Consider the following 121,896-nt stretch of genomic DNA (forward strand, 5'->3'; position numbering starts at 1 on the left):
TGACCCCACGGGGTGAGATCTTGCGTGGAGCCCCAGATCGAGGGAGATTATCAGTGGTCTTGTATGTCTTCCATTTCCTAATAATTGCTCCCACAGTTGATTTCTTCAAACCAAGCTGCTTACCTATTGCAGATTCAGTCTTCCCAGCCTGGTGCAGGTCTACAATTTTGTTTCTGGTGTCCTTTGACAGCTCTTTGGTCTTGGCCATAGTGGAGTTTGGAGTGTGACTGTTTGAGGTTGTGGACAGGTGTCTTTTATACTGATACCAAGTTCAAACAGGTGCCATTAATACAGGTAACGAGTGGAGGACAGAGGAGCCTCTTAAAGAAGAAGTTACAGGTCTGTGAGAGCCAGAAATCTTGCTTGTTTGTAGGTGACCAAATACTTATTTTCCACCATAATTTGCAAATAAATTCATAAAAATCCTACAATGTGATTTTCTGGAAAAAAATGCTCAATTTGTCTGTCATAGTTGACGTGTACCTATGATGAAAATTACAGGCCTCTCTCATCTTTTTAAGTGGGAGAACTTGCACAATTGGTGGCTGACTAAATACTTTTTTTCCCCACTGTATAAAGTTGTTAAACTAGTTATGCATATACAGTATTTCACAACATGTTCAACTATGAAGAAATGTGTCAAATAAAATGACAGGCAGCACTTTATTTCACAGTTGTCATGAACTGTTAATCCTTACATCCCTAGGTCATCTACACCTACAGTTGCGGTCAAATACAGTATATTGGCAACCTTGCACAATTCAATGTTTCTTCTAAAATAAGTAGAAATTGATTAAACTTTGGGTTCACGCGTGTTTTTGTTTAATTTACAACTTCACAGGACCAAGCAGAAAAATCAAAACTGAAATGGACATTTTTCACTTCAAAGTCAAAAAATGGCCTGGACTAAATTATAAAAAATAAAATGTTTTGTGAGAGGCAAGTTCTCGCTTACAGTGTAATTTATCTCACCTGTGGTAAGTTTCAGGTAACTACAGGGTAGAAATAGCCATTCAACCAGTTTTGAAAATAGAAAACTTAACATTCTGCTCCTTTGCACTCCATTGTGCGGGTGCCGATAGTTTGACCGCATCTGTATATTTGATAATAGGCCTATATTCTCAAATATACGGCAGATAGCCTAGCGGTTAGAGCATTGGTCCAGTAACCAAAAGGTTGCTAGTTCGAATCCCTGAGTCGGGGGGAAATCTGTTGATGTGCCATTGAGCAAGGAACTTAACCCTGGCGGCACTGGACGGCACTGGACAATGGTGACCCTGGCCGTGACCCCACTTTCCGAGAATGTCTCAGGGGGAGTTGGGATATGCAATAAAACACATTTCCAAATTACAATTGTACATGTCTGAAATAGGACAAATATAAGAACCCAACAAATTATTTTTTATTAAATTTCTCCAGCCCCATGCATCACTCAGTTTTATATAGTGTAGTGTCGAGCTAATGTGGCTAATTATGCTGTAACAAAGGAGTCCGCTTATACTGAGCTTTGATCATAAGTTTTATTCATATCACAAGATTTCAGCATAAGTTTACAGATGTCTATAGCATCCGGAGAACAGTCCCAAAAGAATAAGTCTGTTCTAATGTTCTTTGTCTCTAGCCCATACTTATAATCTTTACAAAAATATGGGTGGCTCCCTCTACTGTCCAATCACCTGTCTCCAACAAACAGACTCCCTCTGTTCTATGGGGTGTCACTCTAAAACGGATCCCTCTGAAACTGAATAAACATCCTCTCAGGTTCCACTTGAAAACATTAGCAAAGTCATAATTCATCATACACTACAATAGCAACAAGTGGCAGGGCTTTTATCGAATTCTCATAGATCATATGGCTATGCCAATTGTATGGAGGACCAAACCTGACGTAATTACATGAAATGAATATATAAATAAATGCACACATAAATAGATAAATACATGAATAAATACATGCACACATATAGATAAATAAATGGATGAATGCACACATAAATAATTAATCCCACTTTTTGATTTTATTATTTCTTAATATATTTATTTCTGTATTTCTTCCTCCAATAAGATAATGAGGGGGTGTCAAGCAAACGTATGTGGGTGGTATCTAACGCACCATTGGTTGATCAATGCCATGGTGCGTTGATCGATTGCATTTGCCTGGGCTGCGTTCAGTATGACAGAACGTGTTCAAAGTTTAAAGGCCATGTTTCACATTAGCAACCCCAAACAATAATGTGTAGCGCATATAGATATGTATCAATATACACTACCAGTCAAAAGTTTGGACACACCTACAGTGAGGGAAAATGTATTTGATCCCCTGCTGATTTTGTACGTTTGCCCACTGACAAAGTCTATCATTTTAAGATGAGTTGAGAGAATGCCAAGAGTGTGCAAAGCTGTCATCAAGGCAAAGGGTGGCTATTTGAAGAATCTCAAATATAAAATATATGTTGATTTGTTTAACACTGTTTTGGTTACTACATGATTCCATATGTGTTATTTCATAGTTTTGATGTCTTCACTATTATTCTACAATGTAGAAAATAGTAAAAATAAAGAAAAACCCTTGAGTAGGTGTGTCCAAACTTTTGACTGGTACTGTATGTCACCTTTTTTATGGGGAAAAATTAGATGAAATCTATTATATGCTGCGGTGCACCATAAAAACATACAAAAATAACAAATGGAACATTGTCCTTGCTTGACGTAGAAACAGGTGTACAATTTTGGAACACTGAGCCATTGACTGCCTGCCTACACCAGATGGCTGTGTTACGAGTGGGTTGCTTTTGACAATATCGGGTTCAAGTCCGGGCTCTGGCTGGGCCACTCAAGGACATTCAGAGATTTGTCCCAAAGCCACTCCTGCGTTGTCTTGGCTGTGTGCTTAGGGTCGTTGTCCTGTTGGAAGGTGAACCGTCGCCCCTGTCTGAGGTCCGGAGCGCTCTGGAGCAGGTTTCCATCAAGGATCTCTCTGTACTTTGCTCTGTTAGATACAGCCTATCCGTTAGACACAGCCTATCTATTTACACACAGCCTATCCGTTAGACACAGCCTATCTATTTACACACAGCCTATCCGTTAGACACAGCCTATCCGTTAGACACAGCCTATCTATTTACACACAGCCTATCCGTTACACACAGCACTATTGCTTCACAAAATAAATGCCTCATATGGTGTAGGTCATCTTGGTTGACCGAAAGTCGTCTGTTCTTTCGACCAATCGATTGCTTCGGAATGTTTAAAGTTATTTTTTCCATATATAGACACACCCTATGTGTTTCAATAAAATCAACTATGTGCATTGAGCTTGTCTGATGCTTTAATCTTACGGTTTGATGCCTCAAGAGGGCGCCAGAGATCTAGAAGAATAAAACAAACTTAACCTGACCCAACTATTTTCCTCCCGCTCCTGCTGGCTTTCGCAGATTCTGCCATTACTCTCCTGAAGTTGCCGGTAATAGGCTACATGAAGAGTAGGCAACCTTTCTAATGTTGAATGGCAATTTATCTTACCATTTCTACCGATCTGCGTGCCAGTTATGGTTTCCGTATGCACAATTTCGTGAAACAGTTTCATTTAATTTAGAATAACGTCTTCATATCTCAAAATCATTGTCATGTGGTTATTTAAAATTCTATCCAAATCTAAATGAAAAGGATACAAACTTAAAAAGTAACTTCTATTGCCATTGCCAACTATGTAAAAATCGCCTACATAAAGCCAACAAATAAAAACATTGCAGCCTGCAGGTAGAAAATATCCTGATTTAAAAATAAATATCCTATAAATCACATTGGCTACACAAGGCCTGTCTGCAACGAACTTGAAACATAGTATCAACTATTAACTTGGGTCCAGCCCAAAGCTTGTGCAATTGCGTCACACCCTCCAAATGGAGCCAACGACCACATTTTGAATCAAGCATTAATTGGCTTTTAGTCTAGGCCTCCGCAATGGATTAGTTCAATGAGATGGGCACAAATATATATATTTGTTACTGCTCGACTAAAACAATCTTGGTCGACCAACAGCCTAACGACCAAACAATCGACCAGTCGACTAATATGGGTCAGCCCTAATTGAACGCAACGGTGCTGAACGACCAGTTGAAAAACAGGGCAGGGTTGGGTGGTGGGTTCAAAATGCACCACTGCCCTTTAAATACTTCCCTCCTTGCTTCAAGCCACACCCGGCACACCCACCGTACGGAGCAAATGTTTCACAAAGTCTGTTCAAGAACGTTTTGGGAAAATGTGGCGTTTAGTACAAATCGTTCACCAAAATCCTGTTTGCTAAAATTCTAATAGTTTGCCTAATTTCAGTTTGTGACAAAACGCGCAAATATAGTGTAGAGAACCATTGTACCATCTAAACCGCTGTGAAATATCTAATCCATAACCAAAAATATTGTATTTTCAGCTGTTTGAAACTGGTGTACAAAACCAAAAGTAAAAGACGCAAAAACAAATTTATGAACGGGAAGCATAGAAGTAGCGCACATAGAATATAATGCTTCTTAGACTTGCTTTCAATGAGAATGACATATCTATTTGGTCGGGTCAGCCTAAAGTTACATATTGCAGCAGCTTTAATGGCATTTTTATCAACTTTATCAATCAGATATAGCTAGCAAATGTTGTTTTCAGCCAGAACACCTATTCCTCTTTTTCTGCTTCTTCTTCTGTGGGTTTTATGACTACAACTGGACGGGGTTGAAAAAACAAGGTAAAAAGGATATCCATACATGATAGGGAAAACTAACATCCACCCAAATAAAAAATAGTACATTGACAAAAACAAAACTTCCAATTCTTCCTTCTTTCAAATCTCCATATCTCCCTTCTCAGGCTCTAGGCCCTGAGAGGGTGGTACGACTTGTGACAATACTCCATGCAACTCCTCCACCAAGAACTGCACTTGAGTAGGGAGAAACTCCATATCAAAAAACTAAAGAACAGACAGACTCTTCACTTTTTCTTCATTCACAACACGATTCATCAGACGAGCATCAATAACTCCAGGAATATTTTTCATCTCTGCAACATCGACTACCCACGAGACGCTAGATATTACCCCTTTGAGGGGTGCCCTGTTCGAAGAGACACAGACGACACGTCAAACTTCTCAAATCGGGTGAGACGTAACACACGTTCCATCTGATCCTCAGAAGTACAAAAAAATTAAACAAGCCCGCCTCTCGTGATCCTTACAGCCTTCATTTTACCCAGCACTCTCTCCACCAGTTTGGATATCTCAAATGGATTCTTCAATATTGGCAATCCGATCAGCTGCTCCTCATTAACAAACCGTACTCCTGCAAGATACGAATCTCCTTGAATCCACCGCCATTAGATTGAAGATCCAGATCAGCGTCCGCTTCCGCCATCTTTTCCGTCGCCAGCGAAAGCAACTGTGAAGAGTTTACACAAATATTAGCGTCATAGCTCATAATGCAGGACTTCTAAAAAATTAATTAAAAAAAGCGAATAAAATCTTTCCTGAACCAACACTTGCACTTGACTGAAAAATTTACATTTATCACACTGCATGTGTTTGGGCATGAAGGCTCTCACAGGGAATATCATATAACCCAAATACATGTGAGAAGGGAGAGACTCTTCATCAAAAAACAATAGAATGGATGTAGTGGGTGTGGTATATTGTGTCGCTGCTGGTGCTCATTGCTGTCAAACAAAGGAGTCCGCTCATACTGAACCTTTGATCATAAGTTTATTCATATCACAAGATTTCAGCATAAGTGACGGATGTCATGACCACCCGGAGAGCAGTGTCCTCTTTGTTCCTCTAGAATAGTCATAATCTTTATATACGACATTTCCCCCTTCGAGACTAAACAGTCTCGAAAACAAACAGAATAGGATTATGACAAGTAACAATTTATCTTATTGAGTATCTTTAACATTAAACCAAAAACATTCTTCTCTAGTGTAAATACCTTTCCATGAAAGGGGACGTCATTGTGGTATAAGCTTTGTGTTTGACAACATCTCACTATTCCAGTTGAGCATGTTTATAATTACAGGCCTGTGACGAACTAAAGAAAGAACTCGAGAACTATCTATCTTTTGTTATTTTGTGAATCAAGCACATACCTGACCATGTACAGTGGGGAAAAAAGTATTTAGTCAACCACCAATTGTGCAAGTTCTCCCACTTAAAAAAGATGAGAGGCCTGTAATTTTCATCATAGGTACACGTCAACTATGACAGACAAAATGAGAAAAAAAAATCCAGAAAATCACATTGTAGGATTTTTAATGAATTTATTTGCAGATTATGGTGGAAAATAAGTATTTGGTCAATAACAAAAGTTTCTCAATACTTTGTTATATACCCTTTGTTAGCAATGACACAGGTCACACGTTTTCTGTATGTCTTCACAAGGTTTTCACACACTGTTTCTGGTATTTTGGCCCATTCCTCCATGCAGATCTCCTCTAGAGCAGTGATGTTTTGTGGCTGTCGCTGGGCAACACAGACTTTCAACTCCCTCCAAAGATTTTCTATGGGGTTGAGATCTGGAGACTGGCTAGACCACTCCAGGACCTTGAAATGCTTCTTACGAAGCCACTCCTTCGTTGCCCGGGCGGTGTGTTTGGGATCATTGTCATGATGAAAGACCCAGCCACATTTCATCTTCAATGCCCTTGCTAATGGAAGGAGGTTTTCACTCAAAATCTCATGATACATGGCCCCATTCATTCTTTCCTTTACACAGATCAGTCGTCCTGGTCCCTTTGCAGAAAAACAGCCCCAAAGCATGATGTTTCCACCCCCATGCTTCACAGTAGGTATGGTGTTCTTTGGATGCAACTCAGCATTCTTTGTCCTCCAAACACGACGAGTTGAGTTTTTTACAAAAAGTTATATTTTGGTTTCATCTGACCATATGACATTCTCCCAATCCTCTTCTGGATCATCCAAATGCACTCTAGCAAACTTCAGACGGGCCTGGACATGTACTGGCTTAAGCAGGGGGACACGTCTGGCACTGCAGGATTTGAGTCCCTGGCGGCGTAGTGTGTTACTGATGGTAGGCTTTGTTACTTTGGTCCCAGCTTTCTGCAGGTCATTCACTAGGTCCCCCCGTGTGGTTCTGAGATTTTTGCTCACCGTTCTTGTGATCATTTTGACCCCACGGGGTGAGATCTTGCGTGGAGCCCCAGATCGAGGGAGATTATCAGTGGTCTTGTATGTCTTCCATTTCCTAATAATTGCTCCCACAGTTGATTTCTTCAAACCAAGCTGCTTACCTATTGCAGATTCAGTCTTCCCAGCCTGGTGCAGGTCTACAATTTTGTTTCTGGTGTCCTTTGACAGCTCTTTGGTCTTGGCCATAGTGGAGTTTGGAGTGTGACTGTTTGAGGTTGTGGACAGGTGTCTTTTATACTGATACCAAGTTCAAACAGGTGCCATTAATACAGGTAACGAGTGGAGGACAGAGGAGCCTCTTAAAGAAGAAGTTACAGGTCTGTAGAGCCAGAAATCTTGCTTGTTTGTAGGTGACCAAATACTTATTTTCCACCATAATTTGCAAATAAATTCATAAAAAATCCTACAATGTGATTTTCTGGAAAAAAATGCTCAATTTGTCTGTCATAGTTGACGTGTACCTATGATGAAAATTACAGGCCTCTCTCATCTTTTTAAGTGGGAGAACTTGCACAATTGGTGGCTGACTAAATACTTTTTTTCCCCACTGTATAAAGTTGTTAAACTAGTTATGCATATACAGTATTTCACAACATGTTCAACTATGAAGAAATGTGTCAAATAAAATGACAGGCAGCACTTTATTTCACAGTTGTCATGAACTGTTAATCCTTACATCCCTAGGTCATCTACACCTACAGTTGCGGTCAAATACAGTATATTGGCAACCTTGCACAATTCAATGTTTCTTCTAAAATAAGTAGAAATTGATTAAACTTTGGGTTCACGCGTGTTTTTGTTTAATTTACAACTTCACAGGACCAAGCAGAAAAATCAAAACTGAAATGGACATTTTTCACTTCAAAGTCAAAAATGGCCTGGACTAAATTATAAAAAATAAAATGTTTTGTGAGAGGCAAGTTCTCGCTTACAGTGTAATTTATCTCACCTGTGGTAAGTTTCAGGTAACTACAGGGTAGAAATAGCCATTCAACCAGTTTTGAAAATAGAAAACTTAACATTCTGCTCCTTTGCACTCCATTGTGCGGGTGCCGATAGTTTGACCGCATCTGTATATTTGATAATAGGCCTATATTCTCAAATATACGGCAGATAGCCTAGCGGTTAGAGCATTGGTCCAGTAACCAAAAGGTTGCTAGTTCGAATCCCTGAGTCGGGGGGAAATCTGTTGATGTGCCATTGAGCAAGGAACTTAACCCTGGCGGCACTGGACGGCACTGGACAATGGTGACCCTGGCCGTGACCCCACTTTCCGAGAATGTCTCAGGGGGAGTTGGGATATGCAATAAAACACATTTCCAAATTACAATTGTACATGTCTGAAATAGGACAAATATAAGAACCCAACAAATTATTTTTTATTAAATTTCTCCAGCCCCATGCATCACTCAGTTTTATATAGTGTAGTGTCGAGCTAATGTGGCTAATTATGCTGTAACAAAGGAGTCCGCTTATACTGAGCTTTGATCATAAGTTTTATTCATATCACAAGATTTCAGCATAAGTTTACAGATGTCTATAGCATCCGGAGAACAGTCCCAAAAGAATAAGTCTGTTCTAATGTTCTTTGTCTCTAGCCCATACTTATAATCTTTACAAAAATATGGGTGGCTCCCTCTACTGTCCAATCACCTGTCTCCAACAAACAGACTCCCTCTGTTCTATGGGGTGTCACTCTAAAACGGATCCCTCTGAAACTGAATAAACATCCTCTCAGGTTCCACTTGAAAACATTAGCAAAGTCATAATTCATCATACACTACAATAGCAACAAGTGGCAGGGCTTTTATCGAATTCTCATAGATCATATGGCTATGCCAATTGTATGGAGGACCAAACCTGACGTAATTACATGAAATGAATATATAAATAAATGCACACATAAATAGATAAATACATGAATAAATACATGCACACATATAGATAAATAAATGGATGAATGCACACATAAATAATTAATCCCACTTTTTGATTTTATTATTTCTTAATATATTTATTTCTGTATTTCTTCCTCCAATAAGATAATGAGGGGGTGTCAAGCAAACGTATGTGGGTGGTATCTAACGCACCATTGGTTGATCAATGCCATGGTGCGTTGATCGATTGCATTTGCCTGGGCTGCGTTCAGTATGACAGAACGTGTTCAAAGTTTAAAGGCCATGTTTCACATTAGCAACCCCAAACAATAATGTGTAGCGCATATAGATATGTATCAATATACACTACCAGTCAAAAGTTTGGACACACCTACAGTGAGGGAAAAATGTATTTGATCCCCTGCTGATTTTGTACGTTTGCCCACTGACAAAGTCTATCATTTTAAGATGAGTTGAGAGAATGCCAAGAGTGTGCAAAGCTGTCATCAAGGCAAAGGGTGGCTATTTGAAGAATCTCAAATATAAAATATATGTTGATTTGTTTAACACTGTTTTGGTTACTACATGATTCCATATGTGTTATTTCATAGTTTTGATGTCTTCACTATTATTCTACAATGTAGAAAATAGTAAAAATAAAGAAAAACCCTTGAGTAGGTGTGTCCAAACTTTTGACTGGTACTGTATGTCACCTTTTTATGGGGAAAAATTAGATGAAATCTATTATATGCTGCGGTGCACCATAAAAACATACAAAAATAACAAATGGAACATTGTCCTTGCTTGACGTGAGAAACAGGTGTACAATTTTGGAACACTGAGCCATTGACTGCCTGCCTACACCAGATGGCTGTGTTACGAGTGGGTTGCTTTTGACAATATCGGGTTCAAGTCCGGGCTCTGGCTGGGCCACTCAAGGACATTCAGAGATTTGTCCCAAAGCCACTCCTGCGTTGTCTTGGCTGTGTGCTTAGGGTCGTTGTCCTGTTGGAAGGTGAACCGTCGCCCCTGTCTGAGGTCCGGAGCGCTCTGGAGCAGGTTTCCATCAAGGATCTCTCTGTACTTTGCTCTGTTAGATACAGCCTATCCGTTAGACACAGCCTATCTATTTACACACAGCCTATCCGTTAGACACAGCCTATCTATTTACACACAGCCTATCCGTTAGACACAGCCTATCCGTTAGACACAGCCTATCTATTTACACACAGCCTATCCGTTACACACAGCACTATTGCTTCACAAAATAAATGCCTCTATGGTGTAGGTCATCTTGGTTGACCGAAAGTCGTCTGTTCTTTCGACCAATCGATTGCTCGGAATGTTTAAAGTTATTTTTTCCATATATAGACACACCCTATGTGTTTCAATAAAATCAACTATGTGCATTGAGCTTGTCTGATGCTTTAATCTTACGGTTTGATGCCTCAAGAGGGCGCCAGAGATCTAGAAGAATAAAACAAACTTAACCTGACCCAACTATTTTCCTCCCGCTCCTGCTGGCTTTCGCAGATTCTGCCATTACTCTCCTGAAGTTGCCGGTAATAGGCTACATGAAGAGTAGGCAACCTTTCTAATGTTGAATGGCAATTTATCTTACCATTTCTACCGATCTGCGTGCCAGTTATGGTTTCCGTATGCACAATTTCGTGAAACAGTTTCATTTAATTTAGAATAACGTCTTCATATCTCAAAATCATTGTCATGTGGTTATTTAAAATTCTATCCAAATCTAAATGAAAATGATACAAAACTAAAAAGTAACTTCTATTGCCATTGCCAACTATGTAAAATCGCCTACATAAAGCCAACAAATAAAAACATTGCAGCCTGCAGGTAGAAAATATCCTGATTTAAAAATAAATGTCCTATAAATCACATTGGCTACACATGGCCTGTCTGCAACGAACTTGAAACATAGTATCAACTATTAACTTGGGTCCAGCCCAAAGCTTGTGCAATTGCGTCACACCCTCCAAATGGAGCCAACGACCACATTTTCGAATCAAGCATTAATTGGCTTTTAGTCTAGGCCTCCGCAATGGATTAGTTCAATGAGATGGGCACAAATATATATATTTGTTACTGCTCGACTAAAACAATCTTGGTCGACCAACAGCCTAACGACCAAACAATCGACCAGTCGACTAATATGGGTCAGCCCTAATTGAACGAAACGGTGCTGAACGACCAGTTGAAAAACAGGGCAGGGGTTGGGTGGTGGGTTCAAAATGCACCACTGCCCTTTAAATACTTCCCTCCTTGCTTCAAGCCACACCCCCGGCACACCCACCGTACGGAGCAAATGTTTCACAAAGTCTGTTCAAGAACGTTTTGGGAAAATGTGGCGTTTAGTACAAATCGTTCGCCAAAATCCTGTTTGCTAAAATTCTAATAGTTTGCCTAATTTCAGTTTGTGACAAAACGCGCAAATATAGTGTAGAGAACCATTGTACCATCTAAACCGCTGTGAAATATCTAATCCATAACCAAAAATATTGTATTTTCAGCTGTTTGAAACTGGTGTACAAAACCAAAAGTAAAAGACGCAAAAACAAATTTATGAACGGGAAGCATAGAAGTAGCGCACATAGAATATAATGCTTCTTAGACTTGCTTTCAATGAGAATGACATATCTATTTGGTCGGGTCGCCTAAAGTTACATATTGCAGCAGCTTTAATGGCATTTTTATCAACTTTATCAATCAGATTGTAACGATCCCGGCTGTCTGAGTCGGGTCCTGGTCGTAATCTCCAGTTTCCCGAGGGTTCGGGAACGCTCCGGGGAGCGCTCTGGTCTCCGCACCTGCTTCCCATTAGCAATCTGCACACCTGGGCCTAATCAGCACCTTTCTTAGGCTCTGGCCCAACATCCAGTTCCTGCCGGATCGTTAGCCATGAACAGTAGGTGTATCTGCGTATCAGTTTTGAGTGCTAGCGTGAGTTTTGGTTGTTTTGTACTTTGTCGAGTTTTTGTGTCCTTACCTCCGTTTTTGTTCCACCTGCAGTCACACGTCCGGAACCTTCACCCCACCTCTGCCTGATGGTCGGCGGCTGCCGAGCCATCACTGGACCAAGTACTGCACCCCCAACTACTCACCCACGCCGCCCGCTCTGTCCCTGGATTATTCTGCACCTTTTTGTTATCTGAATAAACCCTCACTTTCGTTCAACTCTCCTTGTCCTGGTCTGCTTCTGGGTTCTGGCTGAGGGAACTGTGACAGAACGATCCGGCCAATTATGAACCCAGCGGACCTGGACTCCGTTCGCCATGCCATTACCCAGCAGGAGAAGATGTTGGGCCATCATAGCACGGTACTACAGGAGATCGCGGTGTCAGTTCGGAACCTTTCTACCGGCCTGATGGAGGTCCAGAACCAACGCCAGTGTCCGGTGGAGGACCCACTAGCGGTTTCACCCATCTCGCCTGCCGCTTCTGAAGTTGTGTCCCTCCGTGAGCCCAAGGTTCCGACGCCGGAGAAATATGAGGGGAGCTGGGAAGATGCCGTTCCTTCCTTATGCAGTGTGGATTAGTGTTCGATCTACAGCCCTACTCTTATGCCACTGACAAGGCTAGGATAGCCTTTTTGATTGAGTTGCTGCGTGGTCGAGCGCTGGAGTGGGCTTCAGCCGTTTGGGAACGACAGGATCCCTGCATGGCTTCATACCAGGGGTTCACGGCCGAGATGAGGAAGCTCTTCGACCATTCCGTCCGAGGAGGGGACGCAGCTAGGCGTCTGTTTTCTCTTCACCAAGGAACTCGCCGCGTGGCCGACTTCGTGATCGAGTTCAAGACGTTGGCTGTGGAGAGTGGGTGGAACGAGGAGTCTTTGCAAGCAGCCTTTTACCAGGGCCTGTCGGAGCAGCTCAAGGATGAGTTGATCTCCTATCCGGAGCCTAGTGACCTGGACAGCTTGGTAGCCTTGTCTATTCGGGTGGATAATCGAGTCCGAGAGCGAAGGAGGGAGAAGCAATGGGGTCCGTCCAAGCGATCAGCTTCTCAGTTCCCAGTCGGGTCGGGTGGTGGACCAGAACACGTCGATCATTCTCCACCACTAAGGATTAGTGGAGAGGACCTCTCTCCCGATTCTGAACCCATGCAAGTGGGGGCGGCACGGGTTAACCAAGGAGGAGCGTCAACATAGACGTAAGACCAACTGCTGCCTCTACTGTGGTCGCTCGGGACATTACATCTCCACTTGTTCCCGGCGGTCGTCAAACTGCCCGGCTCGCTAAAGTTGGGAGGACTTTTAGCGAGCCAGTTTCAACCTCTCAGTACCTCTGTCAGACCCCGCTTCCCGGCTACCCTTGTGAACAGGAATCAGAGCTTAGCGCTTAACGCTTTTATCGATTCAGGTGCCGATGGAAGCTTTCTTGATGCCGAGTTGGTGGAACAGCTGGGGCTTTCCAAGGAGCAATTGCCGGAAGCCATTAGGCGACCACTCTGAGCGGCAGTAGTCTGGCACGTATCACGATGAGGACTGAACCGGTTAAGATGCGGTTGTCGGGGGAATCATTCTGAGATGATTTCATTTTTCATTCTGCCGTCTTCCCATGTTCCTCTGGTCCTTGGATACCCCTGGCTGAAGGAACACAATCCCACGTTCGATTGGGTGACGGGCAAGGTAACGAGTTGGAGCCTTGATTGTCATGCTAACTGTCTCAAGACTGCCTGCCCCCATTCGGTTCCCAGTCAGGTGATTGAGGCTAAACCCCCCAGATTTGTCCCTGGTTCCCGAGACATATCACGATTTGGGGGAAGTTTTCAGTAAGCAGAAGGCTCTGTCACTTCCTCCCCACTGACCATATGATTGTGCCATCAACCTGGTTCCTGGAGCTGTCTACCCCAAGGGAAGGTTATACAGTATCTCCCGACCTGAACGTGAGGCGTTGGAGACCTACATCAAGGGAGTCCCTAGCTGCTGGTCTCGTTCGTCCCTCGTCATCACCCCTGGGGGCAGGATTCTTCTTTGTGGGAAAGAAGGATGGCTCTCTTCGACCGTGTATTGATTATCGGGGGTTGAATGACATCACGGTCAAGAACAAGTATCCCCTGCCCTTGATGAGTTCTGCCTTCGACTCCTTACAGGGTGCTACGGTGTTCACCAAGCTAGACCTACGCAATGCGTATCACCTGGTCCGGATCAGAGAGGGGGACGAGTGGTTGCGGGTTTCAATACACCGATGGGTCACTTCGAGTATCAGGTGATGCCGTTTGGACTGACCAATGCTCCAGCGGTATTCCAGAGTATGGTGAACGACGTCCTGAGAGATATGATCGGTCTCTTCGTGTTTGTTTACCTGGATGACATTCTGATCTTCTCGAAGGAACCTTCCGACCACGTCCAGCATGTCCGGCAGGTTCTGCAGCGATTGTTGGAGAATCGCCTGTTCGTGAAGGCCGAGAAGTGCGAGTTTCACGCCCACACTACATCCTTTCTCGGGTACATCATCTCCAGGGGTGAGATTAGGATGGATCAGGAGAAGGTTAGAGCGGTTCTGGAATGGGCCCAGCCCGGTACGAGATTGCAACTCCAGAGATTTTTGGGGTTTGCGAATTTCTACCGCAGATTCATCCGGGATTACAGCCGTGTGGCCGCTCCATTAACTGCCTTGACTTCCAGCATCAGGACCTTCAAGTGGAATCCGGAGGCGGATCGAGCGTTTCTGGATTTGAAGAGGCGATTCACCAACGCACCGATTCTCTCTCAACCGGACACGGCCCGTCAGTTCGTCGTTGAAGTGGACGCGTCTGATGTGGGAGTTGGCGCCATCCTGTCGCAGCGATGCTCCACGGACAGTAAACTCCATCCCTGCGCCTACTACTCTCGTCGCCTTTCGCCTGCGGAGAGGAATTACGATGTGGGTAACCGGGAGCTTCTCGCGGTGAAACTTGCCTTGGAGGAGTGGCGCCACTGGTTGGAGGGGGCGGAGCAACCGTTTATTGTCTGGACTGACCACAAGAATCTTGCTTACGTGCAATCGGCTAAACGTCTCAACTCCCGTCAGGCCAGGTGGGCGTTGTTTTTCGGACGATTCAAGTTTGTCCTGACGTTCCGACCTGGATCTAAGAACGGCAAGGCGGACGCCTTGTCCCGGATGTTCTCCAAGACGGAGGAGAGTGGGTCCAAGACCGAGACAATTCTCCCCCGGAACTGCGTCGTGGGAGCAGTTATGTGGAGGATTGAGGAGGAGGTGCTGGCGGCCCTTCGGACTCAGCCCGGTCCCGGTAACGGTCCACCCGGTCGGTTGTTTGTGCCTGAGTCGGTTCGTCCTGCTGTTCTCAAATGGTCCCACGCCAGTAAGATGGCTTGTCACCCTGGCGTGGCTCGGACAATGGCGTTTCTTCGCAGACGTTTTTGGTGGCCTGCCATGGCCGAGGATACTCGGGGTTTTGTGGCTGCCTGTCCAGTGTGTGCGCAGAATAAGAGTACCAATCGGCCCAGCTCTGGACTACTTCACCCCCTTCCTATTCCCCGGCGTCCATGGTCGCATCTGGCCCTGGACTTCGTCACGGGGTTGCCCGCTTCTGAGGGGAACACGGTCGTTCTGACTATCGTGGACAGGTTCAGCAAGTTCGCCCACTTTGTGCCTATTGCCAAGCTTCCCTCTGCCTCGGAGACGTCCGAGATCCTGGTCAGGGAGGTTTTCAGGGTCCACGGTTTGCCCAGTGATATCGTTTCCGACCGTGGCCCTCAGTTTACCTCTGCTGTCTGGAAGTCCTTCTGTTTGGCCATTGGAGCTACAGTCAGTCTCACATCTGGTTTTCACCCCCAATCCAATGGTCAGGCGGAGAGAGCCAACCAGAAGATGGAATCCACGCTACGCTGTCTGGTCTCTTCCAACCCCACCTCCTGGGCCTCTCAGTTGCCTTGGGTTGAGTATGCCCACAATACTCTCCCTACATCTGCCACTGGGATGTCTCCCTTCCAGTGCCTGTATGGCTACCAACCTCCCTGTTCCCTTCTCAGGAGAAGGAGCTCTCTGTGCCTTCTGTTCAGGCCCATATTCGTCGTTGCCACCGGACCTGGCATCGGGCCAGAAAGGCACTCCTTAGAGGTTCGGACCGGTATCAGCTCCAGGCGAATCGTCGCCGGACCCCCGCTCCCACCTATACCATCGGAGATAGGGGTTTGGTTGGCCACACGGGATCTTCCGTTACGGACTGAGTCTAGGAAGTTGTTACCGAAGTTTATTGGTCCGTTTGTGGTGGAGAAGGTGATCAATCCAGTGGCAGTGCGACTCAAACTACCGAGGGACGCTCAGAGTCCATCCCACCTTTCATGTCTCCTGCCTCAAGCCTGTCTTCCTCAGTCCTCTGTTGCCTCCTCCGCCTCCTCCTCCTCCTCCTCGGATGATCGGAGGTGGTCCTGCCTACACGGTGCGTCGCATTATGGATTCCAGACGGCGGGGCCGGGGTTTCCAGTATCTCGTGGACTGGGAGGGGTATGGTCCTGAAGAGAGGAGTTGGATTCCACGGCGACAGGTCCTAGATGCGGATCTCATCAGGGACTTTTACCGCCTCCATCCTGGCGCTCCCGGGAGTCCGCCCGGTGGCGTTCGTCGGAGGGGGTACTGTAACGATCCCGGCTGTCTGAGTCGGGTCCTGGTCGTAATCTCCAGTTTCCCGAGGGTTCGGGAACGCTCCGGGGAGCGCTCTGGTCTCTCGCACCTGCTTCCCATTAGCAATCTGCACACCTGGGCCTAATCAGCACCTTTCTTAGGCTCTGGCCCAACATCCAGTTCCTGCCGGATCGTTAGCCATGAACAGTAGGTGTATCTGCGTATCAGTTTTGAGTGCTAGCGTGAGTTTTGGTTGTTTTGTACTTTGTCGAGTTTTTGTGTCCTTACCTCCGTTTTTGTTCCACCTGCAGTCACACGTCCGGAACCTTCACCCCACCTCTGCCTGATGGTCGGCGGCTGCCGAGCCATCACTGGACCAAGTACTGCACCCCCAACTACTCACCCACGCCGCCCGCTCTGTCCCTGGATTATTCTGCACCTTTTTGTTATCTGAATAAACCCTCACTTTCGTTCAACTCTCCTTGTCCTGGTCTGCTTCTGGGTTCTGGCTGAGGGAACTGTGACACAGATATAGCTAGCAAATGTTGTTTTCAGCCAGAACACCTATTCCTCTTTTTCTGCTTCTTCTTCTGTGGGTTTTATGACTACAACTGGACGGGGTTGAAAAAACAAGGTAAAAAGGATATCCATACATGATAGGGAAAACTAACATCCACCCAAATAAAAAATAGTACATTGACAAAAACAAAACTTCCAATTCTTCCTTCTTTCAAATCTCCATATCTCCCTTCTCAGGCTCTAGGCCCTGAGAGGGTGGTACGGCTTGTGACAATACTCCATGCAACTCCTCCACCAAGAACTGCACTTGAGTAGGGAGAAACTCCATATCAAAAAACTAAAGAACAGACAGACTCTTCACTTTTTCTTCATTCACAACACGATTCATCAGACGAGCATCAATAACTCCAGGAATATTTTTCATCTCTGCAACATCGACTACCCACGAGACGCCAGATATTACCCCTTTGAGGGGTGCCCTGTTCGAAGAGACACAGACGACACGTCAAACTTCTCAAATCGGGTGAGACGTAACACACGTTCCATCTGATCCTCAGAAGTACAAAAAAATTAAACAAGCCCGCCTCTCGTGATCCTTACAGCCTTCATTTTACCCAGCACTCTCTCCACCAGTTTGGATATCTCAAATGGATTCTTCAATATTGGCAATCCGATCAGCTGCTCCTCATTAACAAACCGTACTCCTGCAAGATACGAATCTCCTTGAATCCACCGCCATTAGATTGAAGATCCAGATCAGCGTCCGCTTCCGCCATCTTTTCCGTCGCCAGCGAAAGCAACTGTGAAGAGTTTACACAAATATTAGCGTCATAGCTCATAATGCAGGACTTCAAAAAAATTAATTAAAAAAAGCGAATAAAATCTTTCCTGAACCAACACTTGCACTTGACTGAAAAATTTACATTTATCACACTGCATGTGTTTGGGCATGAAGGCTCTCACAGGGAATATCATATAACCCAAATACATGTGAGAAGGGAGAGACTCTTCATCAAAAAACAATAGAATGGATGTAGTGGGTGTGGTATATTGTGTCGCTGCTGGTGCTCATTGCTGTCAAACAAAGGAGTCCGCTCATACTGAACCTTTGATCATAAGTTTATTCATATCACAAGATTTCAGCATAAGTGACGGATGTCATGACCACCCGGAGAGCAGTGTCCTCTTTGTTCCTCTAGAATAGTCATAATCTTTATATACGACATTCCCCCCTTCGAGACTAAACAGTCTCGAAAACAAACAGAATAGGATTATGACAAGTAACAATTTATCTTATTGAGTATCTTTAACATTAAACCAAAAAACATTCTTCTCTAGTGTAAATACCTTTCCATGAAAGGGGACGTCATTGTGGTATAAGCTTTGTGTTTGACAACATCTCACTATTCCAGTTGAGCATGTTTATAATTACAGGCCTGTGACGAACTAAAGAAAGAACTCGAGAACTATCTATCTTTTGTTATTTTGTGAATCAAGCACATACCTGACCATGTACAGTGGGAAAAAAGTATTTAGTCAACCACCAATTGTGCAAGTTCTCCCACTTAAAAAAGATGAGAGAGGCCTGTAATTTTCATCATAGGTACACGTCAACTATGACAGACAAAATGAGAAAAAAAAAAATCCAGAAAATCACATTGTAGGATTTTTAATGAATTTATTTGCAGATTATGGTGGAAAATAAGTATTTGGTCAATAACAAAAGTTTCTCAATACTTTGTTATATACCCTTTGTTGGCAATGACACAGGTCACACGTTTTCTGTATGTCTTCACAAGGTTTTCACACACTGTTTCTGGTATTTTGGCCCATTCCTCCATGCAGATCTCCTCTAGAGCAGTGATGTTTTGTGGCTGTCGCTGGGCAACACAGACTTTCAACTCCCTCCAAAGATTTTCTATGGGGTTGAGATCTGGAGACTGGCTAGACCACTCCAGGACCTTGAAATGCTTCTTACGAAGCCACTCCTTCGTTGCCCGGGCGGTGTGTTTGGGATCATTGTCATGATGAAAGACCCAGCCACATTTCATCTTCAATGCCCTTGCTAATGGAAGGAGGTTTTCACTCAAAATCTCATGATACATGGCCCCATTCATTCTTTCCTTTACACAGATCAGTCGTCCTGGTCCCTTTGCAGAAAAACAGCCCCAAAGCATGATGTTTCCACCCCCCATGCTTCACAGTAGGTATGGTGTTCTTTGGATGCAACTCAGCATTCTTTGTCCTCCAAACACGACGAGTTGAGTTTTTACCAAAAAGTTATATTTTGGTTTCATCTGACCATATGACATTCTCCCAATCCTCTTCTGGATCATCCAAATGCACTCTAGCAAACTTCAGACGGGCCTGGACATGTACTGGCTTAAGCAGGGGGACACGTCTGGCACTGCAGGATTTGAGTCCCTGGCGGCGAGTGTGTTACTGATGGTAGGCTTTGTTACTTTGGTCCCAGCTTTCTGCAGGTCATTCACTAGGTCCCCCCGTGTGGTTCTGAGATTTTTGCTCACCGTTCTTGTGATCATTTTGACCCCACGGGGTGAGATCTTGCGTGGAGCCCCAGATCGAGGGAGATTATCAGTGGTCTTGTATGTCTTCCATTTCCTAATAATTGCTCCCACAGTTGATTTCTTCAAACCAAGCTGCTTACCTATTGCAGATTCAGTCTTCCCAGCCTGGTGCAGGTCTACAATTTTGTTTCTGGTGTCCTTTGACAGCTCTTTGGTCTTGGCCATAGTGGAGTTTGGAGTGTGACTGTTTGAGGTTGTGGACAGGTGTCTTTTATACTGATACCAAGTTCAAACAGGTGCCATTAATACAGGTAACGAGTGGAGGACAGAGGAGCCTCTTAAAGAAGAAGTTACAGGTCTGTGAGAGCCAGAAATCTTGCTTGTTTGTAGGTGACCAAATACTTATTTTCCACCATAATTTGCAAATAAATTCATAAAAAATCCTACAATGTGATTTTCTGGAAAAAAAATGCTCAATTTGTCTGTCATAGTTGACGTGTACCTATGATGAAAATTACAGGCCTCTCTCATCTTTTTAAGTGGGAGAACTTGCACAATTGGTGGCTGACTAAATACTTTTTTTCCCCACTGTATAAAGTTGTTAAACTAGTTATGCATATACAGTATTTCACAACATGTTCAACTATGAAGAAATGTGTCAAATAAAATGACAGGCAGCACTTTATTTCACAGTTGTCATGAACTGTTAATCCTTACATCCCTAGGTCATCTACACCTACAGTTGCGGTCAAATACAGTATATTGGCAACCTTGCACAATTCAATGTTTCTTCTAAAATAAGTAGAAATTGATTAAACTTTTGGGTTCACGCGTGTTTTTGTTTAATTTACAACTTCACAGGACCAAGCAGAAAAATCAAAACTGAAATGGACATTTTTCACTTCAAAGTCAAAAAATGGCCTGGACTAAATTATAAAAAATAAAATGTTTTGTGAGAGGCAAGTTCTCGCTTACAGTGTAATTTATCTCACCTGTGGTAAGTTTCAGGTAACTACAGGGTAGAAATAGCCATTCAACCAGTTTTGAAAATAGAAAACTTAACATTCTGCTCCTTTGCACTCCATTGTGCGGGTGCCGATAGTTTGACCGCATCTGTATATTTGATAATAGGCCTATATTCTCAAATATACGGCAGATAGCCTAGCGGTTAGAGCATTGGTCCAGTAACCAAAAGGTTGCTAGTTCGAATCCCTGAGTCGGGGGAAATCTGTTGATGTGCCATTGAGCAAGGAACTTAACCCTGGCGGCACTGGACGGCACTGGACAATGGTGACCCTGGCCGTGACCCCACTTTCCGAGAATGTCTCAGGGGGAGTTGGGATATGCAATAAAACACATTTCCAAATTACAATTGTACATGTCTGAAATAGGACAAATATAAGAACCCAACAAATTATTTTTTATTAAATTTCTCCAGCCCCATGCATCACTCAGTTTTATATAGTGTAGTGTCGAGCTAATGTGGCTAATTATGCTGTAACAAAGGAGTCCGCTTATACTGAGCTTTGATCATAAGTTTTATTCATATCACAAGATTTCAGCATAAGTTTACAGATGTCTATAGCATCCGGAGAACAGTCCCAAAAGAATAAGTCTGTTCTAATGTTCTTTGTCTCTAGCCCATACTTATAATCTTTACAAAAATATGGGTGGCTCCCTCTACTGTCCAATCACCTGTCTCCAACAAACAGACTCCCTCTGTTCTATGGGGTGTCACTCTAAAACGGATCCCTCTGAAACTGAATAAACATCCTCTCAGGTTCCACTTGAAAACATTAGCAAAGTCATAATTCATCATACACTACAATAGCAACAAGTGGCAGGGCTTTTATCGAATTCTCATAGATCATATGGCTATGCCAATTGTATGGAGGACCAAACCTGACGTAATTACATGAAATGAATATATAAATAAATGCACACATAAATAGATAAATACATGAATAAATACATGCACACATATAGATAAATAAATGGATGAATGCACACATAAATAATTAATCCCACTTTTTGATTTTATTATTTCTTAATATATTTATTTCTGTATTTCTTCCTCCAATAAGATAATGAGGGGGTGTCAAGCAAACGTATGTGGGTGGTATCTAACGCACCATTGGTTGATCAATGCCATGGTGCGTTGATCGATTGCATTTGCCTGGGCTGCGTTCAGTATGACAGAACGTGTTCAAAGTTTAAAGGCCATGTTTCACATTAGCAACCCCAAACAATAATGTGTAGCGCATATAGATATGTATCAATATACACTACCAGTCAAAAGTTTGGACACACCTACAGTGAGGGAAAAATTTATTTGATCCCCTGCTGATTTTGTACGTTTGCCCACTGACAAAGTCTATCATTTTAAGATGAGTTGAGAGAATGCCAAGAGTGTGCAAAGCTGTCATCAAGGCAAAGGGTGGCTATTTGAAGAATCTCAAATATAAAATATATGTTGATTTGTTTAACACTGTTTTGGTTACTACATGATTCCATATGTGTTATTTCATAGTTTTGATGTCTTCACTATTATTCTACAATGTAGAAAATAGTAAAAAATAAAGAAAAACCCTTGAGTAGGTGTGTCCAAACTTTTGACTGGTACTGTATGTCACCTTTTTATGGGGAAAAATTAGATGAAATCTATTATATGCTGCGGTGCACCATAAAAACATACAAAAATAACAAATGGAACATTGTCCTTGCTTGACGTAGAAACAGGTGTACAATTTTTGGAACACTGAGCCATTGACTGCCTGCCTACACCAGATGGCTGTGTTACGAGTGGGTTGCTTTTGACAATATCGGGTTCAAGTCCGGGCTCTGGCTGGGCCACTCAAGGACATTCAGAGATTTGTCCCAAAGCCACTCCTGCGTTGTCTTGGCTGTGTGCTTAGGGTCGTTGTCCTGTTGGAAGGTGAACCGTCGCCCCTGTCTGAGGTCCGGAGCGCTCTGGAGCAGGTTTCCATCAAGGATCTCTCTGTACTTTGCTCTGTTAGATACAGCCTATCCGTTAGACACAGCCTATCTATTTACACACAGCCTATCCGTTAGACACAGCCTATCTATTTACACACAGCCTATCCGTTAGACACAGCCTATCCGTTAGACACAGCCTATCTATTTACACACAGCCTATCCGTTACACACAGCACTATTGCTTCACAAAATAAATGCCTCATATGGTGTAGGTCATCTTGGTTGACCGAAAGTCGTCTGTTCTTTCGACCAATCGATTGCTCGGAATGTTTAAAGTTATTTTTTCCATATATAGACACACCCTATGTGTTTCAATAAAATCAACTATGTGCATTGAGCTTGTCTGATGCTTTAATCTTACGGTTTGATGCCTCAAGAGGGCGCCAGAGATCTAGAAGAATAAAACAAACTTAACCTGACCCAACTATTTTCCTCCCGCTCCTGCTGGCCTGCAGATTCTGCCATTACTCTCCTGAAGTTGCCGGTAATAGGCTACATGAAGAGTAGGCAACCTTTCTAATGTTGAATGGCAATTTATCTTACCATTTCTACCGATCTGCGTGCCAGTTATGGTTTCCGTATGCACAATTTCGTGAAACAGTTTCATTTAATTTAGAATAACGTCTTCATATCTCAAAATCATTGTCATGTGGTTATTTAAAATTCTATCCAAATCTAAATGAAAAGGATACAAACTTAAAAAGTAACTTCTATTGCCATTGCCAACTATGTAAAAATCGCCTACATAAAGCCAACAAATAAAAACATTGCAGCCTGCAGGTAGAAAATATCCTGATTTAAAAATAAATATCCTATAAATCACATTGGCTACACAAGGCCTGTCTGCAACGAACTTGAAACATAGTATCAACTATTAACTTGGGTCCAGCCCAAAGCTTGTGCAATTGCGTCACACCCTCCAAATGGAGCCAACGACCACATTTTCGAATCAAGCATTAATTGGCTTTTAGTCTAGGCCTCCGCAATGGATTAGTTCAATGAGATGGGCACAAATATATATATTTGTTACTGCTCGACTAAAACAATCTTGGTCGACCAACAGCCTAACGACCAAACAATCGACCAGTCGACTAATATGGGTCAGCCCTAATTGAACGAAAACGGTGCTGAACGACCAGTTGAAAAACAGGGCAGGGTTGGGTGGTGGGTTCAAAATGCACCACTGCCCTTTAAATACTTCCCTCCTTGCTTCAAGCCACACCCCGGCACACCCACCGTACGGAGCAAATGTTTCACAAAGTCTGTTCAAGAACGTTTTGGGAAAATGTGGCGTTTAGTACAAATCGTTCCGCCAAAATCCTGTTTGCTAAAATTCTAATAGTTTGCCTAATTTCAGTTTGTGACAAAACGCGCAAATATAGTGTAGAGAACCATTGTACCATCTAAACCGCTGTGAAATATCTAATCCATAACCAAAAATATTGTATTTTCAGCTGTTTGAAACTGGTGTACAAAACCAAAAGTAAAAGACGCAAAAACAAATTTATGAACGGGAAGCATAGAAGTAGCGCACATAGAATATAATGCTTCTTAGACTTGCTTTCAATGAGAATGACATATCTATTTGGTCGGGTCGCCTAAAGTTACATATTGCAGCAGCTTTAATGGCATTTTTATCAACTTTATCAATCAGATATAGCTAGCAAATGTTGTTTTCAGCCAGAACACCTATTCCTCTTTTTCTGCTTCTTCTTCTGTGGGTTTTATGACTACAACTGGACGGGGTTGAAAAAACAAGGTAAAAAGGATATCCATACATGATAGGGAAAACTAACATCCACCCAAATAAAAAATAGTACATTGACAAAAACAAAACTTCCAATTCTTCCTTCTTTCAAATCTCCATATCTCCCTTCTCAGGCTCTAGGCCCTGAGAGGGTGGTACGACTTGTGACAATACTCCATGCAACTCCTCCACCAAGAACTGCACTTGAGTAGGGAGAAACTCCATATCAAAAAACTAAAGAACAGACAGACTCTTCACTTTTTCTTCATTCACAACACGATTCATCAGACGAGCATCAATAACTCCAGGAATATTTTTCATCTCTGCAACATCGACTACCCACGAGACGCCAGATATTACCCCTTTGAGGGGTGCCCTGTTCGAAGAGACACAGACGACACGTCAAACTTCTCAAATCGGGTGAGACGTAACACACGTTCCATCTGATCCTCAGAAGTACAAAAAATTAAACAAGCCCGCCTCTCGTGATCCTTACAGCCTTCATTTTACCCAGCACTCTCTCCACCAGTTTGGATATCTCAAATGGATTCTTCAATATTGGCAATCCGATCAGCTGCTCCTCATTAACAAACCGTACTCCTGCAAGATACGAATCTCCTTGAATCCACCGCCATTAGATTGAAGATCCAGATCAGCGTCCCGCTTCCGCCATCTTTTCCGTCGCCAGCGAAAGCAACTGTGAAGAGTTTACACAAATATTAGCGTCATAGCTCATAATGCAGGACTTCTAAAAAAATTAATTAAAAAAAGCGAATAAAATATTTCCTGAACCAACACTTGCACTTGACTGAAAAATTTACATTTATCACACTGCATGTGTTTGGGCATGAAGGCTCTCACAGGGAATATCATATAACCCAAATACATGTGAGAAGGGAGAGACTCTTCATCAAAAAACAATAGAATGGATGTAGTGGGTGTGGTATATTGTGTCGCTGCTGGTGCTCATTGCTGTCAAACAAAGGAGTCCGCTCATACTGAACCTTTGATCATAAGTTTATTCATATCACAAGATTTCAGCATAAGTGACGGATGTCATGACCACCCGGAGAGCAGTGTCCTCTTTGTTCCTCTAGAATAGTCATAATCTTCATATACGACATTCCCCCCTTCGAGACTAAACAGTCTCGAAAACAAACAGAATAGGATTATGACAAGTAACAATTTATCTTATTGAGTATCTTTAACATTAAACCAAAAAACATTCTTCTCTAGTGTAAATACCTTTCCATGAAATATGAATAAATGTTTATGAAGTGTGAATACATTACTATGAAATATGAACAAATCTTTATGGAGTGTGAGAGCGAAAAACTGTCTGGCAACCTTCGTTCCAAATCCATCCATCAATCAAGACAGTAAAATTCTCTCACGGTCCCTCTGCCCCAGGCAACCACCTAGGTACTCCCGATGAATTCATAAATCCTTATCAATGCATTTGAAACTATGATGCAATTAAATACACATGTAAGTCCCTGCAAACAAAATACTATCCAAAATGTCCACACCAAGGCTGGTCAACCCATCGGACACTATAGTGGACCTCTATCCCTGCCTAGACTCCCTGTCCCTAAGCATTCACGAAATAAACAAAAACATCTAAGATCCCCACATGTATCCAATAACATCAAATATCATTCTACAAAAATTAATACCTAAGAATATGACACAAATTATGTATTACACATGCAAATATGTCTATATTTCATTGCAGACACTGGAATGTAGTCCACTACACTTCATCTCCTCCGTAGTCTCCTCTCAAATGCATTGTTGATGATGGAATCGGAATCTTTCCACACCTTCCTTGTTCCATCTCCTCCAGTCATTGTCCTTTCATATTGTCCCTTCATATTGTCCTTGTTTGAGTATTTCAATCTCCACATATTCCCCCAAATGCTTCTGGAAGAAAAGAAAAGACCAAACAGTATCTTTTGCAAAACAACACTTTCAAATTAAACATCAATATCAACTAAGAATATAAAAATTATATATAAATGATGTATGAATCACTATAAATGATAGAATAATGAACTAGGATAATACGATTCATTCATACACTTCATACACTTCCCCCCTTTGATTCATAACATCATACTAAAATCACACTAATATTGAAAAAAAATTTGAAAAATGATCAAAAAATCAAAAAGGATATTTATCATCAATACTCCATCCAGTCCCACTTGTCCCTCTTCATCCAGATCAGGAACAGTCAACAACGGCATCTGAGCGTTGTCTCCAGGCATCACAACTCCAACCTATCTCAATATCATAGCTTTCTCAAAGGTCAGTAACAAATTACAAACATCACACACAGTGCTATCAAAGCTGCCATTAAAATCTAATCCATCACTGCTCCTACTGGGCCTAACTGATCTTGCAACCAAGACTTCGCTGACCATCCAGCTCCTTCAGATCTACCAAACGCATCCCTTATATTCTTCAACGCATAGTGATACTATCTGAACTATCTGGAATCAAAGTATAGCTAATATTATCAATATGATCTGCCAAAAATGTTACACCATACCATGGAAAAAAAGTCCCCCCTTCTCTCTTAGCCTTATCCTCCAATGATAGGCTTCCCAGATTATGAAATGTCGCCATGTCCCTTTCCACCCTACTTCCAAACCTAGATTCAGATTTATCGGTGTCCGGTGCTACCCCTCTTTTAATGGTAGAAACCTCATATGGAAGCTTCAACGTTGACATGTAACAATATCCTGTCCATCCATAGGGTAAGAATATATATGCTTCATCACCACAAACCCTCCAAATATCTCTAAAATTCCCAATAGTCACATTGTCAGGCAAAAGCTAATCTTTCACCATCAAAGTCTTGCTGTTCTTACTACCTGGAACATAAAAAGTAACATTATATTTCTCATTACTACCCTTAAGGTCATGCATACCCAAAGTTATCATATAATCATCACAATCTGATATTCCCATAAACATACCCCTTACATCATATGTTTTATTAGAACAAAAACAACTTTTAGCCCTCACTGGTTTCACCTCCAATGCTTCAGGGTTCGCTGTTACCTGATTTTCCTTCCCATCTAACAAATTCCCATAGGGTAATTCATTTAACCAAGAACACTTAAACCTAGGCTTAAACAAATGTTTTGACAACGACATTATTTTATCTGTTACTGATTGTTGTTGCTGATACAACAGCCATGACAAAGCATAAGATTGACACATACTTGATAGAGGTCGAGCGACCGTCTAAAATGTTTGGTGCTGGAATTCTCAACAGACATGGACCCTCAAGATTCCTCACTGATCTTACAGAATGAGCTAGCTGCTGGAACCAAAGATTCCTACCTGCCCATCCATCTTTAATTTTCACAACAGAAGAATCAAACCACATGCCTTCCATTTAGTTTCTCTCTTCCCTAACGAGCGGTACTGATCAGATACCTCTCCTTGTCTGTCATTAAAATCAAAGACCTCATCCTGTACCTCCATGATAGTATCCTTCACTATTTCAGATGAATCTATATTGTTCTCTACTACTATCTGCTCTCCTATTTTAACCCTATCCTTACTATCATTGACAGCACTCTCTATCCGTACCATAAACCCCTGAGTCCTTCTTGCTACCCCCTTTAATTTCAGAAAAGTTGTTGTCGGTGTCGGTGTCATACTTCCTACATTTGTTATTGCCGTCGCATCATTAATCCCTTCCAAAGTTACCATTAAAGTAGTTGAATTAGTTGATGTATTAACACCCTTAACTACTTCTAGTGGGAAAGCTACCGATATCCTCTGTGTATTATTTACTGTTGGAGTGACTACTGTAATCTACTTCTCCTGAACTCCTTCGGTGACTGTGGAAGCTTCAACAGATCATTCAGCAACGCATACTTTCTCAATGCATCTGCTCCTAACAGATCTAAACTCCTACCATATCTATCTTCCCACTAAACTCTAAAATGTCCTTCACCACTGTTCTCTCTCTCTTACTACTAACTAACATTGAAACTTAGCTTACTGTCTTAGAGTTCCTTCAACCCTAGTTCTCCTAACTTTTTTTAATCTAATCTTTTCTCCTAACTTTTAAAAACCTTTTCCACTGATTTATTCACAAAATCCTTTACCACCAAATTTTTAGAATATGTGATCGGGAAGTCCCCACCTGCTTCTGACTCCTTTACACACAGACTTGGCAAACGACTAAACATCTTTTAGCCTAGCCTGAAATCTCTTGGTGTAGGAATGTAACCCAGAATAACAGTCACCCCTTTTAACTTTATTTTCAGACAGATTGTCTAATAGGCAGTCTAATAGATTATCATCCTTCCTATGATATTATCTTTTTAAGCAAATATGATTCCCAAAAACCCTACTTTTTTAAAAATCCTCTACCAGACAGTCGTCTAGTGTACATCTTATTGTACAGTTCAATTTACACAATGCATCTCTTTCCAACAATGCAATAGGTATATGTTCTAATATTAGTATGTCTATTTTAATTTCTCTTTGATTTTTTATAGCAGAGCTCAATTGGTTCCTTAAGAGTAATTAGCTGTTTTACTACCTCAAATCTCTATCCTAATTAGTTAATTTTACATAGTGAGATGTTTAACCTCTTTAGGCTCAACACAGAAAAGTTTTTCCACTATTCACCATCACTTCTCATAGTCCTCTGTTTTTACTTCAATTGTTGGATATTTTCTCTTCTTCTCTAATCGGTGCTATCAGCTGACACCCCCCTTCGTATCTTCTAGGCACTCTAGAATCCCTGAAGGGTTCACCTAGAGAACAGGTGATCTTCACTTGCTCCTTTATCTTCCTCAGAAATTTCCTCTGTTGTTTCCTCCTGGCGCATTGCACTCACAGGTAAAGTAACCAATCTGTCCACAATTATAACACTCTTCTGAAAGTTGCTGGAAGTGTAGCTGAAATCTTCCTCCTCCTTCTAAGCCTTCTCGTCCTCTTCCTCTCCAATTCTGTGTCTGTCCAGAAACTGTCTGTGGATATGGATAACAACTGGTACCCCCATTGGTGGCTGGTACAATTGCGGTTGGCCTTGTTCAGTTGAAGCTGTAGCAGTGATTGTTGATTTGGTTCACTCTGATTCTTCATAACCAAAGCTTCTCTTCTCCTTCTCCACCAGTTGTATGATTGAGTTTTTTTTTAGAGTTTCTTCGTCCTGTTCTTTCTTGTTGTTGACATATCAGGATTCTTCAACAGCTTATATTCCATCTTCCATCATATTCTTACTAGTGGCCTTTTCCCTTGGCCTCACTGTATTCTTCTCTTAGTTTCCAGACATCTCGGTTTTTCTTACTTCTGGAGTTTTGGATTCATCTTTCTGGTCGTTTCTGCTTGTCCTCTATCTATTATTCGTTCATCTTCATCTCTGATGCAATAATCACCCTCCTGGATGATCACTGGAAGCTGAGGATAAACATCCCTAAGCTCTACTTCCTTCTCATAAGGTGGGTGTCTTTTTGCTGAATCCGTGTGTGAGAAAGGTGTACTAACTTCTGCCATTAGTTTTTCTGTCGCCTTCTCTTCCTTTAGCCTTTTCTCTATACCTTTGTTTATCTTATCGCTGGAATCTTTTATCCGTTTTTGTTTGAGAATGAAGGGCAACTTTTGTTTCATTTGCCGGATAACCTAGCAATACTTTAGTTAAAGGATTACTATTTTCAACTATATCAACCGGTGTAATGACTTTCATAGCCTTGCTGTCCTTTCTCCCCATTGTAACTACTCTTTTATATTCCTTTATTGTGAATTATTTTATTTTAGACTATATAGCCTATGGCTTCCCCCCTTTAATTATTAATATAAACCAAACAACCCCAAAAAAAAATTTTTAATCAATCAACAAAAATATGAATATTAAAAAATTCAATTAAAATTTTTATTCAAAATTTTTTTTAAATTAAAATAAAAAAATCAATTAAAAAATCAATTAAAAATTATGAATAATTAAAACCAATTTTTTATTTCTATATCCTATCTTACCAATTTATCAATTAGTGGCTATCTTACCAATCCTAAAAACAAAGCCCTCTACCCCTACAATCACTACAATACCCATAAACCCCCTTGCTCTATAAGCACCTAATTATCTTAATTTTACAGAATAATGTCAGTACTCGATTTCCAACACAACTGCAATCAAACCCAAGTGATGCACAGAGACTCCAAAATGCAAATTTTATTCAAATGATCAGTCTGTTGCCAAGCCTCTGTGAAATTGTCATAACATCAAATATCCTGTGGGGGAAGATTTTGCAAACAGAACAAGCCTCAAAACCTTTTGACTCGATCCTCCCCTTGTCACGTCAGCACCTCTCTTTCTTTCTCCCTCTCTCTCCTCTCGTTCCTCTCATATGACAAAAGAGCATAGAAACAGAAAAAGAATTTAGCAGTTTATGCAATACATTCAATATTCCCCCACTCATATTCGCTCTAAGACTTAACTCAGGACTAAATAGCTCAATAACATTTTATTTATTTTAATCCGTCATTTTATTTAATTTATTATAATCCGTCAACATATATCTAATTTATAAATTCACTACATCTCAACAAATAGTTTCATTTTCAAACAACAGCCGCTTTAACAACTAGAAGATTCGTGTCCAAATCTCCCCTTTTTCTGTGTCTGTTTCTCTGTCTCCCCCTGCAGCCCAGTCTAACAGAAATATGACCAATTTACCCACAATCCCCGTGTTGTAGTTTTAGTAAACAACGTGTTGTAGTCTAGTGCCGTAAAACAAACGTCTCATAATCTCGTGCCGTAAACTCCCCCGTTTTGTAGTGTAGTGTCGTAAAATTAAACGCATGCGCAAATACATTTAACGATACGATTTCCAGACAATAGAACGCTAGCATTCTACCCCAGCCCCTCTCTTTTACCCTTTATAGTCAAACAATAACACTTAACAGAGCTCACAATCGCATAGAACCTGAATTCTACACACACACACATAATTTAAGAGGCTTTATTCCATCGCAATGGCCCTCTAAGGCCACACGTTAGCATGTAGCACGCAACACAACTAGCATTTAGCATTAGCATTTAGCATTAGCATTTATGTACAATGTGGCATGAAACACAACCAGCATTTAGCATTAGCATTAGCATTAGCATTTATCATGTGGCGTGCAACATGTAACAATAGCCTGCACTGCCCTTTCCTTTGTCTTATTCTCTACCGTTTATGCTGCCGTGAGTTCAATGGCCATCTACTGAGAAGTTCCCCCATGCAGATATCCCGTCGAATAAAAGATGAGCAGTAACCACAATCAAATAAATCCCATCAACCCCAGTCTTTAGACTGACCTAAAAACACCTAACGCGTTATGAGGATTTATGGCCCACCATGAGGTCGCCCCCCTGGGGTCTTTACACGGTGCAGTGCCCTAATGTATACGTATATCTGCCTTATAATCTGCCTTTATTCACTACCAATCAATTGTTCTAGACTTCCTATTATTTGCGCCGTTTACCAATGCAACCAAATTTTAGAATAATTATTACAGACCCTTAGTCGACAGCAATAACACCACATTAGCACAAACCCAAGTAATTTACACGGTACACCCTTCAATGCCCTCTCAGAAGCCAGCGGAACAACTAATGCCCAAATTCTGTGAGAAATCTCACCTTATCTTGAGCGGTAGTCACCTCGCGACTCAGGAATGGGACAAAGAACGATGCAGTCAGATCCCGGACGAGCCCCCATTTGTGGTATATTGTGTCGCTGCTGGTGCTCATTGGTGTCAAACAAAGGAGTCCGCTCATACTGAACCTTTGATCATAAGTTTATTCATATCACAAGATTTCAGCATAAGTGACGGATGTCATGACCACCCGGAGAGCAGTGTCCTCGAATTGTAATGTCTGCTCTAACCCCCTCTCCCTCCAGCATATACTTATAAACAATGCAAAAATATGGGTTGCTCCCTCTGCTGTCCAATCACCTGTCTCCCCTGGGGCGTCACCCTACAAATGGCTACTTTTGAACTAAGATAAACATCCCCTCTTTGTTCCTCTAGAATAGTCATAATCTTCATATACGACATGGGCTTCCGCACTCCATCTACCATGCGGGTCAGTCGTTGTGCACCAACCACTTGATAAAATTCTTCACGTATATCCTTTGCATTTACTTCTAGCGCCACCCCAGAGATAACACCCTTGATAGGCGCCCTGCTTCAAAGATCCACACACAACATATTCAATCCAACATTTTCTTGAGGGGCAGACCATGCTCCTTCTGTTCCATAGAAACACTAAAAAACTAAATAACCCCACTTCTCATCGACGCCACCTCATCCAACGCATCCACAATTTTAATAGAGACTTCAAACGGATCTCCCAGGTAACAACATTGATCCAAAACCTTATTCCAACCAAAAAAGAATCAGAACTAGGTTTGGATTTACTAGTTCCCACTATCACTTTACTCCTCTTATTTCCTCTTGCATTCGACACTGTAATCCAATTATTCTCATCTCCACTCGACACTCCATCTAATTCAAACAGAACATCAGCTTCCGTAATTTTCCCCCGACCTTCTTCTTCTTTGATGAGGTTTAACTTATTTTTCTTCTTCTTCGATGAGGTTTAACGGCAGTTGGCATCCAATAAATGTTGCATTACTGCCACCTACTAGACATGAGTACAACTCCCTTATACTCTGTTGAAAAAAATATATATAAAAATACCCTACCATCTAACACTACACTCACAAAAAATAAAAATAATAACAATAATAATAATAATAATAAAATAACACCACCCTACTCCACTATTTAAATATATTTAGTCCTACCTCAGGCCAACAACCTGAAAGGATGGGACGCCACCTTTAACACATCATGTAACTCTTCTGAAGTCTCGCACACCCAAATACCTCTCTGCAGCTGCCACCACATCCTCAATTATCCCTGCAGTACAGTTGATAACCATTGCTATAAATGCTAAAAATCCAATCTTACTGAAACATATATCACTTGTTGGCCTATCCCTCTGTACTGGTACAGATCTACTACTCACACCACTCCTCTCAGGATCCCTCCCCCTTGACCCATCTTCCTCTACTTTTTTCACTGCCTCAGCATACGACAACTTCTGCACTACTCTAACCCTGGAAACCTCAACCTGACTCTCTCGCACCGGACATTTCTGATCCCCAGCCCCATGGGCACCCCTACAATTAACATTTTCCACTACTTTCCCCAATGCTACACATTCCTTTGTCTCATGCCCTTCTGCACACTTGTCACACCTAGGAACCTCCCTCCTACACACTGCTGCCACATGCCCATAAGCTTGACACCTGTAACAACATAATGTATTCGGCACAAAACCTCATACTGGACAACTTACAGTACCAGTCAAAAGTTTGGACACACCTTCTCATTCAAGGGTTTTTCTTAATTTTTACTATGTTCTACATTGTAGAATAATAGTGAAAACATCAGAACTATGAATAACACATATGGAATCATGTAGTAACCAAAAAAGTGTTAAACAAATCAAAATATATTTTATAATTGAGATTCTTCAAAGTAGCCACCCTTTGCCTTGATGACAGCTTTGCACACTCTTGGCATTCTCTCAACCAGCTTCATGAGGTAGTTACCTGGAATGCTTTTCCAACAGTCTTGAAGGAGTTCACACATATGCTGAGCACTTGTTGCCTGCTTTTCCTTCACTCTGCGGTCCAACTCATCCCAAACCATCTCAATTGGGTTGAGGTCGGGTGATTGTGGAGGCCAGGTCATCTGATGCAGCACTCCATCACTCTCCTTCTTGGTGAAATAGCCCTTACACAGCCTGAAGGTGTGTTTTGGGTCATTGTCCTGTTGAAAAACAAATGATAGTCCCACTAAAGGCAAACCAGATGGGATGGCGTATCGGTGCAGAATGTTGTGGTAGCCATGCTGGTTAAGTGTGCCTTGAATTCTAAATAAATCACAGACAGTGTCACCAGCAAAGCACCCCCACACCATCACCCCTCCTCCATGCTTCACGGTGGGAACCACACATGCGGAGATCATCCGTTCACCTACTCTGCGTCTCACAAAGACACGTTGGTTGGAACCAAAAATCTCACATTTGGACTAATCAGACCAAAGGACAGATTTCCACTGGTCTAATGTCCATTGCTCGTGTTTCTTGGCCCAAGCAAGTCTCTTCTTCTTATTGGTGTCCTTTAATAGTGGTTTCTTTGCAGCAATTCGACCATGAAGGTCTGATTCACGCAGTCTCCTCTGAACAGATTGCAAAATAGCTGGGAAGATATTTTTGATGTATCGATTCCATAGAACAGGGTGTATGTAAAATGAAGCAAGATCCAAGACTTTGTGCTTTTCAGCTAAAATGATTGTACATAATTCTTGTCACCAACAAAATGTTGAATATTTGGGGTATACAATCATTGCAGCTCTGCAGATTTTGTTGTGAGGATACAGAATCAATAGACCATTTGTTCTGGTATTGCCCTCCGGTAGCCTGTTTCTGGTCTCAGGTGCAGGAATGGCTGAAAGAGCATAACATTAATCTAAAATTGGCCCAAGAAATAGCATTGTTGGGAGATCTGGAGAGACCTGGTCAGTCAATTACTAATATACTAATACTCTTAGTAAAAGTATTTATCTTCAACTCGCAATCTGTGGATTCTATTCGATTAGATAGATTCAAATTGTATGTTAAACATCACAGTATAGTTGAAAGATATATGGCACGTAGAAATCCAAAGAGGGTGGCCAGCAGAGATAGGTGGGCTGGGCTGAGGGTTGGGATGTGGAACTGGAGACAAGTGGGAGTGGAGTTGCTGGGTGGGGGATAGAATGACGGTCAAAGATAAAAGTCAAAAATAAAGTCAAAATAAACTAAACAAAAAAGTATGTTTGAATTACACTGAGGGGCAATGCTGTTACATCCAATTGCCTGTTTTCCTGAGGCTGATATGTGTGTCCACGTGTGCTTTTGAATGCGAGCATGTGTATATGCATGTGTACACGCGTACAAGCACCTGCGTGTACGCGTGTACACATGCATATACACACGCTCGCATTCAAAAGCACACGTGGACACACGTAAATAGTGCCACACATGCGCTCAAACGCATGCGCTCCTCCGCAAATTCTGAAATTGCATTTTAGTCCCCCCCAGTTTTATCATTGGAATGTGATACAGAACGAGGCAACGGTGTGCTTTAGGACCATGTGGATGCCTCCGAGCGGTCGGATAGGCTGTTTGGAGTGTTTATCGACTGGATAATTTTTTTTACCCACTTCTAAAACCAAAGTGTCTTGGAGGGTTGGTGGCCTGGCGGTTGGGAGCTTGGGCCGGTGGCCGATAGGTTGCTGGTTCGGGTCCCCGTTTTGACTTGTTGGGAGATCTGTCGACGTGCCCTTGGGCAGGGCGTTGACCCTGGTTGCTTCTGTGGGTCGCTCTGGATGCGAGTCTGTTAGATAACTGAATGTAATAAAATGTGTTGAGCGGCTTCACTGCAGGTAGATTGTATGTTTTAATATTCAATAAAAAACTCAAAACTCAAAAGAACAGACAACGACTCTTCTGTTTCACCACTCACACCATCCTGTCTGTGTCGCACCAAACGAGGAGCATCACAAACTCCCCTACCTTCCAAATCTGTTCCAATTATTTTATGCCTGCTGCGTTTTTAGCAGCATGGCATTAGTGAAAACCTAGACTGTTCTAAGGGCAGACCTGGTTGTAGCTAGATACTGTATGTTCGATTCGCATCGAGGACAATTGTAGCATTTTAGCTAACCCTAATCCTAACCCTTTTCTTAACCATAACCTAACTATCCTAACCTGACACATTAATTATCCTAACCTGCTGTGTAAATTCTGCTCACCTGCTACGATAAGTCACTTCTGCTAGTAAAAACACGCAGACCCGCCCTGAGAACAGTCTTGGTTTCCCGGTCCACACTCCAGTCCAGTTGGTGGCGGTGATGCACCTTAAAGTTGGTTTGCCAACCGCCATATAAAATCCACAGAAGAAGAAGAACCGACCTCAATCACATTCACAACTTCAAATAGGCTAGCTACCTAGCTAGCTACTTGGCCAAAGCTCAAGGGGGGGTGAAGAGAAGTATATCAAGCTAATTTAGCATAGCTAAGTGAACTGTTCTGTCATTTTCGGCGTTCAGCATTAAAGGGCGAACTGTGGTCCTTGTTGGCACTGGCAGTGAGTCATCTCTGTTGCTAGTTGTCAGTGGTAAGCTCGCTAGTTGTCTTTCGAGGTCATCCTTGGCAGTGTGTATTGAGTTAGCTAACGGTACAGCAAGGTCTTTTAGAGACACTAGTGTAGGCTTGACTAGGTAGCTAGCCAACTAGCTACACAGCCCGCTAACCATTTAGCTAACTAACTTTAACTGAAAGTCGTCTCCAGTTGGAAAGAAGGAGACATGAAGAGTCTTCCGTATTTCTGCCGGGGGGAAGTCGTTCGAGGATTCGGGCGAGGAAGCAAAGAACTAGGGATTCCCACAGGTAACGACGTAGCTAATGTTGACATTAGCAAGGTAGTTATCACCTAAAGATGTTTGTCTTAACGGTATGCTTCGACGGCATATCGTTAGCTAACAAAATGTTTTTTTGTGTATGATTGTGTTAAGTTAACGTTATGTTTCACCGGCATAACGTTAACACTGTTTTGTTAGCTAACGTTACTGCTTAACTACTGCTGCTGGCAACTAACGACATTAGCTAACGTTGGTTTGCGTTGCATCACGTGCTAGCTAACGTTAGTACTTTTAGCTAGGTATCTAACTAATTTAGCATCCTTTGATTTGACTGAAGAAGGATTCCCAACAGTTGTTAGTTAACGTCAACAAGTTAACGTTTGATAGACAGCCAGGCTAGTGTTTTACGCTAACGTTAGCTGGCTGCAATGTCTGTCGCAAGCCCTACCAAGCTACCTAATGTTACCTAACTAACTAACTAGCTAACTAACGTTAGTTAGCCTTAGTTAGTTCATTGACTGTATATGAACCAGAAACATAGTGAGTGGGATGTCTCGCTGAAACAATGAAACCCAAATCAAATTTCATTTGCCACATGCGCCGAATACAATAGGTGTAGACCTTACAGTGAAATGCTTACTTACAAGCCCTTAACCAACAATGCCGTTTTTAAGAAAATAACAAAAACTTATGTTAAAAATAGCAAATAATTAAAGAGCAGCAGTAAAATAAAAGAACAGTAGGGAGACTATATACAGGGGGTACTGGTACAGAGTCAATGTGCAGGGGCACCGGTTAGTCGAGGTGAAATAGGAACAAATCAGTCATAATGGGCAGACCAAAACACGAGCTAGCGAGATCCTATTGCCGCGTTGTAGGACATATATGCATATTTATGTTAGGGAATGTCTACTCTGTGAAGTGCGCGTGTTTCTCACAAGTGTAGCATAGGTTGTGAGTTATGCAAAACACATGGCCACTCCAACAATGAGAATGGTAAATTACTGTAATAATGATATATTAAATGCATTAACAGGAATTACCGTAACCAAACATTACATATTAGAAATTATGGGAATTAACGGTAAATGTAGGCTACCACTGGTGATGTATGTAATGGGGAATTGATAGACACAGCAAACAATGCACACAATTAAGTTATGAAACAATGAATACCCACGAAATGGCGGGAGAGCGCGCATTCTAGACAGAGACGTGCCTTGTGCATCTGAGCCACAACCCCCATGTTCTTGGACCATGGCATCCCGCGGCCTCCTCAATGGATTAGTCCACTGAGACTGGCACAAATCAGACTAGTGTCTCGTGTGCCCTGGAAAAAAGTATCTATTTGCGACTGGGAGACCTGAAAAAATCTCATGTTTTCAATACAGACCCCTTTTGTCATACAGTATTCCATATAAGGCACCCAGACCTTATGAAAGTTGCACAGTATACCCTTAATCTTGTAATAAATCAAATCTAGTGATGCATAACTTGTCATTTTCTGCCATCCATTGTGGGAGGATAACCAACCTTCCAATTAATGGCAATGCATTTCTTAGCCGCTATAAATCAAATCAAATGTTATTTGCCACATGCGCCGAATACAACAGGTGTAGACATTACCGTGAAATGCTTACTTACAGCCCTTAACCAACAATACATTTATTTCTTAGTAAAAAAGTAAAATAAAACAACAACAAAAAAGTGTTGAGAAAAAAAGAGCAGAAGTAAAATAAAATAACAGTAGAGAGGCTATATTCAGGGGGGTACCGGTGCAGAGTCAATGTGCGGGGGCACCGGCTAGTTGAGGTAATATGTACATGTGGGTGGAGTTAAAGTGACTATGCATAAATAATTAACATGCTAGGTTACACAGTTTCTTCTGATAAGTCTCTAGTATCAACATTTCCAAGCAAACAAAAACAGGGAGTAGGTAGAATCTAGACATGCGGAGATAAAATAACATACGCTTTGCCAGAATTCAGCCAGCCTTCACAAGATCATAACATATGCAAATATGCCCCCTGTGTTTAACACCTCCAGCAGAGGAATTCTATTTCTGAGTGCATCATAATCAGTTTCACTGGCATATAGTAGTGTATGTTCAATGGATGGTCTTAAACTGCAGTAATTTATGTCTGAGATTATATGAATATGACTGGGCATTCAAACATATCTGTATCCATTCATCATCATCATCATCAATAGTGTCTCCCAGGTCTTCCATCCCTGCTGAGACCCTGTCACTATCTGATCCTGCTCAGATGAGGCATGACAAAGAATTACCTTGGTGTACATTTATACATTATATTATCTAAGAAAATAATCAATGGTTCAATAATTGAAATTACCATTATTCCCAGATCCCAGACTGTAGCCTACACATCAACTCAAGATGGAACTTTGTATCCATTCACTGACTGTTATAATATACTGCAAAATTCAGCTGAGCTCCATCGACTGGTCTTCCCTGGCTGTCTGACCCTGCAGGGACACCTGTCACCATCTGATCCTGCTAAGACATGATGAGCATAGTGTTGTGTGCCACTATACACCATGACAGTGTAGCCTGTAGAGCTGTTTATACTGTGTCAGTGTGAAAAGTTGAGAATTGGCTAGAGAAACTGACAGATCAATAACGTTACGTTGCTATACTGACAACACATCCGCCACGCTGATCCTCAACACGGGGGCCTCTCAGGGGTGCGTGCTCAGTCTCCTCCTGTACTCCCTGTTCACTCATGACTGCATGGCCAGGCACGACTCCAACACCATCATTTAAGTTTGCAGATGACACAACAGTGGTAGGCCTGATCACCAACAACGACGAGACAGCCTATATGGAGGAGGTCCGAGACCTGGCCGTGTGGTGCCAGGACAACAACCTCTCCCTCAACGTGATCAAGACAAAGGAGATGATTGTGGACTACAGGAAAAAGAAGAGGACCGAGCACGCTCCCATTCTCATCGACAGGGCTGTAGTGGATCAGGTTGAGCGCTTCAAGTTCCTTGGTGTCCACATCACCAACAAACTAACATGGTCCAAGCACACTAAGACAGTCGTGAAAGAGGGCACGACAAAACCTATTCCCCCTCAGGAGACAGAAAATATTTGGCATGGGTCCTCAGATCCTCAAAAGGTTCTACAGCTGTACCATCGAGAGCATCCTGACTGGTTGCATCACTGCCTGGTATGGCAACTGCTCGGCCTCCGACCGCAAAGAGCTACAGAGGGTAGTGCGTACGGTGAAAGTTGTCCCCAGTGAAAGTTGTGCCCCTGGTCAAAACTCTCTTTGTTGCAGCGATGCTAGGTCATTCTCAGTAGGCCCACACAGATGGGAAAGCCATCAAATGGAAAACACAAATAACCCTTCATATTGGCCACTATTGAGGCAAAAAAAAATGTAGGTATTAGAATATAGGCAACCTCTTCTCTCTGAAAGTCTGTTTTCTGGGCTTTTTTGGGCCACTGATGGTAGGCTAACCCATTTCTCTTGTGCGTGACCTTAGCCAGTACAGCTGTTTTGGCTGAACACATTGTTTCGTTTTCAATGTCATTCAAGGAAGCCTAAAGGGATTCTGCTTCCAACATGAAAGATGATAAAAGCATCCTTACAAGGTCAGGCAGAAATGCATTTGATGGAATGGGACTACTTGGTCTTATTACTATTATTATTATTATTATTATTATTATTATAAGACTACTGTTAAGTCAAGACTATTGCCAGTGAAGTCGACCAAACATGGAAATACCTTGTCCTTTTTATTGAGTGGGTTAGTGATCAAATGGACACTCACTGCAGACACATCGGATTGATTGACCTAAATGTCCTTTTAATGTCTCTTCTGATCAGCCAACTTCCCAGACTCAGTGGTGGAGGACCTCCCTGACGACATCAGCACAGGGATCTACTATGGCTGGGCGTGCGTGGGCAGCGGAGACATCCACAAGATGGTGATGAGCATCGGCTGGAACCCCTACTACAAGAACACCAAGAAATCCATGGCAAGTCCAGCTCGCCCACCCATATAGTCTATAAAAGTATATTGGCCTATATACACTGAGTATACCAAACATTAGGAACACTTTCCTAATATTGAGTTGTACCCCCTTTTGCCCTCAGAACAGCCTCAATTCGTTTTGGCATGGACTCTACAAGGTGTTGAAAGCGTTCCACAGGGATGCTGGCCCATGTTGACTCCAATGCTTCCCACAGTTGTCAAGTTGGCTGGATGTCCTTTGGGTGGTTGACCATTCTTGATACACACGGGAAACTTTTGAGCGTGAAAAACCCAGCAGCATTGCAGTTCTTGACATAAACCGGTGCGCCTGGCACCAACTACCATACCCCGTTCAAAGGCACTTAAATATTTTGTCTTGCCCATTCACCCTCTGAATGGCACACATATACAATCCTTGTCTCAATTTTCTCAAGGCTTAAAAATCCTTATTTAACCTGTCTCCTCCCCTTCATCTACACTGATTTGAAGTGGATTTAACAAGTGACATCAATATGGGATCATAGCTTTCAATGTATATCATATTGCCATGACTACAAATAGTCACTCATATACTTATTCATGCTATTCAATATTCATACTATGCATCACCTAAACTAGGGTTGGACAGTATCCAGATTGTCATACCTTCCTTATGCCATACTACCATATACCATATATACGGCATTATCCCGGTATGATGTCATACTACCTTATATGGTATTATGCCGGTATACGTTATACCCATCTCCACAAGCATTGCCATAGGGTCGTCACTAGTTAACACAGCCACAAAGTTGGCTAACTTTTTGGTCATAATTTAAGGTTAGGGTTTAGACATAGGGTTAGCAGTATGGTTAGGTTTAAAATACAATTTTAAGAGAGATTGTAGAAATGAGTGTGGTTTAGCCATAATTATGACTGGCTCTGTTAACTAGTAACGTCCCTGCCATAGACATTTTAGTGGAAGTAGTGCCGTGACTATGGCTAGTCAAATACCTATTTCAATATATAGGTTTGTGAACAGTGACAGAAGATGACACTCACTGCGTTGGGGAATACAAAGTAGCTTTATCTTTCAACCAGTGCACACATTGATTGCAGGTATTTATTTGACATTTATTATCATACCGCCGGTATTTCAAAATGATTGTATACATGCCCAACCCTAGTGTAAACATGCTTATTTCACTTGTTTTGTGGTGGATATGTGTTTTCTGAAGAGAATCAGACTTTGTGATTGTGTTGACTGCTTTGTTTTTCTTAATATGTATGTTTATTGGGACTTGTAGTGGTCACGTGCTGATGGTTATTGATTCAGACTTTTATTGATTGACGTGTATTGCAGGAGACTCATGTGATCCACACGTTTAAAGAAGATTTCTATGGACAGATCCTCAGTGTAGTCATGGTGGGCTACATCCGTCCAGAGAGGAGCTATGATTCGCTTGGTAAGAGTGAGTACTGGTGTACGTGTGTGAGAGAGATAGAGATAGAGATATATATATATATATATATATATATATATATATATACACACACACAGTGGGGAGAACAAGTATTTGATACACTGCCGATTTTGCAGGTTTTCCTACTTACAAAGCATGTAGAGGTCTGTAATTTTTATCATAGGTACACTTCAACTGTGAGAGACGGAATCTAAAACAAAAATCCAGAAAATCACATTGTATGATTTTTAAGTAATTAATTTGCATTTTATTGCATGACATAAGTATTTGATACATCCGAAAAGCAGAACTTAATATTTGGTACAGAAACCTTTGTTTGCAATTACAGAGATCATATGTTTCCTGTAGGTCTTGACCAGGTTTGCACACACTGCAGCAGGGATTTTGGCCCACTCCTCCATACAGACCTTCTCCAGATCCTTCAGGTTTCGGGGCTGTCGCTGGGCAATACAGACTTTCAGCTCCCTCCAAAGATTTTCTATTGGGTTCAGGTCTGGAGACTGGCTAGGCCACTCCAGGACCTTGAGATGCTTCTTACGGAGCCACTCCTTAGTTGCCCTGGCTGTGTGTTTCAGGTCGATGTCATGCTGGAAGACCCAGCCATGACCCATCTTCAATGCTCTTACTGAGGGAAGGAGGTTGTTGGCCAAGATCTCGCGATACATGGCCCCATCCATCCTCCCCTCAATACGGTGCAGTCGTCCTGTCCCCTTTGCAGAAAAGCATCCCCAAAGAATGATGTTTCCACCTCCATGCTTCACGGTTAGGATGGTGTTCTTGGGGTTGTACTCATCCTTCTTCCTCCAAACACGGCGAGTGGAGTTTAGACCAAAAAGCTCTATTTTTGTCTCATCAGACCACATGACCTTCTCCCATTCCTCCTCTGGATCATCCAGATGGTCATTGGCAAACTTCAGACGGGCCGGGACATGCTCTGGCTTGAGCAGGGGGACCTTGCGTGCGCTGCAGGATTTTAATCCATGACGGCGTAGTGTGTTACTAATGGTTTTCTTTGAGACTGTGGTCCCAGCTCTCTTCAGGTCATTGACCAGGTCCTGCCGTGTAGTTCTGGGCTGATCCCTCACCTTCCTCATGATCATTGATGCCCCACGAGGTGAGATCTTGCATGGAGCCCCAGACCGAGTGTTATTGACCGTCATCTTGAACTTCTTCCATTTTCTAATATTTGCGCCAACAGTTGTTGCCTTCTCACCAAGCTGCTTGCCTATTGTCCTGTAGCCCATCCCAGCCTTGTGCAGGTCTACAATTTTATCCCTGATGTCCTTACACAGCTCTCTGGTCTTGGCCATTGTGGAGAGGTTGGAGTCTGTTTGATTGAGTGTGTGGACAGGTGTCTTTTATACAGGTAACGAGTTCAAACAGGTGCAGTTAATACAGGTAATGAGTGGAGAACAGGAGGGCTTCTTAAAGAAAAACTAACAGGTCTGTGAGAGCCGGAATTCTTACTGGTTGGTAGGTGATCAAATACTTATGTCATGCAATAAAATGCATATTAATTACTTAAAAATCATACAATGTGAATTTCTGGATTTTTGTTTTAGATTCTGTCTCTCACAGTTGAAGTGTACCTATGATAAAAATTACAGACCTCTACATGCTTTGTAAGTAGGAAAACCTGCAAAATTGTCAGTGTATCAAATACTTGTTCTCCCCACTGTATATATATATATATCTCTATCTATCTCACACACTTTCCCCCATCCTACAGTAATAATAATAATAATAATATGCCATTTAGCAGACGCTTTTATCCAAAGCGACTTACAGTCATGTACAGACACAGCAATCCTCAGAGACCTATGGCCACACATTCTCACTCCTGTCTCTGTGTTTTCAGACGCCCTCATAGCAGCAATCAACCACGATATCGAGGAGGCCAAGAGAAACCTGGAGCTCCCAGAACACCTCAAACTCAAAGAGGACAACTTCTTCAGAGCCACCGCCAGCACGTCCACGACGACATCCAACAAGATCATGAACGGCCACTGACCTCTGAGCACATCACACAACCCAGTCTGTTGTTCGACAACTAATGGGCTCTCCTGTCTATTATCCTCCGCTCTGTCTTTCTCTCTGTAAACACTACCACACCAAGGGACAATATGCCACTTACTCAGTCCTCTGTAGAGATTTTGTTTTGATGATCAAATCTGGGTATCGTCGTATCTGACCTGAAGCTACGTTTAGACCATGGTCGTGTTCATTAGGGCACACAACCAAAAAGTTACAAATGTTTTCCAATGGAGAACCAGTTTCTTTATCGGACAAGTTTGGTGCCTAATGAACACAACCCAGTTAATGCAAGATAATGTGCAACTCAAGGAAGTGAATGTGATCTTCACGCGTGATGCGGGGAACAAGTTGTCTCTCGTCACAAGTCCTGTACCATCAAACCACTGCTAATAGAAATGAATGGTCATTTTGTATTGGTTTAGAATTGGAGTTTAGTCTCAGCTTTGCCCTCACAGTTTATTCATCCTTTTCATATTCAGATCTATTAAAAATGTCTGCCTTGAAGCAGAGAAGTCCTCAACATATCTTGCATGTGATCTAGGCTAAATAATGGCATTATACTCAGCGCTGAATTCATGTGCTTTATTTTATTTGACGTACAGTATGGCTAGTGTTTATAATATATTACTGTTTGTGTTTTCGTAGACCAAATCTGTGAATAAGAGTATCTATTCCCCGTCCCTACCCCCTCAAATTCCGAGCTACACGGTTGGTTAGAGAAAAAGTCTGAATGCAGCTTCAGTTTTCCGATGTCCTTAATTTGTGTAGTTCCTCATTGGTCAAATCCAGGATTTTCCCTCCCCACCAATGAGGGACATTTTATTTAACACGTTTTGTCAGGGAGAAAAAACCAAATGGCACCACTTAAGTGTCTGTTGAAAGTTTCAACAATGTAGTTTTTACTGACTTAACCGTGTTTGGACCCTAATTCCACTGAGATGAGCACTGATATGGTACAAGAGGACTAAGTCCAGGCCTCTGATTCTCTACAGATGGATGCGGTGGGCATGTTTTCTTTTTCATTTCATCAGAGGACAAAGTGGGCAGAGTGTGTCTAGAGCATTCATATGTAGTGCTTTATAACGGCTGTAAATAGCCTAGTTGCTCAAAATAAATTGTGAGTTAATGTGATTTGAGATGTACTGTATTTAAGAGTGTAATATTGGCAAAGGAAAAAATATGGGTATTTATAATATATTACTGTTTGCGTTTTCATAGACCAGATCTGTAAATAAGTCTATATTCTCAAAAAGAAATCCTGGCCTTTTCATTGCAGCCGACCTTAAATTCCCCCTCATCCATACTATGCAGAAAATGTACTGTAGTAAGCAATTGATAGATGCATAAGTGAATTGATACAATGTCATATTGAAGGCTATGCAAATGGTATGAGATAAGCCTGTAGTGTCTAGCACCTAAAAGTCCAGAGGGAAGGTTTCTGGTTAGAACAGTGACTTGGAGCACCAGTTGTAGAAGAGGGGGCTAATTATTGTGTTCCCCAGACCTATACGCCTGACTGGTAGGCAGTACTGTGCCTTAATACCGTAGAGGGACACATACACACACACATATCGTCGTAGACCAACATATACATACATTTTCTCATAAACAAACAGCAGAATCTGTGCTAATTGAAACTCGGGGCACTTCATTGTCTGTGACTAATCTGACTTTCCCTATCATCAGTCTGTTGTGTACAAGCACCAGGGGAGAGGATAGGTAAAACGTGGCAGTTACTATGTGTATTATCTTGGCATCTAGCCGTTTCAAGAAATTATAAGCAGTTATTCCATTAAACCAGTATACTTTTATCTTGTAACGCTAGCTATCACTGTAGTAAAACACACAATTCAAGAAGGGCCATTTTAATGTTTGTCTCTGTTTCTCCCAGCTCCAGTTTTCAGTCTGTAATGGCATTACTCTGAAGGCCAGTGACCGGTTCATGAGGTCAGTGTACTCTGTGGTAATTGTATAAACAATACATATGATCTCATCACTAAACAAGGGTCATTCTACAGATTCGGTGCCTTTTGTGATTGAGGAGGATGAAACAATGAACATTAAAATCTTAAGCTTTTTATTTTATTTGATGTGACAAAGTAATGTGTGTACTTGATAGAAAATACCTTTTCCCATCTCAATGTAGAGTATTAAGTTATTATTCTGTATTATTTTCTCAAACAAGTCCCAATTTAATTCAACCCCGTCACAGTCATTTTGTTATTCAACTATTCATTTTTCCAATAAGCTTGAGATCAGCTTCTGGCATAATCTCACAGTTTAGATGTCCCTTGTAAATAATGGCATATTGTAATTAAAGAGAAAATCAAGAAAAAACTGACCAGCACCATCCTTTCCAGTTTACGATGAAGAAATTTCTAATCTAACTCCACATTTTCGCAAGAAATGTGCAAGAATGCTGCGTAATTCCTGACAAAATTGAAATAGCCTTATTTACCCTGATTTAATACACACAATAAAAACACTATTGATGTTATATTTTGTGTATTTAATACAAAAATGTAAAAAAATAATCTCGTAACAGGGATGAATGCACCACAACAGGGTTGAAAATCATGTAACAGGGTTGAGTGAAAAGCATCACGTGTCATATGTTTTATCTTTTTGAGATCACTAACATGTTGCCATTTTTTAAACATTTTCAACATTTTTAAACCTACTGTCAACATAGCTTTTAAAATCTAAAGAATCTAGATGAAAGCTAGACAGAGTAAAACACATTAATGAACTAATAACAGTAACAACATTTCATTGATTTCATAAAAATATCCATCTGATAATGGCAGGAGTCTGTTTGAACATTGAGCAAACATCTTAACATTGATAACCTATATAGGTCACATGTTGCCATTTTTTAACATTTTAAACTACTGTCAACATAGCTTTTAAAGTTTAAACAATCAAGATGAAATCTAGACAGATTAAAACACATTAATAAACTAACAACAGTTACAACATTTCATTGATTTCATAGAAATATCCAGAGTAATGGCAGGAATGTCTGTGTTGTTTGAATGTTTGAACATTAAGCAAACATCTTAACATTAATAACCTATAGGTAAGCCTACAGTTTGTTCACCATTTTTACTGAGAGAGCCTAGCCCACACTTCCTTCTGTATTTCCATGTGCCTAGAAGTCACCGGTTTAGGGGGATCAATGTGTTCCAAGATGTCCTCAAATGGATACCACAGGATATCATGAAGAAGTGGCCAGAAGTACCTATTTGGTCCAGCACAGCACATGCATTTGACCTGCACATGGGATTCATCTGTGGCTAGAATTATTCCGGGATAGAAATCGTCATCATATTTGGCCACGCACCATTTGCCCAATCAACCTCCCTCTGTGACACGACTGATGTAACTTTAGGGGTAAATGTGAAATGCACTCCTATTCTCTCTCTCTCTCTCTCTCTCTCTCTCTCTCTCTCTCTCTCTCTCTCTCTCTCTCTCTCTCTCTCTCTCGGGCTCATGTGACATCACCACGTCTCTATCAGGACTTTGTGGAGGGGTGGCAATAGTATTAACAGCCATTTCCCTTTGCTTTTGCCGCTCCTTCGCTTTCTCCTCATCTTTTGACCTCTCTTATCTAGATCTCCTATTCCTTTCTTCTTTCCTGCTAAAACATATTTTGTCCATCTCATGCGTTCACTCCTGAGGTACTTTTCCCTTCGTTCTGGATCAGCATTTCTTCTTGCCCTGTACTCTCTTTGCCTTTCTGCTGCTGTTTTTGCCATTGTTGAATCTGAAATTGTAGGTCAAGGTCAAGTCAATGACCAGTTTACTCTCCAAAACTAATTACTGTATCCTTTTAATCACTATGTAGTAAAATGAACGTGAACTTGCAGATAATACTCCTAAATATGTCAGTACAAACCAGTCGGCTAGTGAACATGAACCCCTCACGCACCAGTTGCCAAGGCAGTATACTGTATGTCTTTTTAGACTAGTCTTCATTTACATTCTCTAGTCTTTTTATGCATTACCAAATTATGCTTTAAAGCAACAAAACTTTATTTTCTGTTGATTGTGTGTCCATGACCACCACCACCTCGTGTCTTAAAGATCTTACATTTCCAGGAGAATTACCTGACCACCGGCGCGCGGATGTCCCTCACCTTCCTCTCTATGTGTGTTTCCTTTCTGCTGCTGTTTTTTCCATTGTTGAATCTGAAATTGTAGGTCAAGGTCAAGTCAATGACCTGCTTACTCTTCAAGACTAAATATTGTATCCTTTTAATCACAATGTAGTAAAATGAACATGAACTTGCAGATAATACTCCTAAATATGTCAATGTATATAGGAGAGAGAACAAATTAATTGTCACTTTTTTTTAGTTATTATTTTCAAAAATTCCTGCGTACTTTTAGTTGATACTGTAAAACCGTAAAACAACAAACATTCAACAAGAAAATATGATTGGTATTAAGCAATATACATTAAATATTGCTAAGATTTAACAGCTATTCAACCCTGTAACAGCCATTCAACCCCGTAACATTGAAAAATGTGATGGGGTTGAATGTGACAGGGTTGAAGATTTTGTGCTAATCTGTTCCTAATTCGGGATGCTAGCAGCTAGCAGTGTGCCACATGGCCTTATTCAACAAAAGACATTGTTATACTTCATAGCTATAAAAACAATTCTTGGTAAAATCTTAACTATGAATTCCCCCAACAGAGTTGAATACCTGAGATTGACAAAGCCCATATGTGCTTAAAAACATGAAATATTTATAAAAAGTGAGAGAGCAGCTTACCACTTGTCACACCAGGCTTCTCTGAAGACTTGTATGATGTCACTTCCTCATAAATGATGTCCACAGGATCAAACCATTATTTAATTGTGAGTGGGGGTATTGTTGCGTTACGGGGTTGAAAGAAATACAAGGACAGGGGTAAAAGCCTGAATTTCTCAGAAAATAAAATGTCTTATGCTGAGAAAATGGATTATGCATAATAAGGGGGCATATACAATTAATTTAACAAAAAAAGCATTATTATTTAACACTGTGTACTCAAAATGAGTCACGCCATTTGCATGATGGTCAATAGGGACAGGCGAAATTCTTAATACTCCTAAGAAAAGCAAACATATAAGTATTGAAATTCATCTCTGTTTAAAATCATATTCTCTACTCCATATTAAAAACATGTAAAACTTTGAAATGTTGTAATTTAAGTGTAGTTTGATAAATGTTCTGACAAGTTATAACACTAGTACATCTTGGGACACTGACAATACTGAAATGTCACCGAATCTGTAGAATGACCCACAAGGAAAACATCTAGCTCAGTCGAGACTGTGCTTAGTAGAATCAGACAATGTCATGAACCAGGGTCGCCTGATTCTTCTCCACTTGTGTTCTTCCATTTTTATGCTGCTTTTGTTTGTTCCTTTATAAAGTGTGTAATGGCAGAATGTTATTTGTTCCCTAAATGTGTTTTAGCTGGATAGGCCTCCTTGTAAATCATTCATATTAACTTTTGGATTTACCAGACCTCCAATACAAACTATTCTTTGTTAGTTATTTCAACTGTGATGCCATACAAATTTGACAGTTATTTTGTATGTAACAAAATCAGATCATGCAATACTCTAATTGTTGACGAGGTAACATGTCCTGAGATAAAGTTTTGAATTAAAAAAATATGAGAAAGCTTAACTGTGTATTTTTCTTGCCAGTTAACCATGGGCCTGTGTTCAGGGACCCGTTGTGTGTGTTGGGCTCGTCATGTTCAGAACACTGCTGTATGATCCTGCCTGAATTTTTAGGGCTCTATTCAATATTCAATCTGTAAAGCTGAAGTGTTACAGATTCCACGATGTAAAGGTAATTTCAGATTGAGCCGACATGCAGCATTTACCGTGAATGCAGTTCTGCTAAAGCGGGAACATTGCCATTAAATTTTGATCACACTGTAAAACTGAACTTCGTCGATGCGGATTGAATAGAGCCCTTTTACTTATTAAACGTACAAAGATTAATGTCTCGTTCTTTCCCTCCCTCATTGCGCGAACTCAATCAGCTTTCAATGCTATTGTAGATTTTATGGTGGGGTAGAACATTTCTGCTTCATAGGAAATGGGGTTGTCGCAAGTACTTTCTTTCCAGGAATTACGCTACATCCATTGATATTGAATATTGTTCCTGCAAATGCATAAAATATCACAACACAAGTAAATGTCTGGTTACATATGTAGCCTCGAAGGAGGGCCATGAGACAACACACTATGTATGCGATAGCCTACTCTGTGTTCCTTTAGTCAATAACAAGGGACAATAAGTATCAAAGCTCTGTCTGAAAATGTTACTAGCCATCAAATCCTTGCTTCCCTAGTCCTTGTATCCTCAATTCCTCTGAAAGCTCTTTAGAGGAGGTCTGAGGGAGAGACTGGATTCTCTCATCCAATGCACCTTGGCCCGATTCCGGCCCAAGTTAAGAGTGTATAAATGGAATGTTATTCCTTTTTATGCACTTTTCTCTCTGTGTATTCTGACCTTGAACTTAAGCATGAGAATATCATGCTATTCGTTTTGGGTGGAGATCGAGTAAATGGAGGTGTGTTACAGATACGCCGTATTCTGTCTGACCTTGACTTAATTCCACCAATTTTATGTGCAAGGAAACCATGAATAAGGTATTGCGAACCTACCGGTTCCAAGTGGAAAAAGCATCTACTTCATTTTTTTTCGATAGAAATAACACCATTCTCCATGCACTGTAATTTACAAATTGAAAAGAGCTAGGTAAATGAGTAATCCGTTTGGATAAGGGAATTGTAAATATAAATGACACTTGTTTTAGATCTATTTTACCTTATAATCGCTGGAGACGTGAAACCAGTCATATGGCAACAAACTAAAGCACATCAACAACTTTCCCACATTAAAGTTTATATGCTGTGCCATTATGCAGAATTAAAATTGTACTGCCTTTTAACTTGCAGGGATAGGCACTCGAATGTCTTAATTATAGGCTAACCCGACTTTCTCTGTTCCATCATGTTAAACATTAGCCACTATCAGTATCGACCGTCAGTAGGCCAAATAACATATTCAACTACCAAACTACTGCAAGTTCCCTTCAGTTGGTATACAGCCTACATTTTTTAAATATATATTTTATTTCCCCCTAACCCTACCACCCCTCCCCTAATTGGAGTAAATGAATGGACAACAATGGAATAGCCTACATTATTCCATTTAATCACATTGTTTCGTTTACCTTCATTTGCTTCCGCTATAAACGCGGTCAAGGCAAGTATATGGTTGTTGCTGAGGATCATTAGTAACAGTTGATAACATTTAAAAAATGACATGTTGTGGAGCGGAGCGCAGACCAAGCCGTAACAGTTTGAACCTGACACATTGCACAATACTTGGCTGTGTCATCACAGTTCCATGGTTAGTGCAGGCAATAGACGAGGGTATAGCCTACTATTGTACACTATTCTCCCTATTATAATTATATGTACACTAATCTTCCAACATTACCATGGGTTGAAGAACCGAACGTGGCAATTTTCAGAATGAATCAAACCACATAATTTTTTATTCATCAATATATTTAGTGTAGAAAGGATCTCCAAACCTGTTTTTTATGATTCATACATACTTTCCTAACCCAAAAATGTGCCTAAATAATCTACAAGATCAGAGTATTTTTCAATCTACCAGTTGGTGTTAAAACATGTTTATTTTGTTGATTCCTGTTTTCTGAACATGTTATTGATGTATTCTAGTCAGTGGACAACATTTTAATTTAAAGGTACACCGTATTTAAAGGATGGCTTACGACAAATGTACTGAAAACCCTATTGAATAACACGGGAAAATCTGTTGGCCAGCAAGTGGGAGGGTTTTCAGTGGTTTAATTACATTTACACAACACGCAACGGAACCAAGCCTGCAAAGCCTGTTATACTCACCCCCAAGGTAAGTCTGAATACCAACAACTGAGAAGTGCGTAGGAAAGGTGTGCCTAAGAAAGGCGCAGTTTCCTAAATCGGAATTGGGCCCTATGAGAAGAATTGAGGAAACAAGTAAGGAGGAAGCAAGGTTTTAACAGCTAGTAAAGTTTTCAGACACAGCCCCTGTTATGTTGAAGTGGCCCAACTGAAATACTTCAAAGTACATTTTGTGTGTGTGTGTGCATTAATCATTCATGACAATGACTCAGCAGAATTCCAGAAAACATTCTCACAGTAACTCCAACTTTATTCAAGTAAACATTGATTCACCTTAACAAAGAGAGAAAATGATCTTTCTGATTATTATAAAATCAACACTACTCTTTCACATGCATGGGATGCAAAAACTCAGGGAGATAAAGTATTTTTATGAGCTCCAATTCTATAATAAAAAAAGTTACATAAAAATATTTTCACATCTATCTTCCAGTCCCTTTAGCAGTGCATGGGTGAATCTCTCAGTGATGTGATCAGCCTCTGTCTCATTTGTCTCGCAATATTGATTACAAAGTGCTTGGACTTCAATAGTGAAATAAAATAACAAACTAACCCTTAGAAGTCCAAATTAAAATGTCAAACCAACCTGCATGTCTAAAAGAAATGTGGAAATTCTGTGATTCATAGACGCAAACTTAATGACTGACAAAAATCACAATGCATTATTTAAGAAATTCCCTCAAAGACCCTCATATTAAGCCCCACTACTGTGTCAAATATTTTGATCTTCATTATCGAGGTCAGTAAACATTTTAGAGGTGTGTGTGTGTAAACATCTTGGGATACATCACTACCACAGAAGGTAATAAATATTGTGTCAAAGTGGTGGGTCTGCCTGAGGGTTTCTGGTTGTGTTTACATTCCTCTTCATCTGAAGGAATAGCTCTCGTCGTCATACTCCATCTCAATCTCCTCGTCTTCCTCCAGGAGTCCATACTTAAACTTCCGATACACTGTACCATCCTGACCCATATACACAATATCTTCATTATCGTCATCCTCTTCCTCCCCGTCATCCTCAACGATGCGGTCGCTGTAGTCGCCGAAGGAGGAAGCGGGGTCTAAGCCTGACCCAGCCCAGTCCCCATTGGCGCCCAGCTTCTTGTAGCCATTGGCCTTCGTCTGAGGTAAGCCGGCGCCGGCTTTGGAGCGCGTGCGGAGGAACAGGAAGACAGCGGCACCCAGGGCCGACACCAGGAGCACGGTGGCCAGAATGAAGAGCTTGGGATGCCCCTCTGGCAGCTCCTCGATGCCCCGGAACACAAAGTTCACCCCAAAGACGCACTCCACTGGGGACGACACAGTGGGAGGTTAAGGGTCAAGGTTTGGGGTCAGTGAATAGTCATCACAGAATGTATAGTGCTTTGATATTTATACAATGTTGTAACTTGCAATATAAATATTGTTGCCAAAAGCACAATTGTATGCAATATACAACCCCACAATACAGCATGGCTTAGACCTAGGGTCCAATTCCATCAAACCTGCATTGTGGTATTTATGCAGTAGCTCGCTTTCCCATGGTCAAATAAACCGACTGGGGGGCTTCGCTTACTGTTCGATGCCCGGCAGTCACAGCACTCCCAGGGGAGGGGGCTGCCGTCGTGTCGGGTCTCGTTGCCGCAGCAGGACAGGCAGCGGCCGTCGTCAGCCAGGAGCTGGCTGGCGGGGCACACAGTGCAATTCCACTGACCAGGTCCCTTACAGGCCAGACAGGACGGGTCACAATTCTCACACTGTGGATCCGAGCCCTGGGAACACACATACATGCACAGATGATCAGACTGGGACACTGAATCTTCCCAGTTATTGGGGTAATTCATGATTTTCAGCCCCAGAACTGGAGAGGGAGGCCGTAGAGTGAGTTACCCATTTGGCTGAAGCAGCGTAAAGTCCTACGAGACAGGGCGAGTCACATATCCCTCCAAAAAACCTGAAGCCCTCGAAGCACGACTTACAGAACAGGGCTCCCTCATCTGCAAACAGAGAACAGAGGGAGGAACTCAACATTGTCATACTTACTAAGAAGTCAGTAGTACAGCATTCAATATGGGGCACCGTTTGTAATGCTACATTTACTGAAAAACAGGAATTCTGTGCCACAAATTCAACATGCTCACCACCTTTTGTGGATGATCAAATGACCTTCCTACACAACAAAGTCAATGGTACTCGGCTCATATTACCATCGCTACATCCTAGTGACTTTCAAGTCTGAGCTTTTACTAGATATCAGTGATATCCATGCAAACCAGTGCAGCAGTCGACATTGCTATTCAAGTGATGCAGGTAGAGTGAGTTGATCTGTGCTACTTGTACAGATAGAATATAAGGTTGTGTCTCTTCACTAGTGCAGGTTGAGCGCGAGTTTCATTTGGCCTTTACCTTTGCAGGTCTTGCAGGTGGGGTGGCACTTGCGGCAGATTTTGGCTCTGGTGTCGGGGAAGTAGTTAGTGGGGCACGTCTGGAGGCATTGGCCCGACTGCTTCAGGTAAAGGTACCCGTCACGGCAGTTAAGGCAGTCCCCGCTGCCCCTACCGCTGCACTTGCCACACGACGGGTCACACCGATCGCACGTCCCGGTGGTGGTGTTGCCGAAGTGACTTACAGAAAGGGAGAGAAGTAAAGAACTTGTAATGGTTCATCACAAACGATGAACATGCCTGTTTCTGCTCTCCTGCCAACTCCTTTTCCCACAAAAAAGCAGAAACAGACTGGCACCCAGGCTAGAACTTGTCTGTAACTTATAAGTGATGATTGGCTCTTCAGACTTCACTGATGTGTGTGCGCGTCTCCTACCTGTCACCACAGGTCTCTACACAGCTGCGTCCCTGTTTGAACAGGCTGGGTTTACACGCTGCACACTGGACACTGTGGCGTCCCACACACGACATGCAGCTGAAGTGACATCGCTCGCACACACGCTCGTCCCCATCACCATAGAAACCCACCGGACACTCATTCACACAGGTGTTGTCTGACGAGCACAGAAAAACCAACACGGTGAGAGGAAGAACACACATCATATCATCTAACCACAGACCAACTGGGTCGTGTTCATTAGGCACCCAACATAAGAAAACAGACTGATACAGGGAGAGACTACTTGGACTTGGTCCAGTAAGAAACACACATTTTTGTTCATTGTAACTCCGTTCTGACGGGTGACTCACTGAGCAGGAAGGTCTGCGGGTTGCAGCTGAGACAGTGCTCCTTGGTGGGCCCTGAGCAGCGGTGGCAGAGGGGGTGGCAGATCTGGCAGTCGCCCTCCTCGTCTTTGTAGGAGCGCAGGGAGCACTGGCTGTAGAAGACACAGTGGCCACTGGTGTCCTTTCGCATGTTGGGCCCACAGCTGAGGCAGGACGAGGGCTCGGGACCTGAGCAGGTGAGACACGACCTGTCGCAGTCTGAGAGACAGACGTCACATCCGTTAAACACAGCCTATCCGTTAGACACAGCACTATCGCTTCACAAAATAAATGTCTCATATGGTATAGGTCATGAGACCATCCAATTATGGTAAAATGAGTTGTGTGTGTATAATTCCAGTACCCTGGCACTCGGAGGTGGCTACGTCGTGTGTAAGTGTCCGAGGGACACTGGGAGAGGCACTCCCCGTTGTAGCGCACAGCCGCGGGGTGCCTGCACACATCACAGTCGTCCGAGTCAGGCCCGTCACACGACGCGCAGTCGGTGTGACATCGCACACACTCCTTCTGCTCCTCGCTCGGGAAGAAGCCCCCTGGACAGTCATCCACACACTGGTCCTTATGTAGGAAGTAGTACTCCTCACACTCTGGTGCAGAGCCACAGGGAGAGAGAGAGCGCTAAATACAGATATAAAATGACTCCTATGTGTACACTTAATATGGCCGCCAGTATGAAGAAAAAAATGTATGCACTCACTAACTGTAAGTCGCTCTGGATAAAAGCGTCTGTTAAATGACTAAAATGTAAAAATGTAATAATTTTTTATGGCTGAATGGAGGAGATTAGAAAGAAAGTGGATATTTTCGTACAGTGGCAGACATCCCCGCACACCCTTTTACCCTGACCCCTCCACCTCTGCTCCTGCAGCAGCCTTACCCTTACACAGGCCATCCTGGCTACACTCTAGACAGTCGGGTGGGCAGCGTAGACACTCTCCCTCGTTGCGGTAGTGCCCGTTGGGACAGTGCCCTCTGCAAGAGTGCTCCAGGAGCAAGTACTGGGTCGCACAGCTCAGGCAGTGGGTGGCGTTCCCCTGGCACGAGGCACACTCTGGGGCACAGGGCTGGCACTCGCCCCCCTTAGGGTAACCCCTGCATAGAGAAGAGGTGGGGAGAGGTGAAGGGAGTTTTACGGAACTGAACTTGACTGCAACTGGGGGGAAAACCAAGACACCCACAGCATTCTAGTTGGAGCATGTGTGTAAGAGTGCACTGTGTGTGTATGCATATGTGAAAGTCACAGATCAGTTTCAGGGGTAAGGGATGGAAGAATTGGGAAAGATTAATGAGTAGATCTGACCTCTGGCACTCGGGAACACACTGGTCGCCCTGCAGGTAGAGGTGTGTGTGTCCAGTCCGGCACCTCTGGCACCGGTGGGCATCCTGGCACAGAACACAGCCTGGCAGGCAGTCGTCACAGTGGCCCGACGTGGCATTGCCGAAAGTACCAGACGGGCACTTCACCACACACGCCTGGTGGGCCGTCAGAAAGCGCTCTACAGAGCCAGATAAGCATGCAGGTGTCACGCCACATTTGGACTATTCTTCAATAAAGTCTAGTATTTTCTAAACGGAGAGTGTCACGCCTCACCTTCACGTACACAATTTAAGCACACCATCAAACTACAGTAAAGATGACTTAAGAATGACAAAAAATTGCACAAAAAAAGCTGATAAATGACACAAGCAAACTCAGGCAACTAACCCCTACTGAGGATCGAGGAGAACACAGCGCTCAGACACTAAATACCATGCACTCAACTCTTACCTGTGTCACAGGTGTTGCACTGATCCTTCCCAGAGCCTGTGCATGTCTTACAGCTGGAGTGGCACTGCTCACATTCCCCCTGACCTGAGCAAATAGTCAGACTATATTGGAACAGAAGAGAAACGAGGAAGCACTGGACAACCTTGGCCCACGGGCCGCCAGCTGCAGACCCCTGAACTTATATGAAATGTTAGTTAATTAAGTAAGTATGAAGGTCAGATGAGGCCTTACTGTTGAGGAAACGCTTGTCAGGGCAGGAAGCGGAGTGGTCGTCCACACACTCTCCGTCCTTCAGAGTGAAGTCATCCTCGCATGAGTCACAGTCGTCATAGTTGGGCCCGCCGCAAATCCGACACATAGGATGACACGGTTCGCATTCCTGACTCGCCTCGTCGACAAAGAACCCCTCCTTACACTGCGCCACACACTCTCCGTCTGGAGACACACACACTTGTTTAATAACAAACAACATAAAGTGTGTGTTTTACCAACTGACTCACTGGCACAACCCAGAGTTGAAATATCAACTGAATGAAGGGTCCTACCTGAGACGTAGAAGCCGTCCTCACACCAGTAGCACTGGGACTGATCACAGTTGGCACAGTGGCTGTCCTCACACTTGGCACATGTCATGGTATCAATAACACTGTAGGTCCTGTCTGGGCAGCTCGTGTGGCAATCAGGCCCCAACCTCCACAAAGAGAGAGAGGTGAGCCACAGCACAATATCTCTACAGGCTGCAGTGAATCTGTCTGAAAGATGATTCAACAAGAATTAACTTACTGGTAGTACTCCTTTGCACAGGTGACACATTGCTTGGGGTTTTCTGTATAGAGAAAAGGATTGGTGTCAATCATTCATCCAAAAGTCAGTTTCATTGTCCATCTCATTCCTCACCCTGGCAGTTACTGGTGCATCTCAATCCTGTCATGGATTCCTCTATCAGTCTTCTCTTCATAATCTGCACTGAGCCAAAAACATTAGGTGAAGGCAATATGGTGGATAAGATACAGTTTTTCACATTAGTGAATGTGAAGGCAAGGAGACGAGGAGAGGACGCCACTTTAGACTTAAGACGCACCCAACAGCTCTCATTTGAAAGGCTCCCTTTTCATGCCAGCAGATGGCAGCCTAGCATCACAACAGACCAGGCAGTCGCCACTCTTACACCTATCTGCCCACTGTGGGGATGAATGGGATCCATTTGAACATATCAATGCAGCCTAATCCAATCTACTCTCTCCACATTTCATATGCGGAGTTCACCAAGTTCAAACTAAATCACAACCAGCTCAGCCCACAGATATCACAATAAAAGCCGAGACCACTTAGTATTGAACGCCATTTGGGTCTTTGCGTGTCAAAAAATATACACGTCAAATAACACTATTTGACACGTCAAATAAGCTTGTTGACCAATCAGCACCTGAATATGACCGCACGTCACATAATAATTTAACACGTTCATTAATTTTGTACGTAGTTATTACACACAGAGTACACTATCACTCGTATTCCATATGTCACACAGATTCACCGATACGTATGCTATGATGCTGGTAAAGTTGTCTCCCGCACCTGCCTCTGCCGCATTTGAGCGCAGACACACTTCCCAAAGCTCGGGGACAGTCCTGGTCATAAAAAAAGCTAGCTAGCTGATGGATGGATGCAAACAATGTTCTTCCCCAAAAACATAGCAAAACGACATAATCGGTTTCAGTAGCTATAGTTAGCTAGCTAACTATCTAGCTAGGTGTCATAATCTAAAATACCCCTAATTTATAAAACAGTTCTTATTTGATTAATGATGGTCAGACCCACCTATGTGAAATTTGCGGTTCGCCTTCAAAATAAAAGTATCTAATTGAAAGTGATCCAAAATAATACAAATAGTGCCATAATGGAATAGATCATTCTAAACGAGTTTGGAATGTTGTTATATAAATTCAACAAAATACAAAAACAATTTTATTTGACAGAAATCTGTTTAAATCACACTGTGGATGTATTAGACTTTAGAATTGTATTGGAGGCATACTTATTTCACTGTACAGCCTTAGCTATGGATTGTGGATCAATGACATGGTGTATCAGTCTACTCAGTGACACACACAGAACATTAGCGTAGTAGCTCTTACTGCGGGACTCTGAAACCACTGTGAAATTAGCCACATTTATTGTACCAGTCAACCCTATTATGTGTATTGAACACTATTCCAGAGGAAAAACAATACAACGTGGATGTTTTGGAGTCTGATAATTCTGAGGACTTTGGGGAAAAAAGCACTTGGGTACTGAGTAGACTGATACCCCATTTCATTGATCCCAAATCCGTAGGTAAAGCTGTACAGTGCAATTTGAATGTCAAAAAAATATGCACAATGGGAGTATGACTGGGGAGGTGATTTCCCACAGCCAAAGGCCTGCAATAAGAGCTACGATGCTCATATTTGCATAAACTCTTCACGGTTGTGTTCTGTGGGTGTCACCGAGTAGACTGATACACCATTTCATTGCTCCACATTCCAACCTTGTTTAACATTATCTAGTCTAAATATGGCATGATTACGCCAATAGTCCATTTGCGTCACTTTTAAAGAGGGACTTTTATTTTGAAGGCAAACCGAAAATTCCACTATTGTGGCTAATCCTTATTGTGGCTACCCCCACAACACATAACCCGGTCCGGTCAAGCCTCACTGAAGCTAGCTGCAGTGTTGCAAACTTTGCGACTTTCTCGCTATATTTAGCGAGGTTTCAGACCCCTCTAGCGACACATTTTCAAAAAAGCGACTAGTGACAAATCTAGCGACTTTTTCTGGTGTTAATTGAGACTTTTGGAGACTGACGTGAAAGCACGTATTGTTCTTACTCTTCTCAACGAGCAGCGGGTGCTGCCGTGGTCCCCACCCCCTCTCAACGAGCAGCGGGTGCTGCCGTGGGCCCCACCCACCCTTAAGCTTATATCTTGTTTGACATGCAAAGACCCAAACAGTGTTCCCTAACTTAGTGAGTTCATCTGTCTCAGGACTGCAATTAAAAGGTAAGTGACTAGGTGGGGGCATATAAGAACAGTGAATACACTCATATTTACTAACACTAACCAAGACTTTTAATGATAACCACTAACCAAAACCCTCCAACCTAATTCCCCTCCCAACCATCAGAGTTGCCCAGGAAACGCCTATCCCTGTCATCCCCTCAGGTCTCAGCAGCCAAAACATCCCGGGAGGAAAGACAGGAGCAACAAAAGCTCATTCTTCAGCTGTGCCCCATGGGGCATTCCTGGGAGACTCTCCCCCAGCGCAGCATTACGCAGCTACACGGCTAGCCCAGCCCAGGCCTCCCAGCACCCACAAGTCAACACTGCATTAGACGACACTACTGTGGGGACAAGCCTCTACCTGCGAGAGCAATTACTAAGAGATAGAGGAGGGGGGAGAGAGAGAGAGAAAGGGAGCTATAGGAAGACAGGAGAGCAAAGCCGGAAATCAGGCCTTCGGGCCCTGTCTATTGAACATCAGGGAAAAAAAACGCCTCACATAAATATTAATGGAGCATGCCAAGATCAAAACTTCCACAGCTTTTCAAAACATTACACACACACGTCATATGGCACATTCAGTAAAAGTCACACACACACACAAGCTACATAATCAAAGTCTCTGTGGGGTTACGCAATCCCCCTGCGGAACAAGGGAGATGAAGTTTACAAGAGACCCATAATATAATATAATATAATATGCCATTTAGCAGACGCTTTTATCCAAAGCGACTTACAGTCATGCGTGCATACATTTTTTTGTGTATGGGTGGTCCCGGGGATCGAACCCACTACCTTGGCGTTACAAGCGCCGTGCTCTACCAGCTGAGCTACAGAGGACGCCATTATGTGACTCCCAGTTCAGGTGCTATAGAGGGGAGTGTCGTGACGCGTGTCCAGAGGGCTTCTTCCATTCCTGGAAGAGGCGGTGTGAGGCGTGCCCCGTCAACTGCACTGTGTGCACCGGCTTCGCCCCTTACAGAACGGGCTGGGGATCAGAAATAGACTACAGTACTGTGCGCTCTGCTATACGAGGTGTATGGAGTTGTCATGAAGACAACTGTGGCCTGAGGGAAGGAGTTAGTGGCAGACATCAGGGAGATAAATTGTGTGGAGATTTAAGTACAGAGAGAGAGAGCGACAGAGAGTAAGAGAGATAAAGAGGCAGAGAGAGAGCGAGAGGGGGGCTCTTTCACTGCCCCTCCTACTCTCAGCATCCTTACAGTTTGGAAAAGTTTCAGTTCCAGTTGAGAAATGCACATAATCAGAACCTGCATGTGAAAAGTGCTGCTATCTCTTATCATGCTCAGTCAGGCTGTAAGGGGTCTTTGAAGGGGTCTACACGCACTTGGTTTTTATCGCCACACTGATTGCTCACTTCATCTCCAACATTTTAGCCGGTGGCATCGCGTCGCCGGAACAATAATCTCAAAGTCTTCATCTGTTGCTTGTCTTTTAATTCAGAGGATTATAATTACCAAAAGTGGGGAGGCGGGCAGGGGGGATGGTGAGGAAAGACATTCCGCCCACGATTAATAACATCTTGCTTGGGCCTGTTTGAGTTTTGACTGAATAAAACAGAATAATGCTGATGGTCTTTGCCCGAAATGGCAGAAGATGCAGACCTGGTGTTCAGTTAGGGTGCAGGAAACGAAAATGAACTCCAGGTTCCCCATAGGAAGGTTTTGGCGGTCTGAAAGGATCTAAGATGATCAGTATTATTGTAAAACTTCTAAATATTAGTCTAAGGTGTTGGGGGGGGGGGATGTGAGGCAGTATAGTGGAGTCTGTAGTGGGGTTCTAAGGTAGATTTTCTTGGACTTTCGTGACGGCTGTATACTTACTCTGCAGACATTTCTTACAGCCCTCCTCACAGGGCAGGCAATCCTCATACTCTGGGTCCTCCACCTCACCTGTAGGAAAAGTACATCATACATACATCACACACATCAAAGACTTATGGATCTATCAACACTGGCACCACCGCAGTCACTCAATACATTGCTTTAAACTTAGTAGTATGCTAGTGTGGATATTGGAGTCATACACACTCATTGGACTATCAGCCGCATAGTTACATTCATACCAATGCTATCTATAACCATCGCTGGATGGGAGACGGAGGTGAGATCGGGGTGTGGCGGCTTTACAGCAGCACTGAGGGGAAGGTGTTAAATGCAAGGTGTTCTGGGGCGTGAGCTGTGGCAGGCTGCAGGGCCCGTGCAGGGGATCAGTTTGGACATGTCTGCCATATATGATAAGACTTTCCTTTCATCCTTCCTCCCCCTCTCCCTTTCTCTTGTTTTAGCAGTTTCTGTGGTTTTCAATCATGTCTCCCTCTCAAACATTCTATTCTTTTAAAGAAAATAAAAAACTGTAGTGGTAGAGCACAGAGGGCAAAAGGAGATGAAAAGTGAGGAGGGGGAGAGAGCGAGAGAGCGGAGAACAAGTGGTGTATGCTTGGTGGGGTGTCTCACCTTCGCCACACTCCAGCGGGACACACAGTCCGTCTCGGAGGTAGTGGGAGGGGCTGCAGTGGAGGCAGCGGTCGAAGCCGGTGCACACAGTGCAGTTGACGGGGCACGCCTCACACCGCCTCTTCCAGGAATGGAAGAAGCCCTCTGGACACACGTCACGACACTCCCCTCTATAGAGGTACCTGTCTGTTTGGAACTTGTCTAGGCCAGGAGGAGAGACAGACACAGTCAGTTTCATTGGCAAAAACACCAGTACAAACACACAGACAGACAGTGAGTCAGACAGACATACAAAGACCTACTAAGGTCGTAATGTTGCGGCATTGAACTTTGACATTTCCTTTATCTTCAAACGATTCAGACAGGAAAAACACAGCTTCATAGCCGTATATCCTACAACAGCTCTCCGGGCGCCTAGTGTGGCAGCCCCCCGCACCTCTTTAAAACCTGTATACTGTATGTATGAGTCTTTCGTAACACCGGCGCGTTTGACTTCTAACCCCTTTTAAAAATTGTGTGAGCTACAGACTCCTGGGTTGTACCATTGGATTTGTCTATTTCTTCTGCATCCATAGATACCAGCCATTAGTCTGTGTGTGATTAACGGTGGCTGAATTAGAGCAGTGTTTGGGAGACAAGGGCGAATCCTGAAGGAGCCCGGGCCCAGTCTTTTTACAAAAACATCTGTAGAGTCCGAATGGTTTGAGCTACAAACTATTAAAAGCAATCTATTAAAGCTGGGACTCTCATGAACACGCACATGTAACATGTTTTCCTCTATGATGCTCACAAGCTACACAACAGTCATTATAAGGTAAGGGGTTCTTCTACATAGATCATAGGAAATCCCTGGACATAGTGTCTATAATACTGTAATAAACTCACATAGGCCTCCCGAGTGGCGCAGCGGTCTAAGGCACTGCATCACCGGCCATGATCGGGAGTCCCATAGGGCGGCGCACAATTGGCCCAGCGTCATCGGGTTAGGGGAGGGTTAGGCCGGGGGGCTTTACTTGGCTCATCACGCTCTAGCGACTCCTTTTGGCGGGCCGGGCGCATGCAGGCTGACCTCGGTCGTCAGTTGAACAGTGTTTCCTCCAGCACATTGGTGCGGCTGGCTTCCGGGTTAAACGGGCGGGTGTTAAGAAGCACGGTTTGGCGGGTCATGTTTCGGAGGATACATGCCTCGACTTTCACCTCCCGAGCCCGTTGGGGAGTTGCAGAGATGAGACAAGATCAAAATTGGGGAGAAAAAGTGGGTAAAAAAATTATAAAAATAAATAAATAACAAATAAACTCACATAGTTGCTGTTACAAACTCCACACAGTTGTCACTGACTAGTTGGATATATATTTCCAAGTGAATAAACCGTTTCTATACTTACAGCATTCATATACATTCATTCCACCCCAATGCTGGAAGGGGGGCTACCCCCGAACCCCTCTTCTGAGGTACTATGATTATAAGAGAACAGCTTTGGAAAGCACATGAAATAGACACAGGGCCGTGGAGTTATTGTTTTGTCTCCTCAAATTCCAGACAGACTAGTTTTAAACGGAACCACATTTCTAACTAATTGAGTGTGTCTGTGTGCACGTATTGATAGTGTGCCAGCTGCATAGAAATCTGGTGTTCATCTGCTCTCTATGCAGTCTGGCATGTGTGTCTTTCAGTAAGCCCTTTGTGTGGCTAGAGTCAATATTACAGTGTTGACAGAGATAATACTTTCTGTCACACACTGTAAAAACAAAGCTATTACTATCGTTATCATGTTCCCCATTGATGTTGTGGGAGCTTTATTATGACTACTAACTGATGATTGTACCTTTGTCACAGCTTGTGCAGTTGTCAGGCCCTCCATCATCACACTCCTGGCAGGTGTGGTGGCACAGGTGGCACTGTCTCTCCATGGCATAGCGCCCCCCCTGGCACCGGATCACACACTGCCCATCCTCAAAATACCTGGGGGATTATGGTTTAGAACACACATCACATACCTTATGCACTGGTTTTCATGACTTTATAATATACAATTATAATATAAGTATATAACATAATACATGTTAACAATTAACATTTAGTGTATTATTAATGTACACTATACACACATTACACATCTATAAGAACATCGCAACTAGGACATTATTGCAACATATAGCATTACAAACGGTTAATGAATGTATTCATTGTAATACATAGTATGAAGGTGTTCCATAAATACTGGTAGTGTTCTGATTGAAGGAGAAGCAGAGTGGAGGAGTTAGTTGGGCTTGATAAGGCGATGGCATAAGGTCAACACAGGTTATACATTAAACAAGTCCAGTTAGCTTTCTAACACCTGTGATCCAATCTCTTCATACATTCATAATAAGCGTTTTAATAACACTCCATGTAGCTATAACGTTTATGATGAGCTTAGATGTGTAATGTATACTGCATAATAGTTATCGTTACTCATTGTGTATCTCTTATTACTTGTATTATTACGTGTTTTACTTTTCTTATTATTCATCCATTTTCTTTCTCTTAGTGCCCGTAACTAAGCATTTTCACTGTTAGTCCACACCTGTATTTTTTTTTTATCTAGTTTTTTTGTAAATGGATTTATTTGAATATTTGTTAAGACTTTTGTTATTATTTTTTATTATTATTAACCCACCTCTTCGGAGGACAAATACATTTTTTGTTTTTTTTTACAGCTTTTCTGCTACATATACATACATTTTATATATAGATTTTACATACACATTTTACATACATGGTACTTTTATATAAAGCAGTCACATAACAATAATACATTACCAAACATAAGCTCTTTAATCCCACCCCTAAGCCACTCTCAGCCCATCCCACCTATCACCATAGACCACCCTCGTTTGGTTTCCATGTGCCATATATTTTTCAATTGTGCTGTGATGTTTTACATAATTCTTTAACCTTTCTAATCGTATAGCATCCACAGATTGTGAGCTAAAGATGAAAACCTTTCCTACAAATATTATTATATTATTTATTGACTGACTATGGCTTTCCAAATTGCCCAACACTGCTATTTGTAAGGTTAATTTTAAGTGAATGTTGTGATTTTTTAACCATTCCTGGACCTGTGACCAGAAACAAGCTACATAGGGGCAATACCAGAATAAATGATCTAGTGATTCTGTCTCTTCGCAGCAAAATCTACAGAGCTGACATTGTTGTATGCCCCATATATATAGCAATCTGTTGGTGGCAAGAATTGTATATAATAATTTAAATTGAAAAACTCGAAGTGTTGAATCAAGTGTTTTTTTTGTACCAGTTCATAAACCATGTGCCATGGAATCGGTACATCGAAAATCTCTTCCCATTTATTTTGCAACCTGTATGGTGCAGCTGTCAACATTTTTGTCCTCAAATGAAACTGGTATATTGTTCTATTTATGCCAATTCCTTTCAGCCAATTTGTATCTTTAATATATGGCAGGCAAACAAGTTCCCTACCTTCTCCCTTTTCCACTTGCCTCCTCCATTTTTGTGGTAATGCTGCAATCAGTTGGTTGTAAGTTTGGATTGAGCAGACATTCACATATATTTTCGATAGCTGCATATGTGAGACATAACTCTGTTTCTATTCATTATATTATTAATAAATATAATACCCATTTTTTTATCCATAAAGAATGCTTTTTTATTCATCAGTATATTTGAGTTTAACCATAACATTTGTTGTAATATTTGTTCTATCTTTTCTGGAGGATAAAACTGAAATTGTAACCAGCTTTGTATGGCTTGTTTAAGAAAAGGCGATACTTTAAACAAAATTTCATTTTCAATTATTCGGAAATGAGAAGTTGTAATCTGTATAAAGGCAAAAAAGCAATTTTTGAACAAAGGATGAGCCTTTCTTAATCTACTGGATAACTATTTTGGGTTTAAGTATAACTTATGTATGAGTGAAGCTTTTAGTGAGAGGTTTAAAGCTTTAATATTTAATAATTTTAGCCCCCCAAACTCATATTCATTATATACAGTGGGGAGAACAAGTATTTGATACACTGCCGATTTTGCAGGTTTTCCTACTTACAAAGCATGTAGAGGTCTGTAATTTTTATCATAGGTACACTTCAACTGTGAGAGACGGAATCTAAAACAAAAATCCAGAAAATCACATTGTATGATTTTTAAGTAATTAATTTGCATTTTATTGCATGACATAAGTATTTGATCACCTACCAACCAGTAAGAATTCCGGCTCTCACAGACCTGTTAGTTTTTCTTTAAGAAGCCCTCCTGTTCTCCACTCATTATCTGTATTAACTGCACCTGTTTGAACTCGTTACCTGTATAAAAGACACCTGTCCACACACTCAATCACACAGACTCCAACCTCTCCACAATGGCCAAGACCAGAGAGCTGTGTAAGGACATCAGGAATAAAATTGTAGACCTGCACAAGGCTGGGATGGGCTACAGGACAATAGGCAAGCAGCTTGGTGAGAAGGCAACAACTGTTGGCGCAATTATTAGAAAATGGAAGAAGTTCAAGATGACGGTTAATCACCCTCGGTCTGGGGCTCCATGCAAGATCTCACCTCGTGGGGCATCAATGATCATGAGGAAGGTGAGGGATCAGCCCAGAACTACACGGCAGGACCTGGTCAATGACCTGAAAAGAGCTGGGACCACAGTCTCAAAGAAAACCATTAGTAACACACTACGCCGTCATGGATTAAAATCCTGCAGCGCACGCAAGGTCCCCCTGCTCAAGCCAGCGCATGTCCAGGCCCGTCTGAAGTTTGCCAATGACCATCTGGATGATCCAGAGGAGGAATGGGAGAAGGTCATGTGGTCTGATGAGACAAAAATAGAGCTTTTTGGTCTAAACTCCACTCGCCGTGTTTGGAGGAAGAAGAAGGATGAGTACAACCCCAAGAACACCATCCCAACCGTGAAGCATGGAGGTGGAAACATCATTCTTTGGGGATGCTTTTCTGCAAAGGGGACAGGACGACTGCACCGTATTGAGGGGAGGATGGACGGGGCCATGTATCGCAAGATCTTGTCCAACAACCTCCTTCCCTCAGTAAGAGCATTGAAGATGGGTCGTGGCTGGGTCTTCCAGCATGACAACAACCCGAAACATACAGCCAGGGCAACTAAGGAGTGGCTCCGTAAGAAGCATCTCAAGGTCCTGGAGTGGCCTAGCCAGTCTCCAGACCTGAACCCAATAGAAAATATTTGGAGGGAGCTGAAAGTCCGTATTGCCCAGCGACAGCCCCGAAACCTGAAGGATCTGGAGAAGGTCTGTATGGAGGAGTGGGCCAAAATCCCTGCTGCAGTGTGTGCAAACCTGGTCAAGACCTACAGGAAACGTATGATCTCTGTAATTGCAAACAAAGGTTTCTGTACCAAATATTAAGTTCTGTTTTTCTGATGTATCAAATACTTATGTCATGCAATAAAATGCAAATTAATTACTTAAAAATCATACAATGTGATTTTCTGGATTTTTGTTTTAGATTCCGTCTCTCACAGTTGAAGTGTACCTATGATAAAAATTACAGACCTCTACATGCTTTGTAAGTAGGAAAACCTGCAAAATCGGCAGTGTATCAAATACTTGTTCTCCCCACTGTATATATATATTAGTGAGTAAGTAAACTGTGATAGGACCATATAGTTAAATCAATGTGATTTGTCCATAAATAGACAAGTATTTACCTCTCCATGGTTGCAGAATCGTATCTTTCTATTGAAATTGATTGTGGTAAGTTCATTTATATTTTTTGAGATGTGAATACCAAGTATGTCTACTTCACCATCTGCCCATGTTATTGGTAAACTACAAGGTAGTGTAAACACTGTCTTTTAACGATCCAATACGTAATATGGTACACTTGTCATAATTAGGTTTTAGTCCAGAGAGGCTAGAAAAGTGATCAAGATCTTCAATGAGACTGTGCAGGGATCCAGATTGTGGACTTAAGAAAAAAACTTGAGTCATCGTCATACATTGACACTTTTGTTTTTATCCCCTGGATTTCTAACCCCTTGATGTTCTTGTTGGACATAATTTTAATAGATAGCCTTTCAATTACCATAATTAATAGATATGGAGACAACGGACAGCCTTGTTTTACTCCTCTTAAAAGCTCAATACTTTCTGAGAAGTAACCATTATTTACTATTTTACATCTCGGGTTGCTGTACATAACTTTAACCCATTGTATAAGAGATGCACCGATATTAAAGTAATACAGGCATTTATATATAAATTCTAGTCATACTTTATCAAACACCTTTTCAAAATCTGCTATGAAGACCAGACCTGGTATCTTTGATGTTTCATAGTGTTAAATTGTTTCAAGTAATTGTCGTATATTATCTCCAATATATCGTCCATGTAAAAAACCTGTCTGATCAGGATGAACAATATCTGGTAAAACCTTTTTAATTCTATGTGCTATGCATTTCGCCAGGATTTTCGCAGTGTGTAAGAGGCCTCTAGTTTTTTAAATGGACTGGATCTTTATACATTTACATTTACATTTTAGTCATTTAGCAGACGCTCTTATCCAGAGCGACTCACAGTTAGTGAATACATATCTATTTATACTGGCCCCCCGTGGGAATCGAACCCACAACCCTGGCGTTGCAAACGCCATGCTCTATCAACTGAGCTACATCCCTGCCGGCCATTCCCTCCCCTACCCTGGACGACGCTGGGCCAATTGTGCGCCGCCCATGAGTCTCCCGGTCGCGGCCAGCTGCGACAGAGCCTGGATACGAACCAGGATCTCTAGTGGCACAGTTAGCACTGCGATGCAGTGCCTTAGACCACTGCGCACTTAGGAGTTATACTTACCACCTGGGTCCTGTTTTAGTAGTAATGAAATCAGACCTTCTTGTTGAGTACCTGAAATTCTACCATTTTTATAGGAGTAATTAAAACATGCTAATAATGGATATTTGAGTACATAAAAAAAGGTCTGATATACCTCTACTGGTATACCATCAAGCACTGGTGTTTTTCCACACTGAAAATATTTAATTGCCTCAAAAAGTTCCTCTTCTGTAAGTTGGTCTTCACACAGGTCTTTCTGTAAATGTGCTAATTTTACATTATTATTAGGAAGTAATAATTATTATTAGGAAGTTAACATAATTCAGTGGAAATGGAGGAGACTGAAAATAAAACATATGCTTAAAATATTTTTGCTTCCTCTTCACCAAATATAATTTGGTGAATCATGGATGACTCCATTTGTAATGAGTTTCTGTAAATTCTTTTCGGTAGCATTTCTATGTTGAAGATTCAAGAAAAATGTTGTGCATTTTTCAAAATTTTTCATCCAATTAGCTTTATTTTTGTAATACATTACACTTGATCATTCTTGAATAAGTACCCCAATTCTTTTTGGTTTTCCTCTAACCTATTTTGTGCCTCTATAGTACAGTTTCCATTACCATCTTCCTGTGCTGTTATTTCCTCTATTTCCTTTATTAGTCTAATCTCTTTTGACCTAAACTGCTTTTGTTTTAATGATTAGTATTGTATTGAATGGCCACACCTGTTGTTTATGAAGCATGTGATGAATAAAATTAGATTTTTAAAATATACAGTTAACGTAAATCGTTACCTTATATAGAATTCCAATACTATTGACATGGAAAGTATTTTGTTTCTTGTATCTGCAAGGCATGATCATTATTCATGAATATGTTCATTTCATTTAGTTTTGTCATGGCTTAATCTCGGTTACCCAGAATTAAAATTATCGTGAAAGTTGTCACTTCCCATTTACACGCGAATCTGTCCACGAGAGATGGCTGAACATCCAAAACAAAGTTTAATCAAATAACATTGTGATGATAAATCTCATCTCACTGACATTCAGTGGATCAAAAGGTGCTCCAGGGTCGTATTCATTAGGCACCTAAAGGAAGAAAACTGAAAACGGAGAGGGACTATATAAACTTGTCCAATACAAGACCCTTGTTTTCGGTTTCAGTTGCAATTTTGTGACAATGTACACTAATGAATACGACCCATTCTAATACACTTGTGTGTCTGTCTTACCTGCTGGATGGGCAGCTTATGCAGTCCTCCTTCTCAGGACCTATGCACTTATAGCAGGTGGCATAACACAGGTGGCATTTCCCATGCCTGCTCAGGTACTCACCTGAAAACAAAGAGTGAGAATATACTTAGACAACCCTACTAGGACTCAAGTCTCACACAACTGACACATACTCCACATCTGTGGCCTGACAAATTTCGTTTTTGTACTACTGCGCTGGCCTGGTTATGCATCCACCATAGTTGAAGCCACCTTCAACAAAGGCACCAGGACAATTCTATTGGTCAGGTGAGGTCAACACTACTACTACTACTACTACTACTACTGTTACTGCTACTTCTCATGCAGCTTTAAAAACTCTAATGATTCTACTGGTGAGTTTTTATAAAAAGTTCCATGACTTGCAGCATTGAAAAGAGATTTGAGGAATAAACATTACCTACCCCCCCACACACACCTATGTGTACTAGGCCATGACTGACAGAGGGTGGGGGTTGGAGTGGGGGTGTCACAGCCCTCCGAGGGTAGCAGTGCGAGGTCGCTAACTGTGGGCTCTGGCTTTCTGTGAAAAGCCAAATTGTTTTCGTGGGGCAAAACAAAAGCATCTCTTTGTGCTATCAACACAACGGGCAGAAGCTCCCATTCAGACAAGCCTGGGCTCCAGCCATTCAAATAGCCCCCCTCTCCCCAAAACACAGAACGCAGGGAGAGAAACTAAACTCGACAAAAGACTTCTGAATATAACAGCTCAAAGAATAGAGTGAGGAAAGAAAGAATGTGTCACTTGGAGGGAGCCGGAGTTGTTGCAGTGATGGAGTTGGCTGACCTTTAGAGGGCAAACTCTGACAGCAGAAAAAGCATTTTGCACTGCCTGATATGGACCCTGGATACCACCTGGTTCGTATTCATCAGTGCAGTGTTTCCCAACGCCGGTCCTCGAGTACCCCCAACGGTATACATTTTTGTTTTAGCCCTAGACAAACATACCTGATTCAACTTGAGGGCTTGATGATTAGTTGATAGGTTGAATCAGGTGTGCTTGTTTGGGGCTACAATAAAAATATGTATGGTTGGGGGTAATCGAGGACTGGAGTTGGGAAGCAAAACGTTTTGCAATAGAAAACGAAAATGAGCGTTTCTGGTAGTCAGGTATTCCCTCCCCGTTTCAGTCCATTTTCTTCCATTTGGTGCCAAATGAACATGACCCTGGGTTTAAATAGTATCAATTTTCTTTCAAATACCACAGCGGTGCTTGATTGAGCTTGCCTTGCGCAACAGAACCAACCCTGCCCATCTGGCACATCAACCAGGCCCAATCAAAACGCTCAAAAGTTTTTTAGAAAGAAAACAAATTGTTTGAACACAGGGTCGGGTCCAGTATGGAGAAAATGTCTTGAAAACGAGTAAGTACTAACTGACTTTGTCCAATAAGAAATGCACATTTTAGTTTGAAAAACAATATCCGTTGCAATAACGTTTTGCTACATTGTGCCCTAATGAACAAGACCCATGCTTGCTGGATTTTGACTGGGGCTACAATGGTATTTATTCACAATACATAATCACTACAAGTATACTGTACATTGCTGCATTCATTAAGACCAGTTGTACTGCACTTCTTACAATCACCAAATCTAACGGTAGTAATAATGATAGCAGTAAAATGATTAGCAGTTGTGGTGGAAGAAACAGGCAATCTTAAATGGCAGTAGCAGTGGTAGTGAATATGTTCTATATTACCACCTGGTTCCATTCTGAAAACTTGCTCCCTTCTCTCTCCCAACTTTCACTTGCTGATATCAAACTTCAATGTGTGCATGCGCATGTCAGTGGAGGTTGCTGAGGGGAGGACAGCTCATAATAGCTGTAACGGAGTAAATGGAATGGCATCAAATACATGGAAACCATGTGTTTAATATATTTGATACCATTGCACTTATTCCACTCCAGATATTACCATGAGCCCGTCCTCCCCAATTAAGATGCCACCGACCTCCTTTGGTGCGCATGTGGGTGTGTGCGTGCATAGATGCTACATGTGACAACTACATGTGAGACTACGAACTGTAAGTCACTTCGGATAAAAACGTCTGCTAAATGACCAAATACTATTATTATATTACATACATCCTGTAACGTCTTGCTAAAACTAAAGGAACATAATGTTGGGTGAGGAATAGACTGGGAGATGTATTTAGTAACCAGGGTAGTGTTCATTAGGGCTCGCAACAGAAAACATTTTGTAACTTTTTGCAATGGAAAACAATAAATGAGCGTTTCTTATTGAAAAAGTACCAGGTAGTCCCTCCCTGTTTCAGTCCGTTATGTTTTCCATGGTCTGCCAAATGAACACGGCCCAGATAAACAGTGTAGGACAATGATGATGTTTACAATGAACAACACAGCCTAGCAGAAAAAAACATCAAAGTAAAAAGGAAATCCCAGACTACACCTTGGAGGAGTAATAACATTAATATATATAACATTGACACTGGTTTACAATAAAAACGTGTGTGTGTGTGAGGGGGGGTCTGAAAAGACATTATATAAATCAACATACTACTCTGACACTATCTAATCAAAACTAAGTCATCTTCAACAATGACCAAGAATACATTTCTGTTAACCAAAGGGATCAATCAATCTTTATTTCAATTAAACCACAATGAACAGTACAACATGACTACAGTAATACTGTAATTGTTCAAAGGTATAAACCCACATTGAGAATGAAATTTGACACATTCTTTATTGGAATACAGTGTCGTATCCACCTCAGTATTCATTCTATAAATGGGTTTTATGAACAGGGTTTTCAACCATTACAAAGTTGACTTCCATAGCCTGCTTGTGACAGAGAGAGAGACAGACTGTGGTCCAATTTTTCAGCACCAACCATTGTCTTGGATTCTCAGTCTCTCAGAGGTACTTACAACCTGGGTCGTGTTCACCAGGGCAAGCAACGGAAAACGTTTTAATACATTAATAAGTAATACAGTATTTTCTTCCATTTGGTGCCTAATGAACACAATCTTAATGAAATGCATGCCATTTGCTATAGTGTCATGGACATGTCTTGAATGTGTGGCAGCTAGCAAGGATAGAATAACATTTAAATGAAGTCCACCAAAAACATCTACCATATCAACATTGTTTGATGATCAAAAAGATACAGTACCACCTCTGTTTGAATGCAATGACATAACCGTGCAATGTTGTGGAATAAAGCACTGCTAGTGCTGCTGTTTGTGAGTGCGATGGCCCCATGGTCTCGTGTAGCAGTAAGATATGAGTCTTGTTCATTAGGGCACGCAACGAAAACTTAAAGTGTTTTGTAATGAAAAAACGAAAATAAGTGTTTCTTATTGGGCGAGACTAGGTAGTCATCCCTGTTTCAGTCAGTTTTCTTACGTTTTGTGCCTAATAAATACGACCCTGATTTATCTCATGTGGTCTTTGATAAATAGATCTCATCTTAGTGCCTGTGGAATGATGTGTGAGTGAGTCAAGGGTACCTGTAATATTTTCTCTCTCACACACACGCGCACGACCTGAAAAATAGATGACAGTTTAGCAGTCAGGATTCCCTGTGGCACACAATGGATTCCCTGTGGCATTTAGAACGGGGACATGATTTTCCCACCTGTCAATTCAAGTGTTTGCACAATCCTGCTGTGTGTGTGTGCATGCACGTGTGTCCTCACTTGGCAGATAGCAAACGCAACCCAGACAGTTTTCACATTATTGAGTGAGCTTTTACGTTTATTTACAAACACACATCCGGGGGTTGGTACGTTCATCAGCTTTCACCTGTGCATCGTTACTCTTGAGGAGGAGCAAAAAAAACTGAAGTAAACACAGATTGGCAGGTCCCTCCTGCAAGCTACACATCCTACACTGGAAAATGGTACAATTATTTTGGCATCGATGCTTTGGTCACAAAATACCGACACATTATTTGTTTTTGTTTTTTTAGTAAGTCCCAGTTGCTACTGTCGCCCTGACCACGTCCCAGTACAGAAAAAAGGTAGGTTTGTTGTAGTTCTGTCCTCACACCTCTGACGCAGTCCCTTAAGAGGCACAGATTTTCTTATAAATTATGTGACTGAGTGAGTGGGCTTGGGTAGAGGGGTGCCCCCCCCCCTTGGCTCCCTGCCCCCCCGTGGGACCTCCCGTCACCCTTTTAGCGAGCATGTTCTGCAGCACAGTTGCTGCAGCACTTTTCTCTGGCACAGATTGTTCTTTTTTACAAGCACACAGAAACTGCCTTCCGCCCAAGATTCTTCATTTGCTTTCCACATACCAGGAAGAAGAGATAGGGGGGGGGACAACAACAGGCATAGCCATGGGATTGGTCAGGATTGGACAGGACAGGCAGACAGAGCCACGTGATTGGTCAGGAGGGGTCAGGTGACAGAAAGAGTTTGGTTTTGATCCATCAGAGGTGTGATGTTCATCGGAGGGGAGGGGAAAGATTGTAGTCCAGCAGGAATGATTGGATCCATGTCGGAAAGTAAAACAGAAATTTGGGGAAAAAGAGAAAAAACGTCAATCAATTTCAAAGAGGGTCAATTTCAAAAGTCAAAACATTAAGTCAGTTTTCGTCAGAGATGACTTTGCACAGAAAAAGTGGATCGCCAGTCTGTCGTAACTTCAATTTGAAATATGTTTTTTTTTTTTACTTGCAGTGAACTCAAAACCCAAGAGAGTCTTCAGTTTTCTACAAGCTGAAGTGATTCATTAGTATTGTAGTCAATAAAACACTTTTTATTGGTCTCAGTGGGTCATGGACAGACTGGGGATGACAATTTGAATACAAATCAGATCATCAGAAGAAAGTTCGACCATAGAGATGGATAGAGGGCGCCCATATCCTGTTTTATTCATTACAGACACTGCCCGTGCATTCACAGAAGTAATAATGGCAAATATAGGGGTGGGCTTTCTTTCCAACTCTATGGTGACGACTCACAAAAACCTTCATCATATCTCACAGACAAATGGGCTGAAAAGGTTAGCCATCTCAATGGAATGCCAAAAAGAGAGCATGGATTATTTCTATCCTAGGTTACAGTATGAGGCCACAACACCAACCTTCTATCTAGTGTGAGATATGGGGAAGGTATTGCAGAAACAGACAGATGTTGCCTAATTTTAAACATGCACAATTTAGACAAGATGTAAAGGGAGATTGGGATAGATTAGTTAGGGGTGAATACATGAGCAAAGATCGCGACAAAAAGAGGAAGACAGCGAGAGAGAACACAGAAAGTTTAAGACAGCTGTTACCTGTGCAGTAACTGAGCAGCCACTTCTAGAACGAGCTCCTTAAAGAGTCTATAATATATCATTTATAAGAGGGGTTTCTAGTACTCACCATCTTTGCAGATGGTGCTGACCACACACACTCCTGCCTCCAGGTTGTAGCCGTTCACACAGGTGCTGCAGTTGGTCTCGCCGGGTCCTGTGCAGGAGTAGCAGCTGTGGTCACACCTGGGGGTGGGGGGAGGACGGGTTAGAGCTAAAGCTTAGGTCACACAGTTAGATAGATAGAGGGCGCACTTTCCACAAAGCGTGTTTGTCCCTTTTTCCAACTTCATGATTTAGGTACATCAAACAGGAGGGTTGACGGGCAGATATCCTCCAGACCAGATATCCTCCAGACCACATATCCTCCAGACCACATAGCGAGTAGCGATGGATTAAACAGGAGGAAACAGCAGGTTTAAGGGACCTTAGATATATGACAGCTGTTGGAACCCTTTTGAAGATTAGAGTCCGGTTTGAGGCAGTTTGACAGGAGGTGTAGAAGAGAGGAGGATGTGGAAGGTGTGGAGTTTGTACGCGTCAAGCAGACTCACTTCCTGCAGGACTTGTTGACGTCGCCGTTGTCCGAGGTCTGCTCGGCCATGTAGTATCCCACGCTGCAGGTGGACACACAGCGCCACTCCTCCAAGAAGTAGCTCTCTGCACACTTGTTACACGCCTCCATCCCAGTGCCTGCAGACAGGGGGAGACTGTGAGCAGTGCACAGACTTCACTTTGGACAAAATATCGATTTTTACTTTGGCCAACTGACTGGGAGGGACCATCTTTACTTTGTGAAGGGAGCGTTACCTGCACAGGTGGCACACGCTCGGTGGCACAGCTCGCAGGTCCTCCTGTGGCCATTATAGTAGGTTCCGGGGTCACAGGTCATCTGACATTTATTCCCCTGAAGACTGGAGAGAGCAATACACTGAATTACACAGGCACACGTTAGTACACAACACACCTCACTAGCAACCGGTCCCTTTTTTTCATATATCAAATTAAATAATAAACTATACATTAGTCCAGTGGTTTTCAAACCTCTCCTCGGGGACACCAGACGTTTCCCAATTTTGTTGTAACCCTGAACTAGCTCACCTGGATTCACCTATTCAAGGGCTTGATAATTAGTGAACAAGTCAAATCTGGTGTGTTAGCTATGGAATAGTTCAAATACTTGGAACGGCTGGGGATCGCAGAGGAGAGGTGTGAAAAAAAGTAGGTTTAAGAACCGCACTAAAGGTTCTAAACTAGGTCTTCACTGATATATCCTAACCCGATTACCAGAGATCCGACCCGGTATCCGAACAGGTCAGATCCAAAATATGTGAAATTATATTACAAGAAAATATCCTGATGAAAATATAAAGTCACCTCTATAAATCACATTTGCTACGCATGGCAGTTGGTTCAGTCTAAAGCATTAATCTCTCCTCCACCTGTCTGCCTCTCTCTCTCTGTCTGGCTTGATCTCTTGCTATAGCGAACTTGCAACATTGTTTCAACTGGGCCCCTCACGGTTTCCCGTGGCAATAAGCTCAGAACAGACAGTCGTATTTGCACAAGGGAGAGAAGTGTTCAGGTAGCCTATTTTATGACGTTTCCACTGGAGATATGGGATCAGCAACATGTTGCTATGTCACACAGAGGTAAGGAGGTTACTTAAGCCTATCGAGAAGGAGAGTGTTGGAAAGATTTTTCATATACAATAAGGAACATTTGCAATGAATGTAAAATACTCTGACTGTGTGTGGAGCCGAAAAAAATACTTTGAGAAGATCCGCAGCTCATAAGTGGTGTTGAGTTAAGACAATCAGAAATACTATCAGACATCCACAAATGGGAACTTTTATAGGCCTACATTTGCACACAGGCCAGGTACTTCTATGCGTGATCAAGCAAAATACACTGAACAAAAAATATAAACGCAACATGTAAAGTGCTGGTCCCATGTTTCATGAGCTGAAATAAAAGATCCAGAAATAATTTTCCATACGAACAAAAAGCTTATTTCTCTAAATTTGTGTGCATACATTTGTTTACATCCCTGTTAGTGAGCATTTTATCCTTTGTCAAGTTAATCCATCCACTTGACAGGTGTGGCATATCATTACACAGGTGCGCCTTGTGCTGGGGACAATAAAAGGCCACTAAAAAGTGCAGTCTTGTCACACAACACAATGCCACAGATGTCTCAAGTTTTGAGGGAGTGTGCAATTGGCATGCTGACTGCAGGAATGTCCACCAGAGCTGTTGCCAGATAATTTAATGTTCATTTCTCTACCATAAGCCGCCTCTCCAACGTCGTTTTAGAGAATTTGGCAGTACGTCCAACTGGCCCCACAACCGCAGACCACGTGTAACCACGCCAGCCCAGGTCCGACACATCCGGCTTCTTCACCTGTGGGATCGTCAGAGGGGGGAGGGGGGTGGGGGGATGGGGGGGGGTGGGGTGCGGAGGAGTATTTCTGTCTGTAATAAAGCCCTTTTGTGGGGAAAAACTCATTCTGATTGGCCGGGCCTGGCTCCCCAGAGGGTCGGCCTGGCTCCCAAGTGGGTGGGCCTATGCCCTCCCACACCCACCCATGGCTGCGCCCCTGCCCATTCATGTGAAATCCATAGATTAGGGCCTAATGAATTCATTTCAATTGACTCATTTCCTTATATGAACTGTAACTGTTGCATGTTGCGTTTATATTTTTGTTCAGTATATATAAAAAATAAACCTTAACAAAAGGGCAAACAATTCACACAATGAAACAATGAATGCAAACAAATCAGCGGGAGAAAGAGAGCGTCTTTGCCACACACCTTTTTGTGTCGACATTTTAAATTAGGGATGCATTTATGAAAATACTAAGCTGTAGTGTAGCCCAACTAAATTATTTCAGATAGGCCTACAACAGAAAATGTATGTGAAACGTTAACGTTCACTGCCTGCCAGACAAGTCAAAACAATTCTGCTGGCTTGTGCAGCAATAAAGCTGCATTTTTTAATATTTCGGATCCATTTGGGTCCGATACAGACCCGACCCAATTTGGATCCGATTCGCACTCATCGCTGACATATTCTGTGTCGGATCTGGTCCACCTCGGAACCTGTTGGTGTCTGATGGGAATTTCACTTAGGTTTGGACCTCTATTCTAAACCTCATTCTGAGAAGTTGCTGTGAGGACAGGTTTTCTGTGGTGAGCTGAGCTGAAAAACAGCTGGACTGGGATATATTGGCTCCGTTTCCCAGAAAGTATTTGGGTTTTTGTCCTCCCTCTCCTGTGAATGGTGAACAGGAGTGACTGTCTGTGGTCTTGCAGGCATTCGGAAGGATTACTGCACGTGTTACCACCTCTGTCTCAGACAGCATTGAACACTAGCAGGAGTAAGTCAGGCTGGATTCGAGACCACAATGTTTTGAAACGCTTCAAAGTGTTTGGTTCTCAATTTAACTGAAACGCTTTTGAACGCTTCTCTGTCTGAGGGCAAGTGTGGTGGCGGTGATAATCAAGATGATCAAAAACTCCACAGAGACACATCAAAATGGATCCCTGGACCGTTTTGTGATTCAACTACTACTACAGACCAGCAGTGTGTTTGTGTGTGGGGGGGGGGCTAGAGGTGATGGGTTCAGAGGGAGTGTGTTTGGCTTGGCTTGGTTGGTTTGGCTTACCTCATCCCTGGTTTGCATTCTGTGCAGATATTAGACGTGGTGCACTTCTTGCAGTTCTCGTTGCATCTCCTGCACATGTTGGAATCTGTAACACAAAAGAAGAAGACGTCCAGTCACATAGGGGCCAAAGAGGCATTGGGAGTGTTAGGGGGGTTGGTGTGGGCGTCAGCGTTGGGTAAGGGAGAAGAGGCTGAGTTTGAGGATGGTGGATGGGGGGGGCTTCAAATCTGTGTCTGAAACTTTGAGGCCTGGGACACCAGGTCATTGGATTGTTTTCTAGCCAATCAATGACAATCAATCAATCAACAAATTGCCTAACAGGCACATCAAGGCCCATATTAGAATATTCATTGTGTGTGTGTGTGTGTGTGTGTGTGTGTGGACTTGCCGTGGTCCAGATAGAAGCCGTCCACACAGCTGGCCACGCAGATGTTGGAACCCTCATTAAGATGGAAGCCCGGTCTGCAGGTGGAGCACTGGTCACTACGGCTACCAACACACGTCTCACACAGAGACGAACACTTCTTACAACGCTTCCTGTCGTCGCGGAAAAACCCGGATGGGCACTCCGACACGCATGTCCTGCAGCGGAGAGGAGAAAGAGGGAGGAGAGGGACAGAGGGAGAGGAGAAATATGCATAATTATCATTGCTGTTATCGGCATTCGGGAACAGGCTAAAGGAAAAAAAAGAGTTCTAGGCTAGAGTTCTGCACTCTGACCGCTGACTCTGTTTGAACAAGGTGATAAACCAAAATCCACCAGATTCTAGAATAACAACCCCTCTCCCCCGTGGGAGCGAACAAAGTTCATGGCCTGAAATTATACACAGCATATATGTTTACGTGCATATCAGATATCTGACTGCATATAAGCATGGGAGTGTGTGTGGGAGTGTTTGTGCATGCGTTTCTGTACGGTGAACAGGTGCCTTATTTTAAAGCACATCTGTTAGATAACTCCATAAACCTCCTTTGCCCCTTTGCCCCTTCGCTCTCACGCTGTTTTCTAACAAATGTAAAACCGTGTGCTCCAAAACTTCTCTCCCACGTCAGATCCCCCTCCCACCACACTTACATCCCCACCCATTAGGCGAGGTCATCAAAGAGAAACATAGGGATATAATTATGAGCATTAACCCCCCCCTTTCCTTCCTTCCACCCCTCCCAAACCCACTCCAGCTACATTAAGCACTCATGGGTTGGAAGTAGTGGAAAAACATTGTATTCTTAAGAGGGCTAATGATAAGGTTTTACAACACAAGACAGAGCAGCCCTCACAGGCTGTCTCCAGGCACCTGCACACCCCTCTTGTTTATTAGTGTACTGCGTAGTGTGCTTGCAGACACAAAGGTAATTACAGTGGACTTAGATCCCCACTGCACACATTCACACAGCTCAACCTCCCCCTCTCACACACAGATATTCGTTTTGGAAAAAACGTTTAGTTTATGGTATGCCTTACTCTACTGAGCATGGCCTTGTAAGAATGGTTCTCACCGTGTGGCAATGGTCAGGTCACCACCGACGTCAATCAGAACAAATGAGTGAGACAAGGGAGATGCAATGTCCCTAACACTGCAGTCTTTTGACCAATCAGATCAGATCTTTTGCCAATAACCGGGCAAAAGTTAAGAATTGGTCTGCCTGTGTAAACACAGCCTATGGCTATTGCCAAAATCATGAACATGCAACAAGTCATGGAAGTCCCTGCCCGTTTAAAAATGTAAAATGTAAATGTAAGTCCCTGCCCGTTTAAGTCCGTTTTCTTCCGTTTGGTGCCTAATGAACAGGACCCAGCTGTTGTCCTGGAGTAGGTAGCCAGAACACTGACATTCTAACCTGGTGTTGTTCTTGAACTTGAGGAAGTAGTGGAGGCAATTGATGCACTGGTGAGGTCCGGGGCCTTCACAGCCGTTCTCGTTGCACTCGCTGTTACAGAGCCCTGGTGAAGAGGATATGTTATACAGAGCATTGTGGGTACTGTAGTACACCATGCTACAGGGGGGTGGTGGTTAGTTGACTTTATGAATGAGACAAAACTGTGCGACTAAAGGGAGGTGACTGGCATTCCAACCCATAATTCTAAGTTTTGAAGAAACAACCATGTAGTGTGATGTTAGGGTGTAGTGTCAGATTGGTGTACTACGGGGAATCACATTACCGTTAGAGGAGTATAAAGTCCTGAGTTAGTGTCTTGTGTAATATTCTCCTATTGCTAGGTCTGTTTAAGTGAGTGAGAGAGTGAGAGAGTGTGTGTGTGAAAGGTGTTCCCTGTTGTGCAGAAGGCAGGAGTGTGTTATGACTAACGAGCATAAAAAAGTTGGGGGTGTTTATGTTCTGCTATCATGGCTGTGGCTGATCACACTGGCTAATGACTATCAGCTGCCTACTCACTGTAACTCTGCAGGAGAAACCCACAGAGGTAGAGAAAGGGGGAGAACAGAAAGAGAGGGAGAGAGAAGGAGAACAGAGAGAAAAAAATTGTACTTTTCTTTTCCTACTAGCACTGACTTTGCTGATAACTTCTTTATTCAAGAAAAATGTACTTACGACTGTGATATGTAGTAGTCACCTAGCAATCTTAAGATGAATGTGTGAACTGTAAGTCGCTCTGGATAAGAGCGTCTGCTAAATGTCTAAAATGTAAATGTCAAAATGAAAGAGAACAGAGAGACGGGAGAAAGAGAAGGAGAGAACAGAGAGACGGGAGAAAGAGAGAACAGAGAGACGGGAGAAAGAGAGAACAGAGAGACGGGAGAAAGAGAGAACAGAGAGACGGGAGAAAGAGAAGGAGAGAACAGAGAGACGGGAGAAAGAGAACAGAGAGACGGGAGAAAGAGAGAACAGAGAGACGGGAGAAAGAGAGAACAGAGAGACGGGAGAAAGAGAGAACAGAGAGACGGGAGAAAGAGAAGGAGAGAACAGAGAGATAAGAGTGTGAACAGAGACCGAGAAAACAAAATGAACAGAGAAGGAAAGAACAGAGAGAGATAACAGAGAGGGAGAGAGAGAGAACAGAGAGGGAGTGAGAGAGAACAGAGAGGGAGTGAGAGAGAACAGAGGGAGTGAGAGAGAACAGAGAGGGAGTGAGAGAGAACAGAGAGAGAGAGAGAGAGAGAACAGAGAGAGAGAGTGAGAACAGAGGGAGTGAGAGAGAACAGAGAGGGAGTGAGAGAGAACAGAGAGAGAGAGAGAGAACAGAGAGAGAGAGAACAGAGAGGGAGTGAGAGAGAAGAGAGAGAGAGAGAGAGAGAACAGAGAGGGAGAGAGAGAACAGAGAGGGAGAGAGAGAGAGAGGGAGTGAGAAAGAACAGAGAGGGAGTGAGAGAGAACAGAGAGGGTGTGAGAGAGAACAGAGAGGGTGTGAGAGAGAACAGAGAGGGAGTGAGAGAGGAGAGAGAGAGAGAGAGAACAGAGAGAGAGAACAGAGAGAGAGAGAACAGAGAGGGAGTGAGAGAGAAGAGAGAGAGAGAGAGAGAGAGAGAACAGAGAGGGAGAGAGAGAACAGAGAGGGGGTGAGAGAGAACAGAGAGGGAGTGAGAAAGAACAGAGAGGGAGTGAGAGAGAGCAGAGAGGGTGTGAGAGAGAACAGAGAGGGAGTGAGAGAGAGAGAACAGAGAGGGTGTGAGAGAGAACAGAGAGGGAGTGAGAGAGAGAGAACAGAGAGGAAGTGAGAGAGAACAGAGAGGGAGTGAGAGAGAGAGAGAACAGAGAGGGAGAGAACAGAGAGGGAGTGAGAGAGAGAGAACAGAGAGGGAGTGAGAGAGGGAGTGAGAGAGGGAGTGAAAGAGAGAGAACAGAGAGAGAGAACAGAGAGAACAGAGAGGGGGTGAGAGAGAACAGAGAGAGAGAGAGACAGAGAGGGAGTGAGAGAGAACAGAGAGAGAGAGAGAGAGAGAACAGAGAGGGAGTGAGAGAGAACAGAGAGGGAGAGAGAGAACAGAGAGGGAGTGAGAGAGAACAGAGAGGGAGTGAGAGAGAACAGAGGGGGAGTGAGAGAGAACAGAGAGGGAGTGAGAGAGAACAGAGAGGGAGTGAGAGAGAGAGAACAGAGAGGGAGTGAGAGAGAGAACAGAGAGGGAGAGAACAGAGAGGGAGTGAGAGAGAGAACAGAGAGGGAGTGAGAGAGAACAGAGAGGGAGTGAGAGAGAACAGAGAGGGAGTGAGAGAGAACAGAGAGGGAGTGAGAGAGAACAGAGAGGGAGTGAGAGAGAACAGAGAGAGAGAGAGAGAACAGAGAGGGAGAGAGAGAGAACAGAGAGGGAGAGAGAGAGAACAGAGGGGGAGTGAGAGAGAACAGAGAGGGTGTGAGAGAGAACAGAGAGGGAGTGAGAGAGAGAGAACAGAGAGGGAGTGAGAGAGAGAACAGAGAGGGAGAGAACAGAGAGGGAGTGAGAGAGAGAACAGAGAGGGAGTGAGAGAGAGAGAACAGAGAGGGAGTGAGAGAGAACAGAGAGGGAGTGAGAGAGAACAGAGAGGGAGTGAGAGAGAACAGAGAGGGAGTGAGAGAGAGAGAACAGAGAGGGAGTGAGAGAGAGAGAACAGAGAGGGAGTGAGAGAGAGAGAACAGAGAGGGAGTGAGAGAGAGAGAACAGAGAGGGAGTGAGAGAGAGAGAACAGAGAGGGAGTGAGAGAGAGAGAACAGAGAGGGAGAGAACAGAGAGGGAGTGAGAGAGAACAGAGAGAACAGAGAGAGAGAGAGAGAGAGAGAGAGAGAGAGAACAGAGAGGGAGTGAGAGAGAACAGAGAGAGAGAGAGAACAGAGAGGGAGTGAGAGAGAACAGAGAGGGAGTGAGAGAGAGAACAGAGAGAGAGAGAGAGAGAGAACAGAGAAACAGAGAGAGAGAGAGAGAGGAGAGAGAACAGAGAGAGAGAGAACAGAGAGGGAGAGAGAGAACAGAGAGGGAGAGAGAGAGAGAGGAGAGAGAACAGAGAGAGAGAGAACAGAGAGAGAGAGAGAGAACAGAGAGGGAGAGAGAGAGAACAGAGAGGGAGAAAGAGAGAGAGAACAGAGGGAGGGAGAGAGAGAAAGAACAGAGAGGGGGGAGAGAGAGAGAGAACAGAGAGGGAGAGAACAGAGAGGGAGAGAGAGAGAACAGAGGGAAAGAGAACAGAGGGAGAGAGCAGAAAGAGAGGTAGAGCTATGAAAGGAAAGCAGTTCAAGGTAGTGGCCCCCCGGGGGGCCAGTATGAAAATGTATGCACTCACCAACTGTAAGTCGCTCTGGATAAGAGTGTCTGCTAAATGACTAAAATGTCAAATGTAGTGCGAGAGAGTCACCATAGAGGTAACAAGGTAGCAAACAGAGAGAGGTAGGGAACATAGAGAGGTAGAGGGAGAACAGAGGAAGAGAAGGAACAGAGGGAGAAATAATCAAAGGTTTATTTGGTATAGGTGTCTGGCCCTGACCCCTTTTTCCTTTCCCCCTTTCCTGTCCTCCATTTGCTCCCTCTTTCCTACTATGTCTCCTTACAACAGAATTCCTGTATTCTGTCCTCCACCTCTCTTTCCTTACAGTCCCTCGTTCCCTCCCTCTGTCATATTCCCCACTCACCGTTGTACTCCTCAGTGAATTCTTCGTCTGCAGGGGGCTCGGCCGAACGGGGCTTGTCGCTGCGCAGGGAGGAGTACGGGTGCACGGAGGTGCCATAAAGCACCAGGGACCACTCCTTTAGCTTGCCTGGGGGGTTACGTCGCCCAGCACAGCATCAGCAGACACAGACGAGAGAGAGGGTGAAAAAGGACATCATTGGTAAAGGACACATTTTTGGTAAAGGACATATCATTGGTATACTGCTATGCAATATAACTCTGGTTGTCAGTGAGTATTCTTAAGGGGATAGTTCACTTTAAGCATATTTTCCACTGGTGCTTTCGCTACTTTAGACAGGGTGGCTTCTCTAGTCTACTGTACCTGGGATTTTCTGGCTGCGGAGCTGCGAGGGGGAGTCATGGATCTCCAGGATCCAGTCCCCGGCCGCCTTCTCCCCCCAGCAGTGAGTGGTCATGAACTCCCAGTTCTTAAAGCCCTCCATGGAGTGGTCAAACAACCTAGAGGAGACCACAAGTCAACCACACTTCTATTTCCTACAAAGGAGAAACCACACGGTTCGACCACATTCAGACCACAAACTGGAGAGATTCAGTAGTAGAAACATGTTGACCAGTGCTCGTCAATCCTGGTCCTGGGGAGCCACAGGGATGTGCAGGCTCTTCTTATTCCGGTCCAGTACGAACAAATCTGGTTAAACTATTTAACAGCTTAATGATTTGTCGAAACAAGTGTGTTAGTGCTGGGATGGAACACAAGCCAGGCGTGAAGAAACGCTGGTGAATAGAGTGTAAGAGCGAGAATAGTAGAGTAGAATTGAAGGGGAGGTTCACCTGTTGCCGAGCAGCTGGGACTTGGTTCCTGAGGGGGACGTGAGGTTGATTGACAGGTCACCGCGGCGCGGGTGCGTGATGGTGATGCGTACGACCACGTGCTCCAGGTAGATGACATGGTGGTTGGAGTTGTCAATGCAGCCTGTGGCCTTGTACACGGAGCGCACCACGTGCTCCGGGCGGATCGTCCTGCAGGCAGAGGGAAGCAACCAAGCAGGTGTCAGTGTCAGAGCAGTCACCCAATCAGAATCTAAATCTGACGTGTGATAGGAAGTGGAACCCATAGACACAGAGTAGGCGAGCCATGTGCTACCCAGCTATCATGGATTATTGATTAATCTGAACCGTGGGTTTTTGAGAGCAGCTTGGCTCCCAAACACTACGCCAGAATCTACGCTAGCAGGCGTGTGTGTGTTTGTGTGCAAGTATTTTGGGGTATAGATATGCATTTAAGTGTGCTTGGGGCGGGGGGTTGGGAGGACGAGACAAACCCAGATTACGACTTCCCTGGCAGTCTACAGATCCCATGGTCCTCTACAATGCTCCAAGGAGGAGAAGGCCCAGACGTTACCAAATGCAATGGAGAGGCCAGCCAAGGGGTGTCTCAGTGCAGAGCCCAGCGGCTGGAAGATGACGTCCAGAGGATAGCTCCAGAGCAAAAACACACAGCGTTGCCAAAACACACCCGGTGCTGCCTCACTTCACATACTAAAACGCTCCCTCAAAACACACACAAACACGCACAAGATATGCTTCCCATAAGATTCCTATCGTCCGGCCATCATTGGGCTGATAGATAGGGAGATCGACTGGGGAACTAGCATGAGGCTGATTGGTTCCATTCAAAGCCAGTAAACGAAACTGTGATTGGCTCGTCAATGTGTTCGACAGGGGCCCGATTAAGCATCCAGCTGCACAGGGAGAGAGAAAAAAAACAACAAAAAAAAAACAAGCAGATCAAATTGAAAAGGGCCTGTAAGTCATCTGGGATGTGTGTGTGCGCGCACGTTTTTTGTGTGTGTGTGTGTGTGCGCGCGTTTTGTGTGTGTGTGCATTAGACCCTCCAGAACTAATGCTTGGCTGGCTCCTCTCAGTGTGCAGGAGCTTGCACAATCCCATACATGTGGGTGCATGAAGACTTTTGGACAAAAACACACCCCGGGAGAGAGTCAGTAGGCACGAAATGGGAAAATATTATCCAAAACGGAGTGAAACAGTGAGGTAAACAACTTTGTGCCCTGATGAACACTACCCTTGGTTGTTGTTTAATATAGTGTTGTAATGTATTTGTCAATAGCTCTGAACAGATCAAATTTGATTGGTTGGATGATTAGGTAAGGACAGGAAAACTAGGGAGGCATTGGTTGTGTAGTACCTGATCTGGCGGTCGGCACTCTCCACACAGATGTGCTGGGCGGGGACCTGCTTCCATTGCTCCGCCTCCTTCACCATAGCCTCCGCGTCCATCAGGCCAAAACCATACAGGTGGCTGACTGCAAGACACGCCCACTCGTCAGTCAATCCACACAGCCAATCAGAACCGTTCAAAACATCACGTCAATACATTCACAGAACCATATACAAAGCATATACATATATATACACAGTGTCTGTAGGAAGGATCCACCCCAATTACCACAAATGTGTTGCCTTACAGCCTGGGTTGTTATTGAATTCACTGATGTAAACAACATATCCCACCCCAAAAAATCTAGACAGTTTTAACATGTATAACAACCCGAAATGTTTTCATTCGATAAGTATCCACAGACTTTCCTATGACAGAGCTTGAGTAATTTTGCCCAGAGGAATGGATATATGCTTCCACCAAATAATAATCACCTAGATTCAGGATTCTAGAGTATGCAAGATTAACCAAGTATTGACACAAAGGAGTGGATACTTTTTATTACCGTTTTTTTAAACTAATCTGAAACATACAAAAAAAATTACAAGTAGAAATTGTGCAAGGGGATGGGTTCTATGGTCACTGTATATGGCTCTGAGTCTATAGTTATTGATGTCATAGAACAACCAATTAAAACAGTCATCCAACCAAAGCAGTATCACAGTTAAATATCAATAAGTCAACCCAATCCACACAGCCAATCAAATAGTTTCCACACCCCCTCTTTGTTTACACTCTCACCCCTTTCTCTAAACCTCCTCTCTCTATTTTCCTCTGGGTTCTCTCTCTCTCCATTTTCCTCTGGGTTCTCTCTCTCTCTCCATTTCCCTCTGGGTTCTCTCTCTCTCTCTCCATTTCCCTCTGGGTTCTCTCTCTCTCTCCATTTTCCTCTGGGTTCTCTCTCTCTCTCCATTTTCCTCTGGGTTCTCTCGCTCTCCATTTTCCTCTGGGTTCTCTCTCTCTCCATTTTCTCTCTCTCTCTCTCTCTCTCTCTCTCTCTCTCCATTTTCTTCTGGGTTCTCTCTCTCTCTCTCTCCATTTTCCCCTGGGTTCTCTCTCGCTCTCTCTCCATTTTCCTCTGGGTTCTCTCTCTCTCTCCATTTTCCTCTGGGTTCTCTCTCTCTCTCTCTCTTTTCCTCTGGGTTCTCTCTCTCTCTCCATTTTCCTCTGGGTTCTCTCTCTCTCTCCATTTTCCTCTGGGTTCTCTCTCTCTCCATTTTCTCTCTCTCTCTCAATTTTCTTCTGGGTTTCTCTCTCTCTCTCTCTCTCTCCATTTTCTTCTGTGTTCTCTCTCTCTCTGTGTTCTCTCTCTGGATTGTCTCTCTCTCTCCATTTTCCTCTGGGCTCTCTCTCTCTCCATTTTCTTCTGGGTTCTCTCTCTCTGGGTTGTCTCTCACTCACTCCTCATTTTCCTCTGGGCTCTCTCTCTCTCTCTCTCTCTCTCTCTCTCTCTCTCTCTCCATTTTCTTCTGGGTTCTCTCTCTCTCTGGGTTCTCTCTCTGGGTTGTCTCTCTCTCCCCATTTTCTTCTGGGTTCTCTCTCTCTCGCTCTCCATTTTCCTCTGGGTTCTCTCTCTCTCCATTTTCCTCTGGGTTCTCGCTCTCTCTCTCCATTTTCCTCTGGGTTCTCTCTCTCTCTCTCTCTCCATTTTCCTCTGGGTTCTCTCTCTCTATTTTCTTCTGGGTTCTCTTTCTCTCTCTCCAATTTCCTCTGGTCTCTCTCTCTCTCCATTTTCTTCTGGTCTCTCTCTCTCTCCCCATTTTCCTCTGGGTTCTCTCTCTCTCCATTTTCCTCTGGGTTCTCTCTCTCTCTCCATTTCCCTCTCTCTCTCTCTCTCTCCATTTTCTTCTGGGTTTCTCTCTCTCTCTCTCTCTCTCCATTTTCCCCTGGGTTCTCTCTCTCTCTCTCTCCATTTTCCTCTGGGTTCTCTCTCTCCATTTTCCTCTGGGTTCTCTCTCTCTCTCTATTTTCCTCTGGGTTCTCTCTCTCTCTCTATTTTCCTCTGGGTTCTCTCTCTCTCTCAATTTTCTTCTGGGTTTCTCTCTCTCTCTCCATTTTCTCTCTCTCTCTCAATTTTCTTCTGTGTTCTCTCTCTCTGTGTTCTCTCTCTGGGTTGTCTCTCTCTCCATTTTCCTCTGGTCTCTCTCTCTCTCTCTCCATTTTCCTCTGGGTTCTCTCTCCATTTTCCTCTCGGTTCTCTCTCTCTCTCTCTCCATTTTCTTCTGGGTTCTCTCTCTCTGGGTTGTCTCTCTCTCTCCATTTTCCTCTGGGTTCTCTCTCTCTCCATTTTCCTCTGGGTTCTCTCTCTCCATTTTCCTCTGGGTTCTCTCTCTCCATTTTCCTCTGGGTTCTCTCTCTCTCTCTCTCTCTCTCTCTCTCTCTCCATTTTCCTCTGGGTTCTCTCTCTCTCTCTCTCTCTCTCTCTCTCTCTCTCTCTCTCTCTCTCTCTCTCTCTCTCTCTCTCTCTCTCTCTCTCTCTCTCTCTCTCTCTCTCTCTCTCTCTCTCTCTCTCTCTCTCTCTCTCTCTCTCTCTCTCTCTCTCTCTCTCTCTCTCTCTCTCTCTCTCTCTCTCTCTCTCTCTCTCTCTCTCTCTCTCTCTCTCTCTCTCTCTCTCTCTCTCTCTCTCTCTCTCTCTCTCTCTCTCTCTCTCTCTCTCTCTCTCTCTCTCTCTCTCTCTCTCTCTCTCTCTCTCTCTCTCTCTCTCTCTCTCTCTCTCTCTCTCTCCATTTTCCTCTGGGTTCTCTCTCTCTCCATTTTCCTCTGGGTTCTCTCTCTCCATTTTCCTCTGGGTTCTCTCTCTCTCTCCATTTTCTTCTGGGTTCTCTCTCTCTCTCTCTCTCCAATTTCCTCTGGGTTCTCTCTCTGGGTTGTCTCTCCCTCTCTCCATTTTCCTCTGGGCTCTCTCTCTCTCTCCATTTTCCTCTGGGTTCTCTCTCTCTCCATTTTCTTCTGGGTTCTCTCTCTCTCCATTTTCCTCTGGGTTCTCTCTCTCTCCATTTTCCTCTGGGTTCTCTCTCTCTCTCCATTTTCCTCTGGGTTCTCTCTCTCCATTTTCCTCTGGGTTCTCTCTCTCTCTCCATTTTCTTCTGGGTTCTCTCTCTCTCTCTCTCTCCATTTTCCTCTGGGTTCTCTCTCTGGGTTGTCTCTCCCTCTCTCCATTTTCCTCTGGGCTCTCTCTCTCCATTTTCCTCTGGGTTCTCTCTCTCCATTTTCCTCTGGTCTCTCGCTCGCTCTCTCGCTCACTCGCTCTCTCGCTCTCTGAAAAACTCCAGACAGACTGGGACTGCAGCCTGGCTGACCCTCAATTCACATACTGCAAACACACACAAACCTCAAGCACACACACACACACACACACACACTCTCTCCCTCTCTCTCAAATACACACACACACACACACACACACTACAAACACACGTATGAAACAAAGTACTCCACATGGAATCCCTGACAGGTAGTTGGCAGGCAGTGGGATGTTTTATGGTGAGTGACTAGGACAGTGAGGGGTATGAAAAAAAGAAGGGGGGAAAAAGAGGAGAGTAGCTGAGGTGAAGGGAGGAGAGGAGGCAAGCAGTGTTAGGCACCGTTGTATCCAGCGGCGTTGGTCTTCCAGTCAGGGGCGTTGAGGTGGCCGGCTCGAGACGTCTTGACGATGATGTGCTGAACATCCCTCCACGACAACAGAGGACTGGGGGATAAATCACAAAACACCACAGAGACACACTGGTGACCAAATATACACAGACTTAACAGTGTGTGTGTGTGTACATGCATTTAAAAGGTGAATGGATATGTGTGTGAGAAAAAGAAAGCGAGAGAAGAGAGCGAGATACAGCATATATGCCCATCCATCTCCCTCCCCTCTCTGATCTCATGTAAAACCATTAAAAGATGGTAGCCATGTGTCCTTTGATGCAAAAACGCTTAAACATTTAAAAAAAATATGTGGGTCACCAAGTTTCCCGGGAATCCCCTCATATGCCGACCAGATGCTTACATTTTATTTATCCGTCTCTCATCTCTCCCTCATCCTCTGAGCACAGCATTCCGGAACATTCTAGAAAAGTACTACTCCGCATGGATATATATTTCGTGGATTGGGGAAAACCTTCACGGCTACCCAACGCCATCAATCTCTTGAACACTAGTGGGACAGTATGTTGATGTGTTTCCCTTCACAGGAGTCATCTGTCCCGACGTCTACCCTTCCGCTCGCTGTCCAACACTCACTCTGTTCACAACGTTTTTTGAAAACACCAGAAGTTGTTAGGCTGGGCGCCAGTCATGGTGTAACAGTGTTCGCTTCCTTCCCTCTCTTTGCCCCAACCTGGGCTCGAAGCAGGGACCCTCTGAACACATCGACAACAGTCACCCTCAAAGCTTCGTTACCTATTGTTCCACAAAAGCTGTGGCCCTTTCAGAGCAAGGGATACAACTACTTCAAGGTCTCAGAGCGAGTGACATCACTGATTGAAACGCTACCAGCGTGCACCACTAACTAACTAGCCATTTCACACTGGTTACAATGGCATGTCAATTCCATAAGGACAGAGATAGGTCTTCTGGAGGGAGAAAAGCAGGGGAGTCCCAACCCCAATACCTATCCATAAAAACAGATTTATTGACAAACAAAACCAATCAATCGTTTAACTCCACAACTCCCTCCATAATTCAAGTTCTATAAATGTTTCATCATCACCGTGGTGCACTAACTAGGCCATGGCACAGGCATCCTAAAATCATTTGAACGCTGCCAGAGTGCACACACACACACACACACACACACAAACTGTTTCAACAGCTCGTTCGGTCCCCACAGATCCGACATCAAACCCAGCTGAATTCCTCAGTGAGCAGAGCGTCTCCTCTAATGTTCTGACTGAAGTGTAATTATGGTATAAACATACGGGCGTAATCTGAGGCGGAGGATAGAAAGATAAGCTGGATTTCAAATGACAGAGCAGGCCTGCCGGCAGCCCCAGCCCCAGCGCCTCTCGGGTATGTTTATCAAAGTCGGCTCCGCTCTCTTTCATTCACCAGATAACCGCTGATACCATCAGCAGCGCTCAAAGAGAAGTTGTGTGTGTGTGTGTGTGTGTGTGTAAGAGACAGAGAGAGAGGGGGGGAGAGCGGATGACAGAAAGAGAAAGAGGCAGTGAAGAAAGGCATAGAGTCAGGAGACAGAGAATAGTGTGACTGTGATAATGCAGGAAAGCGATGTGATTGACTGACTGGCTGAGTAAACTGACTGAACTAGTGGAGCTGTGTGAATCCCTGCATTAAGGTTAAGGAGCTTACTTAGCCTCCAGGGCCAGCGCGATGATCCCAGCTGCCATAGGAGCAGATGCCGAGGTTCCTGTGTGGCTGTCGGTGCAGCGCTGACGCAGATCTGTGGTGATCTACGGAGGGAGGGAGGGAAGGAAGAAAGGAGGGGGGTTAAGTCCTGTGGCTCATGGTGAGATTGAGGCACACCTGAGACTGCATACATTCCAGCTTTGATACGCTGCCCTGCTAGAGATGACACACACTAATCTGCTGTTCCCCAACGTATCCAGGAAATCATTTCCTAGCCAAAGAGGACCAAAGTGAGTAAAAAAATAAATAATTATAATAATACATGCAGGTAAAAAAAATATATTCCCATTGCATGGACTTCAGTCAGTCCATCAATGACAGGAGAGAAAAGCTTGGTGTTGTGCACCAAATCCAGTCAGTCACAATAAAAGCCATCAAAGGGATCCCTGGCTGACCGGCCGGTCACTGTTGAGCTGTATAGGCCAAAATTGTGGGCAACTGGGCATTTCTATACATAATAATTGCTTAATTAACTCAGGAACCACACCTGTGTGGAAGCACCTGCTTTCAATATACTTTGTATCCCTCATTTGCTCAAGCGTTTCCTTTATTTTGGCAGTTAGCTGTATACAGTCTCTTCAGAAAGTATTTACACCCCCTGACTTCTTTCCACATTTTGTTGTGTTACAGCCTGAATTCCAAATTGATTCAATTTGAGAGGAAGGAAACCGCTCAGGGATTTCAACATGAGGCCAATGGTGACTTTAAAACAGTTAGAGTTTAAATGACTGTGATAGAAAACTGAGGATGGATGAACAACATTGTAGTTACTCCACAATACTAACCTAATTGACAAGAGTGAAAAGGAGGAAGCCTGTACAGAATACAAATATTCTAAAACATGCATCCAAAACGTGGCAAAATAAATTAACTTTATGTCCTGAATACAAAGTGTTATGTTTGGGGCAAAGCCAATACAACACATTACTGAGTGCGACTCTCCATATTTTCAAGCATAGTGGTGTCTGCATCATGTTATGGGTATGCTTGTAATCGTTAAGGACTGGATAGTTTTTTAGGATAAAAAAAATTAAATGGAATGGCGCCAAGCCCAGACAAAATCCTAGAGGAAAACCTGGATCAGTCTGCTTTCCACCAAACACTGGGAGATTAATTCACCTTTCAGCAGCACAATAACCTAAAATAAGGCCAAATCTACACTGGAGTTGCTTACCAATCAAACATTGAACGTCCCTGAGTGGCCGAGTTACCGTTTTGACTTAAATCTACTTGAAAACCTATGGCAAAACTTGAAAATGGCTGTCTAGCAATGATCAACAAACAATTTGACAAAGCTTGAAGAATTTTGAAAATAATAAAAATGGGTAAATGTTGCACAATCCAGGTGTGGAAATATCTTAGAGACGTACCCAGAAAGATTCAAGGCTGTAATCGCTGCCAAAGGTGCTTCTACAAAGTATTGACTGAGGGATGTGAATACATACGTAAATGAGATATTTCTGTATTTCATTTTCAACAAATTAGCAAAAAAGGACTAACATGTTTTCACTTTATCATAGTGGGGTATTGTGTGTAAAATCTATTTAATCAATTTTGAATTAAGGCTGTACCACAACCAAAAGTGGAATTAGACAAGGGGTATGGATACTTTCTGAAGGTACTGTATATACACAGTGGGGACCTGATCCTAGATCAGCACTCTGAGATGCTTTATGAATACGGGCCCTGGAGTGGGTCTGGGACATGGGGTGCCTCCTGGTATGGTTGGATTGGGATTGAATGGGGGGTTTTTGGTTATGTGTGTGCGTGTGTGTGTGTTGAGTACTGGTCATGGTTCTGTGAAAGTCTATAGGGCAGCGTTGGCCTGGCTGGATCTTAGAGTCTACCCCTCTCTGCTTAGTCTTCCGACCCTCTATGGGGAATGTGACAAGACACTGCCAGACAAGCTGGGACAGAAGGGCCAACTGTCACTGTGTCTTTCCGACTGTCTGCCCCAATGCACCCTGGGCCAGGGGGTCAGCCCAGGACACAGCATGACCCCAACACACTGACCTCTTTCCCCCAGCCTTGGTTCAAAGGTCACAGGCTTTAAAAACAACTAACGCCTGTTTCTCTGGCTTCGCCCACACAGGAATTAGTTACATGTTAGTGTGCCATCTAGTCTGCCTAAATAACACATAGCGGCATTAGCACGCTAGTGTTCTTTCTCGCTCGCTCTCCCACACACACCTCAACTATCAGACGGTCATAGTTCTGTCCTCTCTCTGCTGCTGCATGTTGTTGTAAGAGTGGAGGAACACCCACACACACACTTTCTCCCTCCCTCTCAGAGACAGACTTACTATTTTCCGGTCATAGTTTTCTCCGCTGCTGTAGGTGGTGGTGAGGGTGGAGGAGCACTCCTCCAGGTACCAGGGCTTGCGTCCGCTCTCGGCGGTGCTGGAGATGGAGATGGTGTAGATGCTGTTGGTGTAGCCATCACAGGAGCAGTGGTCCCGGCTCCGCCCACCGTTCCCTGACGCCCACACAAAGATGGAGCCGCGCCCCTTCCTTCCCTGGCAGGAAATCAAATCAATATAAATTAGATCAGAGGCAAACAAAGTTCTTCCGCCACATGAATGCTGAAATGGTAATAGCAGGTGAACGCAGCAGTGGCGGGGGAATTCCACAATGCCGTATTCTATTTCTGTGACTGTTTCTCTTATGTGACCTACTTGTTGTGTGTATGTACTGAAATGTATGTGTAACTGATACATGCACACACACGCAATGTTTTTAAAATGTACAGTACCAGTCAAAAGTTTGGACACACCTAATCATGCAAGGGTTTTTCTTAAATTTTACTATTTTCTACAACAAAACTATGAAATTACACATATGGAATCATTTAGTAACCAAAATAAGTGTTAAAACAAACTATATTTTATATTCTTCAAAGTAGCCACCCTTTGCCTTGATGACAGCTTTGCACACTCTTGGCATTCTCTCAACCAGCTTCATGAGGAATGCTTTTCCAACAGTCTTGAAGGAGTTCCCACATATGCTGAGCACTTGTTGGCTGCTTTTCCTTCACTCTGTGGTCAGACTCATCCCAAACCATCTCAATTGGGTTGAGGTCAGGTGATTGTGGAGGCCAGGTCATCTGATGCAGCACTCCATCACTCTCCTTCTTGGTCAAATAACCCTTACACAGCCTGGAGGTGTGTTTTGGGTCATTGTCCTGTTGAAAAACAAATGATAGTCCCACTAAGCGCAAACCAGATGGGATGGCGTATCACTGCATAATGCTGGTTAAGTGTGCCTTAAATTCTAAATAAATCACAGACAGTGTCACCAGCAAAGCACCCCCACACCATCTCCTCCATGCTTCACGGTGGGAACCACACATGCAGAGATCATCCGTTCACCTACTCTGCGTCTCACAAAGACACGGCGGTTGGAAAATCTCAAATTTGGACTCAGACCAAAGGACAGATTTCCACCGGTCTAATGTTCATTGCTCGTGTTTCTTGGCCCAAGCAAGCCTCTTCTTCTTATTGGTGTCCTTTATAGTGGTTTCTTTGCAGCAATTCGACCATGAAGGCCTGATTCACACAGACTCCTCTGAACAGTTGATGTTGAGATGTCTCTGTGAAGCATTTATTTGGGCTGCAATTTCTGAGGCTGGTAACTCTAATGAACTTATCCTCTGCAGCAGAGGTAACTCTGGGACTTCCTTTCCTGTGGCGGTCCTCATGAGAGCCAGTTTCATCATAGCGCTTGATGGTTTTTGCAACTGCACTTGAAGAAACGTTCAAAGTTCTTGAATGTTTCCGGATTGACTGACCTTCATGTCTTAAAGTAATGATGGACTGTTGTTTCTCTTTGCTTCTCTTTGTCCATAATATGGACTTGGTCTTTTCCCAAATAGGGCTATCTTCTACCTTGTCACAACACAACTGATTGGCTCAAACGCATTAAGGAGGAAAGAAATTCCACAAATTAACTTTTAAGAAGGCACACCTGTTAATTGAAATGCATTCCAGGTGACTACCTCATGAAGTTGGTTGAGAGAATGCCAAGAGTGTGCAAAGCTGTCATCAAGGCAAAGGGTGACTATTTGAAGAATCTCAAATATAAAATATATTTTGATTTGTTTAACACATTTTTGGTTACTACATGATTCCATATGTGTTATTTCATAGTTTTGATGTCTTCACTATTATTCTACAATGTAGAAAAAAGTAAAAATAAAGAAAAACCCTGGAATGAGTAGGTGTGTCCAAACTTTCGACTGGTACTGTATGTAAATTGTCAAGTATTTTGTCTGTAATGTCTTTTTTGTTATGTGTCGGACCCCAGTAAGACTAGCTGTCGCCATTGGCGTCGGCTAATGGGGATCCTAAAAAAATAAAACATCTGTGTGATTGGCAGGGACACGGGAGGAAGCCTACCGCTCTGTGAGCTCTGACTAATACTCTCACTCAAACACACAGAGGTGATAAAAGGTGGAGGGTAGCACTTCAAAAGGCCTCTGTCAGGCAGTGATAAGAGAGAGAAGCCCCTCTGAGTGAGGATTGGATCAGACGGGAGAAAACGCTGACGGATAACTGGTACCAGCTTTGAAGGGAGGAGAGGGAGAGAGCGCAGGAAGGGAGAAGGTGACTTCTTAAAGAGGGAGACAGCAAACAACAAGACAACAAAAAAAAACGTACAAGAACATTTGCCCAAGAAAGCGGGTCACACACACATCTACATTGAGGGAAAAAAGTATTTGTTCCCCTGCTGATTTTGTACGTTTGCCCACTGACAAAGAAATGATCAGTCTATAATTTTAATGGTAGGTTTATTTGAACAGTGAGAGACAGAAAAACAACAACAGAAATCCAGAAAAACGCATGTCAAAAATGTTATAAATTGATTTGCATTTTAAATGAGGGAAATAAGTATTTCACCCCCTCTCAATCAGACAGATTTCTGGCTCCCAGGTGTCTTTTATACAGGTAACGAGCTGAGATTAGGAGCACACTCTTAAAGGGAGTGCTCCTAATCTCAGCTTGTTACCTGTATAAAAGACACCTGTCCACAGAAGCAATCAATCAATCAGATTCCAAACTCTCCACCATGGCCAAGACCAAAGAGCTCTCCAAGGATGTCAGGGACAAGATTGTAGACCTACACAAGGCTGGAATGGGCTACAAGACCATTGCCAAGCAGCTTGGTGAGAAGGTGACAACAGTTGGAGCGATTATTCGCAAATGGAAGAAACACAAAATAACTGTCAATCTCCCTCGACCTGGGGCTCCATGCAAGATCTCACCTCGTGGAGTTGCAATGATCATGAGAATGGTGAGGAATCAGCCCAGAACAACATGGGAGGATCTTGTCAATGATCTCAAGGCAGCTGGGACCATAGTCACCAAGAAAACAATTGGTAACACACTAAGCCGTGAAACCCTGAAATCCTGCAGCGCCCGCAAGGTCCCCCTGCTCAAGAAAGCACATATACAGGCCCGTCTGAAGTTTGCCAATGAACATCTGAATGATTCAGAGGAGAACTGGGTGAAAGTGTTGTGGTCAGATGAAACTAAAATCGAGCTCTTTGGCATCAACTCAACTTGCCGTGTTTGGAGGAGGAGGAATGCTGCCTATGACCCCAAGAACACCATCCCCACCGTCAAACATGGAGGTGGAAACATTATGCTTTGGGGGTGTTTTTCTGCTAAGGGGACAGGACAACTTCACCGCATCAAAGGGACGATGGACGGGGCCATGTACCTTCAAATCTTGGGTGAGAACCTCCTTCCCTTAGCCAGGGCATTGAAAATGGGTCATGGATGGGTATTCCAGCATGACAATGACCCAAAACACACGGCCAAGGCAACAAAGGAGTGGCTCAAGAAGGGGCACATTAAGGTCCTGGAGTGGCCTAGCCAGTCTCCAGACCTTAATCCCATAGAAAATCTGTGGAGGGAGCTGAAGGTTCGAGTTGCCAAACGTCAGCCTCGAAACCTTAATGACTTGGAGAAGATCTGCAAAGAGGAGTGGGACAAAATCCCTCCTGAGATGTGTGCAAAACGTCTGACCTCTGTGATTGCCAACAAGGGTTTTGCCACCAAGTACTAAGTCATGTTTTGCAGAGGGGTCAAATACTAATTTCCCTCATTAAAATGCAAATCAATTTATAACATTTTTTACATGCGTTCTTCTGGATTTTTGTTGTTATTCTGTTTCTCACTGTTCAAATAAACCTACCATTAAAATTATAGACTGATTATGTCTTTGTCAGTGGGCAAACATACAAAATCAGCAGGGGATCAAATACTTTTTTCCCCTCACTGTATGTCTTACTATACTTTTGAGGACTTTTTGGGGACCAACAATTGATTCCCATTCAAAAGCCTATTTTCCCTAACCCTAATTCTAACCCCTAAGCCTAAAAAAGCCTGTTTACAAGTGAGGACTGGCAAAATGTCCTTACTTCTCTGAATTTTATTTGGTTTACTATTCTTGTGAGGACTTCTGGTACTCACAAGTATAGTAAAACGTGTCCACACACACAAACACCTAACCATCTGTCATAATAGCCCAATAGACCTCTGTAGCTTCCATGCCAAACAGAGAGCCAAACTCTAACCATTGTTTTACTTTCTCTGCAATCAAAATGTCAGCAGTGGAGGAGTGCTGGAGGAGAGAGGGCGCTCTGACATCACAAGTTGACCATGTGAACTCCACTCCCCTCCACTTAACCCCTGGGCTAAGCTCCTCCTTTGAGCCATCTCCACAACAAACTCATGAATATGGATACCATGCATGAATATGCTAATCAGACCAAGCTCTTTAATCCAAATGTCTAGAAGGAAGCATTGATAACACTGGCCGGTGGGTACTGTGTGTGCGTGTGTGTTTGTGTGTCAAATAAATGTGTATATTTAACACCCCCTCTTCTTTTGAGAGTCTGAATAGGTGTATGATCGTGATTGGTGGGTATAAGCGTGAGAGTTTGTGTGTACACATAACGTACAGTGTGTGTGTGCGTGCGAGACACACCATGCGGATGCCGTTCTCGAAGGCCTGCCTGGCCAGAGAGGCGGGGCCATCCACAGTCTTGCCGTCGTCGTCGGGACCCCAACTGGCGCTGTAGATGTCAATATGCTGCGGTTGCAGACTCAGAGACTTGGCCTCAACCATGTCCGTCACGTCGCCGTCCAGCATCCGCACCCCTGACACACACAAACACACAGAGTGAACACACACCCAACGCCCCCCCACACACACACACACACACACTCACCACTGTTGAATAAGATTTCCAATGTATTTTATTACATATTGCAAATAACCTTAAAAACGTGAAACACACACACGCACTCACCCCCTATCCGTGCGTTGTAGGCGATTCCCACAGTGCAATGGGAGTTGTTAGCAGATGCAGCCACTTCCCCAGCACAGCGTGTTCCATGCCTGAAGAGAGAGAGGGACACTTTACACACACACACATAAACAGAGACACACATTTAAAATCTCCCACACACGCACATTAAGAAACTTACACAAATATGTAAACAGATATACTGAAGAATGCACAAACAGTCAGTATACCATCTGACAACATGCATGTTTGAGACTTATGGGGGAGAAGCGAGTGGACTTAGACTTAGTTCAAGCTATGGGCTGGAGGAACAGGTCTCCACATGGCCAGTAGCAGGGGCTGGGTCTTGTTCATAAGGCCATGTGATAGAAAACGTCTTCTTCCCTTTGGTGCCTAATGACGTGACCCTGGTGTCAGAGGCAGCAGCAGCTGCACTGGGATACATACAGCCCTCAAATATTTTCACAATGTGAAAGAGACAATGATTTGTATGTTCCAGAGCCCTCAACAAGCAAGGGTAACATTCTGCCACAGATTGTAGCCGTGTCGACAATCGGCCAGGTTCAGTGACCAGCGCAAACAAACAAGAGTGTGTTTTAGGATAGGAGGCAGAGGCAAAGATGCTCTCTCGCTCGTCACGACCAGCCCTCCTGCCGAGAACATCTGGAACAAGCGGCCCAGAGTCACCACTGACCGCTGTCATGGCAACCCAGCATCTACCCCATGGCAGGCAGGGGGCGCACACACAATCCCGTGCTCAAACACACACACGCCCTCGCTAGCCTAAAGGTTCTACTGTATTGTATTCCATCACCTGGCTGGAACCTCTCTACACCTATGGCTGCCAAACAGTATGGAATATTTGTTGAGCCAACATTAAAATCCTTCAGTCCTGTTTGGCTTCACACAGCGCCATAGTCTGTCTGCGTCTCCTCTACATATGTGTGTGTCGTGTGTGTTGTCTGCTCTCAGCCAATATGCGTGCCATGCATGCTACAAGTCAGTCTGAACCAGACCATCTGTGGGATGAATAAAGGGCAATGTGAATAACACACTGACTGGATCAATCCTGGAGGTCAATCCTTTGTTTAGCTAATAGAAGTGGAGTTTTACATTATAGCAGAGATTCTACCACATGGAAATATCAAAATTCACCAGCGGATACGTTCCTCATAAGCAGAAAGAACAGCTTGTTCTCCTCTAGAAACACATGCACTCAGAAAAGGTAACACAAAAACACAGTGGATGCAAGGTTGTCTGTTTACTTTTAACATCTGTGAAACTGCTGGTTTATAGAAAGGGACTGAGTTGGTAGAGGGGAGTGTAACCAAACCATTCTGGTGTCTTTGGTTGGTCTGGAGCAGAAGTGGTGAGTCATCCCTCTTATAAATCAGTACTATGTCATAAAGCTAGAGCCAACAAATTGGATCACCTACCGCCAAACGTATTGAATAGGGACATAAGTGTATCAACGGTGTGCGGGCAGCATTCATAGAACCTCTCATTAATGGTGTTCCCCCATATGTTTATATGATATCTGATCAATTAGAACACGTCCTCCTAGACAAGTTGGGACGATGGAAAGATATCAATCTGGCTGAAAAGTGTGTAAGCTTTAGGTAGCTAGCAAAAGCACACTAATGGCTGTGTTCCAATAGCCTCGCTGGCAGCATACTACCTAGAATAAAGCAATGAGTTGGGCCATGCATTCTAAGCAGTATGCTAGTATGGACATTGGAACGTACCCATTATTGTGACAGACTTGTCAACGAGCCCCACTCAGAGAGAGCGAGAGAGCGAGAGAGCGAGAGCGAGCGAGAGAGAGAGAGAGAGAGAGAGAGAGGGGGAAGAGAGAGAGAGAGCAGACCATGATCCGTCTATAAAGCAGTGGGCTAGTTAACCTCCTGTCTCTTTAAGAAAACAAACTACCACAGAGCGCTGAGCGTTTGCCAAGGCATTTGGGCTAGAGCGTCCAAAAACACCCTGACAGCCAAACTGGCACAGGACACAGGGCTCCCAGGCAGAGAAGAGCTATATACACACACACTACACACTACACACACTACACACAGCGGAGTGATGCTGTGACCTGGTATCTTACTTGTTCTCGTTGCTGGCATCGTAACGGGGCATGGGGTCCATGTCGTTCCCGTTGACATCATAACTGGCCTGGTTGTCCTGGAAACAGAGGGAAAAGTCTTCACCATCATGGTCTTCTTATGGCCGAGGGCGGAGCAGCAGAAATCAGCCAATGGCTGAACACGCCACGTCACACATTCCTATTCCAACACACATAACCCATTCCAAAACACACACACACACTCACGTAGTTCTGAATGAGGTCGGGGTGGTTCCTCTCGATGCCGTCGTCTAGGATGGTGATCACCACGTCCTTCCCTGTGTAGCCCCTCTTCCATGCCCCCACTATGTTCATGTCCGACTGGCAGTTATGGATGTCATCGTTACAGTGCTGGAACACACACACGTCACTGGAATAGTGCTGAAATAAAACTAGCGACCCACTTAAGTGGTCGTTACAGTTCTGGAACAGAGAGACATCTGTGTTGTGGCGACAGTGTGATCTCATAGATATAGGCCCTGCTTGAATACTTTTGAAATGCAGCTTTTCCCCCTCCGTTCCATGAAGTAATCACTGATCTGACATGTCTGGATTGGTGAAAGATATGAAGTGGGGTTCTTGCTTTAACCTATCCAATCATGCTAGATCATCAGTTATTAGTCCAATGAGGAAAGGAACAAAGCATTTGTTCAGCTGTCAAGCAGGTCCAGAGATGGAGGGAGAAAGTCAGTTAGTTATAGGCTAATGCCCAGGTTAACAAACGTCAGTGGACATGAACATGGACAAAGACTACCTAAAATCACATAAACAGTAAACACTCATGACTGATTATTTATGACATGAAGTCCAAGCTCTAGGCTCTGTCCAAAAAAACTGGACTGATAAGCGCTCAGGTCAAAGTATGGGTGTTATCTTTGCCAAGTTAACCATTGACAGAACCCAGAAGAAGAGCAAAAGACCAGAGAGTTTACAAACAGCGCACACACACACAAAATGTAAGGGGAGTAATGATTTGTACGTGGATGTGACTAGCGGCCACAAGTGAGTGAAGTATTATTTATGTGTAGAGCTACATAGCTTGTGCAGTCTGGACTGAGTCATTTGACACTGCTGTGTGCATTTAAAAACCTCTCAACGTCATTAGTAATCTCAGGAAAACGTGTGAAAAGTAATCTAGACATTTGCCTTTGAGACACTACACCCTTGGGCACACTACAACCAAGGTGTGCGAGCGCACGCCCCCCCCACCAGGCCTCCATTAAGTAGGTCTGGTGACCCTTGACCCTGAGCACTGGGGTGTGGTCTGATCTGCATACTCACTATGTACCACATACTGCTCCACTTGGCGTCGTTGAAGAATATGGACTGGGCGGGGCTGGTCTGGGCGGGGCTGGAGAGGGGGGGAGGGGCCACCTTGTAATCCCTCTTGGTCCGCCTCTTTACCACCTGCTGCTGAATCCACTCCACCTATAGCAGAGGCCATATCATTGCACAGTGACAAAAAATTGTTTAACATCAAAACATATCCAAATGGCTGAACAGGAATACGCAGGGTTTGGAGTGGACAATGGGCGAGTTAGTTTCATATAGGCGGTGAAATCTCCACCCACCCGGGGCACCAAGCCATGCAAAACTAACTCGCCCAATGGAAGATGGAGGGATATTTGTGGAGAAGTACACAAAATAAAACACTTGCTGACAAAAAAAAGAGCACACACACATAAATCTATCAGGTCACAATCTCTCAAACCTAATGGATTCATTTCACAGAATTCCTTGGCAAGCTTGTCTCAGAAACTTGGGAGCATTGGGTAGGATTTTTTCTATTTAAAAATGGGGACGATTGACAAGAAAATAGGCCAGATTAAAGCCCTAGACTTGATAGGTAGATACATAAACAGACTGCTGCCTTTCGCTTTTACCCCAGGTAGCCTAAACAATAAACCAGAGACAGAGACAAAGAGGTGATCGACTTGAACATTCATACAAAGCTAAAAAGAAAGAGGGAGTGAATTATGACCTACTAAAACAATCTGTCAGTTTCTCCAGAGAGGGAGCAGAGGAGAGAAGAGATAAAGAGGGGAGGGATGGAGACTGAGAAAAACATAGCCAGAAAGAGAGGGGGACTGAGGGAGAGAGATTTCATAAGCCAGAATGTAATTATTAAGTCGAAAAATAAAACATTTGTAAGAGTGATGGATGGCGATGTTCATGTGAAGACATTAGAGAGCAGGCACAAGTCTCTGCTCATTTCACCCCAAGTCTATCATTATCATCAGTTTCAAAGCAACCATTTACACACCTCATTAAGCTCAGAACAGCAGAGCCATCAGTATACACGTGTGTGTGTGTGTGTGTGTCTCGATCTCCCCATCCGTCTGCCTACCTACCCAATGTCCATGCGTGTGTTTGTGTAACGGATGATAAGCGGTAAGCCTAATGCGGCTGTCCTCAGACCGTCACCTGGACAGGAGGATCGACCGACGGCAGCCAGTCACTCATTAGTTCCACCACTGACCTGAGAGTCCTCTGAGACGGAGAGAAGACAGATCCTCACTCTCTCCTTCCCCAGATGGTGAACTGGGCTCTTTTGAAATACGACTGCTTCTGCATTCCCCCTTGTTAAGGATTTGCAGGTGGCTCTCTTGCCGTCTCTCCCGCTCTCACTGAATGGGTCAGTAACCAAGGGCAACCAGGATCCAAAAAGGCTAGCCATACTGTAGGAGCGTCAGTTGAAATCGGACTTTAGAAATGCTTCCTTCCTTGAAGGGATCACTGATCTGACATGAAAGTATAGATAGAAGCTAAGTGATGGAGTCCTTGCCTATACCTATCCAAATCTGTTATAATCAGTGATTACACTGAACAAAAAGATAAAACGCAACAATTTACAGTTCATATAAGGAAATGAGTCAATGGAAATAAATTAATTAGGCCCTAATCTAAGGATTTCACATGACTGGGAATACAGATATGAATCTATTGGTCACAGATACCTTAAAAAAAATAAAAATAAGGCATTGATCAGAAAACCAGTCAGTATCTGGTGTGACCACCATTTGCCTCATGCAGCGCGATACATCCTTTGCATAGAGTTGATCAGGCTGTTGATTGTGGCCTGTGGAATGTTGTCCCACTCCTCTTCAATGACTGTGCGAAGTTGCTGGATATTGTCGGGAACTGGAACATGCTGTCGTACACGTCGATCCAGAGGATCCCAAACATGCTCAAATGAGTGACATGTCTGGTGAGTATGCAGGCCATGGAAGAACTGCAACATTTTCAGCTTGAAGGAATTGTGTACAGATCCTTGCGACATGGGGTTGTGCATTATCATACTGAAACATGTTGTGATGGCGGCGGATGAATGGCACGACAATGGGCCTCAGGATCTCGTCACGGTATCTCTGTGCATTCAAATTGCTATCGATAAAATGCAATTGTGTTTGTTGTCCGGAGCTTATGCCTGCCCATACCAGCCACCTGGACAGCTGATGAAACTGTGGGTTTGCACAACCGAATAATCTCTGCACAAACTGTCAGAAACCATTTCAGGGAAGCTCATCTGCATGCTCGTTGTCCTCATCAGGGTTTTGACCTGACTGCAGATAAGCGTCATAACCGACTTCAGTGGGCAAATGCTCACCTTTGATGGCCAATGGCACACTGGAGAAGTGTGCTCTTCACGGATTAATCCCAGTTTCAACTGTACCGGGCAGATGGCAGAGACAGTTGAAACTGGGATTAATCCGTGAAGAGCACACTTCTCCAGTGTGCCAGTGGCCATCGAAGGTGAGCATTTGCCTACTGAAGTCGGTTACGACGCCTAACTGCAGTCAGGTCAAAACCCTGGTGAGGACCAGGTGGCTGGTCTCAGACAATCCCGCAGGTGAAGAAGCCAGATGTGGAGGTCCTGGGCTGGTGTGGTTACACGTGGTCTACGGTTGTGAGGCCGGTTAGACATAGTGCCAAATTCTCTAAAATGTTGGAGGCAGCTTATGGTAGAGAAATGACATTCAATTATCTGGCAACAACTTTGGTGGACATTCCTGCAGTCAGCATGCCAATTGCTTGCGCCCTCAAAACTTTACACATCTGTGGCATTGTGTTGTGTGACAAAACTGCACATTTTAGAGTGTCCTTTTGTAAACGGCACAAGGTGCACCATTGTAATGATCATACTGTTTAATCAAATTGCTGGGATGTTTTATTTCAGCTCATGAAACATGGGAAAAAAACTTTACATGTTGCGTTTATATTTTTGTTCAGTGTACTTTAGAGTATTTGAATGGGGCCAAATGTCACTAGGGTGAGGTCAGTCACACACCCGTTCTCCAAGCCGACGACCTTGGGCGGGTAACTTACTGACAGCCATGACCTTTGACCGTGTCCCACATGCGCCAGGTGAAGAGTCAGCAAGCCATAAAGCCATTATCACTGCCTTGTCACCATGGAGACCTGCGTGCCAACAGGTAGATCGCACAGCGCGCACACACTCACACAAGGCGTGTCCGCTACACCCATCTGACTACACACACACACACACACACACACACGACTGTCATTAGACAACTAAGCATAACAACGTGATTATTTGTATAACCGACTACACGGACTGACCCCAGAGCATCCATGATAGTGAGCCGCCCAAAAACAGCAGTGAAAGGAGACTGGCATCAGAATGGTAATGATATGACACTGATCCCTGAACGGTTGTGATGGGAGCAGAGAGACTCCCAGCTCAGACAGCAGAGCCAGCTGACATCATTTAACCATCTCCTCCCTGTCAACCCTTCACACAGAAGAGAAACCTGAGAGGAAGAAGGGAAGCAAATAGGGAGGGAGAGAGAAGAGGGGAGAACACTGGTCTATCAATGGAGTACCTTCTTCCGTTTCTTCCCCTATATATTTTCCTCTTCCTGCAACCCTCGCTCTCTCACACAAACACAGACATTCTTCACTGCTTTGGTTTGCAACTTTACCATTTGGACACTTCAACATGCTATTAGTCATGCACCGTGATGCCTGTCAAAGCAAAACTGCCTCCTGCCCCGAGGGGAGTGTTGTGGAACAAACAGAGTCAAAGTTGAAAATGGCCAACATATCCAGCGACAGTATATAATACATAATTCATCAAATATCTCTCATTGAATGACAATTATGCTCAGCAGTGCTATGGTTGGTAGACTTTCCATCGGTGTGCTGAACTACAGTTGTGCCCTGTAATGTACGCATCATCAGGGCTAGACCAAGGGCGGTGTTCTGTGACCCATCAATAATGCAGGCGCGTCGAGAACCTGGCGGGGCGGCCCGCGAGCACGGTGAGGCTTACCTTGGGCTCCATCGAGATGAAGCTGTGGCCACCGCGACTGGAGAGAGTCGACCTTTTGATGGTCCTGCTGTGAAAGAAGTGATAGTGGTCCTTCAGGTCGCCAATCTGCCAAATAAAAACACACCACGATCAGTCTACAGTAAAAACACTGGTTGCATTGAATATGCAGCCCCTGATCGGTAGTAGTGTATAGGGAGCCATTTCAGATGCATCCATTCACTGGTTAAGACCCAAGAAGACATCAGGAGGTGGCATTATGGATACAAACGAGACAAAAAGAAAACATTTATTTCAATGAGCAGAAAGTAATAATGTCAACCAAGTCAGACAGAGGAATTAAACAGCGTCACCCCTTGAAGTGAACCACAAACCTTCTAAAACTAGAAAGACAGACAGAGACATGAGGCAGGCGAAGTGTGATTAACTTTAATAATTCAGAGGCAGATTATCAAACCGTCATGGCTGCCAGGTGTCATATACCCTTACCATTAGAGGAGCTACCCAAGAGACCGTATCAAGCCCCTATATCCTTTCAGGCGACTCACAACAATGTTTCACTCCAAACCAGGGTTGTATTCATTAGGGTACACCGTAGCAAAACATTTTGCAACGGCAAAGGAAAATATGGAGTTTCTTATTAGACAGGTAGGTTCAAGTAGTCCTTTCCGGTTTCAGTAGAATAGACCCAGGGGGCAGGTTTTCATCGCGTCACTGTCAGAATGTGGAAGCCACAAGGCAACAGCAGGTATTTCACACTCAAAAGTGTCAGGACTGCAAAGACATGAAGGCCAAAATTGTCATGTTAAATTTCAAAATCAAGACATGATTTCATCTTTGGTCTCAAACACCACACAGAAAGATGTAAAATGGTGTGTTCAGATGCTGTCGGAAATTTGGAGGTACAATTTCCTGAGTCGGAAATAAATACTATAACTGACACTTCCTGCTGACTACATGGAATTCTGTGATCCTTGCTTAACCCATAGCAAGTCCCATGCCGAATCCCAAACCAGTCCCTTCCCCTTGCCCCTCAATTTGCACGCCTCCACCATATTCACAAGTGTCCCAAAGCTGAGGGAGTGAAAAGTATGGAGGGGGTAGGGGCTAATAAGACCCTCCGATAGATACTTTGACCGAGCCAGCAACGCTGCCGGCTTTAAAGCGAACTGGTATCCCAACATGCACCGCGATATGTTGTTTTGGAGTTTGCACAATTTCAGAAAACAGAATTGAAAGCAGTGCCTAATGATATGGCACATGCATTTGTCTGATTTCGAGGCGTGACACAGATTGATGTTTTACTGTTAATATGCTATCTTGTAAAATGACGGGAATTTCTCAATTTGAATTTCATGCTCGTTTTATTATTTACTTTTTTTTTTTACATGAATTGCATCATTCAAGTCATAAGTACAGTGAGGGAAAAAAGTATTTGATCCCCTGCTGATTTTGTACGTTTGCCCACTGACAAAGACATGATCAGTCTATAATTTTAATGGTAGGTTTATTTGAAAAGTGAGAGGCAGAATAACAACAAAAAAATCCAGAAAAACGCATGTCAAAAATGTTATAAATTGATTTGCATTTTAATGAGGGAAATAAATATTTGACCCCTCTGCAAAACATGACTTAGTACTTGGTGGCAAAACCCTTGTTGGCAATCACAGAGGTCAGACGTTTCTTGTAGTTGGCCACCAGGTTTGCACACATCTCAGGAGGGATTTTGTTCCACTCCTCTTTGCAGATCTTCTCCAAGTCATTAAGGTTTCGAGGCTGACGTTTGGCAACTCGAACCTTCAGCTCCCTCCACAGATTTGGCTAGGCCACTCCAGGACCTTAATGTGCTTCTTCTTGAGCCACTCCTTTGTTGCCTTGGCCGTGTGTTTTGGGTCATTGTCATGCTGGAATACCCATCCACGACCCATTTTCAATGACCTGGCTGAGGGAAGGAGGTTCTCACCCAAGATTTGACGGTACATGGCCCCGTCCATCGTCCCTTTGATGCGGTGAAGTTGTCCTGTCCCCTTAGCAGAAAAACACCCCCAAAGCATAATGTTTCCACCTCCATGTTTGATGGTGGGGATGGTGTTCTTGGGGTCATAGGCAGCATTCCTCCTCCTCCAAACACGGCGAGTTGAGTTGATGCCAAAGAGCTCCATTTTGGTCTCATCTGACCACAACACTTTCACCCAGTTCTCCTCTGAATCATTCAGATGTTCATTGGCAAACTTCAGACGGGCATGTATATGTGCTTTCTTGAGCAGGGGGGACCTTGCGGGCGCTGCAGGATTTCAGTCCTTCACGGCGTAGTGTGTTACCAATTGTTTTCTTGGTGACTATGGTCCCAGCTGCCTTGAGATCATTGACAAGATCCTCCTGTGTAGTTCTGGGCTGATTCCTCACCGTTCTCATGATCATTGCAACTCCACGAGGTGAGATCTTGCATGGAGCCCCAGGCCGAGGGAGATTGACAGTTATTTTGTGTTTCTTCCATTTGCGAATAATCGCATCAACTGTTGTCACCTTCTCACCAAGCTGCTTGGCGATGGTCTTGTAGCCCATTCCAGCCTTGTGTAGGTCTACAATCTTGTCCCTGACATCCTTGGAGAGCTCTTTGGTCTTGGCCATGGTGGAGAGTTTGCAATCTGATTGATTGATTGCTTCTGTGAACAGGTGTATTTTATACAGGTAACAAGCTGAGATTAGGAGCACTCCCTTTAAGAGTGTGCTCCTAATCTCAGCTCGTTACCTGTATAAAAAGACACCTGGGAGCCAGAAATCTTTCTGATTGAGAGGGGGTCAAATACTTATTTCCCTCATTAAAATGCAAATCAATTTATAACATTTTTTACATGTGTTTTTCTGGATTTTTTGTTGTTGTTATTCTGTCTCTCACTGTTCAAATAAACCTACCATTAAAATGATAATAACCTACCATTAGACTGATCATTTCTTTGTCAGTGGGCAAACGTACAAAATCAGCAGGGGATCAAATACTTTTTTCCCTCACTGTATGTCCCGAAGTTGATGGGGGATGATCCCATCAACGCGCTGGGAAGTCAACCTCTGAGTTACGTCAACAAGTGTGACAACGGAGGGGCCTCTGAGTGAGTTGGTAGGGCTGAGGGACTGGTTTGAGATTCAGCTACAACCAGTTGACTACCTAGTTCAAAATAGTGAAAGCCCTAAATGGCAATGACCATGCTAAAACAGGCTTTGGGGCAAGTATGCCCTCTATCCAACTCTATGGGCCAGAATGATGATAGCAGAGTTCACAAGTTGTAACGTTTCATCACTGACTGTTCACTTTTCTGCCCAAAAGATGGTAAAGCAAAGACATTTAAACCTTAATGTGGATAACGAGGATAGTTATACCCAATCTATGGTTTGACACATGGTCAATATAAGCAGTGGAATTACGCTGAGACTCAGATTTTTCACATTAAAATGTATGCCAAACAAAAGCAATTCACAGAAAATTTCCCCAAAACACATTTTCTGGAAGAATTGTGCAGATACAACGTCTGGTAACAGAATTACGGTAAAACCTCTCTCAGTTTTTTATGAGACCAAGTTTTCCAAAAACGTAAATATCTGCTCCGAATTAAGATTCAAAGATGTCTGCAGAAAGAAATGGGGTGTCAGCTATGACATTAGTTAACACACTGTGGACGTTGAAATCAAGACCGGTCCAGACCGTCCCAAAAAACGATGTCTGTGGACATCGTCCATTGACGTCCAGTGTTGGTCGGTGCTCAGTGGGTGCAGATGCTGGTTACAGTAAATGGAAAGAGGGGGCTCATGGGTAGGTGTCAGTAAGAGTCGGGAGAGGTAACATTAACTGGAGAGGAGAGGGGTTGTCCAGACTGTTTTCACACTCGCTATGAGCTGAACATAACAGTATGCCAGTGGAAGGGAGGACAGTAGCAGGTGACGCAACTGTGGTTTGTGACTACTATGATTTTCCATTGTAGCCAATGCAGTAAGTCCATTACTGAGTTTTAATCACTTAGTAATTCATAAACAAAAATGTATATCAGTAAAAACTAACTAATTGGTAGGTCTACCGTTACTTGTTACTTCTATGAACTTAAATTATCCTCCATCCTCATGAGGGAGAGAAATGTGAAAATATCTGTGGGTTTTTGGTAACAGATTTACAAGGCAATGTTCCTTAAACATACAGAAGGCAAATCATTTCCCCAAAACTAAATATAAGTGTTGATATTAATTGGCAGGGGTCTGTACGTCAATATTGTGTTTTGATGTATTTCTAATACCTTTTCAGACTTTCTGGTAGATGTTTTCGAAGACCCCATTTCCATCTGTTTGACTAGAAGTCAAAGCCCCCTTTTTTGAAGATGTTAAATGGCTGAAAAATGTATCTATGCCTTCAATTCCCAAAAATAGACTCTTAGCTGTCATTTGACACCCAATTTGATATGCTCCTATGAACTTCACGTAGGTGCTCATGGGTCCTTTTACATGGAAATGACCCTAACACACTTGTTAGCTAGCTTTAACCATCTGGCTAAAATCTCATTGGTTTAAGAGTTGTTCCGACATCATCTTGGAGATAAGAGAGCCATAATTTGTTCGTACTGTTCCCCCATGGGAATCGAACCCACAACCCTAGCGATGCAAGTGACATTCTCTAGCAACTGCCTTACTCCCTCCATCCATGTTTCTGTATCATTGTATGTTCTCATCTCTCTCTATCCCTGTCCTTCTCAGCCGCCCGCTCTGTACCATCCCCCCTTTTTTTAACCTTTATTTAACCAGGTAAGCCAGTTGGGAACAAGTTCTCATTTACAACTGCGACCTAGCCAAGATAAAGCAAAGCAGTGCGATAAAAACAACACCGAGTTACATATGGGGTAAAACAAAACATAAAGTCAAAAAATACAACAGAAAATATATATACAGTGTGTGCAAATGTAGCAAGTTATGGAGGTAAGGCAATAAATAGGCCATAGTGCAAAATAATTACAATTAGTATTAACACTGGAATGATAGATGTGCAAATAGAGATACTGGGGTGCAAATGAGCAAAATAAATAACAATATGGGGATGAGGTAGTTGGGTGGGCTAATTTCAGATGGGCTGTGTACAGGTGCAGTGATCGGTAAGGTGCTCTGACAACTGATGCTTAAAGTTAGTGAGGGAGATAAGAGTCTCCAGCTTCAGAGATTTTTGCAATTCGTTCCAGTCATTGGCAGCAGAGAACTGGAAGGAATGGCGGCCAAAGGAGGTGTTTGCTTTGGGGATGACCAGTGAGATATACCTGCTGGAGCGCATACTACGGGTGGGTGTTGCTATGGTGACCAATGAGCCAGTGGGTTTGGCGACGAATATGTAGTGAGGACCAGCCAACAAGAGCGTACAGGTCACAGTGGTGGGTAGTATATGGGGCTTTGGTGACAAAACGGATGGCACTGTGATAGACTACATCCAATTTTCTGAGTAGTGTTGGAGGCTATTTTGTAAATGACATCGCCGAAGTCAAGGATCGGTAGGATAGTTTTACGAGGGCATGTTTGGCAGCATGAGTGAAGGAGGCTTTGTTGCGAAATAGGAAGCCGATTCTAGATTTAACTTTGGATTGGAGATGCTTAATGTGAGTCTGGAAGGAGAGTTTACAGTCTAACCAGACACCTAGGTATTTGTAGTTGTCCACAAACTCTAGGTTAGACCCGTCGAGAGTAGTGATTCTAGTCGGGTGGGCGGGTGCCAGCAGCGTTCGATTGAAGAGCATGCATTTAGTTTTACGAGTGTTGTATGGCATTGAAGCTCGTTTGGAGGTTTGTTAACACAGTGTCCAATGAAGGGCCAGATGTATACAAAATGGTGTCGTCTGCGTAGAGGTGGATCTGAGAGTCACCAGCAGCAAGAGCGACATCATTGATATACACGGAGAAAAGTGTCGGCCCAAGAATTGAACCCTGTGGCACCCCCATAGAGACTGCCATAGGTCCAGACAACAGGCCCTCCGATTTGACACACTGAACTCTATCTGAGAAGTAGTTGGTGAACCAGGCGAGGCAGTCATTTGAGAAACCAAGGCTATTTAGTCTGCCAATAAGAATGCGGTGGTTGACAGAGTCGAAAGCCTTGGCCAGGTCGATGAAGACGGCTGCACAGTACTGTCTATTATCAATCGCGGTTATAATATCGTTTAGGACCTTGAGCGTGGCTGAAGTGCACCCGTGACCAGCTCGGAAACCGGATTGCATAGCGGAGAAGGTACGGTGGTATTCGAAATGGTCGATGATCTGTTTGTTAACTTGGCTTTCGAATACTTTCGAAAGGCAGGGCAGGATGGATATAGGTCTGTAGCAGTTTGGATCTAGAGTGTCACCCCCCTTTGAAGAGGGGGGATGACCGCGGCAGTTTTCCAATCTCTGGGGATCTCAGACGTTATGAAAGAGAGGTTGAACAGACTAGTAATAGGGGTTGCGACAATTTCGGCGGCTAGTTTTAGAAAGAAAGGGTCCAGATTGTCTAGCCCAGCTGATTTGTGGAGTAGCGCTTTCAAAACATCAGCTGTCTGAATTTGTGTGAAGGAGAAGCGGGGGGCATGGGCAAGTTGCAGCAGAGGGTGCAGAGTTGGTGGCCGGGTTAGTGGTAGCCAGATGGAAAGCATGGCCAGCTGTAGCAAAATGCTTGTTGAAATTCTCGATTATTGTAGATTTATCGGTGGTGATAGTGTTTCCTAGCCTCAGTGCAGTGGGCAGCTGGGAGGAAGTGCTCTTATTCTCCATGGACTTTACAGTGTCCCAAAACTTTTTGGAGTTAGTGCTACAGGATGCAAATTTCTGTTTGAAAAAGTTAGCCTTTGCTTTCCTGACTGCTTGTGTATATTGGTTCCTAACTTCCCTGAAAAGTTGCATATCGCGGGGGGCTATTTGATGCTAATGCTGTACGCCACAGGATGTTTTTGTGCTGGTCAAGGGCAGTCAAGTCTGAGGAGAACCAGGGGCTATATCGGTTCTTAGTTCTGTATTTTTGAATGGGGCATGTTTATTTAAGATTGAGAGGAAATTACTTTTAAGGAACAACCAGGCATCCTCTACTGACGGAATGAGATCTATATCCATCCAGGATACCTGGGCCAGGTCAATTAGGAAGGCCTCCTCGCTAAAGTGTTTTAGGGAGCGTTTGACAGTGATGAGGGGTGGTCGTTTGACCGCGGACCCGTTACGGACGCAGGCAATAAGGCAGTGATCGCTGAGATCCTGGTTGAAGACAGCTGAGGTGTATTTAGAGGGTATGTTAGTCAGGATGATATCTATGAGGGTACCCATGTTTACGGATTTAGGGTTGTACCTGGTAGGTTCGTTGATAATTTGCGTGAGGTTGAGGGCATCTAGCTTGGATTGTAGGATGGCTGGGGTATTAAGCATATCCCAATTTAGGTCACCAAGCAGTACAAACTCTGAGGATAAATGGGGGGCAATCAATTCACATATGGTGTCCAGGGCACAGCTGGGGGCTGAGGGGGGTCTGTAGCAAGCGGCAACAGTGAGAGACTTATTTCTGGAAAGGTGGATTTTTAGAAGTAGAAGCTCAAACTGTTTGGGCACAGACCTGGATAGTATGATGGAGCTCTGCAGGCTCTCTCTACAGTAGATTGCAACTCCACCCCCTTTGGCAGTTCTATCTAGACGGAAAATGTTATAGTTGGGGATGGAAATTTCAGAATTTTTGGTGGCCTTCCTGAGCCAGGATTCAGACACTGCTAGAACATCAGGGTTGGCAGAGTGTGCTAACGCAGTGAATAACTCAAACTTAGGAAGTAGACTTCTGATATTTATGTGCAAGAAACCAAGACTTTTGCGATTACAGAAGTCATCAAATGATAGCGCCTGGGGAGTAGGAGTGATACTGAGGGCTGCAGGGCCTGGGTTAGCCTCTACATCACCAGAGGAACAGAGGAGGACTAGAATAAGGATACGGCTAAAGGCTTTAAGAACTGGTCTTCTAGTGCGTTGGGTACATAGAATAAAGGGGGCAGATTTCCGGGTGTTATAGAAAAGATTCAGGGCATTATGTACAGACAAGGATATGGAAGGATATGAGTAAAGTGGAGGTAAACCTAAGCGTTGGGTAACAATGAAAGAGATAGTATCTCTAGAGGCATCAATTGAGTCGGTCTCTGAGTGTATGGGGGGAGGGACAAAGGAGCTATCTAAGGCAGGTTTAGCTAGGCTGGGGGGTCTACAGTGATATAGTACAATTAGAAATAACCGAAACAACAATAAACTAACCATGTTTGGGCTGAGGCTAAACATAAACAGGATGTAGTACCGTAAAAAGGAACAGTCCAGCAGATATCAGCTGTATAGCTGAGTTATCATAAGGTCCGGTGGTGAAGCACTTGTGAGTAAGAGGCCACGGATAGCGTGTGCTAGCGGGCCAGGGCTAGCAGATGGATGGAATCTTCGTGGTTGACGTCGTAACCACATCAGACGATTTCGTCGGCAGACCAGTCGTGTAGGATCGGCGGGGCTTCGTGTCAACACTAGGTGGTCCCGTCCGGTTGACAGAGAGGTAGATAGCCGGGAGATGGGCCTAGCTCAGGATGATTAGCCAGACCACAGCGTCCGTTTTGTTGTAGCCAGCTGGTAGCGATGAATCCGGAGTTAAAGGTCCAGTGATTCAGTGATTCCGGCGGAAAAACTGATATGATCTGGGTCGATAACGCGCTGTGCAGACTGGCCGAATATCCGGTGATCAATGTCCAATGATTAAAATTAATCCCGCGGAAAAAAATCCAATGTTTTGGGTGAAACACCGCTAGCTGTGGCTAATAGCAAGTAGCTAGTTCAGTAGCTAGTTCAGTTTAGTGAGTAAGAGGCCACGGATAGCGTGTGCTAGCGGGCCAGGGCTAGCCGATGGATGGAATCTTCGTGGTTAACGTCGTAACCACATCAGACGATTTCGTCGGCAGACCAGTCGTGTAGGATCGGCGGGGCTTCGTGTCAACACTAGGTGGTCCCGTCCGGTTGACAGAGAGGTAGATAGCCGGGAGATGGGCCTAGCTCAGGATGATTAGCCAGGCCACAGCGTCCGTTTTGTTGTAGCCAGCTGGTAGCGATGAATCCGGAGTTAAAGGTCCAGTGATTCAGTGATTCCGGCGGAAAAACTGATATGATCTGGGTCGATAACGCTGTGCAGACTGGCCGAATATCCGGTGATCAATGTCCAATGATTAAAATTAATCCCGCTGAAAAAATCCAATGTTTTGGGTGAAACACCGCTAGCTGTGGCTAATAGCAAGTAGCTAGTTAGCTGGCTAGCTAGTTTCAACTGGAGATTCTAGATTCTAGATAAAGGTAAGTCAAAAATAGAATCCGTTCCACATTGAGTGAGGCGGGTTGCAGGAAAGTATATTTTGTAGAAGGATGAAAAGTCTGATAGGGAAATATGTACGAAAAATTAAAAAAAACAGGGTATTTACAGGCTATTTACAGACACACGACAGAAACAGGACTGCACTACTTCGCCATCTTGGAATCTATTGATTGTGTATATTGGTTCCTAACTTCCCTGAAAAGTTGCATATCGCGGGGGCTATTTGATGCTAATGCAGTACGCCACAGGATGTTTTTGTGCTGGTCAAGGGCAGTCAAGTCTGAGGAGAACCAGGGGCTATATCTGTTCTTAGTTCTGTATTTTTTGAATGGGGCATGTTTATTTAAGATTGATAGGAAATTACTTTTAAAGAACAACCAGGCATCCTCTACTGACGGAATGAGATCTATATCCATCCAGGATACCTGGGCCAGGTCAATTAGGAAGGCCTGCTCGCTAAAGTGTTTTAGGGAGCGTTTGACAGTGATGAGGGGTGGTCGTTTGACCGCGGACCCGTTACGGACGCAGGCAACAAGGTAGTGATCGCTGAGATCCTGGTTGAAGACAGTGGAGGTGTATTTAGAGGGTAAGTTAGTCAGGATGATATCCGTAAACATGGGTACCCTCATAGATTTAGGGTTGTACCTGGTAGGTTCGTTGATAATTTGTGTGAGATTGAGGGCATCTAGTTTGGATTGTAGGATGGCCGGGGTGTTAAGCATATCCCAATTTAGGTCACCAAGCAGTACGAACTCTGAGGATAAATGGGGGGCAATCAATTCACATATGGTGTCCAGGGCACAGCTGGGGGCTGAGGGGGGTCTGTAGCAAGCAGCAACAGTGAGAGACTTATTTCTGGAAAGGTGGCCCCTCTCCCCTACCGTTTTGTTTCTCTCTGACAATCTCTTTGCATGTCCACAACGGTCTTCCTCAATTTCATTATAGCATGCATTTCCCTAAATAAACAACCAACTTTCATCCTGAAAAAAATAAATAATGGGATCTTATTGGGTGTCAAGAATAACTTTATTCATACACCCACACTTATGCACCTTTTTTGTGCAATCTTAATATTCAGAGCCAACAATACCGCAAGATCTGAATGTGTGGGGTCCCCATGAGTGAGAGAGCGAGAGAGTGTGCCTGTATGTGACAGTGCACTGAAGACACTAGTGTTAAAGTTCAGGTTAGGAGACTGGAGCAATATTGCCGCATGGGAGCGTCTTCCAGAGCTTTAAGGCATCAGCATGCTTCGGTTCGGCTGGTGCTTTAAAAGACCTTCGCTTGAAAAACAAGAAAAAAGCGGCAATAGTACTGTTTGTCCACCTTGAGATGCCGTAGCTAGTAGTCTGAATTAATCTAAATAAATCAATAAATAATGTAATTAAATGTTGCAGTTTTTGCAGAGCAGGTCTTAGTCGCACAATTTTACATCTAAGATGTTTGGTGCAGTATTTCTCAAGTGAAAAAATTTGCATGAAAACGATTAGTCTCTTGTTGAATGCCGACAAACACTTCATTGAAGAATCCCTACTGGTGACCAATCACCAGCCAATGGGCGAACTTCGGCTTGCCTCAAGATAAAATGTTGTGCGCTCGAACAGCCGAAAAAACACCTGCCAAACGCTGCCGAACAACAAAACTAACAAAAACGTCACAACATTTTGTCATAATATATGCACCAACTGTTTTGACTGGGAAGCATATGGTAAGCTTAAAGGGGAATGGGGTGGGTACAAGACTCTCAGTTCCCGTAAAGGAGGGGTGGGGGATAAATGGGCACCATATCAGTAGGGAGAAAGAGGGCCGGGAGGTGGGATGGCAGGATGTCCCTGTGAATGCTGTTGTGGACTAGGATACTAATTTTCCACTTGTCAGAATACGTAGTATTGCCTTCTCTGTGGAGAGAGAGCACTTTGGATTGCCTGGTTTTGTCGTTGATAGATATTTCTCCCATATAGACCACCCTCTTAAATGTGTGTCGCTAAGCAACCACATGTTGCCTACTCTGAACTTGCATGGGTCTCTCTGATCACGAGGAGAATTGTTGAACCAAATGACATCACAATTAAATCCTGCAATTGTGCCCATATTTCCTCTAGGCTATAGCATTTTGTTTCCAGTGTTGTACCTGACAGCAGTTATGGATTGGAGTGGGGAGGGTTGGTGGTGACAATAGCACGTTCCTTAGGAATGACATCAACAGGCAAACACCATAACTGATACACAGAATGGATTGAAACTTTCAGAGCAAATCACATTATCAAACCCTTGGCAACGTCAATGCATGCATTCCATCCTTCCTTTACTGTGGCCAGTTATACCCTCAAGAGCTTGAAATTGTATAAGGTTATTAAAATAATATTAGACTATTAAGTTAATCTTACAGCTCATTTGGTTAAAATATGCATTAAAAGCTAGAATCCTTAATTGAAACAAAGTGTCATCCCCGCCCCTATTTTGTAAAAAAAGCTAAGGGATGGGGCTGGAGAAATGTAACCGCTCTCAAATGCACAGACATAGCTATGGATGCAAGGATTGGCCATCCATGATATCAAATGTATAGTTTTAACAATTTTTTGAAGCTATACCATGTGTTTACATTTGTTGGTTTATAAACATTTTAATAAAACAATGTATATGTTGGGTTCCGATGGGGTACCACAGTTTAACTAAACTCATGAGGCATTTATAAGTTATATTTTTCAGTAATCAAATGGGTATATAATTAATTTATAAGTCCAAAAATGTATGCAGCAACTAAGGATTCTAGCTTTAAGGGGACATATTAGTCTGAGCCATGAAATACTAGACAGCAAACTGTTGGTAAAATTCTTCACTCCTAACAGCCCTATAAAACTGCTCTGTTCTGCGGGAGTGTGGGGCACCTGTTGCCCCACAGGTGTCGAGCCTAATCACTGTACTCCCCCCCCCCCTCTCGCTTTGTTCATGTCATTGTCTGTCCCGTGTGTGCCAGGCTGATCCCCGCCACACACACACACACCAGAGAGACTATCCTGGGTTCATGGCACATTATTTAGAGAGGAGGTAGCGTGTTCAGGCTGGCCCGGGACGTGGACTATCCAGTGTGGACCCGGGTGACTAACTGACGTTTGAACTTCAATCGGACTGACAACAAAACACCACCATTCAAAATCAAAATAAGTTTTATTTATCAAAGAAAAACACCAACGCAATGCAGGATTTGACTTTGAAACTCGTTTGGAATAAATAAATAAATAAATAAAAAGGAACGAAAAGATAACTGAGATGAACAATTTAAACATACCTGTCCCATATTCTTATAGCCATATTTGTCCGCTATCCGATCAGCGAACTCGGGTCCCCCGTTTATCCGTACAGCCCAATGGTTAGTGTAAATCCGAGCTTTGCACGGGGCAGACGTAAAACCGAGCCAGAGCGCCAGAACGCAAATCAAGCCTCTTCTCAAAGCGGCGTTCCAAACCATCTTCCCCCACTTTTCCCCCGAACCTCCCGCGTCTCCCTCCTCCGACTAGGAAAACAACCAAACTTCTCTTCTCGCCGCAGAGCAAGCAAGATTCTCATAAACTGTTCGATCAACCTCCACATACACCGCAAAGAGGGAAGAAAAAAACGGAAACCGAAAAATGTCTCAAAAGCCCGTTAGATGGTCCTGGTCTGTTCTCCGCGTGCTCTGCATGGAGAGTTCGAAGTTTGCGTTCAGTCGTGCTCCTTCGCAGCGGTGGGGGTTCTCTGTCTGAATGCAGTGCTTTGGGATAATTTATTTCCCCCAGTACTAGGATGTTGGTTCTCCTTCTCTCTTTAAAGTGGCGAAATGGCTACAGCGCCTCCCACCAAATAACAAGCGACAATCCGGAGAGTAGAAACAACTGATGCTGCATTTAAAACCAAGTGGGAAGGTGGTAATTACCGATTTTGATGTCGTAAATACCAGTTGGATGCATTCACGTGCTTTCAACTAATTGAGAATCGCCAATTGGCTAATGGCCAACAAGCTGCGTCAACCATAAACTAAAAGTACAGCTATCATGCTAGTAAACAAACTATAGTGTTAAAAAACCATGTTAATAGATTGCTATAAATACGTTTTTGTTGTTACATTTATCTGGCGAAAATGCTGTTCTCGAGGTAATTTCCTTAGTAGGTGACGTCAGAGGTCTGAGTGTGGGAGCTCAGGGATGATAGACGAGTTTCCCACTAGTAATTACGAGTTAGGCGTTCAAGTAGATTTTTCCCAGTCGTATATGATAAATACCATCTTCCCACTTGGCTATGAATGTAGCATAACCCGCCCGGCTGGGCTCCTCTGCGCTCCGCTGGGTCTTAAAACCACATCGTTAAAAGATCTCAAGCTGGTCTCTCAGATACAGTGCATTCGGAAAGTATTCAGACACCTTGACTTTTTCCACGTTTTGTTACGTTACAGCCTTATTCTAAAATGTATGAAATATTTTTTTTCTCATCAATACTCCATAATGACACAGCAAAAACAGGTTTTTAGACATTTTTGCAAATGTATTAAAAATAAAAAACAGAAATACCTTATTTACATAAGTATTCAGACCCTTTGCAATGAGGCTCGAAATTGAGCCAGGTGCATCCTGTTTCCATTGATCATCCTTGAGATGTTTCTACAACTTGATTGGAGCCAACCTGTGGTAAATTCAATTGATTGGACATGATATGGAAAGGCAG

General features: G+C 43.4%; 3 protein-coding genes across 5 annotated transcripts; 1 reads left to right on the forward strand and 2 right to left on the reverse strand.

Moving 5' to 3' along the window:
* Nucleotides 1-36,465: 36,465 nt before the first annotated feature.
* Nucleotides 36,466-46,448, forward strand: LOC121584549 (riboflavin kinase-like). Its single transcript, XM_041900496.2, has 4 exons — nt 36,466-36,965; nt 40,795-40,946; nt 42,288-42,390; nt 44,267-46,448. The coding sequence occupies exons 1-4, from the start codon at nt 36,884-36,886 to the stop codon at nt 44,416-44,418; spliced, it is 489 nt and encodes a 162-aa protein (XP_041756430.1). The 5' UTR covers nt 36,466-36,883; the 3' UTR covers nt 44,419-46,448.
* Nucleotides 46,449-52,661: 6,213 nt separating this feature from the next.
* On the reverse strand, nt 52,662-55,330 carry LOC123492761 (proprotein convertase subtilisin/kexin type 5-like). The gene is made up of 5 exons (XM_045225955.1): nt 55,236-55,330; nt 54,822-55,078; nt 54,306-54,412; nt 53,992-54,187; nt 52,662-53,725 (listed from the first exon to the last, which is right to left on the reverse strand). Exons 1-5 carry the CDS (start codon nt 55,328-55,330, stop codon nt 53,304-53,306), a joined length of 1,077 nt encoding a protein of 358 aa, XP_045081890.1. The 3' UTR covers nt 52,662-53,303.
* On the reverse strand, nt 55,295-121,040 carry pcsk5b (proprotein convertase subtilisin/kexin type 5b). Of its 3 annotated transcripts, XM_041900497.2 has the most exons (33): nt 120,488-121,040; nt 107,844-107,948; nt 103,832-103,978; nt 102,758-102,901; nt 102,533-102,609; nt 100,435-100,523; nt 100,110-100,282; nt 95,423-95,635; nt 93,063-93,163; nt 91,349-91,452; nt 87,732-87,849; nt 86,357-86,545; nt 85,887-86,023; nt 85,527-85,652; nt 81,812-81,914; nt 80,361-80,554; nt 79,973-80,057; nt 77,115-77,218; nt 76,859-76,997; nt 76,375-76,490; nt 70,997-71,099; nt 64,760-64,896; nt 62,934-63,134; nt 62,301-62,369; nt 58,197-58,239; nt 57,959-58,104; nt 57,645-57,848; nt 57,414-57,497; nt 56,946-57,141; nt 56,523-56,737; nt 55,989-56,232; nt 55,610-55,843; nt 55,295-55,413 (listed from the first exon to the last, which is right to left on the reverse strand). In XM_041900497.2, the coding sequence occupies exons 1-33, from the start codon at nt 120,665-120,667 to the stop codon at nt 55,395-55,397; spliced, it is 4,539 nt and encodes a 1,512-aa protein (XP_041756431.2). In that variant the 5' UTR covers nt 120,668-121,040; the 3' UTR covers nt 55,295-55,394. The 3 variants fall into 3 exon arrangements, with proteins under 3 accessions (XP_041756431.2, XP_041756433.1, XP_041756432.1); XM_041900499.2 differs by lacking the exons at nt 55,295-55,413; nt 55,610-55,843; nt 55,989-56,232; ... (8 more) ...; nt 64,760-64,896; nt 70,997-71,099 and adding an exon at nt 73,620-75,279 and having other exon boundaries at nt 120,488-121,035; XM_041900498.2 differs by lacking the exons at nt 55,295-55,413; nt 55,610-55,843; nt 55,989-56,232; ... (8 more) ...; nt 64,760-64,896; nt 70,997-71,099 and adding an exon at nt 73,620-75,288 and having other exon boundaries at nt 120,488-121,034.
* Between the last annotated feature and the right edge of the window lie 856 nt (nt 121,041-121,896).

This window comes from Coregonus clupeaformis, chromosome 16 (genome assembly GCF_020615455.1).
Source record: "Coregonus clupeaformis isolate EN_2021a chromosome 16, ASM2061545v1, whole genome shotgun sequence".
Classification (NCBI taxonomy): domain Eukaryota; kingdom Metazoa; phylum Chordata; class Actinopteri; order Salmoniformes; family Salmonidae; genus Coregonus; species Coregonus clupeaformis.

Coding starts and splice junctions, on each gene's coding strand:
- LOC121584549 (XM_041900496.2), top strand. CDS start 36,884: ATGAAGAGTCTTCCGTATTTCTGCCGGGGGGAAGTCGTTCGAGGATTC. Junction 36,966..40,794: donor AGAACTAGGGATTCCCACAG/GTAACGACGTAG, acceptor TCTTCTGATCAG/CCAACTTCCCAGACTCAGTG. Junction 42,391..44,266: donor GAGGAGCTATGATTCGCTTG/GTAAGAGTGAGT, acceptor CTGTGTTTTCAG/ACGCCCTCATAGCAGCAATC.
- LOC123492761 (XM_045225955.1), bottom strand. CDS start 55,330: ATGTCGTGTGTGGGACGCCACAGTGTCCAGTGTGCAGCGTGTAAACCC. Junction 54,413..54,821: donor CACCTGCAAGACCTGCAAAG/GTAAAGGCCAAA, acceptor CTCTGTTTGCAG/ATGAGGGAGCCCTGTTCTGT. Junction 54,188..54,305: donor ACGCTGCTTCAGCCAAATGG/GTAACTCACTCT, acceptor GTGTGTTCCCAG/GGCTCGGATCCACAGTGTGA.
- pcsk5b (XM_041900497.2), bottom strand. CDS start 120,667: ATGGTTTGGAACGCCGCTTTGAGAAGAGGCTTGATTTGCGTTCTGGCG. Junction 86,546..87,731: donor AGTGCCGACCGCCAGATCAG/GTACTACACAAC, acceptor CTCTGCCTGCAG/GACGATCCGCCCGGAGCACG. Junction 81,915..85,526: donor ATTCACTGAGGAGTACAACG/GTGAGTGGGGAA, acceptor CCTCTTCACCAG/GGCTCTGTAACAGCGAGTGC.